General features: G+C 43.3%; 4 protein-coding genes across 6 annotated transcripts; 3 read left to right on the top strand and 1 right to left on the bottom strand.

Annotated features, from left to right (window-relative positions):
* Positions 1-46166: 46166 nt before the first annotated feature.
* PTTG1 (PTTG1 regulator of sister chromatid separation, securin) lies at positions 46167-53882 on the bottom strand (the record flags this gene model as incomplete). The annotated part of the gene is made up of 6 exons (XM_082652435.1): positions 53857-53882; positions 53294-53394; positions 52761-52945; positions 51324-51417; positions 46997-47155; positions 46167-46246 (listed from the first exon to the last, which is right to left on the bottom strand). The coding sequence occupies exons 2-6, from the start codon at positions 53382-53384 to the stop codon at positions 46167-46169; spliced, it is 609 nt and encodes a 202-aa protein (XP_082508561.1). The 5' UTR covers positions 53385-53394; positions 53857-53882.
* Positions 53883-58187: 4305 nt separating this feature from the next.
* On the top strand, positions 58188-75095 carry SLU7 (SLU7 homolog, splicing factor). Of its 2 annotated transcripts, none has more exons than XM_082651023.1 (16): positions 58188-58260; positions 60519-60702; positions 61570-61723; positions 62353-62433; positions 62725-62889; positions 64652-64720; positions 67541-67588; positions 67785-67916; positions 68180-68277; positions 68574-68641; positions 68776-68915; positions 69773-69934; positions 72049-72153; positions 72312-72383; positions 72515-72628; positions 73520-75095. In XM_082651023.1, exons 2-16 carry the CDS (start codon positions 60533-60535, stop codon positions 73697-73699), a joined length of 1758 nt encoding a protein of 585 aa, XP_082507149.1. In that variant the 5' UTR covers positions 58188-58260; positions 60519-60532; the 3' UTR covers positions 73700-75095. The 2 variants fall into 2 exon arrangements, with proteins under 2 accessions (XP_082507149.1, XP_082507148.1); XM_082651022.1 differs by lacking the exon at positions 58188-58260 and adding an exon at positions 58287-58479.
* Positions 75096-80842: 5747 nt separating this feature from the next.
* Positions 80843-82624, top strand: FAM200C (family with sequence similarity 200 member C; the record flags this gene model as incomplete). Its single annotated transcript, XM_082650348.1, has 1 exon — positions 80843-82624. One exon carries the CDS (start codon positions 80843-80845, stop codon positions 82622-82624), a length of 1782 nt encoding a protein of 593 aa, XP_082506474.1.
* An 18851-nt stretch (positions 82625-101475) lies between these two features.
* C1QTNF2 (C1q and TNF related 2) lies at positions 101476-122545 on the top strand. Of its 2 annotated transcripts, XM_082650488.1 has the most exons (4): positions 101553-101579; positions 101905-102002; positions 117707-117959; positions 121762-122545. In XM_082650488.1, the coding sequence occupies exons 3-4, from the start codon at positions 117716-117718 to the stop codon at positions 122373-122375; spliced, it is 858 nt and encodes a 285-aa protein (XP_082506614.1). In that variant the 5' UTR covers positions 101553-101579; positions 101905-102002; positions 117707-117715; the 3' UTR covers positions 122376-122545. The 2 variants fall into 2 exon arrangements, with proteins under 2 accessions (XP_082506615.1, XP_082506614.1); XM_082650489.1 differs by lacking the exon at positions 101905-102002 and having other exon boundaries at positions 101476-101579.
* The last annotated feature ends 21634 nt before the right edge of the window (positions 122546-144179 follow it).

The raw sequence follows: 144179 nt of genomic DNA, 5'->3' as shown, positions 1-144179 counted from the left end.
GAATGGAGTCACATCTTAACTAAAGCACTGGAAATCTATCCAAGGCCCTGACAGCTTTATATTTATAGACCGTGACAGAAGTCTCACCTACTTTGTAACGTCATTCAATATGCCTTAAACATCTTGATTATATCTTTAATGTGCCATTTACTCTGCAATAACCCACTGTACAAAAGCCAGCTACTTTTCAGACAGAGGATACGTACATAATAAATCAGCCTGCCATGATTATTTTTCCCAGCTCATACTCACAGCGAGCTCCTAAAATTTCGTTTTACTTTGTCTTTCCAACTCAGCGGCCGTTCTTCCCCTCCTCTGTTTGCTACTCCCTCATGTCCACCCGGCCCACCCAGGCGTTGCCGCTGCCCTGGTGTTACCACTTCACTCGGCCCTGCTGCCGCCGTCCAGGAAAGGAAGAGCGCTGTCAAGTGTCTTGGAGCAAGAACATCTTTCTGGAGAAAGGCTCTTGCTCGCAGGGGTAGAGGAAGGCACGCAAGGGCCTATTTGCATATGCTTTTATTCCATTTCCACACCCTGCACGCTAACGCTCTCTGGAAAGTCCCTTCTCGATTCCCTCCTGGGCGCAGAGAAGGGGGAAAAGGCTGGGCCGGAATGGAAGGTTCCAGCCTGGCAGGGTCAACCTCTCCCTGGGGAATAGCCTCAACCTCCCTCCCGTTGCCCGCTGAGTCTGGACCCACGGGCGGGGGCCCGGGACCCTCTGCACGCGCGCTGGGGAAGCCGACGACGCGCTCGGCCGGCGCGCTCTGGAGAGTTCTGGGCAGGATGCTCGTGCTCTGCTCCAGCCTCCCCCGGGGAAGTTCTGGTCAGGCGCTCGGGTCCCGGGCTTCCTGTCTGTACTCTTCGCGGCCCCGCGGGGAAACCCCCGAGAGCTCTAACCGCTGCCCAACGAGCCCGTCCACCTTTCAAGTATGCGCAGCTTGAGTTTCGGCTCAAACCTCAATTTAACGTTAACCATAAATAAGTAAATAAAGAAAGAATGAATAAATAAATAACACGTGTGCAGGCATTCATTTAAAAAGAAAGAAAAGAAAAAGAGGAGAAGAAAAGAAAAAAAGAAAAGAGAATTAGCCTTTGGGGTCAAGATCGGTGCTGCAGATACACAAGGCCTGAATCTGTTTGAACAAATGGGTGCTTTTAAACTGGCTGCTTGAAGTGAGCGCTGACCTGGCAGGCAGGAGACCCGGAAATGTTTTTCCCAGTACTTTTCTCTGAAATGTGGAGATACAAAGCTGCCTCACTCAGCTAAGGATAACAATAATAGCTCAACTTTAATGGGCTCTTACTATGCACCAGGCATTCTGCTCAGTGTTTCACAGGCAAGGGCTTTCCCAATCCCACAGCAGCATGCCAGGGAGCCGGTATTATGATCCCCATTTTACTGAGAAGAGTCTTATCTCCCAGGAGGCTAGGGTGACTTGCCCAAGGTCACACAATTAGGAACTGCTGCCAGGGGGTACCACCGTTTGCCGCTCCTTTTCCCAAACTGGAAAGGCCCTCCTAAACCCTTGGAATATGCAATTGCAAATGAAGATTCCCAGACAAGATAAATATACCCTCCCTACACTGGAAATTTACCCATGGACAGAAAAGAGCCAATTTAAAGGTTTTTGCTTCCAAGCAGAGTTAGTCATTTCCCTTGCCTCCCCAGAAGGTGTTCGTTGCTCACCTTGCTGGGCTCCCAAAAGCTTTGTTTGCCCTTCTATTATAGGTAACTTTTTTAAAAGCACATATTTATTGAACACTTATTATATGCCAGACACTGTACATACATACAGGTTCTTATTCAATCCTCCCAACAACACCAAAAAGTATATCCTATTATTATCCCGATTACAAATGAGGCTCAGAGAGATTAAAAACTTGCCCAAGGTCACATAGCCAGAAATTAGCAGAGCCAGGGTTTGAACCGAGGTTCCCTCTCCTGGGATCTCTGAACCCCACGTGCTGCATTACACTGCCGCTGAAGGGGACCAACATTAAAACTCTGTATTTATGTGAGATTCTCTCTCACGAGAAAGGAGCTCCTTGGGAGTATGGGCCTGGCCCCAGGCATCTGAGTCAGCTCTGGGCTGACTTTTAGGCATTATGTAGCATTTTCTGAAACACTGGATGGATGAGAGGAAGGATAAGTTGACCAGAAGAGTTAAGTGTACTCTTTACCCATTCCACATTGAAATAAGGAGTAAATGACCTATTTGTGAAGCTTTTACAAAGGGTTAAGAGCTACATCATGCCAATTAGTGACGATCTTGTTGAAAGAGATCTGAAGTCATTTGAATCCATTAACTGGGGCTTGACTCAAATGGAATACACAGAAGGAACCCAGGCCTGGCTGGTTTCTGCTAACAAGCTCATTACCCTGTTCCAGTCAGTTAACTCGACTTATGCATTCCTAAGGGCTCCTTCACAACACCTGGGGCTCCTCTGGTATGGTTTTCTAGAACCAAGCAAGTGGATGTGCAGAGCCAGGATTTAAATAGCTACATGTGGCCAGCTGTATGCACCTCCATTGTCTATTACCGGGGTAAGAACAGACTCTAAAATCTTGAGCCAGGTTTTCATGGATAATATAGGAATTTAGCCTCATCCTTTTAGAGTCAAAATTTATATCACTTTTGTTTTATTTTGTTGACGGGGGTGGTGAACTTAAACACCATTTATGGAATTTATATGCCAGGCAAAGTGCTAGGCACTTTAGCTACATTCTCATTTAATGCACATAAAATAGGTGTTAACATCCATCCTACAGGTGATAATGTACAGATGACTGACTGAGACTCAGAGAAGTTCCATCACTTCCCAGAGTTACAGTTAGAGAGGTGATGCTGGGAGGAGGGGAATTTTTGAATGAATATGAATCTTCCTGGGTGACAAGAACACCGCCTTTCCTGGTTTGGAGCCCCGAACTAACTAAATGCCATGCTACATTCTTTACAGGTGCTCACAAACACGAAAATTAATAGGATTACTGGGCTGGACCTATTTTCTACCCAGTTACTTGGGAGGCAATGTGTACAACATCAATATGAAAAAGTTTAAGCCCTGCATTGTTTTATTTTAAATCCAAGCAGGGCCACCCTTCCTTTTGAATAACTCACTCACCCATCCCCCACCCTCTACCATTGTATTAGACATTTCTAAATGAATCCATATCCCACAGGAAATATTACATAAGGCAGTCCTTGATTTTCCACAAAACTGTGTTAACTGAGGGCTTCCCTGGTGGCGCAGTGGTTGAGAGTTGGCCTGCCGATGCAGGGGACACAGGTTCGTGCCCTGGTCCGGGAAGATCCCACATGCCGCGGAGCGGCTGGGCCCGTGAGCCATGGCCGCTGAGCCTGCGCGTCCGGAGCCTGTGCTCCGCAACGGGAGAGGCCACAACAGTGAGAGGCCCGCGTACAGCAAAAAAAAAAAAAAAAAAACTGTGTTAACTGAAACTAATGTTGATATATAACTTGGCTTAAAGTTCATAAATGGATACAATATTATGACGTTATGTTGGGGAGGCATTTAATTGAACATTTATTAGCTTTGATTTTATAGTTTTCTTTTTGAATTTTGGAGCCAGCCAGTTCTTCCCTAAGGAGCCCTGGAAAAGCACAAATAGGCAACATCCAGAGTCTCTGATATGTTACCTGGTTCCATGTTTAAGAGATGGCCTTGCTTCACGGTTCACGACGCACATACACGAAGCTTGAGAATCTTGCCACTATCTGAAAATATCACAGTGTGGGCTCAGGGGTACAAAAAGGTCATACTGGAAAGATGACCTCAAAAGTGCCCCTGAGTACTTTAGGGACGTCTCCACCTGAGTTCTTTGGCCCTCAGACGCTTTGATCCAGTACTAGGAAATTGTGACATAGATAGCTATGAAAAATACCTCCAAGTGTCACGATGATGCTTGTGTTTCCAGCCCACTCAGTAGCTGAGATGCTTGGGGTTCTTGAACCCAGGAAATCCCCAATAAGACAGGCTCTGTTGGGGTGAGGGTTAGAGCTGGTGCCTCAAACAGCTTATAGTTCAGCTAGAGCTCAGAATGAGGATTCAACTCACCCTCCTCTCTGCAAGTTCAAGGGAGGGTTAGCTGTCCCTGGTGGACAGCCTCTATCCAAAGGAAAACCCAATGTCACCAAGTGCCCTTCGGCTCAGCTGCCTCATACAGAGCATGTGAGCAGCAGAAGGCCTCCAGGCTGCCACACCCCAGCTTCCCCTCCCTCCATCGTATCGCAGGACTGTCTGGCATGTGTGCCTTGTCCAACGTTTTTAACTTTTCGTTTGTGCACAGCTGGTCTCTCCAACTAGCTTAACACCCTTTAAGACAAGAAGTAGTAGTAGAAAGAGCCAGACCATTAGATTCCAGCTGAGAAAAACTAACTTAGCTTTTACTGACTTCTAACACAACTGGGAATAACTCCTATCTGACAGGGGTGTGTTAAAGCTTAAATTTATTTTTAAAAAAGCAGTAAAGTGCCAAACATAATACATGGTCCTTGGCACGCCCTGAAAATGACAAAGCAAAAAGATCACCTATTAAAGAGCTTTGTATTTCTTGTATGGCCTTTCCCCAAGCTGGACCTCCAGAGAGATAGTGCCCAGTGCAGGGATGGTACTACACTGTGACAGAAACAGGCAGGAAGATAATAATGATGCCCATTGCATTCCTGCATTCTCAGAGGCTGTTCCTGAACCTGAAAACCAAGCAGCTCTAAGGTGGCAACAACACAGTGGGCCTGAAAGAGTAGAGCATCACCATCCCCAGATGTGGAAGACTGACACAATCGGACACAGCAAATGAAGGGAGTCATCAATAATGTAGCAAAGATTTGGCCAAACAATGCTCAAGAGTAAAGCTGTCTTAACATCAAAACACTGACAAGTCTAACTGTCAAAAATAGGGAGTTGGCAAAATAAATTATGGTGCATCTACCAAAGAAGTGTATTCACTCTACTTAAAGTGATGATGCCAACCTAAATGTCCATCGACAGAGGAATGGATAAATAAGATGTGGTATATATACACAGTGGAATACTAGCCATAAAAAGGAACGAAATCGTGCCATTTGCAGAGATGTGGATGGATCTAGAGATTGCCACACAGGGTGAAGTAAGTCAGAAAGAGAAAAACAAATATATAATATCGCTTATATGTGGAATCTAGAAAAATGGTACAGATGAACTTACTTGCAAAGCAGAAATAGTCACAGATGTAGAGAATAAATTTATGGTTACCAAGAAGGGAAGGTGGGGTGGTATGAATTGGGAGAATGGGACAGACGTATACACACTACTACATATAAAACAGATAACTAATGAGAACCTACTTCATAGAACATGGAACTCTACTGAATGCTCCGCGGTGACCTAAATGGGAAGGAAATCTTAAAAAGAGTAGATATATGTATATGTATAACTGATTCATTTTGCTTTACAGCAGAAACTAACACAACACTGTAAAGCAAACATACTCCAATAAAAATTAATTTTAAAAAATAAAAAATACAGTGATGATGCTAAAGAATGCTTCATCACAGCTTTTAAGATCTTATAGATTTTTTTTTTTTTGCGGTACGTGGGCTTCTCACTGTTGTGGCCTCTCCCGCTGCGGAGCACAGGCTCCGGATGCACAGGCTCAGTGGCCATGGCTCACGGGCCCAGCCGCTCCGCGGCACGTGGGATCTTCCCGGACTGGGGCACAAACCCGTGTCCCCTGCATCGGCAGGCAGACTCTCAACCACTGTGCCCCCAGGGAAGCCCCTAGATATTTTTAAAAAGGAAATAATACTACAAAAAGCTGTTTTCATGTAATTTCTATAAGAAAAAGTGAAAGCAACACACCAAGAGTAGTTACGTGCAAAAGGGAGATGGAACTACATGAGATGTTTCTTAAATTTTCTCATTTGTGCTTCTACATTTAAAAATAATCCAAGTGTATTACTTTTACAAAAAGAGGGAAAGTCTTAGTTTGAGAGAGAGACAAAGGAAGAACAGGAAGGAGGAGGAGAAGGAAAAAAGGGAAGGAGGTCAGCAAGCAGGGGTTCATAAACATCTTCCCACCAAGCTGCTTCCCCTCTGCAAACCTTTCTGCTCTTCTTCCTTCAAAGCTTCTGCTGAGGAAAAACAATACCAGCCATGCTGCTAGTAAAAGATGCTAGATAAAAGCCCAGGAATATATACCCCATGCGTTAACAGAGTGTAAATATTTATAGATCAAAGATAAATGCAATTTAAGGGTAATTTTAAGCAAAAATTACTCTGTCTTTCCCATGAACTCCTAAAAGCATGATGGGACCCTGAAACTGCCCAAAAGCTTTCAACTAAGTGAAAAGATCCAGAGCAATATAGGAACATCATCTTCTTCAAAAAGCATCCCGAGGACTCCCCTGGTGGCACAGTGGTTAAGAATCTGCCTGCCAATGCAGGGGACACGAGTTCGAGCCCTGGTCCGGGAAGATCCCACATGCCGCGCAGCAACTAGGCCCATGCGCCACAATTACTGAGCCTGCGCTCTAGAGCCCGCGAGCCACAACTATTGAGGCCGCATGCCACAACTACTGAAGCCTGCGTGCCTAGAGCCCGTGCTCCACAACAAGAGAAGCCACCACAATGAGAAGCCCTCGCACCACACGAAGAGTAGCCCCCACTCGCCACAACTAGAGAAAGTCTGCGTGCAGCAACGAAGACCCAATGCAGCCAAAAGTAAATAAATAAATTTATTTTAAAAAATAAAATAAAAAAGCATCCTGAGAAAAACTACAGATTACAGCAAATAGAATTAGGGAAGTGACTTTGAGGAGCAGAACTACTTTAGATTCCAACATGGGTCTGGTAAAAACCATGGTGTAACGTTGAAGCAGCAGGTCCAGAGCCAGACTGCCTAAGTTGAATTTGTTTGCTTCCACTTACCAAGTAGGCAACTTACTTGATCTCATTCTGTCTCTGTTGCCTCATCCTAGGGATAGAAAAAATAGTAGTGCCTCATAGGGTTTTCTTTAGCACTAAATGAGTTGGTACATGTAAAATACTTAGAACCATGGCCAACATACAGTAGATACTCAATAAATAAATAATTGATGATTCTAGTAGGCACTTACTATATACTGGCTGCCTAATATCCACTTCCCTTCCAAACACTGCTGGAGATCTCCTTTGTGAAATCACCACTCCCTCATTCTCAACCCTGTTATTTTGAATGGAATCGATCCTATGCTCCCCTCCAAAAGTGGTTACTGATGGGCTTAAACCACACTTCAGAACAATGATGATTGGTTCAGGAAAGGGCCCATGACCCAAGTCAGGGCAATGAAAGAGAAGCAATTCTGAGGCTCCTTGAGGAATCTCCAAAAGACACCCTCTCTCTCTCCCTAGATGATGTAGTATATGGATATTGGGTCTACAGCTGCCATGCCATTTAGCTACCATAAGGGGGGTCTGCAGCTGCCACAGGGACTCATGTAAGAGCTGAAAATGAAGCCGTCATTAAAAAAGCACTGCTAAACAATTCAGTTATGTGAGACAATAAACTGTGTATTACTTAAGCCGTTTGTTTTGGCTTTCTGTAACTTGCACATAAGAAGCACTAATCGATTCCCTTTTCTGAGATGAATAATCCTTTGCATTTCTTTCCCTGGAACCATGTTCTAGGCATTCTCTACATCAATAGAATTTGAGTTGAGTCTCAGACCCTTTCTATGAAGAAAATGAAAGGAAACAAGCCTTCAGCTGCCTTCACCCTTTCCTGCCTCAACTATTTCAACCCACCCCAATTTTCAAGGTATCCTCCCAAACCAACAACATGACTTGAAAAATGGTCCAGGCATTTGGAAAAAGAAAAACATAGTCAAATGCATAAAACTCTATGTTGGGGCTTCCCTGGTGGCGTAGTGGTTGAGAGTCCGCCTGCCGATGCAGGGGACACGGATTCGCGCCCCGGTCCGGGAAAATCCCACATGCCGCGGAGCAGCTGGGCCCATGAGCCATGGCCGCTGAGCCTGCACGTCCGGAGCCTGTGCTCCGCAACGGGAGAGGCCACAGCAGTGAGAGGCCCGCGTACCGAAAAAAAAAAAAAAAAAAAACTCTATGTTGTGTGCATATGTATCTTTTAATGTGGTAACTACCCAAGAAGGAAAACAAGAAATATGTATGTTGTAACATACTTAATCATTTTGATGAAATTCTACTACAAAATGGATGTTTCTGGGATTTCGTGATGAGCTACTTGAAGGACAGGGCACATTATCACACAGCTTTGAATCACCCCAGTACCCAGGCCATTGTCTCCCATCTAACAGATGACAACGATCACTTGTCAAATTGAAATGCCCATCGTGTAGGCTACACCCTGCTCAAACCACAACTACAACCATTTTTTGAGTACTTACTATCCACCAGGCGATTTGCTAGGCAATTCACACATATTGGCTTAGATAATTTACTTCAAAGCACATGTGCATAGTAAATAGTGAACTTCCATTCCTATTTATAGAGGAGGAAACAGGGTCAATTTGTCCCCTGGCCACACAAGTAGTAAATGATGGCACAGAATCCTGGCCTAATATGTAAAAGACACATTATAGTGAAACACACATCACATGAGTATCAGTAGAAGAACAAAAGGTCATGTGGTTACAAGATGTAAAGGTCAAGGGCAAAGATATTTACCGAGGTGGGAGGAAGCATGATGTAGAGGGAAAAAGAAGCACAAGCTCACACTACTCTGCTATGATTGAACTTCATGAGCTTAAACAAGACAAAGAATCCATTCACTTGTTTGATCAATAATTACTCGTTAAGGTCTACTATGTGCTTAATACTTAGAAAACAAGAGTGAATAGGACTCCCCAGGTGGTGCAGTGGTTAAGAATCTGCCTGCCAATGCAGGGGACACAGGTTTGAACCCTGGCTGGGGAAGATCCCACAGGCCACGGAGCAACTAAGCCCATGCGCCACAACTACTGAGCCTGCGCTCTAGAGCCTGTGAGCCACAACTACTGAGCCCGTGTGCCACAACTACTGAAGCCAGTGCCTAGAGCCCGTGCTCCGCAACAAAAGAAGCCAACACAATGAGAAGCCTGCGCACCGGACCCAATGCAGCCAAAAAAAAACAAAAAAACCCACAACAACTATATTTCAATAAAAGTTATTTAAAACTTAAAAAAGAAAACAACAGTGAATAAAACAAAACACGGTCCCTCTCCTTGTGGAACTTGTAACCCCATGAAGAGCCTAGAAAATGGAAAGGCCCCGTCAGGATCACCTAGTCCAATTCCCCCTTTGACAGATGGAAAAACTGAGACCCAGAGATGGGGAGAGACTTGCTCATAGTTACACAGTGAGTTATAGTCAGTGGGCAAGCTGGACTAAAGCCCAGCTCTTCATACGACCCACTGCAGTGCTTCACAGATAGGAAGAAGATTGCAAATTCCATGGTGGTCCAGTGGTTAAGACTTGGTGCTTTCACTGCCGTGGGCCCAGGGTTCAATCCCTGGTCAGGTAACTAAGATCCCACAAGCCACACGATGCGGCCAAAACAAACAAACAAACAAACAAATGGGAAGAAGATTAACCGCCTGCCCTCACCCCAAAATAGCTCAGATGGAGTATCTGAAAGCAGCTGAAAGATATAAAGATGTTCATTGCAGCACTGTCAGAAGTGGCATAACACAAAGACACATATACACAAACACACATACACACTGGAAACAACTTAAATGTGCTCCAAACAGGGAGTTGTTAAATAATAAACTATGGCACATTCATATGATGGATGCTTTTGCTATTAAAAAATAATAATAATACTAAACATGAGTTTTATTGGCTTGGTCCAGAGAATGGCCACGGTGCTTTATGAAGCTTGGGGGAAAGCAAGTTACAGACTAATGAATATAACATAATCCCATTTCTTGTTGGTTTCTTGCTTTCAAGGAGAAAATGTAGATGTATTTATAACTTTTATATACTCATGTTTAAACATAGAGAAAGATGTTAAAAGATATACATCACTGGGTTTTCTCAGGGGCTAGGAAAGGAAGACAGACGGGACCATTATTAATTTTCTTTATATTCAAATTATATCATCTGACTTGGTACAAGCGTGTATGCCTTTTATTTGTGATCATTTTTTGAATAGGTAATATATTCATATGGCTCAAGATTCAAAAGAGAGAAAAGTGTATAGAGTAAAAGGGGTCCTCCTCACTCCATCCTCCTAGAGGCTCCAGGTTCCCATGGGCTATCAGTTTCCTCCATATCTTTCAGACATAGTTAATGCAAAAACGGAGATCTCTGTGTGAATGCACGGTACAAACACTGCATCTTGCATTTTTTCACTTGACAATGTATCTTGTATATTCTATTTTCTCAGTCAACTCAGGCTGCTATAACAGAATACCAGAGGTTGGCTGGGTTAGGCAGCAAACATTTAGATCTCACAGTGCTGGAGGCTGGAAATCCAAGATCAGGGCACCAGCAAGGTCGAGTACTTGATGAGGACCCTCCTCCTAGTTTGCAGATGGACATCTTTTTGCCATATCCTCAGGTGATTGAGATCAGAGAGAGGAAAAGCAAGCTCTCTCTGTCTCTACTGACAAGGGCACTAATCTCATGAGGGCTCCACTTTTGTGATCTAATTACCTCCCTAAGGCCCACTTCTAAATACCATCACATTGGGGATTAGGCTTCAACACAAATTTTAACATTCAGTCCATAGCACATATCATATCCATACAGAACGAGTTTTCTTTTCTACAGTGCGTTTATTTAATCTGCTCCTTATTAATGGGCATCTAGGTTGTTGCCTGTCTTTGCTCAAATGACCAATGCTGAAAAGACTATTTTAAATTATTATTTTAAAATTACATCAGATCATGGCACTCCTCTACTCAAAAACCTCCAGTGGAACCTGTTCTCATTCAGAGCAAAAATGAAAATCCATCCAATGGCCTACACGGCCCAGGGAAATGTGCACCCAACCCACCACCTCTCAGCTCTGGGACCTCATGTTCTGCCATCTGCCCTGCCCTCTCCAGTGGGTGACAAAGGCCTCCTTGCTGTTCCTCAGAGCTCTCTCCTCCCTACCGTCTCCATGGCTCACTCCTTCACCCCCCTCAAGGCTTTGATCAGCTCTCGTCTTCTCAAGGAGTTGCCCCACATTTTAAACAGCCCACACACTTCAGTACTTCCTGTCTTATCCACTCCCCAACATTTTTTTCCATAGCATTCATCACCTTCTGACATACTATATAACTTTTTTATTTAGTATATTAGCTGTCATCCATCTTCCCCAACTAAAGTGTAAGCTTCTTGAGGGCAGGAATTTGTGTCTGTCTTGTTCACTGATGTGTCCCCAGTGCCTCAAACATAGTCACTGGCACACAGGACAAAGTTAAAGAATGTTTGTTGATAAAGAAGATGTGGCACATATATACAATGGAGTATTACTCAGCCATAAAAAGGAACAAAATTGAGTTATTTGTAGTGAGGTGGATGGACCTAGAGTCTGTCATACAGAGTGAAGTAAGTCAGAAAGAGAAAAACAAATACCGTATGCTAACACATATATATGGAATCTAAAAAAAAAAAAAAGGTTCTGAAAAACCTAGGGGCAGGGGCAGGACAGGAATAAAGATGCAGACGTAGAGAATGGACTTGAGGACACAGGGAGGGGGAAGGGTAAGCTGGGACGAAGTGAGAGAGTGGCATGGACTTATATACACTACCAAATGTAAAATAGATAGCTAGTGGGAAGCAGCCACATAGCACAGGGAGATCAGCTCAGTGCTTTGTGACCACCTAGAGGGGTGGGATAGGGAGGGCGGGAGGGAGGGAGACGCAAGAGGGAGGGGATATGGGGATATATGTGTATGTATAGCTGATTCACTTTGTTATACAGCAGAAACTAACACACCATTGTAAAGCAATTATACTCCAATAAAGATGTTAAAAAAGTTTGTTGAATGGATAAATATGAATGAATTGCCCGTGTGTGAGCATCTTTTATTACACACATACTTTTAACAATTAGAGTGAATTAAAGTGTAGGGAAAAGGAAAGGCATATTGTATTTGGAGGAGGGAGCAGGGGAGTTATAGGTACGGACATTGTCTTTCAAAACAAGACCTATGCATATAACCTACCACATATTTCATGAGATGTGTTTGTGTCACCTTATACACACATCTCAGGCAATCCTCACAATGACCTGTGAGTTAAGTACTGTTGTTACCCCCTTTTAGGGTGGAGGGAACTTGGGCACAGACCAGTGCAGTGATTTGTCTAAGGTCACACAGTGGGAAGGGGGAAAGAATTCACAGCAGGGATCCAAATGCAGCGGCCTGGTTCCCCAGCTTCAACTCCAATTTCCACTCAGGCCAGTGGCCTTTTAATGCAAGTGAAATCCTATAAAGCCACTAATAAATCACTCTAGTCCAAACTCCTTTACTTTCACAGGTGGACACAGCATCAAGAGAATCGTGCACCTGTCCAGGCTGAAGACACAATGAGATTTAAGTAACTCGTTCAAGGTCACACTGCTCTGTGCAGTGGAGTTGAATCCAGACATTCCTCATGCCTGAGCTTACCCTCCAGCACCACACCACACTGCCTGCACTTGGGCCAGAATGAAGAAAAAATAAATTGGAGAGTTGCGTGCCTGTAAACACCAAGGAGCACCCAGGAGGTTCCTTGTCCCCAAGGACTCACATCAGCCACCAAAGCCACACTGTGTGCTCTCTGGAAAGTTCTGACTTACAAGGTTCTTTCGACAGGAAGTGCTGCCAGCTCAGATCTTACCTAGATCAGTGTGGTGTCTAGGAGTTCTCCAAGCCACATCAACAGGACACAAGACAGATAATACTGGGGCCAGCCGTGAAATATTATCTAAGAGGCAGCTGACCGTCATCCTTCAGAACGTGCAAGGGTCTGAATGATGGGCAGTGTCAGCACACATTAGGCCCCTGAGACCCACTGACTGCTGCTCTCCATATCTACCAGGACATCGTAAACCATAGTTCCATCTGGGCGATGCATCCTTTCGGGGCAGGGGGTAGCCGACATTTAACATGCCATCGACCCAGAGCAGGCTCATGAGTGTCTTGCTGCTGCCTGTTTGCATTTGTGAAATAAAAATGAAACACTGGGGCTATATTTGTTAATGGGTATCTGCCTAGGGTTTCACTTACTTCAAAATGCCACTAGTCTGAGAGTTGGTAGACCTGTGTCAAGATGATGTCAATTAGTTTCTGACAGTCAGATGACAGCTCTCTGGCTCTCAGTTTCTTCATCTGTCAAGTGGGTGGCTGGCATAAGGGCTGTGAATTTGGGCTCTGTTGCACTCTGAGTTCTGACTCTGGTCAATCCCAGGGCCGAGGACCCCTGTTCTTTGTGCTGCCCCATTCCTCACTCTGGCCACTGTCACAGGCAGGCTAAGCCCAGGCTTTGGGTCTCAGAAAAAAGCAAGGACACCAAAAAAGGAATGTCTTAAAAGCAAAAGATCCTTCAACAAAAACCATGAGGTTGTCCCTGTGGAAAAACATCTGAACTTTTTTATGTTATGATTTTTACTAATGGTGTATGGCAGGGGACATCTTTCCATGTTAACCTTCCAATCTGACCCTGTTCTAAAAATGTAGAATATTCTGACTTCCTTTCACCCTCCCTCCCTCCCTCCCTCCCTCCCTTCAAGAAGATTCCTAAATACTTCTGTACCTTGCTCTCCTATTTTTAAAAGGGGAGAAAACTGCCGAGTTACCTCTTAACGTGTACCTCTTACACATTTACATGTAAGGGGATACAGATCACTCACCGTGAGGGCAAAGAAGTGTGTGCAAGGGTATTCTTTTTTTTTTTTTTTTTTAATTTTTGGCTGTACTGGGTCTTCCTTGCTGTGTGCGGGCTTTCTCTAGTTGCAGCGAGCAGGGGCTACTCTTCGTTGCAGTGCACGGGCTTCTCGTTGCGGTGGCTTCTCTTGTTGCAGAGCACGGGCTCTAGGTACGCGGGCTTCAGTAGTTGTGGCATGTGGGCTCAGTAGTTGTGGCTTGCGGGCTCTAGAGCGCAGGATCAGTAGTTGTGGCGCACGGGCTTAGTTGCTCCGGGCATGTGGGATCTTCCCGGGCCAGGGCTCGAACCCGTCTCCCCTGCATTGGCGGGTGGGTTCTTAACCACTGCGCCACCAGGGAAGACCTGCAAGGGTATTCTTCACAGCATTGTTTGCAATAGCAAAATAAATATCCGTCAACATAGCACTCGTTAAGCCAATCTCAGCCACATCCGTTCTACAGAACACTAGGTGCCCTTAAAGTGACTGCAGTAGATCTGCATGTGAGGAATGGAACATCCTCCAGAACCCACTTCTAAATGAAAACAAGATGCAGAGCAATGCACGGTAGGCTTCTATTTGTGTTTCTTTTAAAGAAGTCTATATTCATATATGCTGATTTATACGTGGAATATTTCCAGAAGGATAAACAAGAAACTATTACCAGTGGTTGCCTCTGGGGATTAGACTAGGCGGACTGAGAGAGAACGAAACTTCATTTTCATTCTATATGCTCTTGTACGATTTAATTTTTTTTATCACTCACATGCAGAGCTTCTATTTAAATAGACAAAAGGGTTGCATTTAGGTACCATGTTGTTATCAATGTTAATGATAGAAGATAATGAAAGATTATAATCTGTCAATATCAATTAGAAAGCATCCATTCATTTGAAAGACTGATGGAGCATTTACGATGTGCAAAGCGATGTCTCTGGCCACGCAGAGGTGCCTGGGAGTGGCTGTTCTCTTTAGGAGGGTGCAACAGGCACCAGCTCAAGCTCTGGAGAGAGGCGGAATAGACTCCAGGGGCACCAAGGATCCACCATGTCCTTGCTGGGCGGCTGTGAGAAAATCAGGTCACCTCCTTGAACCTCTGTCTCTTTATCTGTAAAATCAGGATATTTAAAGAACCGACTCCCCACCCCTCAACCCCCAAGAGCTGTGATGAAGGCTAAAGGAGATAAGGCATGTGAGATGTTCAGCCCTGGTCCTTGTTAATGGTGATGCGCACAAGTTACGGTTATGACAGCGGTCTTTCTCTATCTGAACTCCAGCCACTTGTTCTCTCAAACTCAGGAACGTCTTAGTGCTTGATAACCCAATATCCCTCCCTACCCAAAGATTCTATATGAACTCAGAAGCGAAACAGACTCAGAGAGTAAGGGATATCCTTATTCTTAAGAAGCTTAGGGCTTCCCTGGTGGCACAGTGGTTAAGAATCCGCCTGCCAATGCAGGGGACACGGGTTCGATCCCTGGTCTGGGAAGGTCCCACATGCCACGGAGCAACAAAGCCTGTGCGCCACAACTACTGAGCCTGTGCTCTACAGCCCACACACCACAACTACTGAGCCCACCTGCCACAACTGCTGAAGCCCACACACCTAGAGCCCGTGCTCCACAACAAGAGAAGTCACCACAATGAGAAGTCCACGCACTTTAACAAAGAGTAGCCCAGCTCGCCACAACTAGAGAAAGCCCGTGCACAGCGCGCAGTGACGAAGACCCAATGCAGCCCAAAATAAACAAATTTATTGAAAAAAAAAAAAAAAAGAAGCTTAGAAGAAGAATCTAAGCTAGGCCTTGCAGGTTAAGTAGGCAGATTCAACAGGTATGGGGGGTAGGGGTAGATTCCTTGCTGAGGAAGCATTATGGGTGAAAGAATAAAGAAATAAAAATGCCTGAGGAATGGCCAAGAGCCCAGTGTGAGTAAGTCCATCCCTGGAGACCAGCGGACCCGTCAGGGCAAGGTTTCAATGAGGAGCAAGGGAGTTTCTTGACACAACACAGAGGTTATGAGGGTATTGGCAGTGAGAACGGAAAGGAGAAGATGGACCCTGACAGACCCCAGGATGTGGACCATCTAGGGTTTGGTGACCACTTGGATGTCCAGCTGGGGAAGATGAGGAAGCAGCTAAAGGCAAACTCCAGATTCCCAGGTAACGCAATAAATCAGAGCTCTCCACAACAGTTAGAGGGAGAAATGGGGGTGCATGGGAGTTTGTATGATGTTGCCAAACATAATTCATCCTTTTTGTTTTAATTTCCAAACTATCATATCTGAGCCAGCTGCTCTTTAATTCATCCAATAAATATTTATCGAGCATTTATTGTACATCAAGGACTATGCTATGAGCCAGGAATCTAACAGTAAAGAAAGTACAGTGCTTGATCTCACAGGCCTTAAAATCTACCGTGCAGTCCAGGCATGGTAACAGGCAATCACAACTGTGCTAGGTCAGTTCATAGCATGTTGGGATTTCAGGTAGGGGCACCTACTCCAAGCTTGGGTTGCAGTGAAGGCTTAGGAAGTGACTTCAAAACTGAGAACAGAAAGAGAGGCAGGATTTAAGAAAAAGATCCAGAAAAGAATATTCCAAGCAGAGTAGACAGCAAACATGATGGTCGCCAGGTCTGGAGACGCTGAAGAGGTGGAGTGTGGCTGGATGGAGACGGAGAGGTGGGAGAAAGGAAGCCACAGTAGGACCAGATCACGATGTAAGGTGTTAGGCTTGCACGCACAGGTATCACTCCCTGGGCATTTCTCAGTGCCAGCTTGATGTAGCGCAAACCCTGCCCCTGCAGCTCCAGTTTGCACACTTTGGAGAATTGCGTCCTGGTACGTGGGCCTGGGAGCGTCTCCCCAAAGCCTGTGCTGAAGCATGAGTCTGGCCAATGAGTCGGAACCAAGTTTGGATTTGAAAATGATGACTTTGCTTTTGTATCAGATTTCTAAATAGGGGTGTTTTTTTTTTTCAGTCCCATCAATGTCATGTGCACTGAGTTCCCCCTTTCACTCCCTTTAATGAAACAAAAAAAAAGACAAAACTTGTGCAAAATCCACGTGAAGGTGGATACCCTGGTATGACGAGCTGGGACATTCATAAGTATATAACTTTGTCTGCAGATTTCTCCCATCCTCCATCTGACAATAATAACAATTTCCAAGGGCCTTACAACATTATCTCAATCTCAGGACACAGAAAGTAAGAGCCCGTTTTATTTTGATGTTGGTTCTGATGCTGGAAAATATTTTCTAACTTGCCCAAAGTCATCCAGTAATTTGTGGATCTAAGGGCAGGGCAATTTGGTTTATTCCATTTTTCTACTTATCTTTCCCATTCTCCTCCTCGCCGTTCACTTTTTCTTTCCTTTCCCACTCTCAGTTGCACATCATAGAGATGTACTTGTTTGCCTTAAGCAATGGACGTAGGGCAGAAAGGGCAAGGGAATTAATAAGGTCGTTCATACAGGGGAAGCTAAGACCCGCAGTGGGGCGGCAGGAAGAGCTGGAACATTCCACACGCTGGCCCTGAGTCCACAGAGGCCCCACAGACACGGCAGCAGGAGGTCCTTGCCCTCAGGTCTCTGCCCTGCCATTCCTGGGATTCAGTTGCTTTCAGGGAGTGTTATTCTCTCTCCTCCACTACCAACCAGCTTTAAAACAATGTTTCTCACATTTTGGTCCTTGGGACATTAAAGAGACATGACAATTAAGTGGAATTCATGACCTCAGGTAGGGTCCCGGGCTGGATAAAGCCACTATAAGGATAACTGGTGAGATCAGAATATGGACTGAAGATGAGATAACAGCATTTTATCAATGTTAAGTTTCCTGAATTTGATCATTCTACTGTGGTTGTGTAACAGAATAGCCTTCGTTTTAGGGAGTGTACACTGAAGGACTTAGGAGTAAAGGGGCTTGGTGTGAATTACTCTCTAATAGTCCTGGGGGAAAAAAGCGTGTTTGTTGTTGGCAGAGTGGGGGGAAAATATGGCAAAATGTTAACAGTTGGTAAATCTGGTTAAAGAGCGTTCAGAAGTTTTTACAACTATTCTTGCAACTTTTCTTTAAGTTTGAAAATACATTTTAAGTTAGGAAACAAAATTAATTTTTAAAAAGCCCCAAAATGTGGTCCTGGACCAGATGCATCCGAATCTCCCAGGGACTGGTTTAAAAATACTGTACTAGTTCCCAAACCCCAACCCAAAGTAATGGAATCTGCATCTCTGGGGCTGAGGACTGGAAATGGCCTGTCAAATAAGCATCTGGAAAGAATGAAAAGAGCATCAGTGAGCTATGAGTCCCAAGAGTCGGGGGCGGGGTGGGGGGGGCAGGAAGAAAAACTATTTAAAGAAATAATGGATGAAAATTTTCTAAATTTGACAAAAACTATAAATCCAGAGATCCAAGAAGCTCAGCAAACCCCCAACACAAGAAACATGAAGAAAACTACAGGAAGGCACATTATATAACCTAATTACTCAAAATCAGTGATAAGGGAGGAGTGGTGGAAGCATCTGGCAAAAAAAGACTTTACCCACACAGCAACAAGGATAAGAATAAGGGCAGATTTCTCCGAGTTGAAAAAAAATGCAAGAAGAGAAGACAGTGGAGCAGCATCTTTAAAGCAGTGAAAGAAAAAGACCTGCCAACCTCGAATCCAGAATAAAGACTTTTTCAGAAATACAAAAGCTGGAAGGATTCATCATCAGCTGACCCAGACTACAAGAAATGTTAAAGCTCTCCAGGCACAAAGGAAAAGATACTAGGTGGCAATACAGATCTACACAAAGGAATGAAGAGCACCAAGAAAAATAATATTTTCTTATTATTTAAATCTCTTTAAAAGATAATTGACTGTTTAAACAAAAATAATGACAATGTAATATAGGGTTTATAACATGTTAGAAAGTACAAAGTTATGACAACAATAGCACAAAGGGTGGGAGGGGAGAGATGGAAGTATATTGTTCAAGGCTCTTATACTATATGTGAAGTGATATAATATCACTTGAAAGTAAACGGTGATAAGTTAAAGATGTATACTATAAACTCTAAAGCCACCACTAAAAAAACAGAGTTATAGCTAAAAAGCCAACAAAGTCTATTAAAAAAAAAATCCAAAAGAAGACAGAAAAAGAGGAACAAAGAACAGATGAAATAGAAAAAAAATAAGATGATAAACTTAAATTTAACCATATCAATAATCAACCCTACAGAAAAGTTGCAAGAATAGTTAGAGAACTCAAGGATACTCTTCACACAAATTCACCAATTTTTAATGTCATTTCGTATTTGCTCTATCACTCTCTCTACATATGTTTTATCCTGAACCTTTTGAGAGTATATTGTAGACATCATGCCCTTTTATGCCTATACACTTTCACACGTATTTATTTCCTAAAAACAAGGACATTCCCCTAACCACAGCCAAGTTAACAAATCCAGGAAATTTAACAATGATGCAATACTCTTATCTAAAAAAACAGTACATTTCAAAATTTCGTCATTGTCCCAACAGTATTCTTTAGAACAACTTTTTCTCAATCCAGGATCTGGTCCCAACGACACACTGCATTTAATGGCCATATCTCTTCAATGTGCAAATTCAATATGCAGCCCTTTTTTGTCTTGCTTGACCTTGACATTTCTTTTATACATCTTTATTGGAGTATAACTGCTTCACAACGCTGTTAGTTTCTGTTGTACAACAAAGTGAATCAGCCACATGTATACATATACCCTATATCCCCTCCCTCTTGAGCCTCCCTCCCACCCTCCCTATCCCACCCCTCCAGGTGGTCACAAAGCACTGAGCTGATCTCCCTGTGCTATGTGGCTGCTTCCCACTAGCTATCTATTTTACATTTGGTAGTGTATATGCGTCGATGCTTCTCTCACTTTGCCCCAGCTTCCCCCTCCCCCCACCCACGTCCTCAAGTCCATTCTGTATGTCTGCGGACCTTGACATTTTTGAAGAGTACAGGCCAGTTGGGTATCTTTGTTATTATTGTTCTTGTCTAGTTTGGTTCGGTTGTGGTTCTCTGATAAAAATTAATTTTTTTTTTTTTTACTCTAAATCATATCACGACACTGTCCTACCTACATGGCTCCCATGACCACGTCATTACAAGGCCTTTCCTGATCTGACCTCTGCCCTCCTCTCCACCTTCATCTCCCATCCCTCTGGCCCGGTCATGTTCCCACCACCAGGACGGGCTGGCTGGCTTCTCAGTCTGTTCTCGCCTCGGGGCTGTTGCACACGCTCCTCCCTCTTCCATCAGCCCTCATCCTCCTATCTTGGTTCACAACCACCGTCTCAGAGGCCTCTTCCCTCCGCATCACCACGTCAAAGTAGCCCTCCCCGAGAGCCAGCCTCGGTTACTTCTGTCTGTTTCCTTCAGAGCACTTACCACCAGCACAAATCACCTTGTTGACTTGCTTTCTACTGAACTAAAAGCCTCATAAGGGCAGGAATCTTGTCTGCCTTGTTCACAGATGAGTTCTCAGCACTTACAATAGTACTGGGCACACAGGCCTTCAGTACATAGTTTTGGAAAGAAAGAAAGGACAGAGGGCACCAAGAAAGAGAGAGAGAGAAAAGAGGAAAGAAATGTACTTTAGAAGAAAAGAAATCCTAGTGACGTTACTAACACCTGCTGGGTTCTCCACACGCTAAGCATTCTTCTAAGCACTGTGTGTATGCACCAACTCACTCATGGGATGGTCAGTCTTGAGTAAGTCACTTAATTTCTGAGAACCTAGACCCTCCATTAGTAAAATGAGGAAGACCTGACATTCTGGGAATATCTGAGCAGCTAACCAAAGCCTCAGAGAAACATGAGGAGGTGTGCTCAGGTTATCTAAAGGCACCTCCACAGGGGGAGAACCGTGTAAAACAGCGGAGACCCATCCTGTGCAGCCAGAATGAAGGCACGAAGCGGGTGGAAGCCACTCGTCATGGTGAATGCCAAGCTCTCCTTCCGGAGAGGGACCCTTAGAGCCACGGGAGGAGGCTCCAAACCCCCCATTTTTACCACATGATCCTACCTCCTGGACTGAGGAAATAAAATGTCAGAAAGCAGAAACAGAAAATGAAGAAAGAGCCCAGAGCAGCAGAGATAACAGCTGGAGGAAGCGTTCCACTGATGTTCAAGCTCCTGGTTCCATGCCATTCACTGTCTGGCTTCCCTCCTGTCTTTGCTTTCATGAAACACCCTACAGCCTTCAAGAGTTTTCTTTACTGAAGCTAACTCTAGCTGGTTGCTGTGTCTGCAGAATGCTTGTTGATTTGGGAGGGCTGCCTTCGATGGTTTGGGGAAATCCCCCAATTAAGAGTCTTGGTGGGAAACAAACAAGTTGAAAATGTCAGTCACTCACTCTCCCAGTATCCCTTGCAGTCGGGATGGTCCAGCACATGGCCCAGGTGCAACCAATCAGATGTTGCAATGAAATGGGGCCCTAGAGGATTCATTTTAACGGTTGCTGGCGACAGCTGCATCTTCCATCCAGCGTCACCAGTGGCAGCAACATAAGCTGGGTTTGTTTGACGGCAGTGGCATCCATGGCCAGGCTGGGGCTGCATCATCAACTCAGACCACTATTCTGGCTGAGGCCTCACCTCCATGTCACTGCTCTGTATCTCGTGCCTATTCTGTAGCTTTCCTGACATTTCTGTGGACCACTTGACGTGCTTTCAATAAATTCCTTTCCTGCTTATGTCAGCTGAGTTGGTTTCGATTGTCTGAAACTAAGAACTCCAATGAATGCAGTTACTTTCCACAAGAGTCTTAACTCATTCAAGGATCTCAGTCTTATATGAGTCTTCTTTAAGTGCATATTTCTAGCCTCTCGATGACCCCTCTCTTCAGCCACTAATTAATACTGTCTACTGAGCCCAAACAGTGAGAGCCAGCCTCAGGCCAAGCCCTTGGGTGGAGAATCTCCTGCTGGACCTTATATTTTGGTGTCCAAGTGTATGTTGCAAAGGTTATTACTGGCCCATGACCCACCTTTGTGTGAATTAGGAAAAGGCTTGGCCATCAACTGCTGACGGCTTGTGCAGGGAATAACCTGCACGGCCACATGAAAAGGCCCTGGTAGCACAGCTCTTGCACGGCCCTGCTGAGCTGAGACTGACTTTGCTGGACTGTGAGGGAGAGTGTACTAAACACATGTTTACAAATGGACAAGTTCTTCATTTGGTTCGGGTTCAGCAGGAAAGCCGACTTGGAAGGCATGGGCTTCATAGAAGCTTATATGCTGAATGAAGCACAGAACCAGTGGTTTGCCACCTGGAGTCCACGGAGGGATTTCCAGGGGTGTCTTGGAACAGCCTGAAATTTTAGATAAAATGTGTGGGGACCTACATTTTTCTGGAGAGAGAGTCTATAATTCTCATCAGCTTGTCCAAAGGCTCTGTGATACCTACCCCACACGTACAGAAATAACTTATCACTTAAAAACCACTCGTATGATCTAATCTTTCATTTTACAAATAAGGAAAGGAAGAAAGAGAAGTGTTCAGAAAGGTCACAGAGCCCATTAGTGGTCAGGTCAGAAAGAAAATCCAGGTCCACAGCTCAAATAACTGAACTCTCTATGTTTTAGGGAGTAGTTGTCACATGATCATCCCAAAACAATGTCATCAGGGGAATTCCACCTGGTCAGGAATGTCCCAGAAGTGGCAGCAAGACCTCAGAGATAGATGTTCCCAGGACGAGCAATGCCGCTCTTCCAAACGACAGGCTCCCACTGCCCCAGCCACCTGGCCCAGCTCCACGTGGGCCAGAACAGGCCTGTCGTGGTGGGAGAGTGGATCAGGGGCCACAAGCGGGAAACTGTGTCGCTCTGCCATCCCCCCCATCTCCCCTGTCCCACGCACACACTCACAGGCACCTGCACCAAGGGGCCAGGCCGAGACGCAGGAAACCTGTGGGCTGGAAAGCCACAAGCTGCTCAGCTAATGCTTTAAAAACAAAAAATTATTTTTTTCAAAGTCCTAAAACCCACACAAATATGCTTGGCCCCCCCATTACCACCAAGGCCATGTGTAGGTGGGACAGCCTTATACATTCACACTCACCTTTCTCAGACAAGGCCTCCCCTTCTTGGGCGTCTATGATATTCATTTCATCAGTTTTAAAGATTTCGGGAACAGGGCCACCAAATAGTTTCCCCCAATGGCTTACTTCCAGGATACCACCAAGATTCATTAAAAATGAGCAAATGCATCTATCTTAGGAATTATCATAATAAACAGGAATCACTGCTAAGCCACGGGCCAGGCACTGTAGTAAGCACTTGAAATTATAATTTCATCGTCACAATAAGGATAAATACTATCACCCCTATTTTATAGCTTGAGAAACTAGGGACAAAAGAGGTGACTTGCTCAAAGTCACAAAACGTGTAGGAGGCCAAGCAGGGATTTAAATCCAGGTCTCTTGGACTCCAGGTTCTAAACTCTCAGTTTAGAGTTTAGAACTCTGCTATGTCAGGCGAAATTGCTAGTTGGAATGCTAGTTGGAATTTCTGAGAATACATGGCTTTCCCCAGCCCCCTTCAAAGGTTCTAAGCACAAAACAAGAGGATGCTCACCTTAAGTCCTGGATCTCCTTCTGATGAGAATCAGGGCTTCAGAGTCTTCGACTGTTAGATCCAGAAGAACTTCAGAGATCATCTCTTCTAACCTCCTCATTTTACAGGTGAGGACAGAGAGGCCCAGAGAGGGCAGACAACATGTGCAGGACACACAGCTAGTAAGTGGTCCCTTGACTCCCAAGTCCAGGAAGCCATCTGCTGTACCAATGTCTCCAGAGTGGGAGACATTTTTATCCACTGTTGTATGGGAGGTGATTTTAGGAGTACAGATAAAGCTTTAAACAACATGGATTCTCTTAAATAGTGAGAAAAATATTCCCTTTCACTTCTCTCTTAGTTCTCTGATTACTTTAAGGCTAGTTTTGGTTTGGTGCGACTCTGTCTTTAACACTTGTTAAACTTCTTTTTTTTTAGAGAGAGAGACTGGACCTTTGGTGGAAAACCAAAGTATAAGTACAGCAAGAATGTAGTAACATTGTTTTATTTATTTGGTTTTTTTTTATTTTTAGGTTACCCTCTAATTATGCCAAGTGATATAAGTTTTACATTTATATATTCATTTAAGGTTTCTATTTAAATATATGTATTTAATAAATAAATAAATGTATTTAGGTTAAAGAAAAATTAAATCCACTAAAGAAAAAATTAAATCGATAGTTACCACTTGCTACAATATAAAGTAACCTCAAAAATAATTTAATGAAAATAAGACAAACGTGTAACTTCATAATCACTTTTTAAGCAAATGACTCAACAACAAAAGTAAAACTTTAAAGCACATGACTCTGATCACGGCACGTTCATGTGATTAGAAATCTAGCACACTCACTTGGGGGTCAGCTCCATGCTCTGTGACTTCCTCTCTTCACTCCCCGCCTGCCCCCTGACCACTAAGGGGCCCTCAGGGAGACAATCACGCCACCCCAGGAGGAGTGTGACATGAGGCCACTGGGACGGGAGAGGGGAGCGGCCCAAAGGCAACTCGAGGGGAGTCGACTGGGGGAAGAGCTCACAGCCGTGGAAGAAGTACGCCGCCCCCTAGTGGACCATTTGGGGATTTATGCTGGCACTTTCCATCGTCTGGTCTGTGTACACCCGCCAGCCTGATACTCAACCGATAGGTAGTACTGTCCTTCGTATTAGATGTAAGTATATATGTAAACATAGATATATACTGCCTTTGAATTTCACTTCAGAATAGTAAAATGGTTGTTGTAAAATACTTTCTACAGAAAGGGGTGTTTGTGTCTGACAAGGCTGAGAATCACCACCCTAGAGCAGTAAGACCTGCTCCTTGCTTTCAGGGCTCACAGGCAGTGCAAGCCCCTCTGGAGACCATTTCCCTTGCCTGACCAAACTCTCGCTGGTCCTCTTCTGTCCAAATCCTGCCTCCCTGCAGGCCACCCTCCTCTGCTATCAGCACACTTCACCGGGATTTGAACCAGCTCCAACACACTGGACTTCACACAAGTTACTTAACCAATCACAGCCCAGGCTTCCAACTATTAAAAATGAGTGCCCATACCTACGCCCGCTAGTATTACTCTGAGAGTCCGTGAGACGATGCACGTGAAGCACTGAGCACCGCCTGGCATGGAGTCCATGATCTGTAATGTCAGGTGGTGGCGGTGACACCCACAATCTCCTTTCCACCAACGCCTTCCCTCCAGTTTTATTTAAAGAAGTCTCAGTAAACCTGTATCGACTGATAAACACAGAGTCGGGATTTTCAGACAAAACGTAGCACACTCACCGAGCTGAGAGTGTCCTGAAGACAAAATCGGGACTTGCCACCCACCTCAGCTAAAAGAACATTTCCAAATAAGAAACAGCAGACGATGAATGAATAAGAAGGCAGGGGGTGCCCTCTAGTGGCATAGTTACATATCTCGGGAAGAAAAGCAGGTTCCGGAAATGGAAAGCAGGAAGGACAGCGTAATTATCAAGGAGAAGGACAAATCCAAGTGTTAAACTACGTCAGGGGACAGCAGTGCCTGGAAGATACAGCGGGAATTTACCATCTCCTCAGCGGACCCTCACGAATGCCTTTTTTTTTTAAAATATTTATTTATTTGGTGGCACCGGGTCTTAGTTGCAGCAGGTGGGCTCCTTAGTTGTGGCATGTGAACTCTTAGTTGCGGCATGCATGTGGGATCTAGTCCCCTGACCAGGGATCAAACCCAGGCCCCCTGTATTGGGAGCACAGAGTCTTATCCACTGCGCCACCAGGGAAGTCCCACAATGCCTTTATTATCAGACTTTACCCACAGGAACTGGCTCGCTCAAGGTGAGGTTGCTGGTCAAGAGCTGGGAATTGAACTCAAAGGTGCAGACTACAAATCCAGAAATCTCTACCCGGGCAGCAAACCCCTTCAGAGTAGCAGCTGTGACTTATGCCATTTTATATCCTCCCAGCACTTAGCAAAGAATTATGCATTCAGTCAATTGTTTGATGAAGTAATGATCAACATTTTTGAAATGATCATTCTTATACCCAAAACTGTGCAAAGTGGTATTAATGCATTATTTCACTTGTTCACAATACCTGTATAAGGTGGCCTAGCTGATAGACAAGGAAACTAAAGTCTCCGAGAGATTAAGTAACTTGCTTGAGATCACAAAGCCTGGATTCCTACCCAAGCACACTAACTCCAGAGTCTGGCCTCTTATCCACTAGTTCTCAAACTGTTTGGTCTCAAGATTCCTTTACACTCTTAAAAAGTAAGGACCGGGCTTCCCTGGTGGCGCAGTGGTTGAGAGTCCGCCTGCCAATGCAGGGGACGCGGGTTCGTGCCCCGGTCCGGGAAGATCCCACATGCCGCGGAGCGGCTGCGCCTGTGAGCCATGGCCGCTGAGCCTGCGCGTCCGGAGCCTGTGCTCCGCGACGGGAGAGGCCACAGCGGTGAGAGGCCCGCGTACCGCAAAAAAAAAAAGAAAGAAAAGTAAGGACCACAAAGAGCCTTCGTTTTGTTTATAAGGATTATATCTATCGATATATACAGCATTAGAAATTTAAATGGGAATTTAAAAATATTTACTAGTTGATTTAAATATTGTAATAACCCTTTTAATGTTAATATAATTAACATATTTTTATTTTTTAGTATTTTCTCAAATAAAAAAACATTTAGTGAGACTGACATTGTTATACATTTTTGCAGATTTCTTTTTTTTTTAAATATGTGTCTTAAGGATTTTTTTTTTTTTTGGAGGGGAGGCCGCATGGCATGTGGGATCTTAATGCTCCGACCAGGGATTGAACCTGCGTCCCCTACGTTAGGAGCGCAGTGTCTTAACCACTAGACCGCCAGGGAAGTCCCCATTTTTGCAGAATTCCTTAATATCTGGCTTACATGAAGAGAGCTGGATTCTTCTATCTGCTGCTACATTCTATCAGCTGTGATATCACACTTCACATAATTTCTACAAAACTCCACTATATGCTTGTGAAAAAGAATGAAAAGGGCAAAAAACATCTTGGTGCTATTCCTTAAAGAGTCTTGACCTCACACACCCCTAAAAGGGTCTCGGGGCCCCTGGGTCCCAGGCACCCTTGGAGAACACTGCTTTGTGACTTCCTATCTGTAGGGCGAATGAGTCACTTCTCCCCAAAGTTCATTCCACCCAAAACATTCCTACTGACGTTTCGAATGCCTTTTCTTCCTTTTTCCCTCCATTCTTGCTCTTTTCCTGGCAACTGCACGTCTTCTAAGTCAACTTTTTCTCCCACTGTGCTCTGGATGTAGCCTGTCAAGGCAATGATGAACCTCGGGACAGAATCCTACAAGCAGTAAAGAGAGGCTCTGAAGACCTCCATCTGAAGACCAAGGAGCATAAACGATTAATTCCTAACTGTTATTCCATTTTTAAGGAAAAGAACTTCTGAAAAATCCTCACTCAATTTCATCTAGACTGAGAAGCCTAATACTAAGAATAATCCCATTTAGGTTTCATTAAATAAATAAAGTCATCAAGAGCAATATCCTAGAAGTCAATCACATTTCACACCTAGGGGGAACTGTGGCCCCCAGCTGCCATCCCTCCCAGGCCTCCCATGAGCATCAGTGAAGAGGAGGCCTCTGCTCCACTGCTGCTTCCAGACCACATGCCCTCCCTCTGTCCTAAAACCCCAGGTCCAACCTCACGTGAACAGACTACACCATCCATTGCCTGTCTTGTTGCAAATACCTGGGTCAAAAACAAACCCTTCCCTCCTTGAAGAATTTGACTCTTGGCTCACTGCCATTCTCTCTAAAACCACTCCTTCATTCTGCTTATTCCCTCCAAGACCCTGCTCTCAAAATTCCCTTACAGTTCTCCTACAATGAGCTTGGCTTCCACCTACCTGAGTCACTTACTCCTGCGGTCATCTCCTGGACACCATCACTACCAGTAACTTCAAACTCTCCGCAACCTGATCCTCAGGCACCCCACTCCCCATCTTCCCAGCTCAGCACTACCCTGTCCCCAACAATCTTTTGGTCCTTCAGGAATCTACACTTAAGATCCAAACTAATTTCCATGGCTTTCAAGATTCTACATGATTTAGCCCCGGCCTACCTCTCTGGCACTGTCTCCCAATCCTCTCCCTATTACTCAAACCCCCCACCCAGCCCTTCTGACCTTTCTGCATTTTCTCAAACATACCAAGTCCACTCCTACCTCAGGGCCTTTGCACTCGCCCTCTCCTCTGCCTAGACAGTCCTAACCCTGGATGTCCTCAGGGCTCCTCCCTCACTTCCTTCAAATCTTTTTTCAAAAGTACCTTCTCAATGTGGCCATCTATAATATGTAAAATTTCAACCCACCCAAAGGACATACCCTCTTCTCTACTTTATTTTTTCTATTGCACTTACCACTTTATAGCATATGGTGTAACTTACTATTATTTTGCAGATAGTCTGTTTCTTCCAGCTAGGATGAAGGCAGAGATTTTTATCTGTTTTGTTCAATGCTATATCCTTAGTACCTAGAACGGTGCCTGGTGCACATTGACCACTCAATAGATATTTTCTGCATGAAAAAGGAAACTGGACTATGCAGATTTCCAACACTAAAAATAAAAGGTTATTGTCATCTTCTACATAAAATTTTAAACTGCAAAGCATCTACCAATTTTTCAGAATTTATCAAGAATCATTTTTCAAAGTTTTAACAGGTTTAAAAATGAAGTGTAAGTTATGTTTATGTCACTACCACTTAGCTTTGCCTCTTTAATAGAAACACACAATATCTATTATGGGCTGAATTGGGTCTCTCCTCCCCACACCTGAAATTCATATGGTGAATTCTTAACCCCCAGTACCTCAGGATGTGACTACATTTGGAGATAGGGCCTTTAAAGAGCTAATTAAATTAAAACGAGGTCCTTAGGGTAGACCTTAATCCAATATGACTGGTGTCCTTTAAGGCGATTAGGACACAGACAACACAGAGGGAAAACCATGCTAGGACAGAGAGCAGGCAGCCATCTGCAAGCCAGAGGAGGGAAGCCTCAGGAAGGATCAACCTACCAACATCTTGACCTTGGATTTCTACCCTCCAGAACTGTCAGAAAATAAAGTTTTGTTGTTTAAGCCCCCAGTCTAGGGTATTCTTTTATGGAAGCCCAAGAACACTAATATAGCATCCATGTGAGGATTAGTCTTCAATTACTTAATTTTTAATTATGCAAGGTCTTAGGAACACATCCCTCCTATAAAATTCAACAGGCCTGAGTACGAGTGCCAGCTGGGTGCCAAGCCCTGTGTGGTGTTATGTCTGCTACCTTCTGAGTTCCCAGTTCTGTTTCCTTTTCAAGGTATGAGTCTGGGGACTTCCCCGTCTCTCTCCATCTGACTGCCCCCTTCAGCATCTCTCCACACCAGCCTCACCCCTCTGCCTCTTTCAGTCTTTCTGCAGGACTGAAATATAATTTGTTTCACTGCTCTAGTTACACGCCCAGTTTTCAACCAAGGAATGCACAACACTGCTCAACTAGCTTTTGATCTTTCCAGGAAGACCAAGATGCTTCTTAACTACGTGTCCCGTCCCTGGACTACATCCCTCGGTTAGTCTCCCCACAGTGCCCCCAGTGGGCTGTCCCCTCTGGTGTGTCAGTGCGAGTGTGCAGGACACCAGAAGACAGCCGGGGCCTGGGGTCTGAGCAGCATACCAACGGCAGGCAGCTCGCACCCCTGTGGCAGTGCTGCAACATGGGCAGGAAGTATGGTGCATGCTATCGCCGTGGCAACCCCCTCCCACTCCTCGGGCACCAGAGGAAGGCAGGGCCTGCAGTTTGTTCCACTTCGTGCTCCGGGAAGAGAAGTGGCTCATCCATCCAGGCTCCTCTTATGGGAAAGAGGCCCCTTCATCGGGAATATAAGCACGCATCCTCCTGGGAGTCTGTGCACCCAGGGACACAGGCAGCCACTTGGCTGTCATGCTTCCTGCTGTAACTCAATCCCATAAACTGTCTATGCCAGGCATGGCTATGGACTTGGAGACTGCAAAGATAAACCACCCCTCAGCAGGTGTTCACTCGAGCTAGAGAGGGATGGAAGATCTGCTATTTCGTTGCTCCTGTTGCTTGAGCACATGGGGCTAAGGTCCCCAAAAGCCACGAAATGCAACATGTCCTAAAGTTCGTTCTGGGCTTGCTGAGAGATGCCAGAACCAGCCCCAGTGAGCGTCAACCATTAGGAAAGGAAAGCCTGATAAGAGTTAGCTTTTGGGTGTCTGCAGGGAAAACCCATGTCCATGGTGGGAGGGCGTGGTTCCTCCCGCCCCCCGCCCCCGCCGTAGCTAAGAGTAGCTCTAAACAAATCACATGTGAAGACTGGGGGACCTGCAAGAAAGAGAAAGTGGCATCTTGGTCCCTAGGTGCACACCTGCTGAGCTGCAGAAATTATAGGCCCCCCTGGTGCCACCAGCAGAGCCAAGCATGGTAGGGAGCATTCTGGGTGTCTGAGGATATGGTGGGTGTCTTTTTCTGTCTTCTCACTGCACTGTGGGGAGGGAGGGGGGATCACTGGCGGGTGGGGACTTGATCTCAAACACTGGTGCCTGCTCGTGGCCCAGAGATTTCTCACCTGCCAGAGTAGTCGAGGACTACAGGGTCTGAAGAGCCTCTGACGTGGTGTGCCTGGGAAACCTTCACCCCATCCCATTCTCTGTAGCCCTCGAAGGGCCCCATGGTTATTACTGTGACCCCTTTCCTGTGGAAAGGACCCAGGTGGTTATTAACAGAAGGGCAGAGGCCATGGCTGTGGACCAAGCAATACGAGGCCCACCTGGGAGAAGTGTGGGAAGAGAAATGGCTGCCTTAGGAGGGACGGGGGTCCACAGCCATAGAGGACTGTGTGATCACACACAGCCCCAGACCCAGAGCAAAGCCAGGACGCGGTTCATAACCAACATGCATCCGGTCCCACGAGCAGAGTCCCTTCTCCCTCCAGGTGCCCACCCTGGCACTGGGCTGCCAAAGGCCCCCAAGGGGGCTGGCAGCTTCAGGGGAGGGGAGGTGGGAGGAGAGCTGAACATGCACGTGCTTGAGTCCCAGCTCTAGCCTGTGCTGGGGGACAGGGAGAAGAGCTCAAAATGAGTTTGAGACTGAAGTTTTGAAAGGAACAGGACTGAGGCTTATATTCCAAGCCCCAAATTCATTTTATCCAAAAGTAACCAGAGAGCTAAGGAATCTGTTGAGATTCTGTTAAGCATCACCCATCACACCCAGCCAGGAGAAGAGGTCAACAAAACACCACTGGTAGTAATTACTGAAGAAGGAAAACGGGTTCACATTTCCACCCTGACGGCTGGGAACTTCTCGGAACACAAATGATTACCTACGCTGTGGTGGGGGGAGGCAGCCCCCCACACCTGTGCTCCGCCACCGCCTCTCTGCAGAAACCTTTGATGGGGTTAGGTTCCTCAGCCCTGACTCTGCATGACGCTAACATTGGACACGCTGCAGTCACCGGAACTCTTAAGAATCGGGGACTGAGGACATAGTCATTTCAGCAAATACCTGGGTACCTACCATGTGCCAGGTAAGACACAACAGCAGACAGACATCAGCCAGCTCCCAGGGTGGCAGAAGAGACAGACAGCCAAACAGACAGACACAGCTTAGCGTGCTAAGTGCCAGAAGTTTAAGAGTCTGGGGCCAACTGAGCAAAAAGGAAGGAACCTAGCTCAATCTCAGGTTATCAGGAAAGGCATCTGGTAAGAGAAGTATCTCGGTGGAGAGCTAAAGGATGGATAGGCGTGAGCCAGGCAAATAGGAAGCGCTTTCCAGGAGAGGAGTCGCACCATCATCTCCCTGGGAGCCACCGAGCAGCCTTGGGAGCCACGTAGACTTTATCCAGAGGGCAGTGGGGCATCATTAAAAAGTAAATGAAATGAGGAATGACTGCACAGGTTTCTTTTTTTGGAGTAATGAAATTTTCTGAAGTTAGGTAGGGGTCATGGCTGCCTAACACTGAATGTACTAAAAGCCACTGAATTGTACACTTTAAAATGGTTAATTCACCATTTAATTTTTACCTGAGGGGTGGGGGGGAAGACACCTAGAGGGAACTTTCAATTCCAACCAAGATGGAGTAACAAGGACCAATTTACCCTCCTGCCTGAAACAACTAAAACCAAGACAAATCTATGAAACATGGTTTCCAGGAGAACAGACATCAGGCAACAAAGGACAGTGATCCCTGAGGAATGGGAAACAAATGAGGTGAGCCCTAGGATAGCCCCAGTGTATAACTTTGAGAGTTTCGAGGCCACAAAGTGGGGAAGAAAGGAAAGCCAAGCCAGCTCTCTGAGCTGAAGAGACAGAGCCCAAGTCAGGGAATACCACGGCAGCTAGAGTTTGCAGGGCAGAGCACAGGAGAGGAGAGAGAACCCTGGAAATCTACAGAGGGTCCCCCTCCAGTGTCCACTGCATGCATGCAAGAAAACTACCCGAAAGGATTAGAGAGAAGAATGCCCAGAGCTCACTCAGGGCTGGGAATAGTGTCTGCTCCCAACAGACAGACTGTAAAACCTCGGAATTCAGGGAACAGTGAACAGACTACTAAGAGTCTTACCTCATTCCTCAAAAATTAAAAATAGAACCACCATATGATCCAGCACTCCTACTTCTAGTACATATCCAAAGGATATGAAAACAGGATCTCGAAGAGATGTCTGCACTCTCATGTTCACTGCAGCATTATTCACAGATACAAAAACAACCTGAGTGTCCATCAACAGATGAATTGATAAAAAAGATGTGATATACATATATACATACATACACACACACACAATGGAATATTATCCATCTGTGAGAAAGAAGGAAATCCTGTCATTTACGACAACATGAATGGACCGTGAGGGCATTACACTAAGTGAAATAAGCCAGAGAAAGACCAATACTGTAAGGTATCACTTATATGTAGATTCTAAAAAAGCCAAATTTATAGAAACAGAGTAGAGTGAGATGTTGGTCAAAAGATACGAACTTCGTTTTAAGACAAATAAGTTCCAGGGATCTAATGTACAGCATGGCATTATGGTTAATAATATTGTATTATATGTTAAGAGTAGATCTTAAATGTTATCACCACAAGAAAAGAAAAAAGGGTAATCATGTGATGTGATGGAGGTGTTAGCTAACCTAACCTAGGTGTTAGTGGTAATCTCAATAAAGCTGAAGAAAAAAAAAGACAGAGAGAGAGAGAGCGACCAGGGCCAGACATATGAGTTTGATTCCAGGCTCCAACAACTGCCAGCTGCGTCACAAACTTTGGAAGCCTCGTTTCCTCATCTGTAATATAAGGATTCATTTGATTGTTGTAAAGATAAATGGGAGAACACATGTTAAAAGAGTTTTACTGGGGCTTCCCTGGTGGCGCAGTGGTTAAGAATCCACCTGCCAATGCAGGGGACATGGGTTCGAGCCCTGGTCCGGGAAGATCCCACATGCCGCGGAGCAACTAAGCCCATGAGCCACAACTACTGAGCCTGTGCTCTAGAGCCCACGGGCCACAAGTACTGAAGCCCATGCGCCTAGAGCCCGTGCTCCACAACAAGAGAAGCCACTGTAATGAGAAGCCCACACACCGCAACAAAGAGTAGCCCCTGCTCGCCACAGCTAGAGAAAGCCCGCGCGCAGCAACAAAGACCCAATACAGCCAAAAATAAAATAAATTAAAAAATAATAATAAACAAATGAAAGAGTTTTACCTCAGTACTAAGGGGAAATTAACCTTAGCCCTGCCTAACAAACCTTAAAAGCAAGACTCAAGTGAATCAGACTGTTTCCAAATAACTTAACTACATCCCAGAACAAAGTTTAAGAACATTTCTAGAATTGTAAAAATACCCAGCATAAAAAAAAGGTAAAATTCACATCTGACACCTAATTAAAAATTGTCAAAGCAGTAGGAAAACATGAACCGTAATGAGGGGAAAAAACAAACATATTGAAACCAACACAGAGTTGACATAGATGTCAGAGTGAACAGACAAAAACATTAAAACAGATTATAACTGCATTCCATATGTTCAAAACATTAATAAGAGACATGGAAGATATAAAAAGAAAAGACGGTAATCAAACTCCTGGAAGTGAAAACTTCAGGTGTCTGAAGTTAAATGATACCGTCACATTTGCTGAATGGGAAACCTCATCCTGGCTGCCGCCTAGAGAATGGCTTTGGGGAAATAATATTAAAGTAGAAATACGAAGCTATTAGAACATCCCAGGTGAGAAATGATGGCTGTCTGAATAGGGATGACAAGCACTGGAAGAATCAGGAGTTTGTGAACATTTAGGAGGTGGAATTGGCAGGATAAGGTGACTGCTCAGGCGTGTGAGGCGAGGGAGCTGAAGGTGACGAGGTGAGACGTAAGACGAAGGGAAGCGGGCAGCTCCTCCACTTGAGGTGAGGTCAGAGAGCATCAACCATGCCTTAGATGGAATCAGCAATGGGCAAAGGAAATGCAGTTCAGGAGGCAACTGCCATGAAACCAGGCAATGCCTCCTGCAGGGGCCACACCAGGGGCAGGAGTGGTGCACTCAAGAACTGAAGACGGGTGCAGCCGGCTTCAGGGGAGAAGGAGTGCAGAACAGGGGACACTGGAGGGTCAGGCAGGGCCCAGATCAGGCAGAGCCTCCAGGACCAGGGAGACAAGTTCAGATGTTACCTGAGGCACGATGGGAATCTACTTAGATTACAATCTAAGCAGGGGATTCACTAAGCCCGTGTGCCACAACTACTGAGCCTGCACTCTAGAGCCCGCGTGCCACAACTACTGAAGCCTGCACGCCTAGAGCCCGTGCTCCACAACAAGAGAGGCCACCACAATGAGAAGCCTGCACACCGCAATGAAGAGTAGCCCCCGCTTGCCGCAACTAGAGAAACTCCGCGCACCGCAACGAAGAGTAGCCCCTGCTCACCACAACCAGAGAAAAGCCCACGTGCAGCAATGAAGACCCAACGCAGCGATAAATAAATAAATAATTTAGGGGAAAAAAACACCAATTACCACATCCCACCCCTAGCCTCCTTTGAGGCTGTTTCAGAATCCCCTGCACGATCCCCAACCCAAGTCACAAACCAGGTATTCAGACATCCTTAAGTATCCAGATACCTTAGGAGCAGGTATCAAGGTAAGGCTAAAACCTGATGCCCACAACTCCACAATGAGGTCTGTGGGGAATCAGTAAGAGGAAGACAATCTCTCCAGACTCCAGGCTCTCAAGGTTCCAGAGGGAAGGGCATTTTCTCTTTCTTTAAATGGTATAATCCTATTGATATACAAATATTCATAAATTTAAACTATGCTAATCTCTCGTATTCATACACACACAGGATAATCCTAATAAGAGATGAACACATAGCTTTACAGATAATTTTTATACCCCCAAATAAACCTAACTGTAACAGTAACTAAAACTCACAGAGGCTTACTCCTTGACGAGCCTGTTTTGGGTGTTCATGCATTAGCTCATACAATCCTCCTGACAACCTGCCCAAGGTCACAGAATAAGCTGCTGAGCCAGGATCTGATTTTTGAGGCTATACTCCTCACCACTATGCTTTCCTGTCTCATGTAAGCATATATGTATTTAAATAAAAGTGATCCTAAAGACTGTTCTACGGGGCTTCCGCGGTGGCACAGTGGGTGAGAGTCCGCCTGCCGATGCAGGGGACATGGGTTCGTGCCCTGGTCCGGGAGGATCCCACATGCCGCGGAGCGGCTGGGCCCGTGAGCCATGGCCGTAAAGCCTGCGCGTCTGGAGCCTGTGCCCTGCAAGGGGAGAGGCCACAAGAGTGAGAGGCCCGCGGACAGCAAAAAAAAAAAAAAAAAAAAAAAAAAAAGACTGTTCTACAACCCACATTGTACACCAAAAAACTTCCATGGTTATCTTTCCATGTCTACATATGTAGATCTTTGTCCTTTTTAATGAGCACATTTTACTCCATGTTTAACTGTATCATGTTTTCCCATTATAAACTATGCAGCAACAAACAGATCTGTAAACACACCTGGGGACACTTGTATGAGGGGTTTCCCCATGTACTGTTGATCTTTCCTGTGTCTTCTCCCCATCGTTTGTCATCCTGCCAATTCCACTGCCTGGATCCTTCCTGAAGCCTTAGTCTTTTCTCCACTGTCATCTATTCAAGGTCATTTCATCATCATCATCTTAATCTGCAACAGACTCCAAATTGGTCTCCCTGCCTCCAGAGAGAGGTTCTAAAACACAAACCTGACCTTGTTACTTCCCTCCTTAAAACCTTTCTGGCAGAGGACTATGTCCCAGATGAAGGAACAAGATAAAACCCCAGAAGAACTAAGTGAAGAGGAGATAGGCAATCTACCTGAAAAAGAATTCAGAGTAATGACAGTAAAAATGATACAAGATCTTGGAAAAAGAATGGAGGTACAGATCAAGAAGATACAAGAAATGTTTAACAAAGACCTAGAAGAACTAAAAAACAAACAGAGATGAACAACACAATAACTGAAGTGAAAAATACACTAGAAGGAATCAATAGTAGAATAACTGAGGAAGAAGAATGGATAAGAGAGCTGGAAGACACAACAGTGAACATCACTGCCACAGAACAGAATAAAGAAAAAAGAATGAAGAGAAATGAGGATGGCCTCAGAGACCTCTGGGAGAACATTAAATGCACCGACATTCGCATTACAGGGGTCCCAGAAGGAGAAGAGAAAGAACCTGAGAAAATATTTGAAAAGCTAGTAGTTGAAAAATTCCCCAACATGGGAAAGGAAACAGTCACCCAAGTCCAGGAAGCAAAGAGAGTCCCAGGCAGGATAAACCCAAGGAGGAACATGCCAAGACACAGAGTAATCAAATTGACAATAATTAAAGACAAAGAAAAAATATTAAAAGCAACAAATAACATATAAGGGAATTCCCATAAGGTTATCAGCTGATTTCTCAGCAGAAACCCTGCAGGCCAGGAGGGAGTGACAAAACTGAAGAAAGAGAAGAATCTACAACCAAGAATACTCTACCCAGCAAGGCTCTCATTCCGATTCGACAGAGAAATCAAAAGCTTTACAGACAAGCAGAAGCTAGAGAATTCAGCACCACCAGACCACCTTTGCAACAAATGCTAAAGGAACTTCTCTAGGTGGAAAAGAAAAGGTCGCAACTAAAAACAAAATTACAAATGGAAAAAACCACTGGTAAAGGCAAATATACAGTAAAGGCAGGAAATCATCTGCACACAAATATGGTATCAAAACGAGCAATTGTGAGAAGAGCAGAGTACACATGCAGGATATTGGAAATGCATTTGAAATTAAAAGACCAGCAACTTAAAACAATCTTGTTAATATACAGACTGCTATAACAAAACCTCGTGGTAACTGCAAACCAAAAATCTACAGTAGATACAAACACAAAAAAGAAAAAGGAATCCAAACACAACACTAAATTTAGTCATCAAATCACAAGAGAACAAAAGAGGAGGGATGAAAAAGACCTACAAAAACAAATCCAAAACAATAATGAAATGGCAATTAAGTACATATAGATAACTATCTTTATAAACATAAACAGATTAAATGCTCCAACCAAAAGACGCAGACTGGTTGAATGGATACAAAAATAAGACCCGTATATATGCTGTCTACAAGAGACCCACTTCAGATCTGGGGAGACATACAGACTGAAAGTGAGGGGATGGAAAAAGTTATTCCATGCAAATGGAACTCAAAAGAAAGCTGGAGTAGCAATATTCATATCAGACAAAATAGACTTTAAAATAAAGACTGTTATGAGACAAAGAAGGACACTTCATAAGGATCAAGGGATCAATACAAGAAGATGATATAACAATTGTAAATATATATGCACCCAACATAGGAGCACCTCAATATATAAGGCAAATACTAACAGCCATAAAAGGAGAAATTGACAGTAACACATAATAGTGTAGGACTTTTAACACCCCACTTACACCAATGGACATATCATCCAGAAAGAAAATCAATAAGGAAACACAGGCCTTAAATGACACATTAGACCAAATGGATTTAATTGATATTTACAGAACATTCCATTCAAAAGCAGCAGAATACACTTTCTTCTCAAGTGCACATGGAACATTCTCCAGGACTGATCACATGCTGGACCACACAGTGCGCCTTGGTAAATTTAATAAAATTTAAATAACATCAAGCATCTTTTCTGACCACAATGCTACAAGATTTGAAACAACTACAAGAAAAAAAAAAACTATAAAAAACATAAGCACGTGGAGGCTAAACAATATGCTACTAAGCAACCAATGGATCACTGAAGAAATCAAACAGGAAATCAAAAAATGCCTAGAGACAAATGAAAATGAACGCACAACAATCCAAAACTTATGGGACACAGCAAAAGCATTTCTAAGAGGGAAGTTTATAGCAATACAAGCTTGCCTCAGGAAATAAGAAAAATCTCAAATAAACAACCTAACCTTACACCTAAAGCAACTAGAGAAGGAAGAACAAACAAAACCCAAAGTTAGGAGAAGTAAAGAAATCATAAAGATCAGAGCAGAAATGAAATAGAGATGAAGAAAACAATACAAAAGATCAATGAGACTAAAAGATGGTTTTTCGAAAAGATAAATGAAATTGATAAACTTTTAGCCAGACTCATCTAGAAAAAGAGGGAGGCGGCTCAAAGCAATAAAATTAGAAATGAAAAAGGAGAAGTTACAACAGACACCACAGAAATACAAAGCAACTATATGCCAATAAAATGGACAACCTAGAGGAAATGGACAAATTCCTTGAAAAGTACAATCTCCCAGGACCCAACCAGGAGGAAACAGAAAATATGAACAGACCAATCACAAGTAATGAAATTGAGACTGTGATTTAAAAACTCCCAACAAACAAAAATCCAGGACCAGACGGTTTCACAGGCAAATTCTATCAAACATTTAGAGTTAACACCTATCCTTCTGAAACTCTTCCAAAAATGGCAGAGGAAGGAACATTACCAAACTCATTCTGTGAGGCCATCATCACCCTGATACGAAAACCAAACAAAGATACCACAAAAAAATAAAATCATCACAGACACAAAATACTAAGAACAGAATCCAAAAATATATTAAAAGGATCATATACCATGATCAAGTGAGATTTATGCCAGGGATGCAAGGATTTTTCAATATCTGCAAATCAATCAGTGTGATGCACCACATCAACAAACTGAAGGATAAAAACCATACGATCATCTCAATAGATGCAGAAAAAGCTTTTGACAAAATTCAACATCGATTTATGATAAAAACTCTGCAGAAAGTGGGCAGAGAGGGAACCTACGTCAACATAATAAAGGCAATATATGACAAACCTACAGCTAACATCATACTCAACAGTAAAAAGCCAAAAGAATTTCCTCTAAGATCAGGAACAAGACAAGGATGTCCACTCTCACCACTTTCACTCAACATAGTTTTGGAAGTCCTACCCACAGCAATCAGAGAAGGAAAAGAAACAAAAGGAATACAAATTGTAAAAGAAGAAGTAAAACTGTCACTGTTTGCAGATGACATGATACTATACGTAGAGAATCCTAAAGATGCCACCAGAAAACTACTAGAGCTAATCAATGAATTTGGTAAAGTTGCAGGATACAAAATTAATGCACAGAAATCTCTTGCATTTCTATACACTGATGAAAAATCTGAAAGAGAAATGAAGGAAACACTCCTATTCACCATTGCAACAAAAAGGATAAAATACCTAGGAATAAACCTACCTAGGGAGACAAAAGACCTGTATGCAGAAAACTTTAACACACTGATGAAAGAAATTAAAGATGATACAAACAGATGGAGAGATATACCATGTTCTTGGATTGGAGGAATCAACACTGTGAAAATGACTATACTACCCAAAGCAATCTACAGATTCAATGCAATCCCTAACAAATTACCAATGGCATTTTTTACAGAACTAGAACAAAAAATCTTAAAATTTGAATGGAGACACAAAAGACCCGGAATAGCCAAAGCAGTCTTGAAGGAAAAAAAATGGAGCTGGAGGAATCAGAGTCCCTGACTTCAGACAATACTACAAAGATAAAGTAATCAAGACAGCATGGTACTGGCTCAAAAATAGAAATATAGATCAATGGAACAGGATAGAAAGCCCAGAAATAAACCCACACATCTATGGTCAATTAATCTAAGACAAAGCAGGCAAGACTATACAATGGAGAAAAGACAATTTCTTCAATAAATGGTGCTGGGAAAACAGGACAGCTACCTTTAAAAAAATGAAATTAGAACATTCTTTAACACCATACATAAAAATAAACTCAGAGTGGATTAAAGACCTAAATGTAAGACCAGATACTATGAAACTCTTAGAGGAAAACATAGGCAGAACACTCTTTGACATAAATCTCAGCAATATCTTTTTCAATCCATCTCCTAGAGTAATGGAAATAAAAACAAAAATAAACAAATGGGACTCAAAAGCTTTTGCACAGCAAAGGAAACCATAAACAAAACAAAAAGACAATCCACAGAATGGGAGAAAATATTTGCAAACAATGCAACGAACAAGGGATTAATCTCCAAAATTTACTAAGAGCTCGTGCAGCTCGCTATCAAAAACAAAATAGTAATCCAATCAAAAAATGGGCCTAAGATCTAAATAGACATTTCTCCAAAAAAGACACACAGATGGCCAAAAAGCACATGAAAAGAAGCTAAACATCACTAATTATTAAAGAAATGCAAATCAAAACTACAGTGAGGTATTGCCTCACACCAGTCAGAATGGCCATCATCAAAAAAAATCTATTAACAATAAATGCGGGAGAGGGTGTGGAGAAAAGGGTGCCCTCCTACACTGTTGGTAGGACTGTATATTGGTACAGCCACTATGAAGAACAGTATGGAGGTTCCTCAAGAAACTAAAAATAGAGCTACCATGTGATCCAGCAATCCCACTCCTGGGCATATATCCAGAGAAAAACATGGTCCAAAAGGATACATGCACCTCAATGTTCACTGCAGCACTGTTTACAATAGCCAAAACATGCTAGCAACCTAAACGTCCATCAATAGATGAATGAATAAAGAAGATGTGGTCCATATAAACAATGGAGTATTACTCAGTCATTAAAAAGAATGAAATAGGGACTTCCCTGGTGGCACAGTGGTTAAGACTGTGCGCTCCCAATTCAGGGGGGCAGGGTTCAATCCTTGGTCAGGGAACTAGATCCCACTTCCATGCCACAACTAAGAAGCCTCTCATGCCACAACTAAGGAGCCTGCCTGCCGCAACTAAGGAGCCCACCTGCCACAACTAAGACCCAGTGCAACCAAATTAATTAAATTTTTTTTAAAAAAAGAACGAAATAGGGCTTCCCTGGTGGTGCAGTGGTGGAGAGTCTGCCTGCCAATGCAGGGGACACGGGTTCGTGCCCCGGTCCGGGAAGATCCCACATGCCGTGGAGTGGCTGGGCCCGTGAGCCATGGCCGCTGAGCCTGCGCGTCCGGAGGCTGTGCTCTGCAACGGGAGAGGCCACAGCAGTGAGAGGCCCGCGTACCGTGGAAAAAAAAAAAAAACGAAATAATGCCATTTGCAGCAATATGGATGGACCTGGAGATCCATACTAAGTGAAGTAAGTCACACAGGGAAAGACAAATATCACATGATTTCGCTTATATGCGAAATCTAAAAAAATGATACAAATGAACATATTTACAAAACAGAAACAGACTCAGTTTTAGAGAACAAACTTATGGTTACAGGTCGGTGGGGGATAGATTGGGAGTTTGGGATTGACATGCACACACTATATTTAAAATAGATAACCAAGAAGGACCTAATGTATAGCACAGGAAACTCTGCTCAATACTCTGTAATAACCTACATGGGAAAAGAATTTGAAAAAGAATAGATACATGTATAACTGAATCCCTTTGCTGTGTACCTGAAAGTAGCCCAACATTGTTAATCAACTACACTGCAATATAAAACAAAATTTTTTTTTTAATTTATGGTGCACCTTGGAAACAGTATATATGATTTCTATAAGAGCATAAAGAGCTTGTAAGGACTTGAGATGGTATATGCAAAAGAGCATTTCTCAATATGGGTCCCTGGAACAGTGCAGAATTTTTTCTCTATTTCAAGGGGAAAATATTAGTGAAATTTGTATTTGCAGATATAAGAAAAAAATTAAACACATCAATAGCACAGAAGGATGATATTCAAAGTGTGTATACTGATACAGAAGCAGCATTTACCAACTAACTACCACATGTATGCTCTTTTCAATAAGTGTTTTTTGCTATATATCTTGTCATAATTTCAAATTTTTCTGTAATGATATTTAATATTTCTAAGTTTGTATACAATTTAAGATACATGTATAACTATTGCTGAAAATAAGTGTGTACATTTTAGTTTGCTTTATTATGCAGGAAAATACTATTAAATAAATGATAAATGAAAAACAAAATGAAACCTTTCCATGGCACCAAACACCCCCAGGACAAACTCTAAACCCCTTGCACAGTTCAAAAAGCCATATGGCCCCTGCTTCACTGTCCAGACTCCCTTGTTGCCAAACACACTCCTTGCTCAAACCTAAAGCAGGAGAAAAACAGAAAGGCAGTTTTCACTTAACAAGCTATGTTATCTCGCTTCCTGCCATCTGCAAAAGCTGTTCTCTCTGCCCAGAATGCTTCTCTTCCATCAAGTCTCCATCCATATGTCCCTCCCCAGGAAGCCTTCCCTGTCCTTCCCTAGACTGGGCTGGGGAGTGTTCCCCAATTCCTGGTCCTCCCCACCCCCACGTGCATCTTCCTGTATCACAATGGCATTTGATACCTCTCTTCCCACTGGATGCCAGGCACCTGAGGGCAGAGGCAATGTTGTTACTTAACCATGGTAGGCGTAGGCTTGGTCCCTAGCACACGGGGCCTCAATAAATGGTAAATGATTAAACTACTGGAAAGAACAAAGTCAACGTAGGACATTTCTGCCATAGTATTGACCCTTTTGGAACTTGGTATAGGGACTAACCTTCCTATATAGGTTAGTTCAGAATTAGTCTAATAGAGAATATTAGCATTAATATATTTAAAAGGCTTTGTGTCCCTGTTGAAGGTTAATTGGAATTTGAAACCTGAAAAATGCCAATGCAAGAATAAGTTAGGTGTGGGACTTCCCTGGTGGGGCAGTGGTTAAGAATCCGCCTGCCAGGGCTTCCCTGGTGGCGCAGTGGTTGGGAGTCTGTCTGCCGATGCAGGGGACACAGGTTCGTGCCCCGGTCCGGGAGGATCCCACATGCCGCGGAGCGGCTGGGCCCGTGAGCCATGGCCGCTGAGCCTGCGCGTCCGGAGCCTGTGCTCCGCAACGGGAGAGGCCACAGCAGTGAGAGGCCCGCGTACCGCAAAAAAAACACAAAAAAAACCAAACAAACAAAAAAAGAATCCGCCTGCTAACACAGGGGACACGGGTTCGAGCCCACATGCCGTGGAGCAACTAAGCCCCTGAGCCACAACTAATGAGCCTGCATGTCACAACTACTGAAGCCCACATGCCTAGAGCCCGTGCTCCACAACAAGAGAAGCCACCACAATGAGAATCCTGTGCACCGCAACAAAGAGTAGCCCCCACTCGCCTCAACTAGAGAAAGACCGCGCGCAGCAAAAAAGATCCAACACAGACAAAATTAAATAAATAATTTTTTTTTTTTTTAAAAAAGAAGTTAGGTGTGGATGAACCTTACGTAGGTAAGAGCACGTTTCAGTCCAGTGCAGGGGAACTGTGATTGAAAGAAACTTTAATCCTACGGTATTACTGCTTGGACAGATTAGATTTCCAAACAGGGCTTCTCATAAGCTTTCTCAAGTAATGAAGCCAAACACATGCTACTTAATAAACTGTTTACAAACAGCAACAATACCCACAAAAAGAATTATCTATATTAATGGAAAAGCATCTGTTTAAAATTCTCAGAGTCAACAAATATTAAGCACTTTGCGTCTGACTAACAGCAGTGAAGAGAAGATCACTTGTGCCCAGGTCTGACCAAGGACAGTAACTAACTGGTAAAGGACTGACCAGTTGCCTTGCTCCCAGCCCTTTGTTCCCTCCACCACAACAAACCACTTTCCAAAGTTTCTAAATATATTGTAGGGTATGAAAGTCGCTCAAAACTAGGCTTTGCTTTTCAAAGTGGCCCTATTATACCTGAGGATAGAAGGTCTAATCCTCTCCTTTAAAGTCAAGTGCCGAGTTGTCTTACTTTATTCTCTTTTAGAAGTCTTTCTACTAGTTTCAGAAATCCAGGCTGGTTCAGCTATGTTTACAGGGTCAAAGTTTGAAAGTCAGGGGACTTCCCTGGCAGTCCAATAGTTAAGACTCTGCACTTCCACTGCAGGGGCATGGGTTCAATCCAGGGTCAGGGAACTAAGATCCTGCATGCCGAGCAGCACAGCCAAAAAATTTTTTTCATTTTTCTTAAGTAAATAAAACTAAAAAAAGAATTTTTAAACTCAGGATCAGAGTCTATATGTGTTCCTAGTGTTTCATGCCTAATATCTTGCAGATTCCTCTAATAACGATGGAAAAGAAAAGGCTCACATTCTAACTTGACTATAGATGCAACAGATGTTTCAGGAGAAAGCCTTCCTATATAAGTTAGTACTTAGCAAGGATCAAATTCAATTGGCTGCCTGGCCCAGGCAAGTTAAGTGAGTTAAATAGGCTGAGTCACAGAAGAGAGAAAGAGGAATACTTCAGTTCTCCCCTCAAACCATCTCACACAGGGTTCAGAGGACAGAAAACCCACACTTCACGTAAAAGGCAGCCACTCCACCAAGTGTTGGAAACAAGGGCCTACTATAAACAGGTCTGCTTTTCCAAGAGAAGCTCTAAAACCAAAGATATGTGAAACTCTTAATTTAAAATGATGGCAACAATTCATTTTTTTTAAACATCATCCAGCCCCTCTGCCCAAAAGAAAAAAGGGAAAATCCATGAGCAATCTGATATTTTGATTCCAATCTCAGTTATGGAATCAAAATACCAGTTCTATCATTTTCTAGCTCTTCGTGTCTTTGATGTATCAGTCAACTTCTGAGCTTCACTGTCCTCATCTGAAAACCAGGGTCATGAACATGAAACACAATAATGCTTATTAAAGACTTAAAAACAATTCCCGGGCTTCCCTGGTGGCGCAGTGGTTGAGAGTCCGCCTGCAGATGTAGGGCACGCGGGTTCGTGCCCTGGTCCGGGAAGATCCCACATGCCGCGGAGCGGCTGGGCCTGCACATGCGGAGTCTGTGCTCCACAACGGGAGAGGCCACAGCAGTGCGAGGCCCGCGTATCGGGGGGGAAAAAAAAAAAAAGAATCCCAAATGTGTATTTGGCTTCCCTGGTGGCGCAGTGGTTGAGAGTCCGCCTGCCGATGCAGGGGACACGGGTTCGTGCCCCGGTCCGGGAGGATCCCACATGCCGCGGAGCGGCTAGGCCCGTGAGCCATGGCCACTGGGCCTGCGTGTCCGGAGCCTGTGCTCCGCAACGGGAGAGGCCACAACAGTGAAAGGCCCGCGTACCGCAAAAAAGAAAAAAAACAAACAAAAAAAAAACAAACAAAAAAAAACAATTCCCAACACAGAGCTAGCAAATAAATAGAGTTTCCTATAGGTAGAAAGTGGATCTTACTATCAGTAAATTATCTGCTGTGGTCTTCAAAGAACCCAATTGAAGAGCTCAAGGAGGCAGAATTCTCAGATTTAGAGCCTTTCAAATTCTGATCACTGAATACAGAGTATTGAAGGCATTAGAAACTAAACAGAACCAGCAATAAAGAATGCCTAGCAACAGACACAATGAGCTGGAAGTAGCTCTTCCTATTAAGAGATCTATTAACTGTCACTAGTTAATGGCCACAAAAAGGTAGGAAAGTACATATGGCAGGGTATATGTTTCAGGGAAAACAGTGGCAGCTTCTAAAATAAGCTGTTAAGACAAAGCAGAGGGTTTCAGGGGAAGTTTTTTAACTTGGACAAACTTCTCTTGTCAGATTATAGACTCTTGTCTGTTAAACACATCTACTAGTTTTCATACTGTTTTAAGCAAATTCCAAACAATACCAACCACAATATTAGGAAGAGTTTGTTAAACAAAGAATTGCTTTATTAATACAAACTATTAATACATACCCACAGACTATAAAGTGCTAAGAAATTTAAATATCTAAGTCATAGCAAACAGGTGGCAATTCAACATCCAGGGTCGACAGAATGCTTGAGGGAGACTGCAACAGATCTAGAAAACAGGAATTTCTTGTTCAATATCTGCAAATCCTCGTGTCCATCAACACACACACTAGTTGTCACTCTTAATCATGAATTCTTGTTTTTCCCTTTGTCTAAGGAATCTTTACCCCCGCCCCACCTACACACACACATACCCGCTCTCACTTATTTCTTGGAAAGTGGCTGCGGCCACAGAATTAATCTTCATTATGAGATAAATCATAGAAGTACCTGAAATTCCATCATCCTTAGAGACCCAAGTAAGGGCCAACAATTATCATTAATGCAATTGAGCAAATAGTGTGAGGTATTCCATCAGAACAAATAGAATACATACTGATGATGGCTTTTGACCACCAGTTTGAACCAAGACCTCAAACCTTCTGCAGTAAAGGTTTGCCAGTTGATGCTATTACGTGGGTCTTGATCCTACACGAGCTTTGGGTGTAGCTTGGAATTCTCATTCCAAGCAAGTTTATTATACTTCAGCTTATAACGTAAGAAGTTACACACTAAATTTCCTCTGGTTTTGCTTGTATCTAAGACTGTCCCGATTCCAGAATGACAATTTTACTGGGCATTTGGGACTAAAAAGCAGTACCAGTTGAGAATAGTTTTCATTATCCTGAAACCTTATCCCTGCAGTCTGAAGGATAGAAATTACTTACAGGCTAACCTTCTGCACAACCTGTCCCCGTGGTAATGGAAGTGTTATGACAGATTGTTTACAGACCTTCTAGAAGGGCACTCGTTCACTTACTAGACTCCCACGGTAGAGGAGACATCTTCAGAGGTGAAGGGGGGCCCAGGTGTAACAGCTGTTCAAGCTCCCTCTTCTCATCGAGGATCATGAGAGGCACTCCATTCAAGGGCATGTGTGCAATCTGGTGCTCTTCAGGCAGGTCGAAACTCTCGAAATCTGCCACAGAAAAGTACTTTGTCAGGGCAGCATTCCTCAGGGTGGTCAGCTTTCACAGGGTCCATGAGCTCAAGCTTTTTTTTTTTTTTTTTTTCTGGTACGCGGGCCTCTCACTGTTGTGGCCTCTCCCGTTGCAGAGCACAGGCTCCGGACATGCAGGCTCAGTGGCCATGGCTCATGGGCCCAGCTGCTCCGCGGCATGTGGGATCCTCCCAGACCAGGGCACGAACCTGCATCCCCTGCATCAGCAGGTGGACTCTCAACCACCGCGCCACCAGGGAAGCCCTCAAACTATTTTTTATAATAATATTAATACCTTTTTCCACTGTGTTGACATTTACAATGATGGTCCAAAAGCAATGGTAGAGAAAACTGCTGTGCGTGAATCAAGGCAGTGGCAATAAACTATGCTTAGTAGTCACTATATTCCTCGCTGCCATTCACTTGCAGTAAAAAATGCGTTTCACATAATGTTACTTTACCACATGCAGTAAACAGTATTAATTTTATTAGCTCTCAACCCTTGAGAACATGTCTTTTTAGTATTCTGTATATGATGTGAAGTATGCCACAAAACACATCTACCGCGTACTGAAGGACCATGGTGTTTTCCAAGAAAAAAAGATTCGTGCAATTATTTGATTTGCAAGCTAAACTAGAGGCCTTATTCCTGGACACCATTTACTTGAAAGAACTGAAAGACAAACTGTGGTAACTCAGCCTTGGATATGTGTTGCACATTATTCTCCGAGGAATGAAAGAAGTCTACCACTTAAAGGGAAACGGTATTTGTTGCCAATGATAAAATTCACAATTTCAAGGGGGAAAAAAACTGGAATATCAGTAAACTTATCTGTAAGCATTAGCTTAAGAACTTCCTAATACTGAAGACTTTTCTGATTAGATCAGCGGTGATATTAATGAGTGTGCTTTTGATACTTCATAATGAAACATTTCAACATGACCTACATTTCCCAGGGTACCAGTATTTCTAAATGATCAATGGTGATAAATGCAGGATAACCTTCCTTCAAAATGCAAAACAGACCAATGGATTTTATTGTCAGAGCATACAATGTTTACTGAAACGGTTTTCGATTCCACATTGCAACTATGCCTACAGAAACAGCCACTTGTTGAATTTTAGTGTAATGGCAAAGAAAACTATACTTATCTAAAAGACTTAAGGGCTTCCCTGGTGGCGCAGTGGTTGAGAGTCCGCCTGCCAATGCAGGGGACATGGGTTCGTGCCCCGGTCCGGGACGATCCCACATGCCGCGGAGCAGCTGGGCCCGTGAGCCATGGCCGCTGAGCCTGCGCATCCGGAGCCTGTGCTCCGCAACGGGAGAGGCCACAACAGTGAGAGGCCTGCATTCAGCAAAAAAAATAAAAAATAAAAGACTTAAAATGCTTCTCTTTCCTAAATACATGTCTGCATAAGGCCAGATTTTCTTCATATACTTCAACCAAAACAAGATGCAACAGATTGCAGAATCCATGTGAATCCAGCTGTTTTATGTTAAGCCAAATTAAGCAAATTTTCAAAAATATAAAACCATGCCATTCTTCTCACAATTTATACATGTAAAAACATTTTGTTTCAAGCTATGTACATTAATGTAATGTGTTTGTTTTTTAAACAAATTCTTTTTTAATTTCTCAATTTTAATTTCTAATATAGAATACATAAACACTACACAAAAGTTCTTTGGGGTCTTCACTAATTTGTAAGAGTGTATAAGTCCTAAAACAAATTTAAGAAATGCTGTTTTAGGCAACATTTCTTCTTAAAATCCAAGTGCCTTTCAGATTAGGAATTATTTAAAACAACTAATTTTTCTTGACAGTAACAAAAGTAGGATTAGAGTCTTGCCTCTTTTCGAAGAGGTAATCAAGAAGAAACAGACAATTTGAACAGACTGATCACAGTCATAAAACTTAATTTGTAATTTAACAAAACTCCCCAAGAGGTTAATTTAAGCATTTTCTCAAAAGCTAAGAACAAAGATGGACGGAGAACCATCATATTCTGAAGTGCGAAAGTTCTCTAAAGCCTAAATACTAGGAATTGGTCTATTCTTTTTCAAGACTGATAAAGCTCAGAATTCAAAAAGGAATTGAGTGATATGTGACTACTTAATTTAAACACTGAATTGTAAAGGAAAGCATAAACAGACAAAAGACCCCAGAGGAAATAAGTCTGCAACATACAGGGCTAATTACCTTTATCCACAGAGTTCTTTACACACTTACACACACATACACACAGTGTAAGAAAGTCACAAAAATCAAGAGAAAACAAAGATACAAACAGAAAATTAAAAAACTATAAATGACCAATAGTCAAATATGCTCAGACACACTCATATACCCCAATTTAAAACAATAAAATACCAATTACCTTTCTGATAAAGATTAGAGCTTTAAAACATTTGCAGTTAGATTACAGGGGAAGCAGGCATCCTTATCCACTGAAGGTGGCTTCAATAATTTATGCTCCTATTTTGGAAGGCAACTTAGCAATATCTCTTTCCTCCAACACAGCATATCTTAGTCCTCTTTCCTGGTCAATATGCATAAATCTACTTCATTTTCCTGAATGGTAATCATTAGAACGTACCACATTTTATCAAAACTTAATCACACAGCTTTGAGACCCAGCAATCCTTCTTGGAGTTTACTCTCCAGAGAGACTCACAAACTCTCAACAATAATTGCATAACTGTTTTGTAATATATAAAAGCCAGAAACAACCTAGATGTATACTACTGGAATGATTAAATACTCTTTGGATCAAAGGGCAAAAAATCCAGCTCAGAAATCTCAAAGGACCTGTGTGATTTGTCCCCACCCCCTCACCAGTACCATCCTTCACCTCTGCCTTTCAGCTTCGCAGAACCACTCCAGTCCTTTTTTCTGCCTCAGGATCTTTGCACACACTTTGATCTGCTACAGTGCTCTTGCCCTGCCCTATCCTTTCTTCACCCAACTATCTCCTTATATCCTTCAAGACTCCACTGGGTGTCACTTCCTGAGAGAACTCTTCCCTGCTCTTACAGGCTAGGCTCTTACAGGCTAGGCCCCTAACAGGCCCTGTGTTTCTCCTTGCTCACACTCAAAGTGAGATGATTTGTTCAGTGCCTGACTTTCCCTCCAAATCATGGGCTTCTCAGGGTGGGGCCTGTCTTGTTAACCACTGCATCCCAAGCTTATTCGTGCCTGGTGTATGGTAGCCTCTCCTCAAATGTGAGTAAATTAAAGCTTGAAAAGCTGGTTCTGTAACAGAAAATATCTCAGATACGTATAGCAGGTTGAAGGAGTAAAAAAAAAGCACGTTTTCACTGGCTATGTGGATTTTTCAGGCATTGTTTTTTGGGGGGTTTTTTTAGAAATATTTAATGTGCTTGTGGAGAAATAGGACAAGCAAGGGTTGGATTCACAACTTGTATATAGTTAGTATTGCTGACTAAATGCTTTAGCTTAGAAAGAAACTAAGTTTTTTTTTTTAATTATTTTTTATTTGATTTATTTTTGGCTGTGTTGGGTCTTCGTTGCTGCACACAGGTTTTCTCTACTTGTGGCGAGTGGGGGCTACTCTTCATTGCGGTGTGCAGGCTTCTCATTGCGGTGGCTTCTCTTATTGCGGAGCACGGGCTCTAGGCACGTGAGCTCAGTAGTTGTGGCTCGAGGGCTCTAGAGCACAGGCTCAGTAGTTGTGGTGCATGGGCTTAGTTGCTCTGCAGCATGGGGGATCTTCCCGGACCAGGGCTCGAACCTGCATACCCTGCATTGGCAGGCGGATTCTTAACCACTGAGCCACCAGGGAAGCCCTCAGGCATTGTTCAACTTGACATAGAGCCCTCTTTCTAAATGGTTTTCTAAGAAGACTGTCCCCTAATGTTGAATAGGTGTAATCTCCCCCTAGGTGGTTAGCTTTTGAGGACAGGAACAATGTTTTCCACATCTTAGCTCGGATTCCTCTTCTGACCTAAGATTATACCTTACAAATAAATTCACAAGTGTATTTGTTCAGAGCAACCCAGATTCAGACAGCCTTGTTACAGTCTTGGATCACATGTCTTATTCATAGCTATATCAAGTTACAGTTGAATTGGATCCTAAGAGAAACTCAAGGCTAAAGCATTTGTGCGATACCAAAAGATATTACCTAATGGGTTGAAGGGAAAGAATTTTTCTATTTCTGGATAGGTGTCATCTGAGGCAGGAACAGAGCTTTTTGCTTTAACCGTCTTCTCAGTCATCTAAAACAACCCAAGAAAACATACATTAGTGAGAGCGGAAGCCTTGTCAACTGATTAGTACAAGAGATCATAGGGCTTCTTTAAGACATGTGACTGCTTCACCACATTTTAAATTGTTTTCAATTTCATGCTGACTTCTAAGAAACCATAATCCTTCATTCTCAAAATTACACACAAATACAATTCAGCAAGCAATTCTAATATCATGGCTCAAAAGTTAATTCTAAAATATAAGTATCAGCACCTGTTAGCATAAGTTATCAAAATGCAGAGTGGAGTTAATTCAGAACTAATTGACTCAATCACCCAACCTAACAAAGGAGAAAATGGGCATGAATCACCTAGAACAGAAGCTAATCCTGGAAGCCATTTTTGGCTGTTGGAAGTATAATTTTCCATTGGTGTGTCCATCAGTGTTACCTAAATTATTTGCTTGGTTAATTTTAAAAACCAATTTGTGTTCCTCAAATACACAGAGTAAGAGGCAGCCAAAGACAGCCAAGGACTTTAGAAGCCCACAGTGGATAATTCCCTAGTCTAGAATTGGCAGGCAGTCCACAATGGTGGGCCAAAATGGAAACCTGCATAGTCTTGATTTATGCTTACGTCACATTGCATGGCTAGAGGAAATCCCTAAGGCAAGGTTTCCCACATTTCAGTTCTGTCAGATTCTCATCACTTTTGCTATATCCTTGCAATACTTGCCTTTAACATTTCTCTTACTCAACTTAGTTTTTTTAAAAAGACATCCTTGTCCTAAAACCACACATGTCTCAGTTTGAGATCAAGTACTAGTTGTTTTTTCCTAATACACATTAAACAAAACAATTAGTGAAATGAAGTGTTAATCCACATGCTAAAGTTATCTTTCATAGCCAAGTCCTCTCAGTCTAGGATGCACTAACCTACAGTTTGTAAACACACATACCAAGGTCAACATGCTACCACGTTATAACCTAAAAAACTGGTGCTTGCTCTGGAAGGAGGGGAGAAGGATGGCAGCACCTGAGCTGTTATATTAGCAACGTGACCTCTTGCAAAATACCGTCCCTCTCAGTACTTTTTAATCTGTAAGTACATTCTACCAATCAATCTGCTTCAAGACACTCATTAAGGGCAGGTGAGGCAAAAAAAATTCACCAGCTGCTACTGAGACGTGATCTTGAGTTACAGGGGAAGTCCACAAAGACAGTATGATGATTCTCTTCTGCTAAACTATGTTTGCTAGCCTCTATTTCTTTCTGTTCACACAGGAGAAAGTCGGGTAGGATGCCAATAGTCATTTTAAGAGTCACAAGTGCTGAAGTGTTTAAACAGCATCTTTATTTATAGCCAACACTTACCTTTTTGGTAGAGAAGGCTGTCTGTTTCTGTTTGAGGGGTCCATTAGTTTTTATTGACTTTTCTGCAGCTCTGTTAACAGTTCCCAAAGCCTTTCTGGTACCTTTAGGTAAAGCTGGTGGAGCATCAAACATTTTGCCAACATGTGGTGTTGAAACCTGAGATCTCCCATCTAAAGCTTTGACTGCTAAAGAAAAAGTCTTACCGTGAGATTATTCCAGCAGTAAACGCCTGTGCAACTTGAAGGCTGACCTTGCCTATAAACGTGGCCTAATTCTCACACCCAAACTTAACCCCTTTTCGACAGCGGCATGGTCCTATGCGTAACAGTACTTCAGTTCAGTACCCTCTTAAATAATCTCATTAAGATACTGAACATGAAAAAGAGACCCATAACAAGAACCTGGTAGTAGCAGTATTGGGTAAACCTGACTCCAATTGCTGGCAAAGTATACTAAATGCCTCCCCCAGCTCCAGGCCACACCCACCACTGATTCACAATACCTGTGTACCTGATTGCCGCCTGTATACTTACAAGGCCCAGACCCCAGCTTCAGCCCGTCCTTAGGAGCCACACGGGTGCCTGGTTCTCCATTTTCCTTGTCAACATAGATCAGAGTAGCCATTCTGGATTACCTAGGGGTAATGTGAAATACTCATTAAACCCTGGGAGTTAGGGAAGATGAAAGAACCTAAGGTGTAGCACAGACCCCACTTTCTACCCTGGGCACGTCTATGCAAAAACAAGAGCTAAGCAGAGAGAGAAGCCCGATCTTGAGCCGACAGGCACTTAATCCAGCTCTTAACTCTTGAAGCCTGAGTCAGGGGCCCTAAATTCCAGAACAGTTGGCGGTTTGGGACTGGCACAGGCCCTGCTACCCATCGGAACCGAACCGCCGTGGGTTGCGGACGCAGTCCAAAGGCCGTGGCTCAACGGGCTGGGCGCTACAGACGTCCCGGGGTTAGTCCCAGCCCCCAATCCCCAGTCCCGGCTCCCAGACATACGGACCCCGCTTCCCAGACCCCCCACTCCAGCCCCGCTTCCTACCCCGCCGGACCCCTCCCGCCCAACCACTCGCGACCGCTCCATTCACCCACGTCGGGAACAACAGCCAAACTCTTCCGAGACACGATCTCCAGCGGTCGCGCGGGCCTCGGCGTTTAAACCACAACTTACGCCGCTATTGGTTCATCCGTCCAGGAGGCGGGGCAGGAGTGGGGAGGAGGCTCCCGGGAAGAACCAATGGTAGGAACATAAGCTCCCTGGGCTCCGCCCCGAAAGCTTCCCCCGGCAACTTTGTCGCTAGTTTCCCGGGAGGAGAAATATCAAACACGCTGACACCTTGATCACGGATTTCTAGTTGTTTTTTAACCTGCTCCCCACAGAAATAGAAGGGGAGTAAATATGGTCTCCAATTCCAAGAAATAAATAATTATGATGATTATTGTAATACCAAGATACAGAGAGTTGGTTTTTGGAGTTTGTTTTTTCCTGAGACACTTTGGTGTCCAAGACGTTTTCAAATGAGAAGATTGTGAAGTTCAAAAAGTCAAGGTGAGGTGGTGACAGAACTATTTTCCTAAAGTCTTCAACTAATCAACTATTTTTCCAGAGAGTAAATAGAGCAGATCAAATCAAAAAGAAGGGGCAGCACTGGAGGAAAGGCATTGTAGTCATCGGGAAAATGAGGAAGGGAGACGGATACATAATTGTTGTATTTCAATTAGAGATATAAAAAATACATATATAGGGCTTCCCTGGTGGCGCAGTGGTTGAGAGTCCGCCTGCCGATGCAGGGGACGCGGGTTCGTGCCCCGGTCCGGGAGGATCCCACATGCCACGGAGCGGCTGGGCCCATGAGCCATGGTCGCTGAGCCTGCGCGTCCGGAGCCTGTGCTCCGCAATGGGAGAGGCCACAGCAGTGAGAGGCCCGAGTACCGCAAAAAAAATAAATAAATAAATAAAATAAAAAATACATATACAGTCAATATATAGTCCGGTGGGGAAAAAAACCTATATTAGGTCTAGTGAATACTAGCAGGGCAGAATTAAAAATTAAGAAATGAAAGTACAGGTAGATAAAACGGCAGTGTTTGTGTCATTCTGTGGTGCTTGTGATTAAGATGGACTGATTCTGAAACTAATATAATAAATCCATTAAACTTCAATTTTTACAAAATGGACTGATTATTTCCTAATTGCAAGACTATCATCAATATTTCAGGTTAGGATGCTGTCTCTGTTATACAGAATCTGACTTAGGAACAAAATAATGACCTAATGAGTACAAAATTCAGGCTTCCTTTAAATTTCTATCATTTAATTGGGACTTTTTTTGTTTGTTTTTGGCCATGCCGCATGGCATGCAGGATCTTAGTTCCTAGACCAGGGATCGAGCCGTGCCCCTGCAGTGGAAGCGCAGAGTCTTAACCACTGGACCGCCAGGCGAGTCCCAATAGGGAGTTATTTTAAACTTTTAACATCTCAACAATATACTCATCAAAGCTGGTGGGGGAAGGACAGAGGGTGAACAAGAGAAAAAGATCAGAGGAATAATAAAGATATACAAAAGGAATTCCAATTTCCAAGATATGGGGAGAAATTGTGCTTGAAAAAGTTGGTGACCTTTTCCTTTCTACAATAAATAGAAATATATTGAACAAGATAAAGAAATCAGTTCAAAAGACCAAGGGTGACCTGTGTCATCCAAACTGTACTCCCAACAGGTCACCAGATACTTTTTAACTTGCATGTAAGTTGGGAGAGAGGAGTTGAGCCTACATTACTCTTTCACAAAAGGCTTAGCACTACACCTGGCATAGATATGGTTTGAAACATATGCCAGTTCATTGTCCCATCTTCCCTGGCGTTTCAGGACCAAAATTGATTGAATGTCTCATTCATTCAACAAATATTTATTGAGTGCTTATTAAATGCTGGACATCATGAAGAAAAGAGGAAGGACAAAAAATGCATAACTTCTTTGCCCCTTCTCTGTCCTTTCTCCTTTATCCCTACCCCTCCCCTTATTTCCTCCCTGTATCTCCTTCTAAATGTCTCAGCTCTATATTACATCATCAACACACAAAAGTGTTCATTTTGAAACCAAATCTGCATGACACTGTCAAAAAACAAAATTCAATCAAGTAAACTTTAAGATCTAATTGGCTTTATTCAACAACTCATGAATGAGACAGCATCCCACCTAGCAACCAGAAGTATGCTCCAAGGGGTTGTACGAGCTGAAAAGTTTTTGTAGGAAGAAGGGTGGGGCATGGAGCTATTAGCAGAATAATAGAAAGGATTATTTTTAGGCTGGGACATCTTTGGGGGGTGGGGAAGGGGGCAAGGAACAGCAAGGTTTTTACAGCTGATTGCCTCTTCTTCCTCTGAGAGGCAGGGTGGGGGTGAGGGGATGATAGAAAGGGTCCACGTGACATATTACCTCTTCAGTACTGACCAGGAAATTCCAAACTGGTTGATTGGATTACATTTCTGGGGATTACATTTTGAAGTTGTGATTACGTTAGATGTTAAATCTAGGTTTGGTATCATGGGCTTTAGCACAAGTAACACCATTTTGGGCCTGTGGCTTCTATCTTTAACAACACCTACAGCTTCCAAGTGGGGATTCTTTATCTCCTGAAGTTTTGGGGCGCAAGGTTTATATCTCCCTAGGGTAAGTCTTCCCCCTACAACAGAAAGCACTGTGTCTCCCAAGGTCATGCAGTAACTGTAAAATGCACAACCACTCCCTCTTTGAGTAACCACTGTTTCCTTACTAATGATGCCCCAAACCCACTCTGCTATACCCCAGACCATTACTGGAGATACCCAATTGCTAAACCATCCTCACCTTATATCTGCATCTAGATCCTAATCAATCCCAGTTTATCAAACAGCAACCCATCCAGAATTGATTTCTGCTTCCCTAGACCCTCCTCAGAATCCTCCAGGGGGAATCTGAACCTTACAAAAGGTTCTTCTCTCTTGTCCAGCACATTCTATAATTCCTCTGAGAGATGTACTCCCTGGCTTGTGCCTGATAGTTTTAACTAAATACACCCTAACACTTCCAAGCAAATTTTGGGAATTGTTTTAAGGAGATAAAAGCAAAGTGTGAGACTTCCCTGGTGGCACCGTTGTTAAGAATCCGCCTGCTAATGCAGGGGACACGTGTTCGAGCCCTGGTCTGGGAAGATCCCACATGCCGTGGAGCAACGAAGCCTGTGCGCCACAACTACTGAGCCTGCACTCTAGAGCCCACGAGCCACAACTACTGAGCCCGCGTGCCACAACTACTGAGCCCACGTGCCTAGAACCCATGCTCCGCAACAAGAAGCCACTGCAATGAGAAGCCTGTGCACCGCAACTAAGAGTAGCCCCCACTCGCTGCAACTAGAGAAAGCCCGTGAGCAGCAACGAAGACCCAACACAGCCAAAAATAAATAAATAAAATATATATTAAAAAAAGCAAAGTGTGAGTGATTCAGACTACTCACTTTCAGACTATTTTCTGACAACTTCTGTCCCTTCAACTATTGCCCTGTAAAATCAAAATTAATATTTACATTCCTATGCTAGGCACTGAACATTCTTAATAAGAAAAAATAGATTATATTATGATGAGATCTCTTATTGAAGCAAGGATGTCACTCTGACATTTGAAAGGAACACATACCGTTTTGAAAAATAAAACATGACCGGAACAGAGAGGATAGGACCAAAAAAAAAGGGGGGGGGGAATTCTACTCCAACATTAATGTTTTCCGGTATTTTATTTCATATTATACTTTAAAGGAAGGTTGAGATGTCATAAATATTACTGTTTTCCCAAAATGGAAATCGTTTTATAGTATTTTTTTCCTAATGCTAAAATACAATATCACATTGGGACGAGGTATCATTACGGAATAATGCCTCACGTTCTCATAGCACCTCGTATACCTTTCATAGCGGCTTTCTAGAACTATACATTTTTGAATAATTCAGTGTCTTTCTCACTCCGTATGATGTAAATTCGAGGAGAGGAAGACACTTTGTGTTTACCTTGTCCTCAGCGTGTTACACTACCTGGTTACTAATTAATGCTAATTTTAACTTTTTTTTTTAACTTCACGCACTTCCCCCTTCATTTTACAGCGCTCTAGTGAGGCTTAAGCTGTCGTCTGCTCTCTACTACGTTTTTCTTTGTTTGTTTTGTTTTACGTCGTATGACGCGGCGACTCTTAAAAAAAAGTTTCAAAGAACAGAGCGTAAAAGCAGCTGCTCAAACCTAACCCATTCTATAGACCCACAGTAGAGAAACGGACACAGCTCAACATCTCGCGAGACCAGCTCCGCCTGGGAGCCTGAGACTCAAAGAGTTCTTAGCGCGCATGTGTGGGTCTTCCGGAAGGTGCCGCAGGGGCTGCTGGGAGAGGGAGGAGGTCAGGAAGTAAACATAGATGGTCGGCTTCCTGCATGTCCGGCTGCCTTGGTGTCAGCAGCGGCAGGACCGGGTTGGGAAATATTGTGAGAACTTCAAGAGGGAGGTGGGTGAGGGTGAAGAACCCCGAGAAGTGGACCAAAGGCTCCTAATTGTTACAAATATCCTTACGAGACTGATAAACGCTACGTTGAGGAGGGAACGGGGACCTAGAAGGAAGCCGCCGTCCTAGGCCTCAGTCATAGCACCTGTGCCCAGTCAGACCAGGACTGTGTCTTCAGTGGTTTTCAAAGTAAGAATTATAAGATGCCATTGGGGCTGAACTGTCCAGTACAGTAGCTGTTAACTGTTGTGGTTCTTAAGCACTTGAAATGTTGGCTAGTCTGAATACGTGTAAAATCCATATCAGATTTTAAAGACTTAGTTTTCCTAAGTCTAAACAGATTTTTTCCTATGTTGAAATGATAATATGTTGGGTATATTGGGTTAAATATTGCAAAAATAATTTTACCTGTTTCTTTTTACTTTTCTAGTATGGCTGTGGAATATTTTAAATGACATATAGGGCTGGCGTTATATTTCTCTTGGACAGCACTGCATTAGAGGGTTTTAAGCTTGGGTAGTGGACATGATATGATCACATCTGTGTTTTGAAAAAATAACACTGCAGTGTGGAAAACTGATTGGAGGGAATTGGGAGAGACTGGTAGGGAAAAGTATTAACACTAAGGTTATTGACAGTAGAAGTAAATGAATTTGAGTGATATTCAGAAGGTGAAAATAACGTTACTTAGTGATGAAATAGGTGTGGGAATTAGCTGGAACACTTATGAAAAGAGATGGATGGTGGTGTCTTTCATCAAGAGAGGGAACAGTGGAAAAAGATTTCATCGAGAAGATTATGAATTTTTTTTTAGTTGAAGATTATGAATTTGAATTAAGATTTGTTGAGTTCAGGTTTCTCAGAGATATTTAAGTGGAGGTACTTTGAAGTAAGCAAGTGGAATGTATTTATTGGAAGCTCAGACAAAAGGGCTGGAGTAGAGAAATAAATTGGAGAGCCAGCAGTTGTATACTGTGGCTATCGAAACCTTGGAAATAGATGAGCTTGTCCTCTGGTGGAGTTTAGAGTGATGAAGAAGGCCCCAGGATTGACCCTTGTGGAATCCAAAATAAAATAACTGGGCAGAAATGGTTGAACTTACAAAGGATTCAGGAGAAGCAGCGAGAGGGGTACAAGAAAAACCAGGAGAGTATAGTGTCACATAAGTCAAAGGATAAGCATATATCTAAAGGGGAAGGAACAGAACTGAAAAATGTCCAGAGGACTAGGCACATTGATAACTTAGTGGTAGCTTTGGAGTGGGGGGAGGGGTGTGGGAGCTAAATCAGAGTGATTGAGAAGGGAAGCAGAAGATGAGGAAATAGAGATGATGAATATAGGTAAATCTTAAAGCATCCAGTCTTTAAGAGGAACAGAGATAGGACCCTACGTACTCATTAAGGGTTAGTGTGGTAGAAAAGTTTGAGACACTTACGTAGAGAGGAATTCAGGAATATATATGAGAGAGAGAGTCTCATGAAATTTTAAATACATGTGTATGTCTCTCTCCACTTATAACTTAGAGTTGAGAGAAAAACTGCAACAGTATATAAAGACTTTTGTGGAGGGGAAAGAGACCTTTCCCTTACAGATACTATGAAGAATAAGGCATAAGTTGAAAAATAATTGATATTACAATTACAAATGTAGTCTATACAGAATCTAAGAATAGAGATATTGTAGTGGGAAGGGAGAGACAGAATATGCTTGTTATTTCTATAATAAAAAAAATTAAAAATAAAATAATTTATATTGGAAAAAATTTCCAACAAAGAAACTAAAAATAGTGATATAACTAAAGGGGGAGGAGAGATTTAGGAAGATAGGGACCTATGTTAGTGATTAATCTTGTATCAGAGCAAGAAGTTAACTAATAATGTCTAGAATATGAAACATTCTGTATAACACACAGTATGTGTTATTAGAGTGAACTTTTTTTTTTTTTTTTTTTTTGGCGGTACGCGGGCCTCTCACTGTTGTGGCCTCTCCCCTTACGGAGCACACGCTCCAGACGCGCAGGCTCAGTGGCCATGGCTCAAGGGCCCAGCCGCTCCACGGCATGTGGGATCTTCCCAGACCGGGGCATGAACCCATATCCCCTGCATCAGCAGGTGGACTCTCAACCACTGCACCACCAGGGAAGCCCTACAGTGTACTTCTGATAGTTTCACTGGTGAATTCACCAAGGGCTAGTTTATACTAATAGATATTTCTTCCTTTTCATACAGAAGGCCAGATAACCATGTCAGCTGTAGCCATGGATGCAGGTAATGCGGCCACCCTTTCGGGGTCCAAAGAAATGAGTTTGGAGGAACCAAAGAAGATGACCAGAGAGGACTGGAGAAAGAAGAAGGAGCTAGAAGAACAGCGAAAATTGGGTAATGCCCCTGCAGAAGTTGATGAAGAAGGAAAGTAAGTACTTTAATTTTTTTGCAAAATCTGTTCAGAATTCAAATAAATGTCTACTTAGTTTACCAATTTCTCATCCTTTGCCTTGACAGGAAGCCATCTTTATCATTTACATCATTTTTGTTTTTATTTATTTTATTAAACTCATATGTATAAGGTTTAGTAATCATATAATAATGAAGGACTTGTAATGAATAGCTGTAGTCCTTTTCAGTTTTCCCACTCCCTGTCCCACTCTACACAAGTGACTATAGTTGACCCTTGAACAACACAGGTTTGAAATGTGTGGGTCCACTTATACTCAGATGTTTTTCCATAACTACGTGCAGTACTACACAATCTGCCATGGGTTGAATCCTCAGATTCCAAACCGTGGATACAGAGGCCCGACTGTGCAGCTTGAGCATCCGCAGGTTTTGGTATCTGAGGCAGGTCCTGAACCAGTCCCTGTCAGATACTGAGGGATGACTGTACTTGTCAGTCTATTTTGAGTTTTTCTGGTTGATACCTCCACATCTCTAAATAACATACCTATACCATTATTATAATCAACTCTAGACATTATTAGTTAACTTCTTGCTCTGATACAAGATTAATCTCACTAACATAGGTCCCTATATTCCTTCATCTCTCCTCCCGCTTTAGTTATATCACTATTTTTAGTTTCTTTGTTGGAAATTTTTTCACTCTAATATAAATTATTTTCTTTATTTTTAATTGTTTTTTATTATAGAAATAACAAGCATATTCTGCCTTTCTCCTCCCAGTACAGTATCTCTATTCTTAGATTCTGCATAGGCTACCTTTGTAATTGTAATATCAATTATTTTTCAACTTCATTCTGTTAAAAAAATTTTTATTTTATTACAGAGACATCAATCCTCATATTCCTCAGTATATTTCTTCAGTGCCATGGTATATTGATCCATCAAAAAGGCCTACTTTAAAGCACCAGAGACCACAGCCAGAGAAACAAAAGCAGTATAGCTCATCTGGAGACTGGTACAAGAGGGGTGTAAAAGAGGTATGTATGCAACTTGTATATATGCATGTGAAAATGGAGATTTTATTTTAAGAACTTAATATAAGAACCTCTAAAGCAATACTATATAAAGTAGAAACAGATTATATGACCTTTTATGTGGTATTAAAATTCACAGTACATACTACTTTAGCGTCTATATTTTATAAATTTGATATTGCTGAAATCTTTAAACTTTCTCATTTATAAAAGTGCAGGGTAAGCTGTGACAAAGTGAGAGAGTGGCATGGACATATATACACTACCAAACGTAAAATAGCTAGTGGGAAGCAGCCGCATAGCACAGGGAGATCAGCTCGGTGCTTTGTGACCGCCTGGAGGGGTGGGATAGGGAGGGTGGGAGGGAGGGAGATGCAAGAGGGAAGAGATATGGGAACATATGTATATGTATACTGATTCACTTTGTTATAAAACAGAAACTAACACACCATTGTAAAGCAATTATACTCCAATAAAGATGTAAAAAAAAAAAAAAAGTGGAGATTCTAACTGGTTTTCCTCTTAATGAATAAATCATTTCACTAGGCAATATAGGAATGAGAGCCAAAGTTATTTTTAACTTATTCAGATAAATAAAAATTTTCCTTGTTTTTCTTTACATCCATTTATAGAATTCCATAACTACTAAGTACCGCAAAGGAGCATGTGAAAACTGTGGAGCCATGACACACAAAAAGAAAGACTGCTTTGAGGTGAGTTCACCTTTGAGAATGTTGGAAACTGTTGTCAGAGAGTCTCTTTATTCCTGTCAGAGAGCTTCATTCTGTTTTTTTAATTACCTATATTTAGGTACAAGTTAAATAAAAATTAATTTGAATGAAATTAGTTTCGCATCATCAAAAGTTTTGCTGGAAGACTAAATGATAATTGAATAAACCATAAAGTCCCATGGTATGTTCACACCCACTCTGTAAAGATTATATGAAGTTTTCCTCTGGGCTATAGATACTTAGGAAAAGATTTAATCTTATTCTGTTTTCCAGAGACCTAGGCGAGTTGGAGCAAAATTTACAGGTACTAATATAGCTCCAGATGAACACATCCAGCCTCAGCTGATGTTTGACTATGATGGGAAGAGGGATCGGTGGAACGGCTACAATCCAGAAGAACACATGAAAATTGTAGAAGAGTATGCGAAAGTTGATCTGGTGAGCACAGTTCACTGCTTTCCTGCTATCCTTAAAGAATGTACATTTTGCTGTATCTCTAATTTAGCAACTCTATCTTTTGAGTCTTCAAGCAGTATAAAAATGATGGCATTTTTATTATTGTAGTAGTAGTAAGCCTAATTGAATAGTGAAATAAACAGTGTGCTAGCCCTATGTGGCAGCAATTTCTTTTTATTTCATTCTTATATTGTCCTTTACTCCATGACTTAGGTTGCAAAAAATACTGGAAGCATTAGAACAGATTAGTGTACAAAGCTTTTTCCTTTCTTTTATAAACTCTTGGCCCCCAGACTATATCTTGCCTATGGGCCTGTTTTATACTTGTCTCACATAGCATTTCAGGGTGGGAGAAGGGGAAGAGGATAAGTCATTTCAGAAAATTGAATTTTATTTTAATTTAACCTAAATTTTTTCTGTTATGAGTTCACCTACTCACTCCCATTTTTCAAACACCACAGTCACATTGCTTTTTTTGTTTTTGTTTTTAAGTAGAGTTAACGTTTAAAATCATGGAATTTCACATAAAAATCTGAATTTTATATTTCTTCAACAGTGAAATATGCAGTAATCCTGGGCCAGCCTGGAGGGGTCAGTCATCTCGAGTCAGGTGGCACCTCGTCAGCAGGGATTGTTCTCTGCAGTTTACCCCTGGTGGTGTCTAACTTGGTTTACATTAATGCCTGATTCAAACAGGAGTTTGTAACTCCTGTTTAAATATGGCTGATTGAATCCAACTCATTTTCATTTTTTGTTTTTTGGGGGTTTTTTTGTTTTTGGGTTTTCTTAACTTAATTTTTTTATACAGCAGGTTCTTATTAGTTATCTATTTTATACATATTAGTGTATATATGTCAATCCCAATCTCCCAATTCATCCTGGTTTTTTTGTTTTTTAATTTAGTTTTTTTATTGAATGAAAGAGTCATTAGATTCTACAGTGCCTTACAATTTTCAGAAGTTTCACACACATGATTTCATATAATCTTATAATAACCCCCCCTTTTAAAAATTTCCTATCCTTCTATTACCCCTCCCCCCTTTCCTCTATTCATTGCTAACCACTAGTTGGTTCTCTTTGAGTGTGCTTCTTTCTTGTTTTATTCAGCAGTTGTATTTTTTTAGATTCCACATACAAGTAATATACAGTATTTGTCTTTCTCTTTCTGACCTGTTTCACTTAACATAATGCCCTCCAAGTCCATCCATGTTGCTGCAAATGACAAAATTTCATTCTTTTTTTTATGCCTAAATATTCCATTGTATATATATTCCACACATCTTCTTTATCCATTCATGTTTTTTTTATTAATTTTTATTGGAGTATAGTTGCTTTACAATGCTGTATTCGTTTCTGAGGTACAGCAGAGTGAATCAGTTATACATATACACGTATCTACTCCTTTTTAGATTTCCTTCCCATTTAAGTCATCACAGAGCATTCAGTAGAGTTGGGGGTTTTTTTGTTCGTTTAGTTTTTGGCCACACTGCATGGCTTTTGGGATCTTAGTTCCCAGACCAGGGATCGAACCCAGCCCCTTGGCAGTGAGAGCGCAAAATCCTAACCACTGGACCACTAGTGAATTCGTTGTAACTCCTGCTCTTTAGGAGCCAGAGGTCTAGAGCTACAAAACATGACCTTGTCCAATGACCTTTACTGAAAACAATAAACTTACGCATTTTACACATATAAAAATTAAATGTTCATTTGACTAAGTAAATTTCAAATGTTTCTTTTTTCTTAGGCAAAACGAACGCTGAAAGCTCAAAAACTCCAAGAAGAATTAGCCTCAGGAAAATTAGTGGAACAGGCTGTAAGTAATAAAAATGATCATTAAAAAAAAATTCAAACTCCTAGTAAACAAAAAATGAAGATTGAAACAAAAAATTCATTTTATATCTCTCAAGTTAGAAAAGATTTTAGGGAGAGAGAAGTGCTATTGAGGAGAAAGAGTAAAACTGACTTATAGGGTTCATGCGACTATAAATTGATGCAATCATTTTGGAGAGAATATTGCCATAAAACATTTATATACCTTTTCTGGAATTAAATTAGTAAATCCATCCATCCTAAATTTTTTCAGTGTTCAGAAAAGTCATTATGCACAAAGATGTTCATTGCAGCACTTTTTACAACAGCAAGAAATTGAAATAGTTTAATAGGGAATTAGTGAAGTGAGCTATCCTTCCTCTGCATGATAGAATGTAAAATGACTTTTGTCAAAACTTTGTAACAACACTGGCTAACACTTATATTTTAATGACACATGTAAAATATTACAATATTACCACAGGGAAGACGACCAGAACACCAGTTCTCATTTAATATAGAATTAGTGAATTTTTCTTTTTTTTATTTTAGTATTTCCCACATTCTCCGTAATGAACATGTAATAATTTTATAGCTAGGCAAAAAATTTTCAAACTAACAAAAAAGATGTATTGCAGACACGTTTTTTCCTTTTTTTTTCTTCCAGTCAGTCAACTTAATAGTTAGAGTATATTATACTTATTAGAGTTGTGAAAATTTCTTTTAACAAATTAATGGCATAAGTAAATAATAAACATTTTCTAGTTGTCGAGTTTAAACTTCTAAAAGGGACGCTTAGCAAGTATAATTACAAAGAAAACACAACTCGGTAAGTTAATCACCAAGTCTGAGCAGTCACAGAAGCTACCTATCAGGCAGGTTCAAAGCACAAGTTAACAGACAGATAATGTTAAAACCCAGCTCTGCCCCTGGCTAGCTAGGTGGTCCTAGAAAAATTAATTTGCCTCTCTGAGCCTCAGTTGATCATCTCTAAAGCAGAGATAACAACACCTACCCCCACCAGGAGGTTTAGCATACATATCACAGAGTAAACACTTGGTAATTTGTAGCTATTGTTAATCATTACCAACTCTGGAAAAAAGAAGAGGGCCTTTTTCTGTTTTTCTAACATATTCTTTGTTGTTGTTTATTGTAAACATATTATAATTTATTTTCCCAGTAAGCATACTTACTGGGAAAGTAAGTATGAATTTTGCCCATTTGGATATGAAGATTAACTGCATATAGTAGAGCTATGTATACTATAGAGATTTAGCTGTCTGTGTAGCAATATAAATGTCCTTTGTTGAACTAGCAACTTGTAAGAACTCCAAAAAATATATATATTTTTAAAATTCCCAATTTTGAAGGCAACAAATATTCAGAAAAAGTACACAGAAAATTATAAAGAAGAAAAATATCCCCTATGTTAACATTTTCAAGTAGGCCTTTCAGTGTCCCAGTACACCCCCCACATACATCCATGGATGTGTGTGATTACCATACAACATGTTTTTTAAATGGATTCATCTTTACATACTCATCACCTACTCTTTCAATTTAACAATATACAGTGCAGTGAGCACTTGTTCTCCATATCATTAAATGTAGACCTGTAACATTTATTTTTATATAAATTCACATGGTTCAGTAATCAAAATAATTTAAGAAGACAGATGTGCCTCCATCCACCCTATCTCTAAACCTCACCCCCCATAACCATTTTTATTTTTCTTACAGATCCTTTCAGAGTTTGTTGTGTAAATACAAACAGATACAAATATGTAATCTTATTCCCATCCTTCCCTCTTTTTTCTTCCCCCCATAAAAATGGTAGCAAAGTATACGTGTTTTTCCACACCTTGGACAGAATGACTTTAATGGTTGTTCAGTGTTTATTGAGTGCAATATTTTATATAACCAATCATCTCTTGTTGATCTGTTTTTCCTAATTATTTGTACAATACCCAACACTAGATTCTTATAAGCCTTTATATAATAGACATTTTTTCTTTATGATAAATTCCTAAAAGTGTAATTGTTGATGCACTGAATATGTATATGTAAAATGTGATGACTTTAAAAAAAAAAATTTGATGACTTATCACTTAGCTAGCATTCAGAAAGCCTGTACAAATTTTTGCTTCCACCAATATATCATATATATATATATATATTTTTTTTTATACACACGTTTCCACATCCCCCCACTAATGGTATAAGGTATTGTTTTGAATGTGTGAAGCCTTTTTAAAAGGACATGATGAAGTACTGAGCACTTTGCTCTTGGCATTTTGTGGAGATAGAGAATATCGTGACCAACTGCTAATGAAGAGTGTCTTTGAGGCAAGGATTTTGCACGCTTCTTAAATCACAGCGTGTTGTCACCTGAGTAGATTTCTTCATTGCCTAAATTTTACAAAGGCTGTTTTGGCTCTAAAGATACTTATTACATGATCCTGGTAACTTTTCTTTTTGGCCTTAATAGAAAAACAGTGAAGTTTAATGAAAATGTTATGTCTGAAGATTGAATACATATGAAATGAATATTTTTTAGGTATACTGATCAACTTAATCTTTCTATTACGTTTGTGTGATTATAGTCCTATCATCAATGAAAATTTTGGATTTGTAGACAGCCTAATAAAATTATTCACAATGACATACTTGTATTCAAAACTTATGTGCTCACTACAAGTGAGAAATATAAGAATTTGTTCAGTTAAATTTGTTATATTATTTTAACTATGTTTTTAAAGTGTTAAATAATCAGTTGATTCAGTGGAATACAATTACAAATTTGTTTCCTTCTTTCGTGACACAGAATTCTCCAAAACACCAGTGGGGAGAAGAGGAACCAAATTCTCAGACGGTAGTAAATATATGCCCTATCTGGATATACATTGAATTTTTAAAGTTCTGATGGCTAATATTAATAGTAATATATAATTCATAATAATAATAGGTTTAAAGAACACAGTGAGTAAGGTTTGGTTAAAGGGAAAACAAGAACTAGATGCTGCTCTTTTTTTCTTAAAAATTTTTTTCCCTCTCTCTTCCTCTTTCAGGAAAAAGATCATAACAGTGAAGATGAGGATGAAGATAAATATGCAGATGACATTGACATGCCTGGACAGAATTTTGACTCTAAGAGACGAATTACTGTCCGGAATCTCAGGATTCGAGAAGATATTGCAAAAGTAAGCCTTGCCAACTCAACATACATATTCAAAAAATATTTGTCTTCCCAGCCTAAATTTTGTCTACTGATATGGTACCTCGGTAGTATATGGGTAATATAGTCAGTCATTCCAAAGTTAGGTGTCATTCCGGTTTTCTTTCTCTTCACCTGTACCCCAGACATGCACACACACATTTAATTGGCTCCTCCTACTAGTCTGCTGAAATCTTCTTTGATGAAAGTAAACATTAACACAGTCTTAAAATATTTTTTTCCTTCTAGTATTTGCGGAATTTAGATCCAAATTCTGCTTACTATGATCCCAAAACCAGAGCGATGAGAGAGAATCCCTATGCCAATGCAGGAAAGAATCCAGATGAGTAAGTACCAAGTTCAATGTAAAGATTTCAAGAGGGCGGCTGGGCCCATGAGCCATGGCCACTGAGCCTGTGCGCCTGGAGCCTGTGCTCCGCAATGGGAGAGGCCACAACAGTGAGAGGCCCACGTACCACAAAAAAAAAAAAAAAAAAAAAAAAATTTCAAGGTAGGGGAGGGGAGCTTTTATTCATAAATCACAATCTGAATTAAAATGAACATCACCTATGGTCAGGTCAGAAAAGAATTTCCTTAAAGAAATCAATCTCTGAAACAGTTTTTTTTAAATTTGTGTTTACAGAGTGAGCTACGCGGGGGATAACTTTGTTAGATACACAGGTGATACCATTTCAATGGCTCAGACACAATGTAAGTGTTTTCTCTATGTCAAGGTATTTTATATCAGCTCATAAGAAATTTAGGGGCATTTTTTAAAGCTTGTTTCCAAGAAGCATGAAAACAATTTAGGTGACAGCTCATTACCATGTTTTTAATTACTCTAGTGTTTGCTTGGGAAGCCTATGACAAGGGGTCTGAAGTGCATCTGCAAGCTGATCCTACAAAACTAGAGCTGTTGTATAAGTCCTTCAAAGTCAAGAAAGAAGACTTCAAAGAACAGCAGAAAGAAAGCATCCTGGAAAAGGTAATTTTGACCAAACTGCTAAAGGAAAACATTTCTTAATAGAAATTATCAGTTAATAAACATTTGATTTACGTTTGGAATACAATATACAGTCCATTTTAATCCATCAGGATTAGTCCTGTCCTTCCACTGATGCAATCAATTGGTATACAGTATCAGTGAAACTATATCAGTGAGCTTTTGCAGCAAAACAAATCACCTCAAAATATAATAGTTTAAAAAAAAATAGTTTAAATAAACGTTTCTTATTTCTCACCATTTTGTATGTCAGCTGGGTCTCCTGGTCTGAGTCTGCCTATCTGAAGTTGGATGATCTAGAATGGCCTCACTTTGGTTTCTAGCAGTTAGCAGCCCTCATCTGTCCTGAGAAGGCCCACCTGGAACAGCTCATCTCTGCCCCACATGGGTTCTTATCCTCTGATAGGCTAGCCCAGCTTCTTTACATGGCATTCTCAGGATACCAGAAACTAGCAGCAAAGTGTGCCCCAGTGCACAGGTGTTTTTCAGGTTTTTGCTTACATCATATTTGCCAGTGTTCCATAGGCCAGAACAAGTAGCCTGGCCAGGCCCAGATTCAAGGGAAGGAGCAGCAAAGTCATGTGGCAAATGGGCATGCACAGAGGATAAGGGGAATTTTATGAGCATTTTGTAATTTACCACACTCAACAGATGAGTAGCAATTGAGACATCTTTTATTTGCCTGTGAGAATTTGGTGACATTTTTTTCACTGTGTTTTGTATAACAAAGCCCATGAAGAATAGTCCTCTAATCTTTTTGATTGGAAATAAACCCTTCAGTAGAGATTTGAATGCAAATCTTTGTAAAATATATTTAATAACGTTCAATGTCCTTTTAGTACGGTGGCCAAGAACACTTGGATGCCCCTCCAGCTGAACTGCTTTTAGCTCAGACCGAAGACTACGTGGAGTACTCAAGACATGGGACAGTCATCAAAGGACAGGAGCGGGCTGTTGCCTCCTCCAAGTATGAGGAGGATGTGAAGATCCACAATCATACTGTATGTGTTCAACCAGAATTATTTTTGTATCCTTGTTAGCATTTTGCTCTGGATTGTATTTTTCATTAGTAAGTCGTTGTATTTCATTTTGTTTTTTTGCATTTTAACTTTGTCTTTTTTTTTAATACAATTTTTAAAGGTTATACGGCATTTACAGTTATTACAAAATATTGGCTGTATTCCCCACATAGTACAATACATCCTTGTAGCCTGTCTTACACCCAATAGTTTATACCTTCCACTCCCTGACCCCTATATACTGCTTCTCCCCTCCTCTCCACTGGTAACCACTAGTTTGTTCTCTGTATCTGTGAGTCTGCTTCTTTTTTTGTTATATTCACTAGTCGTATTTTTTAGATTCCACATGTCAGTGATATCATACAGTATTTGTCTTTCTCTGTCTGACTTATTGCACTTAGCATAATGCCCTTCGAGTCCGTCCATGTTGCTGCAGATGGTAAAATTTTGTTCTTTTTTATGGCTGAGTAGTTTGCCATTGTATATATGTACACCACATCTTTATTCATTCATCTGTTTATGGGCATTTAGGTTGCTTCCATATCTTGGCAATTGTAAATAATGCTACTGTGAACATTGGGGTGCATGTATCTTTTCGAATTAGTTTTTTGTTTTTATCAGATATATACCCCGGAGTGGAATTGCTGGGTCATATGGTAGTTTTATTTTTAGTTTTTTTGAGAAAGCTCCATACTGTTTGCCACAGTGGCTGCACCAATTGCTGTTTTATGAAATTTTCCCCAAATGTGAAAGAATACTATTATTTTCACTCATATACCCACCATCTAGATTCAAATTCTTTTTTACAGATCGCCATATACGCTTTGTCTAGAAGAGTGTGTATGTGTGTGTGTGTGTGTGTGAGTGTGTGTAAGTAACTGTATATTTTTTTGACTGAAACATTTGGAAATTACAGATATCATGACATTTCACCCATAACACTGTATCATGTACCCTAAAATTAAGGATGTTCTCCTATATAACTACATTACCATTATCACACTTCAGAAAATTGACATTAATGCCTTAATATCACCTAATCTCTAGTCCTTAATCACATTTTCCAAAATATACCCCAAAATGCCTTTAAATAACTTTTTGGGTTTTTTTGGTTGGAGTGGGGATAACTGTTTTGTGCGTGAGTGTGAGACACAGAATCCAGTCACAGCTTACGTTTATTTTGTTATTTGGTTGTTATCTCTCTTTTTTCTAGCATGTATCTCCCCTTTGTCATGACAGTGACTCTAACAGATCATGCCAGTTATCTTGTAAACTGTCTCATATCCTGTATTTGACTGGTTCCTAGTGATATATAACTTATTCCTGTATTCCCTATTTCCTATAAACAGGAATTCAGACCTAAAGGCTTGATTAAAGTTAAATATTTTGACAGGAACACTTCATAGGTGATACAGTGTATGTCATATTGCATCGCATGATAAAGCATATAATTTGCTGTACTTTAAGTACCCAAACTACACTTGTCTCTCTAAGTAAGAGTCAAAAACCTAGCTACCTAATAGGAGCTAGGCCAGTAATCATAGATGAGTGAAATGAGCCAGGCTAATTTTATAAACTAGAGAACACAAGCCCTGTCTAATAGGGGCATCCACTGGTCAGCAACAGCCAATTACTGACAAGTGGGAACGTGGGCCCAGAATTTCCCAGTCCTCAGTTTTTCAAGAGAAGTCAGATAGCCTAAATTTTTTAATTCGGTGGGGGGCATAGAATGTAAGACCGTTGTAACCACACCTTCTCCCTGTTAGCTAGCCCTAGCATCCCCATAATTTTCCTCCTTTTATCACCAGTATATGAGAATAACCAACAAGGACCTACTGTATAGCACAGGGGACTATACTCAATATTCTGTAATAACCTGTAAGAGGAAAGAATCTGAAAATGAATATATTTATAACTGAATCACTGTGCTGTACACCTAAAACTAACACGACATGGTAAATCAACTATACTTCAATTTTTAAAAACAATCAAATTAATTAATGATAGAATTTTTTTAAAAAAAGAAAGAAAAACAGTATATGAGAGACCCTAGTTTCAGGTTCATTTTTAAATAACCTCTCTCTGTCTCTCTGCAGCATATCTGGGGCTCTTACTGGAAAGAAGGCCGTTGGGGATACAAATGCTGTCACTCTTTTTTCAAGTATTCCTATTGTACTGGCGAAGCTGGGAAGGAGACTGCTGTAAGTAATTGCCCTCTAGTGCTTAAAAGTGAACAACAGCCAAAACTCTTAAGTCAAAATTTATATGAAACATATATTTTTATGTTTCAAATTTTAACTTTTTCTTAGATGACTGGTAACTATGACTCTCAAGTTAGATTACATATATTTTTCCACAGAATTCAGAGGAGTGTATTATAAATGATACAACTGGAGAAGAATCTGTGAAAAAACCGCAGACCCTCATGGAGGTAAGTCCATGATCAGTTGTCCTGAATTTTTAAGTCTTGGAGGGAGGACTTTAAAACTTGTGCTAGAACTTTGTTTTTGCTAGAACTTTGTTTTTGCATTTACAACACTATATTTGCATCCTCGCAATCAGATGCATCAGGAAAAACTAAAAGAGGAGAAAAAGAAGAAAAAGAAGAAGAGGAAGCATCGAAAGAGCAGTTCAGAGAGTGATGACGAAGAAAAGAAACATGAAAAATTGAAAAAGGTATTTTGTGAAGGCTAAATAAACAGTAAAAGTGACCACAGCATTCTTTATTTGTAGGGACCTTAGGAAATTATCTAGTCCTATTTACAAGCTCATTTTAAAAATGAGCAAATGAGCCCCTAGTCTGGGTGATTTGCTCAGGTCACCTATCAGGTGTAGAATACAAATAGAGATTTTGTGTGTCTTGGTATTGCCTGCTTCTTGAACTACTTGTTGAATATCACTAATGCACAGAAGAAAAAGGCTTGGTATAGTTGTTATTTTAGAGTTATGACTTGTTCGCCAGAGACTTGCCATCTGGCTCTATAATTTGTAAGTTTCAGCAAGTCTTGGGAAAAGTCAGAATTGCAGTCTCCACCAAAAAGCATCAGTTGTCGGCTTCTGTCAGTAAAATAAACCTCATTCAATTTTCGTTGTTAAATAAAATTTCTTTGAAATTTCATTGAAAATGTCATAGAATGTTTTGTGCTCTATGAAAATGTATGAGCCAAATAGTGATTAGTTGTAGCTTGACAGCGAAAGGGCTGACTCCCAAGCTCTTCCAGGCAATCTAGGTTTTTTGTTGTTTTTGTTTTTTTTGCGGTACGCGGGCCTCTCACTGTTGTGGCCTCTCCCGTTGTGGGGCACAGGCTCCGGACGCGCAGGCTCAGCGGCCATGGCGCACGGGCCCAGCCGCTCCGCGGCATGTGGGATCTTCCCGGACCAGGGCACGAACCCGTGTCCCCTGCATCGGCAGGCGGACTCTCAACCACTGCGCCACCAGGGAAGCCCGCAATCTAGGTTTTTGATGTAGTAGTTCATACTCAGTGGGGTCTTCTGGTACTCTACCACTCTTGCACAAAAGAGATCTGATGTAGAGCGACAGTACTCATTTCTTTCTTCTCACTATAGGCACTGAATGCAGAGGAGGCCCGTCTTCTTCATGTCAAGGAGATCATGCAGATTGATGAGAGGAAGCGGCCTTACAGTAGCATATATGAAACTCGGGAACCCACTGAAGAGGAAATGGAGGCCTACAGAATGAAGCGTCAGAGGCCAGATGACCCCATGGCCTCCTTCCTCGGACAGTAGTAACTGGTCGCAGATGGTCACCAAAGACAGACTCTGCTGATACATTCTTTTAGATTCTTGCTGATGATTATCAATGGAAAAATCTGTATCTACTCTCCTTGCTGCCTGACTTTAAAGCATCCAGAAGACTTATAGTAAATTCATTCCTTTCCATACTGAAGAAACAGAGAAGAAAAAAAAGCGGTATATTAAGTGCAGATTAAGATTTTATTTCCAATTTTATATTAATGATGTGGAAAAAGGTCTTGGCTCTCCACCTATCACAAATATCTTAACATTTATTTATTAAGTTTCAAACTTCATTTCCTCAATTTTTATGGCCCTTTATCTAGTGTTAGCACTCATTTTGAAGGCAGTTAGTTACTCTTTCTCAAAACAAGGGGTTCTTTTTTTTTTAATTAGTAGTAACTGTAACTGTAGTTATTTGATAATCATTTCTTTTTGCCTTCTTGGATTTTTCTGATCTGAAGCTAATATCCTATCTTGAGCTCTGGGTTACTGAAAGGACTGTAGAACGTGTGAAAACTTTATCCCTGATGTCAGTCTGTGTAGTAATAATCCTGTTTTCCACTTGGTTATAAAATTTTGATTTTCAGAACATTTCCTTGTATCTTATACTCAGAACTAAATGCGTTAGCCTTTGCATGGAAAAAAAACTATTTTGTCACCCTTGAGTCAGTGTTAGTACTAGGTCTTTTACCATTCTAGACATGAGTGTTTAGACACAGAAATCCTTTTCTTTAACATAGAGGATATGGTCTGTGATACTAATTGCTGTTTTAATTGTGATTGCCTTTATATAACAATCATGAAGATTAGATTTTTAAAAGATTATAGAATAACTCTTGTACCTAATCTTCATAGCCAGCAGGTGTCTTTTTGTAAAATCTGCAAAAAGCAAAACCTGAAGTTGAAGGTTTCTTCAAAGAATTACAAGTATAGCTTGTAGGGCTATTAGTAACTGAGATTGCCACGATTTTTAGCCTTCTTCTAAGAACACTGTGAAGATAGTACTGACAGTGAGAGTGGGATCAGTGAAAACAGCCTGTTTAAAACCCCTGACACAAGGACATTGACTTTTAACAGCTCACTGGCTTTTCTAAACTACCAAAACCCACTAGAATATTGCATTAAGTTAGCATCTCAGAAATAGTGCTGGTGGGAGAGTAACTGAATCAGATTATCAAGTTCTGTGAATATACATGGTATCTAGATTCAGACCAGTATGAAATTAAAACAGCAATGCAAATACATCGAATTCTTACCTACTTTAAGAATGTCAAAAATTTACATTTTCATATTCCTACCTTAACATAGACTTGTTCAACATAGTCTGATATTAGTGTCTATTTTGTATTTTATTTATCTTTTGTTGATAAAGATGTATAACTGAGAATACTTAACTGTGAGTGGTTTGCAGCATTATTTCAAATATTTGGGGACTTCGCTGGTGGTCCAGTGGGTAATACTCCACACTCCCAATGCAGGGGGCCCAGGTTCGATCTCTGGTCTGGGAATCAGATCCCGCGTGCAGGCCGCAACTAAGAGTCCACATGCCACAACTAAAGATCCCGCATGCCGCAACCAAGACCTGGCACAGCCTCAATAAATAAATAATATTTTTTAAAAAATAAAACAAATACCTGGCAGACAAGTGATCTATAGAACTGGCAGGAAGCCTGGGTTAGCTTCTGTGTGTTTGAATTAGAAAATTTCAGGAGGGACTTCCCTGATGGTCCAGTGGGTACTCCACGCTCCCAATGCAGGGGGCCTGGGTTTGATCCCTGGTCAGGGAACTAGATCCCACATGCATGTTGCAACTAAGAGTCCACGTGCTGCAACTAAAAAAAAGATCCTGCATGCCGCAACTGAAGATCCCACGTGCCACAACTAAGACCCAGCACAGCCTAAATAAATAAAATATTTTTTTAAACAATTTCAGGACTCTAAAAAATGTGTCACCTAACATTTCTGTTAGGCTTCTGTTCCCTCTTCTTGAAACCTAATTTACTCTGATTTTAGGAAGAATTCTATAATATATGAAATCATGTCTTATTTCTGTTTCATTTTGGATAAAAGGTAATATCTAGGACATTACTCAAGATATGAATTTTGATTTTATTATCTCAATTATAGCTGCCTTTTGAGTGCAGGAACTATGTAATGTAGTTTTCACATGTTATCTCCTCAAAAGAATTTCATGGGGTGAGTAATGGATGATATCCATATTTCACAGTAAGCATAAGGACTTAATGAGTCCAGGTGGTTTGCTCAAGTCCTAACAGTAAAAAGTGTTGGGGCCAGAACATAAACCCAAGTCTCTGAGCATGGGCGAGAGGACACAAGCTCAGCCTCCACCATTAGTATGTTACTGGAATGTACAACTTGTCCCATTTGCCTGAATGTTTAATTTGTAAGTAGAATGAGCTCCCTTCTCTTTTTCCTCATTGATTCCACATAGAAAATGGTTAATTATTGAAGCTTTACAATCGCCAAGCTCAAAGCCTGACAATATAAAATTTTATCTGCAGTGCTTTAGAAAGTAGAACTATGTGGGCTTTACAGGGCCTTCCATTCCCGAGATTCTACGATTCATCCTCTCTGGCAGACACAATAAGCAAAAAATCCCCAGCTCCAAGTCCCCCATCTGAAAAGAAAACCAGCGCGCGTGCTCCTTACTCAGGGCGGCGGGGCCCTCAGCCGCTTGCCAGTGCGCCTGCGTGCCGGGATCCGCCTCGCCCGGTCTGCGGGCGGGAAGCCCCCCCACCCCCGAGAACCCGGATGGGACCCGGCGCGGCTGGAGCGGGGGACGCCGCGGGCGCTGCTGTTTCACCGCGCCCTGCAAGGTCCTGCTCGGGAGTCGAACACGAGGAACCGCCACCTAGACTGGTTCCAGCGCCCGGAGGCTGGGCCCCAGCCTGAGCGGAGAGCGAACTGGAGCCTGAAACGGGCGCCTAAAAGAAGCCCGAGCATCCCTTGGGCCTGCTCCTCTGGCTAGGAGACGGCGGGTGGAGACCGAGCAGAGTCTTCTTCCCGCTCCTCCGGCGTCCTTAGCTCGCCCGGGCCGCCTCCTAAACGCTCCGTCCTTATAATACACCAAGAGGTCCTACCAGTTACGAGCTGGTGTTGTTTACATGCATTCTCATAATTAAACTTCCCAACAGCCCTCTAAGGTAGGTACCATTGTCCTCCCCGGTTGAGGGACTGAAGCTTGGACAGGTCCCAGCCTAAGTGACAAAGGCAGGATCCCAGGCGTTTGCCTCTGGCGCATTTGCTCAGCTATTGCATTCCCGTCCCTTCTCTCCTGGCTTTTGCTCTTAATGATGTAAAATGTAATGATTCAATCCTCTGCCTCCCTGGACACCGACACCTACCATGGACGGGCATAGGCGGTGGCCAGGTACAAGTTGGATTGTGTTTGGTTTGGGGTTTTAGGTTTACAACTGCACTTTAGTGTTGTCACTGCTGAAATAGATGTTTTAGCCTTCCTCAGGTATTTCCGTTATGTTAATGTTCACCTGTAACTGACTTTTTTCTCTAAATTGTGATGCTTTTTTGTATCTACCCTTCATAAATTTGCAAAACATTTTACTCTGTTAATCTGGTCTTTCATTCTGCCTCTTCAGATAGCTTTCAACAAACTCAAAAGAATCATTCTAAAAACTAATTATGTCTATCTTAATAAGTAAACCTTTTTGATTATTTTACTGTTTATTATGGAAATTTTCCAGCATACATAGAGTGAGAATGGTGTAATGATGTGTACCCATCATCCAGCTTTAGCAGTTACCAACTCAAGGTCAATCCTGTTCTGTTTCCACCCTATTGTGTGTGTGCGTGTGTGTGTGTGTGTGTTTGTGTATGTGTGCTGAAGTACTGTATTTCAAAGGAAATCCCAGACATCATTTCACTTGTAAATAACTAAGTCTGTATCTCTAACAAATGAAGACCTTTTTTTAACACAACCATACCATTATCACAGTTTCAGTTAACAATAATTCCTTAATAGGTGATGCTTTTTTAATGTTTATATATTTTGGGATATTGTGATTGCTAAATACCACAAAGGAGCAAGTGAAAATTGTGAGTTTCTAAAACACAAGAAAGCCTCCTGGGCAGTAAGTTCATCTTTGAGGGTCTTGAAAATTCTTGCTACCTATTCTCCCTTTTTGAGGGGGATGGAGAAGAATACTATAAATGAGTTTTTCTAAAAATTCTTTTCCAAACAGGTTAATCTTCAATCAGAATATACTTGAGCAGCATAGTCAGAGAGGGGAACAATGGACTCTAAACTCATCCTATAATGATTTCTAGTGAGAAATCATTTGAAGTAAAGCTTTTTCCTTCACTCCCTCTGTTCCCCAAAATATACATAACAGAATACAGAAAGATAAGCATTTTTTATGCTTATGTCATCATTTTGTTATCAGTTAGGCGAGGTTCTAAACACAGTTGGCCCATAGACTCATCACTTGATAAAGGAACGCTTAAGATCAACTCTAAACTTTAAACTGCCTTTACTGACTGGCAGACATCTTCCAATTTTAAACTGACTGATGACAACCATATGGCAGATCAACTTACTAGTTACATAGAAGTGCATTTTACAACTAGTCATTCTTGGCAGAGCCTCTAGAAAGCTAATGCCTTAATATTCTTGGCTTACTTAACTGTGATTTTTTTTTAATGGCCAAAGTGGGCATTTGGATTTAAATGTGCTCCTGTTACATTATTTCAGCCACATTCTGTGGCACAGAACTCTGGAAATTTAGGGGATCACTTATTTACGTGGGAGATAGAAATGTTTTCTAAGGTATATTTGAGTCTACCTGTGGATTACACCTTTACTCATTGCTCAGGAGGGAGAAAGAAAAAAAGGCATGTCTTTCTTTTTAGGTCCCTCAACTTTCTTCTTTTTTTTTTTAATTTAAATTTTTTTAATGTTTCATTTATGATTTTTTTTTAGTTTTTATTGGAGTATAGTTGCTTTACAATGTTGTGTTTCTTCTGTACAACAAAGTGAATCAGTTATACATATACATATATCCGCTCTTGTTTTAGATTTCCTTCCCATTTAGGTCACCACAGAGCACTGAGTAGAGTTCCCTATGCTATACAGTAGGTTCTCATTAGTTATCTGTTTTATACATAGTACTGTATATATGTCAATCCCAATCTCCCAATTCATCCCACCATCCCTACCCCACTTGGTAACCATAAGTTTGTTTTCCACATCTGTGACTCTATTTCTGCTTTGTAGATAAGTTCATCTGTACCGTTTTTCTAGATTCCACATATAAGCAATATTATATGATATTTGTCTTTCTCTTTCTGACTTCACTCTGTATGACAGTCTCTAGGTCCATCCATGTCTCTGCAAATGGCACTGTTTTGTTCCTTTTGATGGCTGAGTAATATTCCATTGTATATATGTACCACATCTTCTTTATCCATTCCTCTGTTGATGGATATTTAGGTTGCTTCCACATCCTGGCTATTGTAAATAGTGCTGCAATGAACATTGGGGTGCATGCATCCTTTCGAATTATGGTTTTCTCCAGATATATGCCTAGGAGTGGGATTGCTGAGTCATATGGTAGCTCTATTTTTAGTTTTTTTAAGGAACCTCCATACTGTTCTCCATAGTGGCTGTACCAATTTACATTCCCACCAACAGTGTAGAGGGTTCCCTTTTCTCCACACCCTCTCTAGCAGATTTGTAGATTTTTTGATGACAGCTATTCTGACCAGTGTGAGGTGCGGTATAGTTTTGATTTGCATTCCTCTAATAATTAGTGATGTTGAGCATCTTTTTGTGTATTTTTTGGCCATCCATATGTCTTTTTTGGAGAAATGTTAGGTCCCTCAATTTTCGTAAGAAGTTGTCATCAACTCAGAAAACAATTGCCTGTTAAAGCATTTAGTGTTTACTTAGCAACCTAGAATATCGGTAAGCTAGGAATTGGCCCGAGGATATGTTTCATTTCTCTAAATCTGTCTATGTACTAGGATGTGTATCAGAATCACCTGGACAACTTTATTTTAGATTCTTTTGTCCTACTTTTGGAGATGATGATTTATTAATTCTGATGTGGTATAGGGACATGTATACTTTCAAAGGGGCTCCCAATGATTGTGATAGGCATCTCTTGTTAGAGATTACTGTTCTAGGTACTATTCATAAGACTTATCTAAAATACTTATTTAGAATACAGATTTGGGGCCCCTACTCCAGAGCTAGGGAATCAGAATATCTCAGGGTGGGGTCCAAGAATCTGCATTTTCACAAGAGACTTATATGATTCCTCCACTTACTAAACTAGAGAACCACTGCCTTCTACATCCTGTCGTACTGTAATTAAGGCTTTTCTTCTATGAGAGAGCTTTTTCTGAAGTTTCAGTAACAAGAATAGTTGTGTTTCTCCTGAGCAACTTGTTTTGCTTTTTTATATGGACAGTGTGAATCATGGACTGATAGTGTGTATCCTACTTCTGTGTCAAGGGTGGCTTGGTCAGACCTGTTTGAAATTCTCTGCTTAAGTTGGAGTCAAAGCCACTCAAGGATCAAATAGTTTTATAGACCTGTTTAATCCTTAACTATTAGAAAGAACTGGCCACCATGTCAAACTCTGCCCTTCCTTACAGTATTTAGTGAATTACTCCCTTCTCTATTCACTAGTTCATAACTGGGGGTGTGCATACATCCTTGGCATAAGATGCAAAGAAGGGGGTGGTAGTGAGATGCCTTTTCTGGGGATACAAAATGTACCAGATTTGTTTGGAACATACATCATTGAAAACAAATTAAGCCGTAACTGCAATTCATCAATAGAGAATTTATGGGTAATCACAATTTGCATAAGCCCTAATCTCTCGTATATAACTTGCTGGCAAGGTATTTATTCCAGGGCTTTAGCTGTGAGTTTGCTAGGTTTAAGTTGGGCTGTCATGCTGTCATGGCTTACTTTGAATTGACATGTTGCAGGATATTTCTTGACATGTACACAGATGACAGGATGGCATGTGATGTGGCTTTGTTTTAATTCAGTTAGCCACTGGTTTTTAATGTCTGGGTTATATTTTACTTCCAAAGCAAAAAATCTGCAACACCTCTGGAATACTACGTGAGAATTTTGGGGTGCCATGTCGAAGAAACGCAAATGGGACGATGACTATGTTCGTTACTGGTTCACCTGCACAACGGAAGTTGATGGAACTCAGCGCCCACAGTGTGTATTGTGTAACTCTGTATTTTCAAACGCTGACCTCCGACCATCAAAACTGTCTGACCATTTTAACAGACAGCATGGTGGTATAGGTGGGCACGATCTCAATAGCCTGAAACATGTGCCAACACCATCTGATCAGAGTGAAACCCTGAAAGCATTTGGAGTTGCATCTCAGGAGGATACCTTACTACAGGCATCATATCAGTTTGCGTATTTATGTGCCAAGGAGAAGAATCCTCATACAATAGCTGAAAAATTAGTGAAACCTTGTGCCCTGGAAATAGCACAAATAGTTTTGGGACCAGATGCACAAAAGAAGCTTCAGCAGGTATCCTTATCAGATGATGTGATCCATTCTAGGATTGATGAAATGAGCCAGGATATCTTACAGCAAGTTCTAGAAGATATCAAAGCCAGTCCTCTGAAAGTGGGTATTCAGCTTGCTGAGACAACAGACATGGATGACTGCAGTCAGCTAATGGCATTTGTGCGGTACATAAAGGAAAGAGAGATCGTAGAAGAATTCCTGTTCTGTGAACCATTGCAGTTAACAGTGAAGGGAAAAGCTGTGTTCAATCTGTTCAGAGACTTCTTTTTGAAGCATAAGATAGCACTCGATGTATGTGGCTCTGTTTGTACTGACGGTGCCTCTTCTATCCTAGGAGAAAATTCAGAATTTGTTTCCTGTATGAAAAAAGAGGTACCTCATATCGTGATCACACATTGTTTGTTGAACCCTCATGAACTTGTCACAAAGACGCTGCCTACAAAACTGAGGGATGCGCTTTTTACTGTGGTGAGAGTAATAAATTTTATCAAAGGGCGAGCTCCAAATCATCGCCTGTTCCAGGCTTTTTTTGAAGAAATTGGAATAGAGTATAGTGTTCTCCTTTTCCATACTGAAATGAGGTGGCTTTCCCGAGGCCAAATACTTACTCATATTTTTGAAATGTATGAAGAAATAAATCAGTTTCTTCACCACCAAAGCAGCAATTTAGTTGATGGCTTTGAAAACAAAGAGTTTAAAATTCACCTAGCATACCTTGCAGATTTATTCAAACACCTAAATGAACTTAGTGCATCTATGCAAAGGACTGGAATGAACACAGTATCAGCTAGAGAGAAGTTGTCTGCTTTTGTTAGGAAGTTTCCATTTTGGCTAAAACGAATTGAGAAAAGAAATTTTACCAACTTTCCTTTTCTTGAAGAAACTGTTGTTGCAGATAATGAAGCAATATGCATTGCAGCTGAAATAACAGTGCACCTGCAACAGTTGAGCAACTTCTTCCACGGATATTTCTCTGTTGGAGATCTTGATGAGGCAAGTAAATGGATACTGGATCCATTTCTTTTTAATTTGGACTTTGTTGATGATGGCTATTTAATGAAAAATGATCTTGCTGAATTACGAGCTAGTGGCCAAATCCTAATGGAATTTGAGACAATGAAGCTTGAGGATTTCTGGTGTGCTCAATTCACAGTGTTTCCAAGCCTAGCAAAGACAGCTCTAAAAATCCTTATACCGTTTGCAACTACATATCTTTGTGAGTTGGGATTTTCATCACTCTTGCATTTTAAAACAAAGTCCAGAAGCTACGTGAATATGAGTGATGACATCCGTGTGGCTATTTCAAAAAAAGTTCCTCGTTTCTCAGACATCATTGAACAAAAACTACAGCTACAGAAGTCACTGTAAGCTGATAGACTTTTTCAATGTATAATTTTTAATATATTCTTAATTCCATTGTAAAATTAAGTTATAATTCTGTCTCTTTTATATTTATGATATACCAAATCCTTTAAAAGTTTAGCATTTTTAACTTTTAATTTTCACGTGAGATGTGAAAATATGTTTTGAGAATAAAAGCACAAGCAGCAGAAAAGATTAAGTGCTGCTGATACATAGGATTCTTCTAAGTATCTGTTTAACCTTTTGATGTGATACATAAAAAAAGACACTCGAGCACTACAATATCCAAGCTAAATGGTACAATAGGCTACGAATAGAGCCAAGAGAAAAAGACCTCCCAGAACATGCATCTCATGTTAAAAGTCAAAGGATGAAATGACGGACTGAGTCCTCCCATGTCCTTGAGGGCTGTTTTGGGGAGGTTAATGAAATCAGAAGAGGATTATGAAATGTTATAGTGAGAGAAGGGATGGCCCTAGTTAATGTAAGATTTATTTTTAAATGTATTCTTTGGAGTTAGTCTCACAATGTCCATTCCTCTTAGTCCCTATGCTCTAAATTCCATGACATTAATAAACATCCTAATATCCTGTTAGTCACTCTTTGTCTTCTTTTACATTACATCCAGACTCCAAGTCATCAGGGCTGCTAAAGAGGAGATCCCAGAGCCCTATTTAAGAGATTCTAATTTAACTGGTCTGGACAAGATCAAGGATCTTCATTCTTAACCAGCTTTCCATATGGTTCCGATGGATACTTTGGTCCTCTCACCTCATCTTATTTTTCCTACACTTATTTTTCCTTTACCCCAGTTTCCTCACTTATTTTACACCTTATGCTGTATGCATTTTTCTAAGATAGTTCAAAACTTTTGAATGGATCAGAATATAAATACTAAGGAAATTGACATGAAGTCACTGTAGTAATTCAGGGCCACCAGAAAGCTCCCCATGGGAATCTAGGTTAATATACTTTCCTGGATGATAATTTGGCTAGATTTATTTTTAAATGTGAATAAACTAACATTTTTTATTTCAAAATTTAATGTTTTATCCAAGTACAATATGCTCAAGGCTGGAGAAGAAATGAGCCCTTTAATGAAAAGCCACAGTCCGCTTCCTACCCAGTTACCTTAACCATTTCTGCTTTAACATTTTATGGTCCCACCCATATATCTAAGTAATATGATACCAAATACATAGGCCAGTTTTGATTTATCAGATTTAGAAGTTATGTGTTGACTCCTCTAGATAATAGGTAAGGACTGAATTTATAAAACATCCATCTCCTCTCCTACTACTTCCAATTTTTTTGTTATGATAGTACTAATTTTCATTCCTCTTGATTCTTCATAGCCCTTTGATTGAGGATTTTTCCCTCTAGGAATTTATCACATGGAAAGAATCAGGGGTATCCACAAAGTTTATAAGGTGGGTAATCATAGCACTTTTGAAATTTTTTTTTTTTTTAACTTGAAGGGGAATGAAGTCCAACTATCAAATTTAGATGCCACTTGAGTACACAAATTGAATTTTATATTTCCTACACAAAATTAAACTTCATCACTGTCCATCAAAATGCTTTATCAATAAATATAAATACATGCCTTCTTTTCTATAAAAATATAGTTAGAAAATGTAAGTCCTACTTTTTCCCAGTATAATCTGACATCAAGAGCAGTGGAGGAAATTTCCAAAGCTAATACAGGAATAAATCTGGAAGAGTATGTATAAAGTTTAATATGTATGCATATCTAAAGATAGGAAGGAAGTAGGAATGGGAGCAAGGGTATGAATGAAGCCTGGGACCTAACAATACAATAGCAAGATTAGGATGAAATGCCAAAAGCAAACGCGAGATAGCCAGTCTTTTGTTAGGTCCACTACAGTTTTCTCTTAGACTGAATTCATTAGTTTCTGCTCTGAAACAAAAACCCAAAGCACACTTTAAAGGAAATGGCTAACCGAGTTTTTAATTCTTTTTCAAATTCTACAGCAGTTCATTTTCCCCTGATCAAATGAATGAGACTGCTGTGTCTGATAAAATGAAGAGGAAACTTAGATTTTTTTTTTTAATTTAAAAAATCTCCCACAGTGGTACATATATTGGCATATATAAGTCCTATGTGTTCGTTTCTTTTTCTTCCAAGGAAGACATAATTGTTTTTCTTAAATTTCCATAATATGAGGTCGTTGATAAATTGCAAAAAGGAGTCAAAACAGTATAAATAATAATCTTTATGACCAGCAGATGTCACTGTCAGTGCATGACTGGTTGAAAGCAAACTTACTCTCATTACAGATTTTCCCAAATACCTGATTTTAAACATCTCTAGAAAAGGGATTAGTAGCTCAAATTAAAAATGCCCCACCTGAGCCTCTGGTGGTGACAAAATTGGTGACAACTCTCATGGAGCCAATAACTACCAGCCTGCAAGAAATCATTGAGAAACAGTGGGAAAGAGAAGATAAAAAGGGCTTTTTGCCTAAAACTGACTTGACCACGTGGATTTTTGACATCTTGGCTACTTTCCTAAGCCACCCAAAGCCACTTGAAGTGAATGGATAGGTCATTGTTTTCAGACAATCCAATGGGAATCAAAACCAAATAGACTTATACTTTTAAAGGGTGAACTTTATGATATGTAAATTACATCTCAGTTTTTTTTTAATAGGGTCTGGATATTTATAGTTTAAACTATAGTTTATTTATAGTTTATTTATATTGTAGTCTTTAGCATTAAATTATACCAAAATATTGTAAGCTTGGCTTTAATATCTACCAAGCATTTAGAAAAACTTGAAGCTTTCGAAGGCTACCTTAATTTGAAGGACTGTATAAGGTAATTGTCGAATTCATTGTATTTTGTACTTTATCTTCTGGGAGTACTTTCTGAGAACCTAAGGTTATTTCCCTTTCATTTCACAGTTTTGCTCTAAGTCTTACTCTAACACAGAAATGGATTCCAGTCCTGTCTCAGCTACTTACTAGCAGGTTAAACTCGATAGCCCTCAGCATGTAGGAGTCAAGAGGTCTGGCAGACCCGTCATCTCTTATTTTGCCCTGCTCAGCATTGATTCAATCATTCACTTGCTTCTTTTAATAGCACCCTTATTTTTCTTTAAGGAACTTTCCTTACCACCCTGTCAGTCTGTACGGCCCCATCCTGGCTAATTAGAGTCAGCTCCAGTACTTTGGTGGAATTAATGGGAAAGATGCTATACTTGCTAAACTAGCAGGATGTGAGTCTGGAGCTTCCAGTGATCAACCTTGCTGCCAGACGGTGAAGCCAACAGAGACAAAGCCAAGAAAGGGAAAGAGATTCCTTATGACATTGCTTCCACACCTAAGTGCAGTCATACTTTTTTACTTTTCAGTTATATGGGCTAATTCCCTCTTTTGCAGTTTCCTGTCACATGCAACCAAGAGACTTACTTCATATACTTGGTTTCCAATCTTACTTATTATGAATGGCTAATGGGAAAGTTTTGACTCCATTAATTTTACCGTGTGATTTTGGACAACTCTTACCTGTCCTGGGCCTCAGTTTTTCTCCCCTATAAGATGAAACAGACAAGTTTTCTCTAGAGAACCTTTTCATTTTTTTCTACAGAGGTCATATTTCATTCACTTAATTTTGGTGGTGTGACATAGTAGATAGAACCTTTCCTAGATATAAAAAGAAAAATAGACTTTTTGTTGTTTATTTTTTTGTTCTGTTTCGATTTTTTTTTGTAATGGCATCAGCTTGGTTTCTGGAGCAATCACAGTTCTATGTATCATTTCCTTCTACTATAATTTTGGAGACTTTCGCCCTTTATCGGGCTTTTTTATTCTGGTACTGATATTTATCCAGATTTTCAGGAGACCTTATCCCTAATGCTTTATTATGAAAGGTCTCAAATATACCAAAAAGTTGGAAGAGTAATACAATGAACACCTATATGGCTGTTTTCTAGATTCAGAAAGTGTTAACATTTTGCTATAGCTATCTGTTTATATAAATGTATAGGTATCCATGTATCAAACAGGGTCCAGTAAGATCAGAAACTGTACCAATTTTTAAATAAAAGGAATCTACAGTGAAGAATCATTGGCCAGGTATTGGAGAACTTAATAGGCAAAGGGGGATACTGAGGTGTCACAGAGATAGTAAATGCAGGAAACAACATCACTAGGGCTAGATGAACAAGAAAAGAGGCTGGCATTATTAAAATGTGAAAGCTTGGATGAGGGGTCCCTTGGAAGTGAGACTCCAGTGTCTGAGGAAGAGGCCTGACTGGTATTACTGTCTTAGGAGCTCTAAAGACTGAAGAATGGGTGCCAGCCTGCTGATGCTGCCGTCTCTGAGCATGTAGGATGAGGCGGCTCTGGAAGTGTGAAAACACTGAAAACTTAAACCAACTGCTGCTCCTAAACTAACTCTCACTTCCCGGGTGAAGAACCACTGCAGGGAGGATACTGTCAGCAGTAGGAAGCAAATGAGGAGGGAGTAAATCACTGGTCCTTCCTCTACGTTTCCACCATGTCTCTTGCACCCCTTATTTGCAGAGCCTAACAGAAAGCTAGGTGATAAAGAAATGTACTTTGTGAGGTCCCAGCCGCAGCATGACAAAGCAGATTACAGGACATGGGTGGGTCTGAAGCTGAAAGACAAGAGCTTAGTAACCAGCACAGCCCATCTCTTTGGCCAGTCATCCTTCTATCCATAATTGAATTTCTATACAATAAGCATAGGTTTGTGGTTCTCTTAAGAGGTAAATATCTCAGTACAAATAAAGATGCTCTTACCTTCTCTCCAGAATGAGGAAAACACAGTCTCAGCTCCTCAAATTTAGTAACAGTGCCATTAATTATTCTGTTGCCTAATGACTAGCCCCAACCACCAAGGCTTGTTTTTTTTTTTTTTTTTTTGTGGAATTGAGGGGGTATAGAAGTCTCCAGGTGTAAGTCGCATCTATATCACTGTTACAGTAAACAATGATAACAAATTGATACAAACCACCCTGAAACTCCTCAGATACACGGTTAGAAAGCGACACTATTCATCAGGACATGCCATGCCTTGACCAGACCAATTTCAGGCCCACTGGCATTAACCCCACAGCACTAGCCAAATACGGTCAGCCAGTAGTATCAACTCCCAGTTCAGTGGAAACACTGTTACGTCCTTTGGTGAAAGCATTTCTCCCTTGGGAACCGAGACTTCCAAAATATCAAGAGTCACAGTCACAGCAATGGGAAGCAAAATTTCTGTGAATTATTAGGTGCCCATCCCTTGATTCCCAGACCAATGTATTCTGGCTTGGGGGATTAAAAAAAAGAAGTATATTCATAGGTTACCAATTCAAAGCACATTTGCATCCTACAAGATAGAACTTTATCTTTTTAGATTCTTTTCTCCCAGTTGCAAGTAACTGAGTATTAAGTAGCTCATTCTATCATTCTAACAGACCAGGTGCCTCTGAGTGATGAAGTACATGACAAGACCAGTAAGTTCCATAGGTGTCAGTCTGTTGCCACACTCTGTTATGAACTGAATGTCTGTGTTCACCCCCAAATTCATATGGTGAAATCCTAAGCCCCAGTGTGTGACATCTGAAGATGTGCCTTTGGGAGGAGGTAGTTAGGTTTAGATGGAGTCATGAGGGTGGGAGCCTGGCCCAGTGGCATTAATGCCTTTATGAAACGCTTGCTCTCTCTCTGGCGCATAAAGAAGAGGTCATGTGAGCATACAGAAAGGTGGCGGCCTCCTACAAGCCACGAAAAGAGGCCTCAGGATTAAACCTACCTTGCCACACCTTGATCTTGGATTTATCAACCTCCATAACTGAGAAGTTTCTGCTGTTTAAGCCACCCAGTCTATGGTATTTTCTTATGGCAGCCCAAGCAGACTAACATACACTCCTTTGCACATCAGAAACTTCACCAAGGTGGATGAGTCCCTGAATTTTTATGAGGTTTATTTCCCACTCTCTGACTCACATGCATTTTACTAAGGCATCTAAAGTACTTGCTTCTACCTTCTTATCAGATGCCATCTGTATGTCATCAGTGAAGTGGACAAATTTGATGATCTGTGAAATGTCAAGATTATCAAAATCTCTGCAGATTAGATTATCACAGACATTAAGTCGATGTAGCCCTAGGGCAGAACTGTGAAGGTGATCTCTTGGTTCTGCAAGGTGAAAACAACCTGCTTGTGTTATTCACTGAAATTGATATAGAGGGGGAAAAAGTATTTGCCAGGTCACTAATGGTATACGAGTTGCCAAGGGTTATGCTGACTCTCTTTCGTAGAGATACACATCTGGAACAGTAGCTGCAACTGGAGTCATTATCTGTTAAGTTTGCAGTAATCCATAGTCAATCTCCAGATCCAACAACCTTCTGCACAGGAAAAGCAGGTGAATTTAAATGGGGATGTGACAGATATTAAGCCTTTGATGGTGGCACTAAACCCTGCAGTTTCCTCCAGGAATGTGGTGTTGATTTTGGTTTACTACCCTGGTAGGGAAGGGAACTTCTAGGGACTTCTACTTGTCCCTTTTTACCATAATAGGCCTCACTCCATGGATCAGAGGGCAAATCTGGGGGTTCTGCCAGGAATTGAATATATCTATTCCAATTACACATTTAAGAAGTAGAGATATAACCACTGGGTTCACAGACCTACTAGGCTCTCTGTAATTTTAGCTTGGGCCAATACTCCATTCATTATCTGACCACCACCAGTTCTCACTTTGACTGGTGGACCATAGTAGTAGTTTGGTCCCAGGAATTAGCATCAATTCAGGGCCAGTGCCTATTATTTAATCCCTAAAAGATCTGAGGCTTTCCTTTTTTCATAATACTAAGTCACCTATTAAAGACTGCAGGTTTCTGGGGAAGTCTTGGAGGAAGTCTCTAGTATATACTTGTGGCAGTGTCATGGAGTTCTTAAGGGAACTCAGCATGTCCTTCAATCAAGGGGCTCTGGATCTGACAACTGGCTTAGGTCTGGAAGCTGGAGGAGAGGTTATGACTCTCTCTGTAGTGACTTTAGTCAGATTTCTGGGCACCAGCCCTAGGGTTTTTCATTACATAGATCAAGCAATGTTTTAGTAGACTGCCTATCTATTCCATTCCTAGATCTACTGTACCATTTAGCTACTGTATTAGGGTTCTCCAGAGAACAGAATCAGTAGGATTGACTGACTGATTAGAAGGAATTGTCTCACATAATTATAGAGGCTGGTAAGTCCAAAATCTGCAGGGTGGGCCAGTAGGCCAGAGAGCCAGGAGAGCCAATGCTGCAGTTCCAGTCCAAAGACAGCCATCTACAGAATTCTCTCTTGCTTGGGGGTAGTCATTTTGTTCTATTCAGGTTTCCAACTGATTGGATGAAGCCCACTCACATTTTGGAGGGCAATCTGCTTTACTCAAAGTCCACCACTTTAAATGTTCATCTCATCCAAAAACATCCTCACAGAAACACCCAGAATAATGTTGGACCAAATATCTGGGCACTTGATGACCCAGTCAAATTGACACATAAAATTAACCTTCACAGCTACTATCAACAATCCCTGTGGATCAAAACAGTCTGATTTCCATTTTGTCTCTGCTGGACACTAAGTGCATCCACCTTCTCTCTCATGACTGAACACTGCCACTTGGCTTCAGCTACTCCAGGATCCTATCGACCCCACTGAAATCAATGAACTCATCTCAGTGGCAGCATCTTCTACCATCATACAAGCCCACAGAGAAAAGCCACCACAGAGATTTCCAAGGATATCAGTGATCTCCTCACTAATGTATTGCTCAATATCTCAGGGAATGAGTGTCCTCTGGGCCCTCTTCAACCATATAGTTGGCGGGGGGGGGGGGGAAGTGGGTGAGGGAAGTTCAAAGGTCACACGTGATAAGTTTAGCAACATTTCTATCTCCCCAGGTCTTTTAATTCCTTTCTCTACATTGTGCCAGGGAAGTTCTGGGATCTCAAACTCATTATATGTAGGTCACTGTTGAGTTCAAGTTATCCAAGTAAGTAAATTCTTATATGAGCTAACATATTAAATCCAGAATCCCTGATACATACACCCATATCAGTAAATTTGGCCTGTTACATTCTGCCTTTTTCCATCTAATGCTCTCAGAATCCCATTCCCACATATATTCACCTGGTTTCTGCCTATACAAATTATAAAAATCTTCCAGTTCTTTTGGATTATAAGTTCTTCCCTCCAGGTTCAGACTTTGTACTTGTTCCCTTGGAATATGCTGGATCTGACCCTGGTTATGGGTCTAGTGGCAGCAAGGAGTGGTGGGGTAGGTCTTGAAGAGTACAGGCATCTCCTTGAAAGTCACCTGCCTCCGGTGAGAGTATTACAAGGACTTCAAGCAAAGGAAACCTAATCTCAGACACAGAAGGTGAAGGCATGGAAGGCTCAGAGTGACTTAGGAGTTCAGATTCTCAGTTTCATCTGTGTCCACGCAGATGTCCTCATTCCAAGTCCTGGGGACACTCCCAACCCTCATCCTAACTTTCACTGAGAGACATAGGCTGTGAGCTCAATTTACATTAAATTCTACAACCATCACAATTAAATCTTGTGTCTGAATTTGCAGCTCCAACAGATTTGCGATACTTTTAGAGCTGCCATAGAATCTCTCTAGTTCTCTGACCAGGACTTGGGCTGAGACTTTAAAGGGCTGAGTGTGTTGTTTTCTTTCTGTACACACTCCAGAGCACTCAGAAGGAGGCATCCCGCCCCACAGTCCCTGTAGGTCGTCATTATTCCCAGCAGCCACTTGGTCCCCCAAGGTACCTGCTTCAGGAGGTTCTTTATCACAATAATCTACAGCCAATAATTAGATTAATCAGGGCCACTCCATGCCATGAGTTACTAGCATCCCATTTCCATGACAAGGAGCTCAACATTGCATTCAAGTCTAAAGACAAACCCAAACACCTAAAAAAAGGGTCTGTTTCCTGAGACTCCTAGTTCCAATTTCTGTATCAGTCAAGGTTCAGTCAGGAGACACAAACTCCACCAGTTACTTTTGCAGAGAAAATTTAATATAAAGAACTGTGAACCAGGTATCGGAGAACTGGAAAGGTAAAAGGAATACTGTATAAACACAGAAAGCAGTTACCATCCCTAGGGCTGGGAGAAGAGCTCGGGATTAATAGAATTTAGAAGCTTGGACGAAGGGTCCCATGGAGCTGGGTTAGAGAAGGCTTTGCCAGCTGATACAGGTATATCTGAAGACAGGCTATATTCTGAGACTGTGGAAAAAATGTAAACCTAAACCAGCTGCTCCTACAGGAAATAACTTTCATTGCCAGGGTGAGGAACTGTTGCTCAGGCAGGCTGAGAGTAACAGGAAGCAAAACAGAAAGAAGCAAGCTCTTTGTGGCTCCTCTAGACTTCCAGTGCCCTTCTAATGCCCCCTATTGGCAGACTAACAGAAGGCCCGCTGGCAAAGAAGAAATGTGATTTGCAAAGTCCCAGCCCTTACATCACATAGCTGAGTTTGAAGGTAAGACTATAGCTTAATAACCAACTCTGTTTTGTGTGTGTGTGTGGGGGGGGGGGGGTTCATGTGTGTGAGTGTCTGTGCATTCATGTGTGTTTTCTGAACCATTTTAAAGTAACTTCCCAACACCATGTGTCTTCTCCCCTCCATACTTCAGCACTGCATCTCCTAAGAATAAGGACATTATCCTATATAACCACAAAACCATTATTCACACACAAGAAAATTAACAATAATTCCCTAATATGTCTAATAATCAGACCATATTCAAAGTTCTTCCAATTGCCCCCAAAATATCTTTTATTCCTAATTTTTTGAACCACCTTTTAATATTTCCATGACATTTAACATTTTAAAGAATGTCCCACTCTCTGAATTGACTGTTTTCTCCTGTGTTGTTTAACTAGTTTCTCTATTCCCTATACTTTCTGCTAATCAGAGGTTAGGTGTGAAGGCTTAATTATATTCAGGTTAAAACCCTGGATGTATCATATAATGTCAGGTTTTATGCCCTTGGTAATGCTAAATTTCCCTACTTGGTTAACAGCGTGGCCGCCACATCTCTCCATTATAAAGCTACGTTTTTCCCTTTGAGGTTTTTTAAGAGTGTGTTTTATTTTTAATATGTAAAACAGGCATCTGGTAAATTGAGACAGTACAGTGAAGGCTGTACCTCCCACCCCATCTCAGCTCCACAGTTCTCCTCCAAGACACAGCCAAGGCTACCAGGCTACATGTCTTCAAATTGTGGTTACACATAAACGTGTGTGTGTGTGTCTGTGTGTGTAACCTTTTTCCTTCATAAGCAGTAGCACGGTAGACACACTCTTGTATGCTTTAATGTTTTAAATTTTTTATCATACCCATAATAAATTAAGTGGATGAGACATGTAGAGTTAAGTGTCTTCTGAGTATTATTTAAAAGAAATGTGTAGAAGTCTTTTAAAACACAGATTTTGAGAAATTAGTCTCCTTCCACTTCACAACAGCTAACAGATAAAACATTTCTTTTAGCCACTAGCTAAATCTCATTTATGCAGTTTCATCAAGCCTCATTTCCTCAGTCTGGGATTTCTGCTTTTCATCTCAGCCAAAAGGCGGGGATAGACCCTATGTTTCTCATATTCCCTCCCAAAATTATGCTGGCAAAGCATGGCAAAGCCTTTATTTCTATACTCATTCATAGGTTACTTTCTCTAAGCTTGATTCTACAAAGCACAAGCCTCTAGACCTTCTTAGCAGAGCATCTCCCTCAAATCAAATGTCTGTTCATTTCTGATCCACATACTGAGTTGAGAAACCTCATCAAGAGAGGTTTTTGCATGAGGTTCCAAAATGAAGTCTCTCCAACTGAAGCCTTTCAAGCTACATCTGGAAACTGGCTGAATCTTTTCTGGGTCATTTCCCCTAGAATATAAGTGGTGTCTATTTTGGTCTGACTTCATTTGCTCTGGGATTGTAGCTGTCTCAAGGCCTTTAACTCTTCCGAAACCTCAGGCCAGAAGAGCTTCTTATAACTCTCTGGTTCTTCTTTTCCTTCCCGTGAAAACTACTCTGCTTGTTGAAGCCCTCTGCCCAGCTAAACACTGTCTAGAAGAAGGAACTTATGCCTGGGCGAGATATGAGCTCTCATTCCAACTCTGCCCCTCGCCCACTGTGTAACCTTGGGAAGATGGCCCTGCTTCTGGGCCTCAGCTCCTTCGACTATACAATGGGGAAAATACTTGTCCCAAACTTGGAAGACTGCAAGAGACTGTTCTTTGAAAATGTTTTTTTAAAAAGAAAGTCTATAATTGTTGGGGGTTTATTATTATTAACTCCCTAAACTCTCTGCCACATCCCCAGATCTGGCTCATCCATCACAGCAAAGGAAGAATTTCTAAAAACTGCAATACGGCATTTCCTTATTTTTTATTTTATTGGGGGGAGGAGTGTTGAGTAAGTAAAAGATTTCCATTGTTTTAAAAATCAAATTGTTCAGGCTTCCCTGGTGTTGCAGTGGTTAAGAATCCGCCTGCCAATGCAGGGGACACGGGTTCGAGCCCTGACCCGGGAAGATCCCACATGCCGCGGAGCAACTAAGCCCATGCGCCACAACTACTGAGCCTGCGCTCTAGAGTCTGCAAGCCACAACTACTGAAGCCCGCACCTAGAGCCCGTGCCCCGCAACAAGAGAAGCCACCACAATGAGAATCCCGCGCACCACAACGAAGAGTAGCCCCCACTCGCTGCAACTAGAGAAATGCCACGTGGCAACGAAGACCCAACGCAGTCAAAAATTAATTAATTAATTAATTTTAAAAAATCATGGAGGGGCTTCCCTGGTGGCGCAGTGGTTGAGAGTCCGCCTGCCAATGCAGGGGACACGGGTTCGTGCCCTGGTCTGGGAGGATCCCACATGCCGCGGAGCGGCTGGGCCCGTGAGCCATGGTCGCTGAGGCTGTGCGTCCGGAGCCTGTGCTCTGCAACGGGAGAGGCCACAACAGTGAGAGGCCCGCGTACCACAAAAAAAAAAAAAAAAAAAAAAATCATGGTTCCAGTTTTCTTTAAAAAAAAAAAAAATTGTTCCAAAAGACCTAAGCGAAAAAATACGCCTCTCTCTTACTGCTGTTTTCCAGTCCCTCTCTCCAGAGACAACGTCTGCTGTTGCAATTTTTTGTATATCCTCCTAGGGATAAATTGTGTTCATACAAACATGTGTGTCTGTGTTTTCCTCACCTCTTCTTTTTTTTTTTTTTTTTTCGCGGTACGCGGGCCTCTCACTGTTGTGGCCTCTCCCGTTGCGGAGCACAGGCTCCGGACGCGCAGACTCAGCGACCATGGCTCACAGGCCCAGCCACTCTGCGGCATGTGGGATTTTCCCAGACCGGGGCATGAACCCATGTCCCCTGCAACGGCAGGCAGGCAGACTCTCAACCACTGCGCCACCAGGGAAGCCCCCACCTCTTCTTTTTTTAATTTGAATGGTAGCAAACTATACACACTGTTCTGCTTCTTATTTTTCTCACTAAACAATATGTCTTGAAGATAATTCCATAATAGTACAAAGAGTTCTGCCTCTATGTATGTATGTATAATGATTAATTAGTCTCCTATTACTTGGCATTTAGATTGTTTCCAGTCTTTTATTAGTTCAAACAAGGTTGCAATGGATATCCTTATGCACACTTCCAAGAAATAATTACAGGAAATAGAACAGCTATATTAAAAAATAAGTTGTGGGACTTCCCTGGTGGAGCAGTGGTTAAGAATCCGCCTGCCAAGGCAGGGGACACGGGTTTGCTCCCTGGTCCAGGAAGATCCCACATGCCACAGAGCAACTAAGCCCGTGTGGCACAACTACTGAGCCTGCGCTCTAGAGCCCAAGCGCCACAACTACTGAGCCCGTATGCCGAAATTACCGAGCCCGCGTGCCGCAATTACTGAGCCCGCGTGCTGCAACTACTGAAGCCCGCGCACCTAGAGCCCATGCTCCGCAACAAGAGAAGCCACCGCAATGAGAAGCCCAGCAACGAAGACGCACAGCAACGAAGCCCAGCAACGAAGAACACAGCTCGCAGCAACGAAGAGTAGCCCCCGCTCGCCACTAGAGAAAGCCTGTGCACAGCAACGAAGACCCAACGCAGCCAGAAAAAACAAAATTGTGTATTTTAAATTTTTATAAATCCGCAAAACTTTCCTTACAGTTCAACTATCATCTTGTTTCATTCTAAGTGATATAATACACAGAGCAGCCAGCCTTCACTCCAACATCATGCTCTTTCCATGCAAAGGCAGCAAGTCCCGTCTACTAACAGCTGTCTCCCAGTGCTGCCACATTAGTAAGACCCCATCTGGAATTATCTCATTCTGGAGACTTCACAGCCCCAAAGTCCCTTGTTGAAAGTAAGCACTGACAACTTGGATCTTGGCCATTAGCAGTTTGGAATGATTCAACATCATTTTTAAACGCTCTTCTGTACCCAAACCAGAGAAAGGAAAGGTTGAAAAAGACATACAGGAAGACTAGGAAGGCCCGCATTTTAATAATGCACGTAAGTCAAAAGATCTTGGGAAAAAAAAAAAAAAAAGATCTTGGACTTGGCCTTGACTCCACAACTGACTACTAAGTCACTGAATGTCTCTGGACCTCTTCGTCCTTGTGTATGAAATGAAGACCATGGACCAAATTATTTCTCAGGACCCTTCCTCCTTTGAGATTCTGAAGACTCACATGCAGCGTATGTTGGGGGCACTTGTCCCAACCTCACCATATTCAAAAAGCAAAAGATGTCATGAATTAGCACATGATTAATATCGAAATGGGTGGTACAACTGAGAAGATTTAGACGGTGGCGCGCTGGTAAACAGGCTGAGGTGGGAAAAAGAGAGCCTTGATTTGTAGTATTTGTGTATTTCCGTGGTGTAATTATTCTCACTATGATGATTTCAAATGGCAGCATGACGTCACTAAACTCAAAGTTGGGAAGAGAGGCACAGAACTGGCTGCTGGCTCCAGAAAACCAACAATTACGGATTCAAAGCAAGCATTTTCTTCAGACTGTCCTGTGTTGAAAGGATTTCATGAAAGAGGAGAGATTTGAACCAAGCATTGAAGGAAATTACATTAGGACTCTTTCCGTAGTAACTGACAGAAACAATCCAAACTAGCTTAAAGAGAGAGAGAGAATATACGAATGTGAATGCTTTAGCACAAGTCTCTGAACTAAGGGCTCTAATAATGTGCTCACAGAACTCTCCCTCCACCTCTCAGTTCTTCTTGAATCTGCTCCTACTTGTGTATTGATGTCATTGTCTCCTGCCATAAGCAGGCTCTCTCCAAATGGCAGGCTCCCTGCCGGTGGCAGCCCAGGGCTCTGTACTTACAGTTAACAATTCAGAAGAAAAGAGGGCTGTGTCACGGAAAGCCCATGGAAAGACTGGCTGGCTCTGCTTGGGTCTCACATCCACCATCTGGGCTCTTAACTGGGCACAGGAAAGGGTACCTGGTCCACATGCCTGGGCAGGCAGAGCACTCTTCCTCTACCACTCAAAACACATGAGTCACCCAGTACAAATTCCCCAAAGGACAGAGGGATGCTGGGCAGAGAAAAGCCATGCATTTCTAGTAGACATATGGGTAAGGCTTTGTAGAAGACAGGTAATAGTTAGAGGGAACTGCTTAAGGGGAGGTACAGAAACATAAAGGTGCATTCAGGAGCCAGCAAGAAGACCACCTGACTAAAGGAGGGCTACCCACGGGGCAGCAGTTCTCAAAGGAGGGCGATGTTGCCCCTCTCAGAACATTTGGCAATGTCTGAAGATATTTTTGGTTGTCGCAACTAGGGGCAGGGGCCTAGTATTGTCATCTAGAGCAGCGGTCCCCAACCTTTTTGGCACCCAGGGGCCGGTTTCGTGGAAGACAATGTTTCCATGGACCGGGGCGGTGGGCAGGGGGGTTGGTTCAGGAGGTAATGCGAGTGATGGTTCAGGCGGGAATGGGAGCGATGCGGAGCGGCAGATGAAGCTCCGCTCGCTTGCCCGCTGCTCACCTGTGCGGCTTGGTTCCTAACAGGCCACGGACTGGTAGTGGTCCGTGGCCCGGGGGTTGGGGACCCCTGATGTAGAGGGTAGAGGCCAGAGGTAAAGACTAAACATCCGACAAGGCACAGGACAGTCCCCACAAGGAAGACTCATCCAGCACCAGATGTCAACAGTGCCGAGGCTGAGGAACGCCGTCACACAGGAAAAACAGGAGACATGTCTGGGAAGACGTCAAATCATAGAGGGCTTTCAGTTAGTGAGGCTACAGAAAGGCTACAGAGTCGAGGCATCATCCTATGACTGTTACACAGGCAGCATAGGAAGATGTTGAGATAGGTTAATGTAGCTCTCATACACTCTGCTCCTTCTGCTGACGCCTCTCCCCCTCCTTCTCTGCCACCTTGGCACAGCTGGCCCTTTTTTATCCTGTGCGGCTCACCTTAAACGTTACCTATTTGAGCGATCATCCCAGATCTCCCAATCAAAATACGTTCTCTCGCAGACTCCACACCATCATTCTGTGCCACAGTTCCCTCTTCTTTTCCTTCATAACTCTTACCACAATTTTGAATTCTGTGTTGGAGTGCTAGTAGAATATCTGTCTTTGCATAAGCATCATGGAGATAGAGACCTTGGGTATCTGTTCATGACTGTGACCCCCAACATCACAGTGCCTTGTACACTGTAGTTGTTTGATACTTAATCAATTAATTAATTTATTTGAAGGTTGATTATAGGATCGAAGAGGGGCTGAGGGTAGGAGGTGGAATTGAAAGAGGAAAAGAGGAAAGAACAGCAGTCCTCTGGATTTCTTCCCTGCTTGTTCTGCTGTGCACTCATCTCCCTTCTCTGACTTTTCCAGCACCTATAGTTCACAGCATGACATATCAATTAGGGTTCAAGTGAAGAGACAAAACCCTTCTAGCTCTTTTAAGCGGACACGGATTTAATAAAGAGAATCAACTGAGTTCAGAATCAGGGCAGAGCAAGTTGTGCCTGGGCCTCCAGGAATGATTCCTAGAACATCACCCCAGTACTGACCACCTCCCCTCCCCATCGCACCCACAACCTGGAAGCAAGAGCTCAGGGAGCCACTAGCCCAGTCTCTGGCTACCGGAACACACCATCTTAGGTGTAATCGGAGAACTGGGAGCTACTGCCAGAACTCCAGAGCTGTGCTGTACCTTTTGGGTCAGACCCAGCAAAATGGAGTCCTCCCAGGCCACTGTCTCCTCTGCCCCTAACTCAACTGGTTTTTCTTCCTAACTCAGTTTTGAGTTCAGGTCTTACACAGCACACAGGACTAGCTAAACCTAAATCTCAAACAGGAACCCAGCAGCAAGGAGCCTAGAAAACAGATCTTTAGCTTCTTGGCCTCTGCAGTATAGGAAGGCACACTCGATGAGAGGCGTGGAACAAGCAAATCTACCCCATCTGGCACATGGCTGCCCCTGCCAGACTGTCAACTCTCTGTGGCCATCAGTGTCCTAATGTATCCACGTTCTCTAGAATGAATGAAACTATGGAATGAACTGAAATGAATCAAAGGGGGAAAGACTTCTAATTTTTTATAACACATTGTACCTTTCCTATGACATGTATTGTATTTTGCATCTTACAGTAATTTGTGCTCACATTCATTTTCCCTGTAGACCAGAAGTTCATCTCCTTGTCTCCACATTCATAATAGGTAATACATGTTTGTGGACTGAATAAAAGACATAAACAGGCTACTGGGGAGAAGTCCTGAGCCCCGTTCCAGCTTGAAGCAGCTCCTGAAATAGCCATTTCATGAGTACTTTGGATTTCCTGCTCTGTGATGCCATCACCACTGCAAGGATCCACAGGACAAGGCCCCAAGGGGGAGCTTCAGGGGACCTGGGTTCCAGGACTCCTCCAAACGCTGGAAAAACATCTGTTCCCATTCAGCAAGCCAGTAAACATTTATTTACTGGGTGCTGAGTGTGGCACCACTGCCTTTCCCTATACTGTTCATTAACCATCTTCTTGCCAATAAGGGCATGCCAGTGATTTCAACTTGTGTCGCAGTGGAGTCCCATGGGTAACACATGGAGATTCTTACTCTACCCTAGGAGAGGGGCTTTCCTGAGCCCTTTAGATTCTGAATGGCCTCCTGGCATCCTAAGCCGGGATCCCTCACCTTTTCCATTCCTGACACATCTGGAAACAGACCAAGGTACCCAGAGGGGGTGGTGGACAGAGGTCCCCTTTCCAGCCACCTGTGAATTGACACACTAAACCCCACTGCACGTGTCATCTTTCAGTCATGTTTAGAGCTCTCACCCTCTCCCTCAGGCTCAACTGGACATCACTTCCCCAGGCCTTCCCCTGGCCTCCCAGTTTCATATTCAGTGTCTTCCTCTTCTGCAACACTTATTTCACATGAAACCACTTGTATCATCCTCACTAGACCCTAAGTTCCACGAGGCCAGGCACCAAGCCTATTTGGTTTACCTCTAGATCCCCAGCACCTAGCCAGGGACTGACACGTAATAGATGCTTATTAAATGTTTGCTAAGCCCACTAACTTTCATCCTCAAATAATATTTATGTAATATTAATAATAATTCTCTACATAGTTTGATTGTTTACCAAACATCTCTATGAGTGAGTGTCCCAACTCTAGGGGGAAAGACAGTGCAGGTAATATAATTATTATTCTTCCTCCTTTTCAGAAATGAAATACCACCTATGAGATAACTAACTTGGCTAAGGTGGTGGAACCAGCTTGAGAATTCTAATGCATATCTGCATTAGACTATAAACCTTGGGTCATACACCATCTGTTCACCTGATGCTCTGGCAGCCAAGTGAAACACTGGTAGCTAGTGGAAGAGAGCAGTGGAAGGAATAGAGAGAAGCAAAACCCAGGCCTCTGATGACTTTTCTTTCCTCTAGTGTCTGCTTGCTACCTAAACATGGTCACTCTGCCCATCTGGGAGCTGGGGTCCTCGAGCAGGGGCATGTCTCTAAATGACCTGAGGTTGGGCAGACAGTTAGTGAGGCCAGCGAAGCCTCATCTTCTGGGGAGGAGGGAGATGAGGGCTGGGACACAGGGGTGCCTGTCCATTATTATGTATGTGCACACTCACATTATGGACCAAATCCACACCAAGGCACATATACATATAAACACATACAGAATGAGCCACCGCACAAACAGGTGCCACACAGCATTATGCACATACACACTGATATGAAGTTACTGCTGACTCATACACACATTTAAACGTGCACCCAACACATATATCCAGCAACTATTGTGTACACACTGAAACTGAAGTACACTTCTGTTGCACACCAAGCTGCAAGCTTGGATATGTGCGTATATATGTGCAGACACAGCCCTGATGTATGTTTGGGCACATGCACTTATGCATGCACACACACACACAAAACTAAACATGTACACACGATTCCTAATCACTCTCAAGTACACACACATTCAGTACACAGGAAGAGGTACTCTGTTATAAGCTGTCATGCCCACAGCACAACCCCTAGATCCACAGCGAGATGAATGCTCACATACAAGCAACACACATTCCTCTTCAAACACATGCACACATACCCACGCACTTGCAAACGCCTGGGTAACAATCACTCTCGTGCACAGAAAATTTCAAATGCACTGACAAGTTCTACGCACAGAGCGATGCATCGACACACTCAAGTTGTTGCCGGAGCTAAAAGGTTTTTCCCAACCGATGCCCAAGAGAGCGCGCCTCGCTGCGGGCCGGCCCACGTGACCCGGCGGAGAGCTCTCCCGCCCATGACGGGATGGGAAAAGTATGCCCGGGGCGGGAGCCGGCTGGGCTGCAGCTACGGAAGGCGGGACGGCCCAGAGCTTCGTGGCTGCAGACCCGTCTGGACGTGGCCGGCGGCGCTGAGGGTAAGTGTCTGCGCGGTCTGCCCAGTCCGCACCCCCGCCACCCTCCGGCAGGGATGGAAAGTGCGGGCGGGGAGGGGGGATACGCGGTGCTGGCGCGGGTAGGAGGAGATGGGAGGGAGGGTACTGCCAACACCCCCTCTTTGCAGGCCGGGCAGCCTTATGAATTACAACATGAATTGACATTTATTGAGCGCTTACCGTGTGCCAGGCTCTGTGCTCAGAGGTTTTATCGTTGATAGTAATAGCTCGACCATTTGTCCTGCACCTATTTTGTGCCAGGCCCTGCCAGCCCTCCACTTAAGCTCTTTCGTTTCCATGACAACAGGTTATCACCACCTGCAGAAGGGGCACCGGGCTCAGAGACGTTAATGACTTGCTCAGGTTGCACAGCTAGTAGTTGGTGGTAAAGGGATTTGAAGCCTGGTAAGTCCGAGCCCAATATCCGAGCTAACAATCATAGTTACTTATCAAGTGCATTATCTAATTGACTCTTGACAACATTTCTTTTATCAAATATATCATACAGACAGGCAAGCTGAGATTTGCACCCAGCTCTTCACAACTCTCTTCACTCTCCCTCTCCACTACTTGTCTCCAAGCCTTGTCTTATTTACTTTGTTCTTATTTCTCCATCCCCACTGCCACTGCCCCATTCCAGGGCTGTTCCTCTCAACTAAACTGTTGCACTGGCTCCCTGCAGCCTCCCAGCCCAGGCCTCTCGCCCAAAGCCTGAATCCTTTGTACAACCTCAGTGCAATTGTCCTCTACCCTTTGACTGCAAAACTCTCCTGCGTGGAACCCTTCAAGGGTCACCTCCTTAGACTGGCCATCTCCCAGAGACCCCACTGAACCAGCAGCAATAGCAACGACAGTGTCCTATATGTGCCAATCCAAGGCTGATGCTCAGTTAGTGTTCCAAGTCCTCTCTGCTCCTCCATTTCTGCCCTCCCATCTGCACAGCTTTTCTCTGATTCATTCCGTTATCTGGTAATCATATCCAGTATGCTCACTTTCAACTGCCGCTCGGCAAACCTTCCACACTTTTCAGAACCTCACTACTGCCCTTCATTCTAATACATCCAGAGCAGCACAGGCTTCCTTTCTTCCCAGATGTCTTACTTCTCCCCATCCCCTAGCAGGGACACAGCCTTGACTGTCTTCCAATCCTTAAGCCTTCAGGTTACCTTTTGTTTTAAATGATACAAAACTGACAATGCTTACCTTAAAAAATTCACACAGTACAAAAAGGTGGAAAGTGAAAAGTAAAAGGTCACACACTCCTTCCCAATTCTGGGAGGTAACCTCTTTAACAAGATGTGTGTCCTTTCAGGAATTTCCCCCACAAACATACATACACATCTCTATTTATCTGTGTCTATCTTGTTTAAACTCAAGGATAAATCATACTTGACATTCCCTGCTGCAACTTGCTTTTTCACTTAACAGTGTACACTGGCCATCTTTCCATATGTGCGTATACTTTGTTCCCGTGTACAGTGTGTCATTACACAAATGAATTGAGATTTCTTTCACAAGTCTGGGGCATCTCAAACCTACTCCGCCTCCATCAAATATTCAGCAAATTCCCCCAAGAAGTTACTTCTTTCTCTGCAAATCCCTCCATTCTTCCCTATCTTGCTATTCCTCCTCTCATCTTCACCTGCAGATTGGACACAGACGACTGGACCTTCTTTCCTACAGTCCCAGTGTCTGGTGCTTTCTACTCCTGAATGTTCATCATGGGGCAACACAGACCCTTGATATACTCACAGCTTCCCCCACTCCTTCCTCCAGGTCAGAGGACTGCCAAGCTGGCTTTACCTCCATGAGGCGAACTCCTGCATAAGTCAGATTTCTGTTAATCAAATTCTAATCTAGGTTTACTTTTGAAGGGAATTCTATGCCAAATCTTTTTTCAAGGAAATAATCTTCCTTTGGATTTGTGCATTGCTGTAACTGGCTTACTTCTATAACACACACACGCAGCTGCCCTGTTAGTTAAGGCTTTATGTGCATGGGTCCTGTGCCCAAGCAGAGGGGCCATGATAGAGGGGCACGAGCCCTGGGCCCTGAATCAACAGGCTTGGGTTACATCCCAGCTTTGACCCGGGAAAAATGACTTCACTTTTCTGAGTTCTGTATTCTCTCCTGCCAAATAGGGATGATAGCATCAGCCTCTTAGAACTGTGGGGAGAATTAAAGGAGAAAACGAACATCAGAGCTTTGAAATAAGAACATACCTGCAGAACAAACACATGGAGAATACCCTCTTCCTCTAGATCATACGCCAACAAAGGCCATGCACGATACATAAGTGAACAGGATGCATGACATTTAGGAGTGGTGAAGACTTGACACTGAAGAATATAGGTCCTGTGTATTACTTTGCTAGGGCTGCCATAACAAAGTCACAAAGACTGGGTGGCTTCAACAACAAAAATGTATTTTCTCACAGTTCTGGAAGCTAGAAGTCCATGATTAAGGGGATGGCAGATTTGGTTTCTTCTGAGGGCTCTCTCCTTGGCTTTCAGATGGCCACCTTCTGACTGTGACCTCACATGGTTATCCCTTGGTCTGGGTGTCATGTCCTAATCTCCTCTTCTTATAAAGATACTAGTCATATTGGACTAGGGCCCATCCATATGACTTTGTCTGACCTTAATTACCTCTTTAAAGATCTCATATCTAAATGCAGTCCCACTCTGGGCTTCTGGGGGTTAGGACTTCAACATATGAATTCTGGGGAAACACAATTCAGCCCATAACACCTTGTCCAAGAGGTAGCCAATTGGTGCCCTGCCAGAATGCTGCAGATCCTCCTGATTCTCAAGAAAAGCTAGAAATCTTTTTTTTTATTTGAAGTATAATTGAGTTATGATATTAGTTTCAAATGTACAACATAGAGATTCAATATTTTTACACACTACAAAATAATCACCACAATAAGTCTAGTTACCATCTGTCACCATATAAAGTTATTACAATATTATTGACTGTACTCCCTATGCTGTACATTACATTCCTGTGACTTATTTATTGTATAACTAGAAGTTTGTACCTCTCACTCTCCATCTGTTTCACCCATCTTCTCCCTTACCTCCCCTCTGGCAACCATCTGTTTGTCCTCTGTATCTCTGAGTCTGTTCTGTTTTATGTTTGTTCATTTGTTTTGTTTTTAAGATTCCACATGTAAGCGAAATCATATGGTATTTGTCTTTCTCTGTCTGACTTATTTCACTTGGCATAATACTCTCTAGGTCCATTCTAGGTCCATCCATGTTGTCACAAATGTCAAGATTTCATTCTTTTTTATGGCTGAGTGATATTCCATTATATATATCTTCTTTATCCATTCATCTATAGATGGACACTTAGGTTGCTTCCATATCTTGGCTATTGTAAATAGTGCTGCAATGAACATAAGGGTGCATGTACCTTTTCAAATTAGTGTTCTTGTTTTCTTCAGATGTGCATTTTCTCAGAAGTGCAATTTCTGGACCATATGGAATTTCTATTTTTAATTTTTTTAGGAACTTCCTTACTGTTTTCCATAGTGGCTGCACCAATTTACATTCCCGCCAACAGTGCACAAGGGTTCCCTTTTCTCCACATTTTGGCCAACACTTATTTGTTGTCTTTTTGATAACTGCCATTCTGACAAGTGTGAGATGATATCGTGGATTTGATTTGCATTTCTTTGATGATTAGTGATGTTGAGCATCTTTTCACGTGTCTGTTGGCCATCTTTAGAAAAATGTCTATTCAGGTCTTCTGTCCAATTTTTATCAGGTTGTCTTTTTGCTGCTGAGTCGTATGAGTTCTTTGTATATTGTGCACATTAACTGTTTATCAGATATATTGTTTGCAAATATCTTCTCCCATTCAGTAGGTTGTCTTTTCATTTTGTGGATAGTTTCCTTTGCTGTGCAGAAACTTTTTAGTTTGATGTAGTCCCATTTGTTTATTTTTACTTTTGCCCTTGGCTGAGGAGGCATATTAAAAAAAAATATTGCTAAGACCAATATCAAAGAGCATACTGCCTATCTTTTCTTCTAGGAGTTTTATGATTCCAAGTCTTTAATCCATTTTGAGTTTATTTTTGTACATGGTATAAGAAAGTGGTCCAGTTTCCCAACATCATCTATTGAAGAGGCTGTCTTTGACCCATTGTATATTCTTGCCTCCTTTGTCATAGATTAATTGACCATACAACTGTGGGTTTATTGCTGGGCTGTCTATTCTGTTTCCATTGATCTAAGTGTATCTTTTTGTGCCAGAACCATACTGTTTTGATTACTGCAGCTTTGTAGTATTGTTTGAAATCAGGGAGTGTGATACCTTCAGCTTTGTCCCCCTTTTTCAAGATTGTTTTGGCTATTGTTTTGGGGTCTTTTGCGTTTACACACAAATTTTAGGATTATTTGTTCTAGTTCTGTGAAAAATGTCATTGGTATTTTGATAGAGATTGCAATGACTCTGTAGATTGCCTTGGGTAGTATGGTCATTTTAACAATATTAATTCTTTCATCCGTGAGCATGGTATATCTTTCCATCTGTTTTCTTTCATCAGTGCCTTACAGTTTTCCAAGTACAAGCCTTTTACGTCCTTGGTTAGATTTATTCTAGGTATTTTATTTTGAAATCTTGATTTTAACATAAAATCTCCCAAATTTTACATTGGCAACAATTTCAAACGTTAAAAAAAAAAAAAGACAACAATAAAAAAAAAAACAGAAGCATGGTGCAGTCTATGGTTTGCATAATGTCATTGATAAGCCAGCTGGTCACCCCTTGTCTAGATTATAACTTCCTCGGTGGCAGGACCATCTTCCATAGTTCTCAGCCAGAAGTCCTTGCACATTGCAATCTTAACAAAAATCTGATCACTGAATGACAAAATTCCAATTTTACATCCTTGTTTAAAGTAGGGCACACCCGTAGAAATCCTGCACCTTTGCATTCATGCCATGCTGTAAAATCACCTCAGCTGTTACAACTGCCTTCAGTGCCATTTATCCCAAAGCTCACAACTGTTCAACTCCTCACAAGCTCACTGTTCTCACCATTTTACAGATGAGGAAACAGCAGACCCAGGCCTGCTCATTATTCCTTCTCCCATTATACCTCTCACTGTTTTCATATAGTGCAATTATATCAGAATAACACTACTACTACTGAGTGCTTACTGTGGGCTGTTACTGAATGATCCTATTTAATATTCACAGTTACTCTATAATGGAAGTATGAGCAATCAAATTACTCATGGAGACATTCCTAAAGACCTCAAATAATTCAAACTGGTGTAATTCAATACAGCTGAAGGATGGCAGGTACTTCTGTTTACCCATGAGAATTTCTGTTTACCTATTAGAATAGCCTTGCAAGGTTCTTGACAAACGTTCACTCATAAAGTGAAACAATAGATTTTTTTATACCATGCTATTTCAAATTCAAATGATTCAAATAAGACGATACACATTGCTTTTCCCATTTCACAGACAAGAAAACTGAGAGATTAAATAACTTAACAGAGGTCAAACAGCTAGAAAATGACTCTTAACCATTACTTAACCACCAGCTCAGCTCTGTGCTCTCGAAGGCTAGCATTGTGTCAGATCTTTAGAGTTACCCTGAATGCCCATCACAGCCTGACTGGAAGTGACTCCATGGAAACCAGCAAGCCCAGGGAAGTCAAGGAAAACTTAGTGGGCTTCCCTGGTGGTGCAGTGGTTGAGAGTCCGTCTGCCGATACAGGGGACGCGGGTTCGTGCCCTGGTCCGGGAGGATCCCACATGCTGCGGTGTGGCTGGGCCCGTGCGCCATGGCCACTGAGCCTGCACATCCGGAGCCTGTGCTCCGCAACGGGAGAGGCCACAACAGTGAGAGGCCCGCGTACCACCAAAAAAAACCCCAAAACTTAGCTTTTTCTCCCCAGCCCTTCAGAGTTCAGACTTTGTTCCTCTCCCTCAGTTCCTGGATCTTCAAGCACAGTCCTTTCTACACCTTTCCAAGGAATCATCTAACCCCCAAATTTCCTTCCCCTGCCTTCTGTATGGTCCTGGATGCTCCTCAGGGGAGCCTGTATCAAAGAGAAAAGAGGAGCAAGGCTTGCTTTCTCTCCTGGTATAGGTAGGCCAGGTGGGACCCTCAGTATAACCAGATGGTGTGCCCTTTAAAAGCAGCAACCACATCTTTTCATCTTCAGATCCCCAGTATCTGGCCTCCAAGGCAATAAGAATAAGCCACACCATTTATTAGGCAGTCTTTCCAAGCCATGGTACCAAGTACCTGCATACGTGATAGCCCATTTGGCCTCCTGTCACTTGATGAGATAAACATTCTCCCATTGATTCACCTATCTCTGTACTGTGGAGCCTGAACAAACCAGGTGGATCAGGGGTACAGGGCCAAGCCAGACACCCTCATCCTTCCCTCAGGACGGAACGGCAGGAGTGAAGGCCAAGCCTCCCTAGGAATCTCCTTTGGTAGCAACAGACAGAAATAAAACTCAAACTATCTTACCTGAAAATGGAGAATTTATTAGGAGCCTACAGGGGCCTCCACCTGAAATGCCACAGGACTCATGGAGGAGGTCAGGGTGATTTTCCGTTGGCTGAACTGCTGTTGGTGACAATTTTAAACAAGGTCTGAATTTTTGTATCATGTTTTGCTTTCAACATCCATCATCTTGTTTGCTTTTCAGAAGGACAAATAATAGCTAATGCTTTTATATCTCTTCCATAGGGCAGGCCTTACTCTAGGAAAATTAAATCCTCATAAAAACCTTCTAAGGTAGGTACTATTATTATCGTCCCCATTTTGGAGAGGATGAGGATGAGGGAGAGAAGATAAGTAACTTGTAGAAGGTCCCACAGCTAGTTGGTGGGATTTCAACTCCAGCAACTCTGCTTCCATCTAATACAATACCCACCGTGTGGCTATCAAGCACTTGAAACGTGGCCAGTGCTGCAAGTGTGAGATACACACTGGGCTTCGAAGACTTAGTGGCACTTAAAGAATGTAAAATGCCTCAACAATTTTTACATTGGTTACATGTTGAAATGATGATATTTGAGATATACCGGGCGAAATAACATATGAAAATTAATTTCACCTGCTTCTTTTTACCTTTTTCACGTGGCAGTGAGACCGCTTAAAATGACACATGCGTCTCACATCCTCCTCCTATGGGGCACCGCTCTGGTCGGCCACTTGGAGGCCGGCCCTCAGGAGAAGCTGGATACAGGGCTCTGAACACCCTCGGGCCTCCTCGCCCGTCTTCACACCCCACACGTCAGCTGCCTGCTTCTCTCACTGCGGTCCTTGGTCTCCAGGGCGGAAAACAGCTGTGGGCAGGTCCAAAGCCTGACGGCTTTGGCTTCAGCCGCCCGGGAGCCTGACTCTGGCCCTCACTTCGAGGACTTAAGTCCCACGTGAAGCAGCCAGGGACCCAGAGGGTGGGCTCCACTCCCACCACATCACACGCCACGCGTGTTGGTGTGTAAGAGTTTGGGCGTATCTGTCAGAAAGTAGACCTTGGTGGCGGTAACGCAGGGCCCGCCACGCTGACTTCCGCGGTGCCGTTCGAGTTCCCGCTGAGACAAACCTCGCGAGATCCTGGCTCCTGCTCCAGGAGCATTAAGTCTTTAATGAGCATTAAGTCATTAAGTCTTGCTTTGGTATTGAACCTCTTTATCTAGACTGAGCCAAAAACAGGGGCACGGGGGTGAGGGGAGGAGAAAACAGCAGATCAAATATTTTCTGAGGCCTCTTGGCAAGTGGGCCCCATGACTTTTAATCCTCTGTATGTAGACTCAGTGCTGGAGTGTTTCCAAATGGGCATCGGTCTCCAGATCCCAGGAAAGGGGGCTGGTTCCGTGAGCACTGCGGGGGGAGCGGCAGCCAGACCCTTTCTCCTCCCATCGGCCTCTGTCAGCTTCTCAGAGAAGCTATTTCCAATTTGCTTCTTGGAATTCAGGGAGGGCATGGGGTGTTTTCATCATGGAAATTTCACTCCCATCAAAGCGAATTTTCAGTAAGCTTCATCTGCGAGCAAGCGTCACCCCAATCCCATCACCAGCCCTTTCCTTTTAACTGCAAACGCAGGGAGAATTGCCCGGCTGCATCAGGCTCAGGTGTCCTCCACCTGAAACACTCCAGGGGCTCCTAGTGGGAGGTCAGGACTGCACGCTGTTAGTTCCGCTGCAGTTGGTGGCAGTTACAGTTTTAAACAAGGCTCTAACTTTTGTATCATGTTCTGCTTTCAACGTTGGTTATCTAGTTTGATTCTCAGGAGAACTCTGTAAGGCAGATGGGGTGAGGGTTATGATCTCCATCTTACGGGTGAGAAAATGAGGCCTGACTAGGAGGAAATGACTTTTTCCACGTGGCCAGTGAGTTATAAAACCAGGCCTGGGACCCACATGTTCTGAATCCAAGACCAGTGTTCTCCTTGGGTTTCCCTCAGTAGCCAAGTGTGGTTTTGTCATCCTTTTGCTCCCTTTGCTCTTTTGTTACACGAGTGACCATTTCATTCAAGGCCGTTGAACAGCTGTGAGTTGAGCCCTTACTGTGGGCAGGGCGGACCCCGTGCTAAGCTGTGGTCATAACAGAGAGCAAGACAGGCAGGGCCTCTGCATTCCTGGACCTTCCACTCCAGGGGGAAGACAGACAACAGAAAGTTAATGAGCCAAGGAACAAAAAATGTATAATCACAACTCGGGCCAAGTGCTTTGGAAGGAGGACCAGGGTGGTCTGAGCAAACAAGCAGGGGTGGGCCTCTCTGAGGAGGTGTTAGCCCTGAGACTTGAAACATGGGGCAGGCAGCTATCTGACGGCTTCTGAGGGAGAGGATTACTGTGTCACACTCGGGGCTAGAAGCTTTGAATACATTATCTCATTATTCCTGGATGAACTCCGTGAGGTAGGTATACTATTATTCCATTGGATATAGTTGAGGAAACTAAGTGGCTGTGTTTCCCACAGCTCTTAGTCACTGAGTGAAACACCATCCCTACCTGTCAGTGTGTCCAACCTCATAACCAACAGGTCAAATTTATTTGAGCACAATTTATATCTTCCGGTCTCCAAGGGAGATTGTGCAGAACTCAGGCTCAGCCACATTGCTCAAGGCCCAGACAAGTGTCCCTGGAGTTTCCACATTCCGGTAGAGGCACTGAGAGACCCATATCCGCACTGCTGGCCCTTCTCACATCACAGTCTGAATAGAGGGCCCTTGGGAGGGAACCAGGGGTTCATGTCCTGAGAGCTAAGGGCAAGAGCAAGGAGGAGGAAGGCTCCGCCTCTGACAGGGGACCTCAGGCTGGGGCCCTTTAAGCGTCTAGTGTTTTCCTAGAACACTTGTCTTTACGAATCATGAGCTACTTAACTCAGAGATGAGGAACCCAGGGACTGGGTAAATTAAAACCAGACTAAAGAACTTCATCCCAGCTTAGCACCTCATGATTCCATTTTGGGGGTTGAGCCAAGTAACATTATTTTCCCCTCAGCAGGAAGACTACCAGGCAGCCTTCCCTGGTCAACTTACACCAGCAAGGACAATTTAGGAGCTAAGATAGTTTTTTTAAAGGTGAAGAAGGACTAATGCTTATTTTTTCTTATCAATTGAACAGACATTTATGGAGTACCTGCTGTATGTAAAATATTCTGCAAGCCCCCTCCCTGGAATGGGGGTAGGGGCCCTGTGCTCTAGGAGGTCAAAGGAAGGAGGGATTAGAATTGGATCGGGTTTGGGTTAGAAAAACTGGGGAAAGGAGAAAACTTCTTTGAATCCAGGGGTATCAGGACCCTTTTGGATTTAGGCCACAGCCTTGTTTTCTCTTCACCGTGAATTTTCTTCAGGGCGGAGTCTGGGTCTCAAACACGCATTAACCAAGCAAATATTTCTTGAATACCCGCTATGAGCAAAGAAGTTGGAAGCCCTGGGGATATAGCTGGTGTCCCTGCTCCCATGGGGCTTCCATTTTAACGGGAGAGGCCCAGTAAATGGGCAAGCAGACAAATGCAGTGAATACGGGTGAGATATAAGGCCTGGAAAGACAGGACAAGGAGCTGGGCTCCAAAGGGAGAGCTGTCTGAGAGGAAGGCCTTGGAGGAAGTGACATTTAAGCTGAAACACAATAGATAAAGAGCCAGCATGCCAAGAGGGTGGGCCCCCGGGTTGCAGGCAAAAGGGTGAAATGGAGCTTTGCCTGAAATGGGGGGGAGTGCAGGAAGAGAGGGGAAGAACCAGGGTTAGGATGGAGGCAGGGGGCCATTTCCTTTAGGGCCACATCAAGGGTTTGCTATTTGCAGCCAGCAGCCACTGGAGTAAGACCGTCCAGGAAGTGATGTGGCTGAGTTATGTTTATAAAGGGTCTCTCTGGCTTGGGCTTGGAGAGTGCCAGTGGAGGCAGCAAGAGACAAGGCTGGAGGCTCTTGACGGCTCTAAGCAAGGAATGAGGTGATGGGGCTGAAGGGGAGGTGCTTTGTGCACCCTGGTCTTTTGGTTCAGCCCCTGGGGACACTCCGTTAATACTCCAAAGGGGCATCCCAATGGTGGGATGTCAGGGCTCAGAGGCTGCCCCCCATCACCTTGGCTAAACCACGTGTGGGCCTCTCAAAGGACAGGAGGTTTCCTCAAGCATCAATCTCAAGTACCTTGAAGGAGAAAAAGCATCACTTTTACATTCTCTTAACCATGTATTTTATATGATATAATAAAAGATGAGACATCAAAGAAATTTCTCTGTTGCTGTGTGTGGCTTTGGCCTATGCTTCAAGGTATCTTCTGTAATTTCAGATATTTAGGAAGAAAAATCCAAAAAACACTGACATAATGGAAAGCATTTGGGTGTTAAGGTCTGCCAAACCCAAGTTCAAATGTAACTTCTGCCATGAACAAGTTGTATAAACATGAGCAAATTAACCTCTCCGAGCTTCAGTTTACTCTTCTATAAGACAGGGAAAAAAAAAATAGCAGGGAAGGGAACAAGGCATAGTACATTACATATAGTCTTCAGAGCCCCTCAGACACACGTTCGAATGTTCTCTCCAGTACTCGAATAGTGTGATTTGGGGTAGAATCATTTCACTTCTCAGACCCTCTGTTTCTTTTTTTTTTTTTAATATTTTTTTAATTTATTTTGGCTGCATTGGGTCTTAGTTGTGGCACGCGGGATCTTCGTTGAGGCATGCGAGATCTTTCGTTGCAGCATGCAGGCTTCTCTCTAGTCGTGGCACGCGGGCTCCAGGGTGTGTGGGCTCGTGGTTGAGGTTCGCGGGCTCAGTAGTTGTGGCGCGCAAGCTTAGCTGCCCCGCGGCATGTGGGAACCTAGTCCCCCGACCAGGGATCGAACCCACGTCCCCTGCATTGGAAGGCAGATTCTTTACCACTGGACCACCAGGGAAGTCCCCAAGCCTCTGTTTCTTCCTCTGAAAAACGGGACTATAAGTTTACTGCCTTCATAGGGTTTATTGTAAACTTCAAATAAAATAATTCCAATAAAGAGCTTTGCACAGTGCCTGGAAGTTTGTAGGTGTCCAGTTAAGTCAGTTTGCTTCTGCCTCAGTTTCCCTGTCAGTAACCAATGAGGTTGGCTTAAATGGCCCGTTGGGGCTCTCTTCAAGTTTGTCATTCTAAGTTTATTTTTAAGACCCGGCAAGAGTTCACCTGTCTGGATGCCTTGCAGCCTTGGCCCCCCTCCAAGCCCTCATCCCCAGGTTTTTCCACCACTGTGGTGTGGAGAGTAGGCTGGGAGCAGGGCTATTTGGAGCTGGTTTTTTCAGAGGTGCCCCTCTGAAACAGAGACACTCTGCTCCCTCCCTCTTGGTTTGGAACCAGAACCTAGTCTCCCCGCCTTTATTTCCAAAACAGTTCCTGGCTCGAGCTGCTTCAGGAACCTCCAGGCTCCAGCTCTGAGAAATCCCTTCCTCCCTGCGTGTTCCAGAACCTCCGCCCCGCCACTGGGGCCCACCCTGGGCCAGCATCACTAAGCGGGATCACTCAGTAAGCCCCCCTCTCAGCTCACTTCCTCCGCCCTCCCTCCCTCCCTTGTCCCAAATATTCGCAGGTTGCAACTTTCCAAACTATTTCAAACCTGCTTTGAGAAGTCGGTTTCTCTTCTGGGGCCCCAGATGTGTCCCAGCTCACAAGTAACACTAAGACCAGTTTTGTAAGATTCTCATCAAGGAGACAAGGGAAGGAGATGGAGATTCCTGGGGCCTGGGGAGTGCCTAGGACAGTTTTCCAAAGTCCATCATGCATGTAACTTCCACCGAGTTTGCCTCCCACCTCCCACTATCACTTATGCAGCCCATGTGGAGCCCAGGTGGCACCAAAGGTGAGACTTCTTCCTGTCCCCCAGTGCAGGTGTAAGACTGGCTGGACCACCTGCCCCCCTTCTCAGCTCACCTCTTTCCAGGCTGAAGGAACGAGGGGAAGGAGAAGTAAAGGGACAGACAGCAGGGGGATTCTTGTTTCTTGGCAGGAACAGGGCTAAGCTCCTCGGCCCGTCTGGGCCTGGCAGACAGGGATGTCTCTTTTGTTGGGGGCCTTCTGCGGGCTCCTTGGTGGTTCCCAGGTTGAGCCCTCTGACTGTAACAGCCATGAAGCGGGCCACCACACTTTCTTTCGCCAGCAAGTCCAGGCCTCACCCTCAGCTTCTGGTTTTCGGGCATCCACCCTGCATGGTTATCACTGCTGGGCCCCTCGCTTTCTGTCCTGGTGCCTCCAGCTCAGGCCGGCTGGGGCTGCGGAATGTCTGGCACCTTCTGTCTACCAGAGAAGGCAGGCAAGAAGGCAGTCAGCCCAGTTTCTGTGCAACTGAGAGCTCTCTCTTCCCCCTTTCATGCAGCAACCAGCCACTTTCCCACCCACCAGCTTCCAGAGGCAGGCCTCAGATTCATTTCCATGCCTCCTCCCCTTCCCCACCACACGGGTTGCATTTTATTCAGTAAAATCCAAGAGTGCCCAGAGTTATGGAATGAGCTCTCAAACTATTCCTTTGTCATTTCTTCACTTTGGCCTGACCTCTCAATTGAGCATGCAGCCTCTCGTGTGTCCTGGTGCTCAGGTGAGAATTTTGATTTTAACACCCACCTTCCCTGACCCACTAAGTCTTTCTTTGCACCCTCTCCCAAGGACTAGATACCCAGACCTAACCTGTGCCCCTGTCAAGTCCCTTTCTTTACGTTGTGCCACAGGCCTTCCTTGCGTCCTAGCAGATGCTCTGTCCCAGGGTCCCTGGCGCTGTGGCCCTGTCTGGGGGTTTCCAAGGTTTCCATGCTTATTTGTGGAGCCTTGCTCAAGATTCTTTAATAATGGGTGTGCACTGCCACAGAAGACAGTGTTCTTTGTGAAAAAGTGATATTAGAAAGGGGTATAGAGGCATGAAAAATGTACTATCACCAAACTGAAACTTTTTTCTTCAATTCATCAGGATTACAGAAACTGAAAAGACAATAACTTTGTTACTGTATGATGTCATGTTATTTAAGGCAGTGTCTGGTACTAGATCATCTCTACCTAGCCAGGGACACCTCTGTGACATTTATTCTCTGAGGTCCAGAGAAAGAAAGTAACTTATCCAAAGTTACCAGGTTGGTGAGGCTTGGAGCTGGAACTAGACCAGGCCCCCGAGTGGCAGCGCAGTGCAGTGCTGCGGTCTCCCCTCCTCTCCCTGGCAGGGGAGGCCTGGTCTTCTCTCCCCTTCATCTGTTCCCAGGGTTAAAGATTTGGAGGGGTCAGGAGGAAAGGTAGAATCGGCCTGTTTCCAGAGGTGGCACAGTGGTCTGGACAGGCTCCCAGGCCTCAGGCAAAGCAGCATGTGAAGGGAAGGGAGGTTGAGGGCCCAGGAGGGAACTGTGAGCTCCAAGGGTGAGATCTGAGCAGTGGTCCTCCCTTACTGCCAATGCCACGGCTGCGGGGAGCCCCCTCATGCTTGAAGGCTGTGATGAGGCAGCTGAAGGCTGTGCGGGAACGGAGAAGCCAGCAAGACTTCATATCTAGTAAGAGAGGGCCAAGTGGACTCTGAAAGTCTCAGTCAGCATCAGAGGTGAAGCGGCTTAGAAATCATCTAGTCCAGTGGTCCTCAAAATGCGTCCGTGAACCGACAGCATCAGTGTCCCTCACATACCACATAATAATGCGAATCTTCCAGCCACAACACAGACCTACCAAATCACAAACTCTGGAGGTGGGACCCAGCAGTCTGGGTTTGGACAAGCCCTCCAGGTGGATCTGATGCATGCTCGAGTGTAGAAACCAACTCCTTATTTTTCAGGGGGGGAACTGGGCCCAGAGAGGGAAAGGGGCTTGCCTAAAGTCACAAAGCCAGTTACCACTTCAGAGCTCACCCTAGAGGCAAGAAGTCATACCTGGAATGTTCTCTCTCCTGGTTTCATTCCAGGGAGAGAGGCTGTTGGTCACAAAGTGACTGAGCCAGTTTGTTGAGAGATCTTGAACAAGTGGTTTATTTCTGCTCTGGACCTTGGCTTCTGCATCTTCCCGGTGAGGGGCTGGAGGTAGATAATGTCTGGGCACATAACACTCTGGTCTCTGGTGTGATCATGCCCCAGCCTTAAGGACACGGTGTGAAATTAAGACATATTGAGACTTGCAAATTGTCCCAAAAAAATTATATCCCACACGTCTTTTCCAGGAAGCTATTACACCAAATGTGCCACCAAAATGAGAGAGTGAAAAAATAAAATAAAATAAGAGAAAGACATGGGATTCGTAAAGCAGGAGATACAACGCAGGAGAGAGGCAAAGACAATTGCCATGATGGTTATAAAGGAAAATCCTGGGATGACAGCTTAGCATGTACAAAGGTTGGAAAAAGAGAATGGAGGGCTCCAGGACTTATGTCTTTAGGAAAATAAATGGAAGAGGTAAATTATCTGATACATTCGATAATGTAGAAAATAGTGGCGTAGAGAACTAAGCAAATAAAATTATTAATATCTCCAGTAAGAAAAGTGTGTGTAAGAAAGGAAGTATAATTATAGTACAGTGCTTAGCTTAGCAGTAAACAAGACACAATAATTCAGAGTGAATTTTGATTCAGTCAAAGATTATATCTGAACTGCATGAGGGAGAGAAAACAGAGTCCTAGAGTGACGGAGGAGGGCTGAATCCTCATCTGTCACATACAGGAGTTCAAAAGGAAGTGTCCAAAATTGTTAAAAAGAAACCATGTCAGCATATTGTCTTTTAATGTCAGTAAATGCCAGAAGAAATACCCAAAAGAGTTTGGAGTGGGCGAGGGTTGAGGGGTGGGTATGAAGATCACACACAATTTTTCATTATAAGCTTTATGGTATTATTTGACTTTATAACAATGTGAGTGTATCATTTTTATTATTTTTTAACTGGGAAAAAAGAAAAAAAAAAAGCAGTGTAGCCTGAAGCAAAGCACACAAGCTCTGGATTTGCCCAGCCTCGTTCAAATCCCAGCCCTGCCAACTGCTAATTGCCTGACTTAGTCATGCTGTGAACTTCTCTGAGCCCCCATTTCCTCTCCGTATCTATTCGGTAAGGATGCCGTGAGATTAAGTAACGTGTGGAAAGCTCTTAGTCCAGGCCTAGTGCACAGGGAGCCCACCACAGAGGAGCTGTGCCCACGGCCCACCAGTGCTGTTGAGGCTTGGGGCCCCTTCGCTCAGAGCTGACACCTCACTTCTCACCCACCAATGTGCTGCCCCAAATCCTCTGGGAGAGGCAGCCTAGTTGCAAATCACCGCCTGCAGTTGGAAGTATTGATATTTCTGCCCTTGTAACTTTCCATTCATGCCACATATTTGAATGAAACCATGGAATTTTTCTCTCCATCCACAGCTCCTCCCCAGCAGCTGTCACTGGGCTGTCAGTTCTGCCACTCTGGAGCGTGACAGTGTGAGGACGTGTGCCTCCCCCGCAGGAGCCCTCCCAAGGGTATTCTGAGTCCATGACTCAGCTCATCCAAATATGTCCTCAAGATGTGATGACACTGTCCAGCTACTTGTATGTGATGTGGGAGATAGGAAGGATCAGAAATGCAACTGTGTCTCTCCCAGATGCCCTCTCCTCCTCTTGATGCCTTTCTGACTGACCCCCAGTTAGCTCACAGCTCTCTTGCCTCCCATAGGTGACCACCATGATCCCCTGGGTGCTCTTGGCCTGTGCCCTTCCATGTGCGGCCGACCCGCTGCTTGGTGCCTTCGCCCGCAGGGACTTCCAGAAGAGCTCCCCTCAACTCATCTGCAGCCTGCCTGGCCCCCAGGGCCCACCGGGCCCCCCAGGATCCCCAGGGACCTCAGGAATGGTCGGAAGGATGGGCTTTCCAGGCAAAGATGGCCGGGATGGCCAGGACGGGGACCGGGGGGACAGCGGAGAGGAAGGTAAGAAGCCCAGTGCCTGTCTCTCCTGTCCCCACCTGGGGTTGACAACATCTGACACGAAAGGGGTTTGCAAAGTTATGAAAACTAATGTGAATTCCATTTCATTGTAAACCAAATTAATGTGTTTTTAAAAAACAGAGCAGTATATTCTCTGGAAAGGAACAGTGAGCATCAGATCTGTTCCTGCCCCAGCTGCACCGTTGATTTGCTGAGTGACTTTAAGCAAGTCTCCTGAAATATTATTCAGAACTCTTTTGGGCGCAAGCGACAGAAACCCGATTTATAGCCCCAAATGGAATTTATTGGCTCATACAACTAGTAAGTCCAAGAGCTGAGCTTCAGGAATAGCTGGGTCTAGGAGCTCAAATATTGTTGTCAAGGCTTTGCTTCTCTCGGTGTGTTGGTTTTGTTCTCACAAATGTTGGAAGTTATGAAATGCCCACTGGTGGGCTCAAGCCTACCTCCTCATGGCTTGATCCACAGAGCAATTCTCAGGATGACTGAGTCTCCTTGATCACATGTGCATCCTGGACCAATCCCTTTGACTATGGAGGTGAAGTACCACCATTTGCTAGGACTGGGTCAAGTGCCCACCCCTTGGTGTGTGTGAGTGTGTGGTGACGGCAGTTGGCCACTGTGACTGACAGCCTCCCTAGGACCACATGAAGTAGTGAAGGGCAGGGTGCCAGGGGTGAAGGGGTGCCAGGCAGGTAGCAGACAAGTTGGATACTGTCTACAGCCCTTCTCATCCTTGACATTCCTTATATCCTGAACGCTTACCCCAGTAACCAAGCACTTTTCAGTGTCAGCAGCATCCCAAAGTGTACATTTCGAGCATTAGTGAAATCATAATTTTTATTTGTATGGCATTTTAACATTGACAAAGCACTTTTGAGTATGCCGCTCATTTGCTGGTATAGCAATACCATCCTATGGGTGAGGTATTCTTATTATCCCCATGTTACAGATGAGGACACAAAATCAGAATGATTAAGTTGAGAACAGCACGTCATAGCTGCAAGAACTTAAACTTTGTAACAAACCTGGATACCAATTTTGACAAATTACCTCGCCCGTCTCCAAACCTCAGTTTCCTCTTCTCTAAAATTGGGATTATAACAGGACCTACCTCACACGGGTGCAGTGAAGATGAAATAAAATAACATGTGAAGCACCTGTCTCAGAGTAGACATACAATAAATGGTAGTTGCCCCTTAATAGACTTGCTGAGCTCACACCACAGGCTGGTAGCAGACTCCAAATCCAGGCCCTTTCCTACCAGATCAAATTAATTCCTCCAAAAGCACCTCCTTTCCAGAAGAATAACTATAAAAATAATGATAATGGCTTTGACTTAAGGGGGGTCAGAGTATGTCTGGCACTGGACAACATAGTTCCCATTTCCTAACCACAGTGATCAGTTGGGATCTGAGCGTGTGCTCCAAGCAGAGCCAGCCAGAGTTTGCATGACATTTTATGACATGATCCATCATCCTTATGAACCCTAAGAGAAACAGGATATCTCTGCTCTTGACTTTCCCCACCTTGATTAAGAACTCTGAGGATGTAGGTTTGGGGCTGTTTTGGCTGTCTCTTCTGCCATGTATTGAGTCTCTGCTGAGAATTAAGCCAACACACCAAGGAAGGCAGTGTTGAGAGATGCAGAGTCCTGACACACATAACCCAGATAAAGCTGGGTCATCCTGGGACCAGTCGTAGGACAGGATAATCTCCAACCACCCTCCCCCTGACATACACATACAAACCCACCTCCAGAGAGGTCTTGACAAGTAAAAGTCAGCTTTTCCAGAAGTTTCTCAAAAAAGGAAATCAAAAAGGAAGCACACACCATAACACGTCATAAAACTTCCTTATCTATTTGTCTTCCCAAAAAACTCCAATCCAAAATGACCCTGTCTTTATTCCTCCTCTTCTCATGGTCCTTTCTCCCACCTTTCATTTATTTTCATTTTTTCAAAGAACAGCTTTTTGACCTTTCTTAGTTTTATTTTTTCCCCCATTCCTTTTATTTATTTTTAATTACACGTATAATACACAAATACATTTTCATTGTAATATATTCAAACAGTATAAATAAAGCAAGATTTCTTCTTAATTCTTACCCCTCGTCATCCTCCTTTCATCCTCCAAAGGTAACCACTATTAATTGGTTAAATGTATAACCTCCCTGGCCTCTTTCATATATTTACATGTATGTATAATAATACCAACACTTCCAGGCACTCAGCATAAGCAATCCGTTCCTGGAAACTAGATGTTCAGTGAGAAAATGCTATTTGGAAATCTATTTCCCTGTTTCTTAAAATAGGAAAAATTTAAATGCATTACACGTGAACACAAAACTCTAAAGCACAGAAAAATCCCTGTATGTGTACAAGTAAGGAGCCAAGTACCTTGTTAGGATGTGAAATATCTGCAACATTACCTGCTGATCACCCAGTTTGTAGGATGGTTAACGAACACTTGCTTTGTGTGCTGTGATGCTAAGACACTGCTTAGCACCTGGCAACCCCTCCAGCAGCAGGCTCCCTGACTGACATCTGGCATGCTTTCCAAAGCATTTACCCACAGCTCTGCCAGTCTGCCGGTTGTATCAACCGTACCGCCATTGTGTTTGGATGTGACTCCAGTCGTTACCCAGATACAGTTTGTATAAAATGTTGTATTGAGTTTGGGGGACATAAATATAAATGTTTCCCACATAATCATCAGCCAAAAAATGTTGTATTGAGAGAAATGCACATTATTAGAGTATGGGTATTAAAAACCCAGAGGTGTTCTACAGACACATATTACTGTGAAAATGTAATACTGTGAAAACGTTCTGCAGGCTATACCAAGTGTATTTAGCAAGTGTTTACTATGTGCCAGGCACTTAAATGGGTGTAGAAATAGCGTTGTGGTTTCCTCTGAACAAAAAGAAGTTTCTGCCACCTGCTTGTTCCTCTTCACAGTGTAGTTTAGAGAAGTTTTCAAACAGTGCATGCAAATCTGCCTCATTTTTTAAACTCCTGCAGAGAATAGCACATAATGGATGGACCATCATTTTTCTCATTATCTCCCTTTGGTTGGGCATTTAGTTGTTCCTAGTGTTTTGCTATTGTAAGCAATGCTGCTGTAAAAACCCTTGCCCTTGGGGCTTCCCTGGTGGCGCAGTGGTTCAGGGTCCGCCTGCCAATGCAGGGGACACGGGTTCGTGCTCTAGTCCGGGAAGATCCCACGTGCCGTGGAGTGGCTGCGCCCATGAGCCATGGCCGCTGGACCTGCGCGTCCGGAGCCTGTGCTCCGCAACAGGAGAGGCCACAGCAGTGAGAGGCCCGCGTACCGCAAAAAAAAGAAAAAAACCTTGCCCACGTGGGCAGGGATCTTGGGCACTGGGCAGGGAGTTCACTAAGGTCAATGGTTTGAAGTCAAGAGGCTTCTTGCAATTCTTGTCTCAACCCATTACCAGCACAGCCGGGGGAAGGATTGACCTGGCAGACAAATCAGACTCTTCCTTAGAAGGCAGGACAAGGGGAGGGCGTGAATTGTTACAAGTTATTTTTGCCCTGATCCACATGATTCTGGAAGGTATGTGTCACATTCGCATTTTCCAGATAAGAAGGGAGAAGTGCCCCTGGTTGTACCATCAGGATTTGCACCCATTTCTATGCGACTCCACAGCCTTCATGTTCTTTCCCTTATCCAAAGGCTTGTGCTCTAAGGATGGAAAGCCCAGGCCAACGGCCTCTGCCTAGTTCTCTGAGGTCCCCTCCGTAACACCAGCTGCTCTGTCTTCCAGGTTCACCTGGCCGGACAGGTAACCGGGGAAAGCCAGGACCAAAGGGCAAAGCAGGGGCAATTGGGCGGGCCGGCCCTCGCGGCCCCAAGGGGGTCAGTGGTGCCCCAGGAAAGCATGGCACACCGGGCAAGAAGGGGCCCAAGGGCAAGAAGGGGGAGCCCGGACTCCCGGGCCCCTGCAGCTGCGGCAGTGGCCACGCCAAGTCGGCCTTCTCCGTGGCAGTGACCAAGAGCTACCCAAGGGAACGGCTGCCCATCAAGTTCGACAAGATCCTGATGAACGAGGGCGGCCACTACAACACGTCCAGCGGCAAGTTCGTCTGCGGCGTGCCAGGGATCTACTACTTCACCTACGATATCACGCTGGCCAACAAGCACCTGGCCATCGGCCTGGTGCACAATGGCCAGTACCGCATCCGGACCTTCGACGCCAACACGGGCAACCACGATGTGGCCTCAGGCTCCACCATCCTGGCTCTCAAGCAGGGTGACGAGGTCTGGCTGCAGATCTTCTACTCAGAGCAGAATGGGCTCTTCTATGACCCATACTGGACCGACAGCCTCTTCACGGGCTTCCTCATCTATGCCGACCAGGACAACCCCAATGAGTTGTAGACAGGCCAGTGCTGGGTCACCGAGGAGGGCACCAGCTTCTGAGCTTGGGCTTCCAGAGCAAGACCCCTAAACTGTCTGTTGGGAACTGGAAGTTGGGAGCTTCTAACCTCTGGCCGACCTCCTCTGCCCCTCTGTTCCTCCATCATTAAATCCAAGCTTTTTTATTCATCCTTCCATCTATCCATTTGCTAATTTTCTTAATATGTACTATGTGGTGGGCACTGTGCTACACTCCAGAAGGTACCTCAGTGAACAAGACAGACTGTGGTTCTCTCCTCGTGGGGCTTACATTCTAATGGGAGAAAAAATTTACAAACAAACCAACAAATAGTATAATTATTGTGGCAAGATGGAGATGCACATGCCATGGTTGAGAGTAATAGAAAGAACAGGAGACAGGGAAAAGGGTGAAATTGTTTTTTTAGATATCATCTTTTTGCGTTTACTTACATAAAGTCTACAAATCTTAAATGGACAGCTCAATGAATTTTCACATATGTACACACCTTGTCACCTTCATGTAGATCAAGAACAGAATATCTCCAGCCCCCCCAACTCCTCAAGGCTCTCTGAAGCCCCCTCCAAGTCAGTACCAAGAAGAAGTTAATTTTTAAGCTGGGCCCTAAAACAGGAGATATAGCAAGGCAAAGGGGGAGGGGTGTCCTGGCAGAAAGAGCGGCAGGTGTGGAGGAAAGAGCTTGGCACACCTGAGGAACTGGCTGAAGGCCAGAGGGATGGGTGAGTGAGAAAGGAGATAGGGACCTGAGGTGCGAGGCTGGAAGGTTACACGGAACCTCACAGGTCGTGGCAAAGAGTTCATTCAGCTCAAGAAAGCAGGCGTGAGCGTGACAGTCATACAGGGATGACCTTGAATCTGCTCCACGCGTGAGGCAAGTCAACGTCACACTTAAGCCCTTCATTATTAGTAACAAATCACCTGCGGGCCCGCTTCTCAATCAGTGAGGTACTTGGGTTACCCCAGCATGCCTGAGAACCACTGGGCGGACGTGAGTAGCGTACAGATGAATCTCTTCCCCCGCCCCAGGGTTTCCAGCGTGCAGGGATCTGAGCAGCTGGTGCTGAGAAGCCTCCCAGGTTGATTGCTGGAGAGAACTTTCTGATGGAACCGCAGGTCCCTGGCAGATTGGGTTGACCGTCTCCTAGCTGGAAAAGTGGGGCTGGGGGGCAAAGGAAAGGAAAGGAGACGCTGCCTGAGGTGGTCCTGGAAGGGGTGAACCCCTCCGTAAATGAAATGGAGCTTACTTAAAATAATTCCATTCTCTTTAGGCCACAAAACATATCAGTTTGGGATGGGTCTGAGAAACCTAAGAAGGAGTTTGGGGCCCAAGCAGATTAGTGTGTGGTTGGGGTCCTGCCCAGCACCCCTGTAGGAAAGGGCCAGCTTCTGAGCTCGAGGCATTTTTGTCTATGAACAATTCTTTTGTCTTTTCCTTTCTTCTTCTTTATTTTACATTCTTAAAAAGAGCACCTTTAGCCGCTTCCTCTTCCTGCCCCCAGGGATTCAAGCATTTGAAGGCAGTTGACTCAACTCTGTGAAACCTCAGTAATAAATGCAGCCTGAGCAAGATGGGCAGGACCCTGAAGCTCTGTGGTTGCCACTTCTGGGCCTGACCTAAACCCATGTCCCCTTGGCAGCCTGCCAGGGAATCCTGGGGTGGGGGGATAATGGGGTGGGGGGAGCCTTAGCACTCTTTGTAGGGGACCGGGCAGGTGGAGGCAGAGGCCTTGCAGGACCAAGTTCTGGGGTCTCGTCTTCCTTGGATGTGGCCCAGGACTGCTGGAAGTGGGGAGGTGGGAGCGCTGGGTTGGTGGCAGGTGGGCAGAAGTAGGTGACACAGTTGAGGGGGGTCTCTGGTAGCCAGTTGATGGCAAGGAGGAGGGCTGGTGTGTCCCCTAACACTCCTGAGGGTGGCTGACGCCTTGGTGCCTTGAGTACTTGGAGTCCTCCAGCAGGTGATGCAGGATGTAGGCCCAGTTGAGGAAGGTGTTCCAACGAGGTGGCCTTCCCAGACATGCTGGGGCACCAGACCCTCCTCCTAGTCTAGCTACTTACTGTGGGCCCCTGCAAATAGGGCCTATCTTTAAGCCTTCATGCTTTTTTGTCTTTTGTTAAGTTTTATTTATTTATTTATTTATTTTTATTTGTTTATTTTTGGCTGCACCACGTGGCTTGCAGGATCTTAGTTCCCTGTCCAGGGATTGAACCTGGGCCCTGGCAGTGAAAGCACTGAGTCCGGCCAGGGAATTCCCTAGGGCTTCATGCTTTAGGCATTGAGGAAGACCCAGAATTCAGCGCATCTTTGTGCAATAAAATTGCCCTTGGCCCCAGGGTCTTTTCTCATAAGGGACACTCTTCAAAAGTCAGCCGTTATCAAAGAGAAACAAAGCTGAACACTGGGGGCTTCCCTGAACACTGGGGGCTTCCCTGGTGGCGTAGTGGTTAAGAATCCGCCTGCCAACGCAGGGGACAAGTGTTCAAGCCCTGGCCAAGGAAGATCCTACATGCCGCGGAGCAACTAAGCCCGAGTGCCACAACTACTGAGCCTGCACTCTAGAGCCCGTGAGCCACAACTACTGAAGCCCGCACGCCTAGAGCCCGTACTTTGCAACAAGAGAAGCCACTGCAATGAGAAACCTGCACACCGCAACGAAGAGTAACCCCCACTCGCTGCAACTAGAGAAAGCCCGTGCACAGCAAGGAAGACCCAAAGCAGCCAAAAATAAATTAAATAAATTTCAAAGAAAAGCTGAACACTAGTTAAAGTGGTAAGGACTGATTTTAATCAGTAATATACTATTGTAGTATATTACTGCATTGGAAGAGTCCAATGTGAATTGGGCTCACTTTGCTTTGTTCAGCGGTGACTGGGTGTTTTAAAGGGAGGATGAGGGAGTGGGGATGGGGCTGACTGGGGGCTCTGTAGACTCAGGGAAAAGGGGGAGGGGACTGGTCCAGGTGAAGCCCTTATGGACTTGCTAACTGGCCTCTATCAAAATGGGGTTACTACGTTCCCACAGAGACTGGGAAACAGGGGCGCTATCTTCAGATGTTGGCTGGAACAAGCAGTACATGATTTTGGCTGCCTTGAGTGTTTTCAGGCAGCCACTTTAAGGGGGGCATGGGTCACAGGGCCTTGAGCTGTTGGAAACGATGTTAGTGTTTGTTCAAGTCCTTATAGGCCCAGGTTGACAGGCCTAGTAAAGAAGAGGGCTCAGAGGAGCCTGGCTAGGGTTTGGGCAAGGAGAGGTTCTTTGTCACCGTTCGCTTCTGGAGAAAGCCTGGGAAATATGCAGTTCTGATTATTTCAGTGCAAAAGCAGCAGACCACACTGCCCTAACAGGCTGGCCCAGCCCAGCCCTTGCCGGGCCTCAGGGCACCTCCGACAAGTGAGGGGGTCAGCACATCAGGTATCTGCGGGTTCTTCCAGGGCCGCCTTCTGGATTAAGACTATGGTCGAAAATAAATAAAGAAACAAACAAATAAATAAATAAATATTTTAAAAAGACTACGATCGGGGGAGACAAATGGGGCACTCACCTCACGTGCAAAATTTAAAGGAGTTGCCCCCAAAATAATCAATATAAATAATATTTTAATTCAATGTCTTAATAAATCAAAATTAATACCAAAAAGTGTTTTGCTGAACAGAATATCATAATTTTAAGTAAAGATGGGATCTGACGGTGCTGGCATTAGGGTGAGGTAAGGGAGGCCCGGCTGTGCAAGCTGCATCGGACCCCTGGGAAGCCAGGTCCTGGAGGCAGAAGCTTCTTCACTCCCTGCCTGTCATCTTCACTCATTCCACTAGGGGGCAAACGTCTACCACACAAACCTCCAGTCCTGAGGCTTAGAGGCTGGAAGATCTGCCCTGGTTTCTTCTCCAGGCTGTTTTCTAGATTCTGAGCCAAAGGAAAAAAGAGAGAGAGAGAAAGAGAGATTCTGATCCGTGATATTATTCGACCATGACCCTCAGCTGGAGAAAAGAAAAAGAATAAGAACACAAGAACCACACATCTTTCTAGCATTATCAGTTAAAGGGATTTCACACACATTCTAAATTACAGAGGCAGCTGGTAGAGTGCAGGAATACTGCAGTTGTCCAGGAAAACAAGAAATCTGGGTTCCAGTCCCAGCTCTGTCTTCTTCTGATTCCTTGTGCGGCTTTGGCCAAGACATTTCACGTCAGGTGGCCTCAGTTTCCCTATCTGTGAAATGAAGGATTGAACCAGATGGTCTCAGAATCCATTTTGGCACTAAACATTTATGCTTGTGTCTCCAAAGCAGAGCTAAGAGCCTGAAATTCCTGAAACATAAATTAAAACAGCTGGATGAATCAGGCCAGCATGTTCTGAAGCATTGAACATTCACATCTGGCCCTCTGCTTCCACTGAAGACAATCAGTGGTTGCTGTTATTAGGTTTCCTGAGCTGGAAGATAATAACATTATTATCTAACTGAACATTAGTCACATGCTGGGTGTTATGTGTATTGTCTCTTCTCAGCTTCTCCACACCGCTGTGAGCCGCTACTACGATCAACATCCCCTCTTTACAGATGGGAAAAGTTGAGTCCTAGAGAGCTTGGGTCAATGCCAAAGGTCAATGCAATGGGACTGGAACTAAGCGGGTGCATCTAGAGGCTGCACTTTCAGCTACATTGGCCATGAGCGGGCCCCTCTGTGGGCAGTAGGCCCTCCCCACCACCCTGTGTGCCCCCTGTGGAGGGGAGCCAGAGAAATGTGGGCAAGTGCTCTGACTTGGAAGCACTCCTATGTGGTGGGGTTTGGGTCCCAAGTATTTCCCTCCCACAAAGCAGGATCCTGTCTAGTCAATTACAGATTTCATCTCAACTCAGCAGACATCTCTGAAGGCCTCCCTGTGGTCAGGGATGACGCCTGTGGTCCCCAGGACAGGTGGGGAGTCAGTAGCTCGCAGGGTAGAGAAGGGTGTGGACACAGCTGCACCTCCTCCAGCCCTTTAGTTCCCTTGATGGGACCTGGGAGTCTGGCCCTTTACAAGCTCCGCAGCCAACTGTGAAGTACAGCCAGCTTTGCCAATCCCCGGGCCAGGCTGAGGGGAAAACTAGAATGGAAAAGACTCAGCTTCTACTCTTTGATGGGGCTGGAGCCTATGTGTGTTTCTTTTTCTTCATTTTCCCCTTTCCTGGTGTCCCTTCCACAGCTGTCCTCAGGCCCAGGTGGGCGCTGGCTGTGGAGCTCTGCGGGTAAGATGGAAGTTACCCTCACAGGCCTAGCTCCTCATGCAGCGGCTGAGGCCAGGACGAGGGTAGGTGCTTACTTATTGGCTCCTAATAACCTCTGCAAAATTCCAGGCCTCTCCCTGCTCTGGAGACAAAAGCCTAAACAGAATTTCTCAGAAAGGGCCCAAAGATGGCTCTGGGCAAGTTGCTTTTTAATTCTTATTTATTTTTCCTCTGAGGCATTTTATCTGCACGTATGTATTACATCCCTAGAAAAAGAATCCAAGGATTCTCCCTCCTGTGTGTTTTCATCTTGCTTCTTCATGGTCCATGATGCCAGCTGAGGTTGACAGTACAATGATACCAAACGGATGGGATGGGAGCAGGTTATTCTGCCATTTTTCTAGATCTTTGAGTTGCACATCAAACCTGCGGCTGATCACTCCACACTTATTTAGCCTGCCTGTGAGGTTCACAACACTTTTCCCAGCCCTGTGATCATCGATGATTTCAAATTCACCAACGTAAACATGCTTCATCATCACAGTTAGAAACCTGACGACGGCTTTGGAGCTCTGCCTAAAAATATGGAACGCTTCACGAATTTGCATGTCATCCTTGTGCAGGGGCCACGCTGATCTTCTCTGTATCGTTCCAATTTTAGTATATGTGCTGCCGAAGTGAGCACAAGTCGCTTTTTTTGAAAAGATATTCTTCATCTACTTTATCATTTTGCCTCAGATCGACCCTGATTAAAAACAAGAAGGAAGGGACTTCCCTTGGCGGTCCAGTGGTTAAGACTCAGTGCTCTCATTGCCGTGGGCCTGGATTCATTCCCTGGTCGAGGAACTAAGATCCTGCAAGCCTCATGACGTGGCCAAGAAAAAAAAAAAAACAAGAAGGAAGAGTTTAGCTTCATCTCTGGTATTTATTTTCACTGATGCCCTTGTAAACTCACAACCTCAATTCATCCCCACCCCAAGCGATTTTTCAAGCTGAGGCTGACAATAACCTAAAATGGCCTCCTGGTGTGAAAAGTCCATGTTCCACGTGGGGCTTTCTCATCCCATAAAGCGCATTTAATGTATGAGCTTAATTACATGGAGATCAAGGGCCTCAGAGGTGAAAGGCTAAGGAGGGCATTAAATCCTGAAACACTTCTCAGCTGCCCCACCACTTGGCAGAACTCTGTGGGCAAATCACTCTTGAAAAGCACCCCATCGGCTACTTTGAATCCCACTCCAAGCGTGGTACAACCAGAACCTGTCTAAGGAGGACCTGGACGTCTGGAAGAGCCACCTTCTATAAGGAGGGAGAGGAGAGAAGAGTGGGGGTCCCGAAGCTGCCGGCCCACCCCTGCAGGGCAGTCCTCTAGTCCAGGGCACCGACTGCTGCAAGGAGCCGCATTTGAACAGGTGGACTTTATCAAGAGGCCAATTTGGGCCATTTATTCCATAGATATTTATCAAACCTCAACTCAGTGAGTTAGGCATCGGGGATGCTGGGGTGAGCAAAATGCAGATATGGTCTCTGTCTTCTTGGAGCTTAGAGTCTAGCACAGGTGACGAGCATTGGACAAATGCCCAGAGAAATAAATGTAAAATGTCAGCTGTGAGATGGTGCCATGAGAATGACAAGGCGAGGATTTGTCCTGGTCAGAGTGTAAAGAACTTTACTGGTAGAGTGATATGACCAAGCTGAGATCTGCAGGGTAAGTTAGCAGGAAGAAGAGTGGGGAAGGCATTCCAGGGGCGCAGTGATGGGAGTTTCATATGTAAAGGCCCGGTGGTGGGACCAGCAGGGCGGGTCCGGGGAATCAAAGGAGTCCCCTCCCCCAGGTCATGGTGTGAAGGGAGCAAAGACTGCAAAATAAGAACGTGAGGGGGGGCTTCCCTGGTGGCACAGTGGTTAAGAATCCGCCTGCCAATGCAGGGGACACGGGTTTGAGCCCTGGTCCGGGAAGATCCCACATGCCGTGGAGCAACTAAGCCCGCGTGCCACAACTACTGAGCCTGTGCTTTAGAGCCCGCAAGGGGGAACCCCGTGCCACAACTACTGAAGCCCGTGCGCCTAGAGCCCATGCTCCGCAACAAGAGAAGCCACCACAATGAGAAGCCTGCACACAACAACAAAGAGTAGCCCTGGCTCCCAGCAACTAGAGAAAACCCGCGTGCAGCAGCAAAGACCCAATGCAGCCAAAAATTAAATAAATGAATAAATAAATAAATAAAAAAGAAGGTGAGGGGGCAGAGCCTTGAAGGCTGCTAAGTCAAATTCAAAACTTCTGTTGACTCTGAGAATAAAGGAAAACCACAGAATGATTTTAAGTGGGTGGGTGATGCAAGGAAATTTGGGTTTTGAGAAGATGATTCTTGCAGCCATAAGAACATTTCAACTTAACCTAAAGAGGAGCTTTCTAATGGCATGCTTGACCTTGGGAAAGTAATAACAATAAACACGTTTATTGGGCTCTTACTAGGAATGAACCCTTTGTGCCATGTGTTTATCATGGATTAATACCTTTGGCCTTGAGGACAACGCATAAGGTAGGTGTATTACTACGATGCACTTTTTACAGAGGAGGGAATAGAGGCTCAGGGAGGCTCCGAATGTTGGTTGAGGTCACTTGGTGAAGTCGGAGAGCTGGAGTTCAAATCCAATTCTGTCTGAACTCAGAGGCCCCAGAGAGCTGCAAGGAACCACAGCCCTGGTCCTCAGCCTGGGTTGCACAGTGGAATCTCCTGAGTGGGCTGTAAATATTCAAATCCTCCCCCCTTAGAGATTCTGATGTAAGTAGCCCAGAGTGCAGCCTGGACTTTGGGAATTTTGTAAACAGGTGAGTCTGTTATGAGTTCCTGTGCCTCTCAGATAGGCTGTGATATTAGGACTCACCAGTCCTGCTGCCAGAAGCCTCCCCCTGCCCTACCCCTGCCCCCAGGGGACTGGGTTTCTGGAACTGGCAGATGGAGGCTGAGGGGCCTTGGTAACATCGCGTTGGCTCTAATGGCTGGGCAGGGAGAGGCAAGCCCTCAAGGCTACATCTCTGAGCCCTGCCAGCCCCCTCACCTCTGGCTCAGACCCAGCCTGCAAACAAGTTGACAGGAGGAAGAGAAAAGGTCAGGTGATCTCAGTGGGCACAGCCAGAGCTGCTGTTGGCTGTCGGCCCGTTACCAGAGACCGATCCACACATTCGAGAGCACCCGGAGCATTTGCAAGTAGTGGGAACATCCCTTACCTGCCCCCTTGGGGCTCCTTGGCTTCTTGGGGATTCGGCTGCTTGGAGCAGGTTACGGATGTTTGACCTCCTCCCTTTTCCCTCTCCAGCCAGGCTGGTCTGCTGCCACTTAAACCTGCCAAGTTTATTCCCCCTTCTAGGCCTTTGTACTTGGCGGTCCCTGGGCTTAGAATGCCTTCCTCCAGCCAGTCACTTGGCAACTCTAAGCCTGGAACTCAGGTGGGGCGCAGACGGAGCTCTGAACAGACTCTGAGCTGAGAGGCTCAGAGGCAGGCGATATCCAAGGCTCCTGCGCCTCTCAGACACCTCCTGCCTGGCACGTGGGGGGAGTCTCTATCTGCCCCCAGGGAGAGCAGCCCTGCCTGAACCACCATCACTCCTGCAGTCCAAAGACTCAGGTCACAAATGCTTACCTGACCCTCTCTGAGCCCGGTGGCTGCACAACCAAAGGAAATTAGAAAGAGATGGGGCAGCAGAGAGTGAAAAACAATACCTCATGTCTGGGGGTTGCTTTCTGCCTTTTCCAGAGCCTTCTGGAGCTATTATCTCACTTATAGACTCAGAATCTGACAGCCTCATGGTGACCGCATATGCCCCGCCCCCATAATACACATAAGAAACTTTAAGGTGGGAGGGGGGTGTTGCAGAGATTTTATAGCTGGTACAAAGTCATGCAACCTAAACTACAACCCCAGACCATTTTGATGCACCTTTGATTTTCCAGATAACTCTGCAAGACTGGCAGAACAGTACCATCAGAACATCCGTCATTGGACAGATGAGGAAATAGAGGTGCAGAGATGAATAATCTGCCCAAGGTCACACTGGAACTCACTGGCAAACAGAGACCAGAAATCTATGCCCTTGGCCCTTGCCAGCATGACACCACAAAGCCCTGCTCCTGAGAGGCACAGAGAGAAGGCAGGTGGGGTCCCAATAATGCCAGTCGACGTGAGTGGAAAAGTTGCTTTTAAGACTGTGAGTTCAGGCTTCCCTGGCAGCACAGTGGTTGAGAATCCACCTTCCAGTGCAGGGGACACGGGTTCGATCCCTGGTCCGGGAAGATCCTACATGCCAAGGAGCAACTAAGCCCATGTGCCACAACTACTGAGCCCATGTGCCACAACTACTGAAGCCCATGTGCCTAGAGTCCCTGCTCTGCAACAAGAGAAGCCACCACAATGAGAAGCCTGTAAACCGCAGCAGAGTAGCCCCTGCTCGCCACAATTAGAGAAAGACCGCGTGCAGCAACAAAGAGCCAACGCGGCCAGAAACAATAAATAAATAAAATAAAATAATAAAATAAATAAATTTATTAAAAGAAAAAAAAAAAGACTGTGAGTTTTCAACTCCTCAGAGCTAGAGTTTGCCGGACAAGCTCAATCCCAGCCCAGCTTTTTTCTTTGACCTCTAGGAGTCTTGGTTTTCTCATTTATTAAATGAGGATAGTAATAATCTCCTTACTTCGTAGGTAATTTCGAGGATTAAATGAGATAAAAAGCCCCCAAAATGCATGACCTGTACTTGACAGGCAACAAAGAGCAGTTGCTATTTTTACTGTAATAACTATTATTAGAATTTCCATTATAATAATAACCATTCTGGAAAACAAACCATTAAAACAGCTTCCTCCATGGATGGGGCTTCCCGGGCTCCCAGCTGGTGAAATCAATCCAGAGAGACCCTCTCCCTTAGTCTTTCCTTTTTTTTTTGCCTCGAAATACATTGGTGTACTGGAGCCAATGTACTGGCTTCTGAGGGCCTATTGTTCCATTTTCAGGAACTTTGTGGGCTGGTTGTTAAACACAGCCATTATTAAAAAATAAACTATATAGGCTATTTGGAGTCAATTCTTCATGAGTCTCTCTCATTTCAGCTGGTCCTGTGAGTGGAAGCACTTGAATATCTTTGTTCAGGACTATCTTTTCAAAGTTGTTTGTATAGTGTTTCCCTCAAGATAAAAAGGGCAGTTTTCTTATTGTCCAGAGTAATAAAGATAATGTCTGCCTTTGAGCATTATAAAAGATGATAACTTAGCATTCGGATCCCTAAACACAGAATTCCTCTCCTATATACAACCCACTGCATGGATAAGTGCCATTTTGCATCACCCTTTGGGAATTGGGGCTCAGGGAACTAGTACAAGGTAATGCTGACACTCTAGTTACTGCAGTTGCTGTAAGTAATAAAGTCCTTTGTCTCTAATCCAGGAGTCTCATGTCTTCTGCCAGCATCCATGAAACTGACAATGTAGGTTGCAAGTAGGGTAAACTCTTAGAACCTCCAAAGTTCTTGACATAAATTTAAAATTAAATAAGTTATATTTAAAACAAAGTTGATAAATACTCAAAACGCATCATTTCCTCCCACATTTTATTATTATCTATACTTCTGAGGTCATATGCATCTCCTGTAAGTGTGGGCATATTACATAATGGTGTGCTTCTGTGAATCTCTTCCCAACTCTGTGCTCAGGGGCATCATATCAGTTGCTTGCAATCAGCTATAAAGGTTGTATTTATACCATGGAAATTACCCCTCCCTCACCAAGAACTAGTTGTGAAACATTTACCATCACATCACCAAGTAAATCCCACAAATCCCTCCCCAGAAGTTCTCAGATCTTGATGTTTCTAAAGATTTGTTAAAATGCAGGCTCCAAATTGGACATCCATAGGTTTAAAAAAAACCTCAATCAAATCTCACACTTTATTTTTTATTTTTTTTATTTTAAAATTTATTTATTTACTTATTTGGTTGCACTGGGTCTTAGTTCTGGGAGACGGGCTCCTTAGCTGCAGCTTGAGGGCTCCTTAGTTGAGGCATGCAGGTTCTTTAGTTGTGGCATGCATGTGGGATCTAGTTCCCTGCCCAGGGAATGAACCCAGGCCCCCTGCACTGGGAGCACAGTCTTAACCACTGCGCCACCAGGGAAATCCCTAATCTCACACTTTATACAAAAACTAACTCAAAATTGATCATAGATTTAAACTCAAACTATAAAACTTTTAGAAAAAACATAGAAGAATATCTTTAGGATCTGACTAGGGAAAGAGTTCTTAGACTTGACACCAAACCATGACCGTAAAAGGAAAAATGTTTAAGTTGGACTTCATCAAAACTAAAAACTTTTAATCTGTTAAGAGGATGAGAAGACAACCTACAGAGTGGGAGAAAATATTTGCAAACCACATATCTGACAAAGACTATATCTAGAATATATTTTTAAAACTTTTTAAAACTCAATATTAAAAAAGCAAGCAATCCAATCAGACCATAGGCAAAAGACCTAAAGAGACGTTTTCCTGAAGAAGACATACAGATGGCAAATAAGCAGGGAAAAAAGATGTTCAAGATCATTAACTATCAGAGAAATAAAATTAAATGCATGGCATCACTGCACACATAACAAAATGGCTAAAATAAAAAAGGGTGACAATACCAAATGCTGGCAAGGACGTGGAGAAAGTGGATCACTCTTACATTGTTGGTGGAGATGTAAAATGGTGCAGCAACTCTGGAAAATGGTTTGGCAGTTTCTTTTAAAAAGAAAACATACAACTACCACTCAGTGCAACTCAGCAATTGCACTCCTAGACATTTATCCCAGAGAAATGAAGGCTTATGATCTCATGAAAACCCGTACACAATGGTTTATAACAGTTTTATTCATAGCAGCCCCAAACTGGAAATAGCCAAGATGTTCTTCAATGGGTAAATGGTTAAACAAAGGACAGTACATCCACACTATGAAATACTACTCAGCAGTTAAAAGGGGCAAACCACTGGTACAAGCATAAACTAAAGTGAAGAACTATAGAAAATAGTCATCCCTTTGGCCCAATAGTTCTGAAACCACACAACTCAGATTGGGACTTGAACCCAGCTAAAACCCAGACTGTGGCTTGAACCCACTGTCTTTTAATTGAGATCACACACCTGGTCTCAGTACTTAATGAAGCTCAGGTTCTTTACATCTAGTCACAGAAAGAATTCAGGGAGACACAAAGCGATAGGTAAGAAGTGGATTTATTTAGAGAGATACACATTCCATAGACAGAATGCAGTCTGTCTCAAAAGGCAAGAATGGTCCTGGGAGAAACGCATGCCACAGACAGAGTGTGGGCCATCGCAGAAGGTGAGAAGCCCCCGAAATATGGTCTGGGTAATTTCATAGGCTGACAAGTACGAGGATTATTCCAACTATTTTGGAGAAGGGGCGGAGATTTCCAGAAATTGGGCCACTGCCCACTTTTTGACCTTTTTTGGTTAGCTTTGGAACTGTCATGGTGCCTGTGAGTATGTCATTTAGCATGCTAATGTATTCCAAGAAGCATATAATGAGGCTCAAGGTCTACTGGAAGTCCAATCTTCCACCATCTTGATTCCAGTTGGTTCTAACCAGGTTATATTGTAGCCTCAAGGGCTATGTCATTCTTTCAGAGGTTGTGCCCTGCCCCCTTCCCTCCTGTTTCAATTCCAACTTAAAGAAGGGATATGCTAAATACATAAAGACTAGATCTTACTGAGTACCTATATGTGCTAGCTCTGCTCTGGACAGTGGCGATAAAGCAGCAAACAAAATAGAGAAAGATTCCTGCCTTCATGGAACTTATACTCTAATAGAGAGAGGCAATAAACCAGGTAAAAAGGTAAAATAGTATGTTGCATGGTCTCAACTACTATGGAGAGAAAATAAAGTAGGAGAGAGCGTAGGGGGCTTGTTAGGGGTGGGTTACGACTTCAGCAAGGTGTTCGAAAAAGGTGTCACTGGGGCTTCCCTGGTAGCGCAGTGGTTGAGAGTTCGCCTGCCGATGCAGGGGACACGAGTTCATGCCCCGGTCCGGGAGGATCCCACATGCCGCGGAGCGGCTGGGCCCGTGAGCCATGGCCGCTGAGCCTCCGTGTCCGGAGCCTGTGCTCCGCAACGGGAAAGGCCACAACAGTGAGAGGCCCGCGTACCGAATAAAAAAAAAAAAAGGTGTCACTGCAAAGGTGGCACTTGAGTAAAGACCCTCAGATAGTGAGATGCGACTGTCTGAGGGTGCTGAGGGGGAGGGGGAGCATTTCAGGCGGAGGGAACAATAAACGCAAAGGCCTGAGATAGCCGCTCGCAGGGTGCGTGCGTACAGCCAAGGGGCCCCCGTGGCTAGAGAAACAATGGCGGGGTGATCAGGGATGGCATTAAGGGCCATTGACCCGACGTGGGCTTAACATGCAGATGGAGAGCCCCTGGAGTGTTTTGAACAATGGTTTTACATAAATGATGTGCATGTAAACAGGAAATAAATGCAGGCTGCAGGTCCCCCTGCAGAGGTGTTGAACGGGTGAGCCAAATCTGACAGTGTTCTGAAATCGGATTCATAGTGATTAACAAAATAAAGGGAGGGGGGCAGGAAACAGCATCAGAGAAATCCAAGTCCTTGAACCTAGTTAGAACAAATTATAGATAAGAAGTAACCCTGCAGAGCAGGGGAGGGATGTTTTCCCTCTTCTTTTTCTGTCTTGCTCTGCCAGGTCTTTGCGCAGATAAGGTGACATGGAAATCTTAGCAGCATTCTGGGCTGGGAAGGGGGACATCGGAGGGCTGCAGCTGCCCCTCCTCCGCACCCCCCTCCACCCCAGGTCCAGACGCTCCCCTAAATGCTTTACCCACAGCATCTCATTTCCGCTGACTTAATCCTCACAACAGCCTTATGAGCTGGGGCCTCTCTGCTTCATTACATTTTAAATCAACACCCAGAAAAAGAATTGCCTTCCGCGTTATTCTTTATCCACTTAAAGACAAACACTACCCCTTCACATGGGTTAATTTTGAGACACATTCTCAATACTAGAAATGTCAAAACGTGAACGATAGAATTGAGGCATTTTGGAGTTACCACATCCATTTCAGATAATGAAATTGAGGCTCCCGCAGTTAGAAGTGTAAAACCAGAGACTTGAACATCCAACCCTTGGTTCCAACCCCAGGTCCCTCGTTTAGTAGCGGGCAACCCCATCCACCTAGGTGCTTAGCACAGAAATGTCCTCTACCACAGTGCCGACACAGAGGGTTCGTCTTAATCCTAAATTAGCAGGACCCTGGCAGACGGAGCCTCCTATCACAGTACCCATCTGCTGAGTTTTTGCTCCATGGCCCAGCTCCTGAATTCTGCTGATATGTTTTAATCTTTAAAATATATGTGACTTTGACATTCTACTCATTAACATCTCTATTTGTGTGAACACAGAAATAGTATGTTTTTCTTAGCCAAATCTTTGAATAATATTTAAGTTTGACGGGAAATGGGCCATGGCCTTGGGTACCCAGAACACATTGATGAAGTTGATGCATTTGATTGTGTGCTTCCAATTAGTCAACCACAGCTTTCCTCTCGGCAGATATGGGTAACAGATGAAAAGGTACTTTCTGTGTCAGCATTAATGTATCACTGAAAGCAAGTCAGTGACAATTTGTAAGATGAAGCGTACCCCTAAGAGAAAACCACCATATCATCAGGCTGAAATCTTCGGAGGGGTAACAAATCTTTATGTATTTAAATCGAAGGATATGTTTGGATGTTGCCCATTATAAATTCTTAGAGTTAGAAAGCAATTATGACTTTTCACTCTGGTGGTAGTGAAGTCCAAAATATACTTTTTATTTATTTATACTCAAGACACATACATATTTGTTAAGTATCATCTTTATCTTGAATTTTATCGCTCTATCTTAAAAGCCATCTCTTGTTTATGGGGATTGAGATTTAATCACAAGTGCTGGGATAGAGTGTGGTACCGCTATTAATTTTGCCAGGTCTTTTTAGGTTTAAGAGTTCTTTTAGTGTACTTACGATGAATGCTTCTGATAGTAAGAGCTCATGCTTCTTGAGACTTAACAATGTGCCAAGCCCTGTAATAAGTGCTTTATATGCATTGCCTAACTTAATTCCTTCTTATCCAGCTTAGATTTCATGGTCCAATATTATAATCACTTCCTCATACAAATGGCCATAATGTCCTCCCTCTTCTCTCTCCATCATTCTTCCCTAGCAAAACCTTAATCTGGCCAAACCCAACCCTCTTCCTTCTCCATCCACTCATCCGCAACTGAATGTTAAAGAGAACAAACCACTATGTCAATTGATCTCACTTTAAATTCATGTCCACAGTCTCAAATGGCACAAAATGTAGCCTGGTCATCCTATCAGCTCCCCTCCCAAACCCCCAGCATTCTCAATGAAAAGTTCCTTGGGTGGGAACCAACATGGTTGGTCAAGGAGCCAAGTGATGGAGGAGAAGAGTAGTAGGAGGTGACATCAGGGAGATGCAGGTTCCCAGATCATAAGGGCCTTTGTAGGGCATTCTAAGGACTTGGCTTTTGTGTTGAGTGAGATGGGAAACCATTGGAAGGTTTTGAACAAAGGAGTAACAAAGTCTGACTTAGATTCTAACAGCATCACTCTGGCTAGTATTTTAAGAAGAGTTTAAAGGGCAAGGACAAAATCAGGGAGACAGGAGATGATTGTCATAACCCAAGAAAGAGATGCTGGTGGCTTGGACCCAGGTGGTTGCAAGGAAGGAGGTTATAAGTGATCTGACTTTTTGATCTATTTTTGAAGGTACAGCCAACAGGGTCTGCCAATGATCTGGATGTGATAGAAAGCGTAGGCTCAATAGGGGCACCAAGGTTTTTGCCTGAGTGATTTTAAGGCTGAAATTGTCCTTTACTGAGATGGGAAATACTGTGGGAGGGGCAGGTTCATGGGTGGGAGTGGGAGGTGAATAAAAGAAGAGTTTGTTTTTGGACACGTTAGTTGGAGATGTCTACTAGACAACTCTATTAGTTTCCTAGGGCTGCTGTAACAGATTACCACATACCTGGTGGCTTAAAACAACAGAAATTGATTCTCTCACGGTTTTGGAAGCCAGACGTCTAAGCTCTAAGTGTCAGCAGGGCCATGTTTCCTTTGAAGGCTCTAGGGAAGAATCTATTCTTTGCATCTTTTAGCTTCTGGGGGCTGATGGCAATTCCTTGACCTGTGGCTGCATTGCCCCAACCTCTGCCTCTTTGGTCTCTTTCGCTCTCTCCTACAGAGGTAGGAGAGAATCAAGGGACCGTGGGGCTGGAAGCCAAGTGTCTTAGTCCATTTGGGCTGCTATAACAAAGTGTCATACATGGTCCAGCAGTTAGGACTCTGCTCTTCCACTGCAGGGGGCGTGAGTTCATCTCTGGTCTGGGAGCTAAGATCCCTCATGTCACGTGGGCAAAAAAAAAAAAGTGCCATAGAACGGGTATCTTATAAACAAGAGAAATTTATACTTCATAGTGCTGGAGGCAGGAAACTTTAGGATCAAGATGCTGGCAGATTTGGTGTCTGGTAAGAGCCCACTTCCTGGTTCATAGATAACCGTCTTCTTGCTGTGTCCTCACATGGTGGAGGGGCAACGATGCTCTCTGGGGTCTCTTCTTTATGGACACTAATCCCATTCATGAGCCTCACCTCCAAATCCCATACTATCAGGGATCAGATTTCAACATATGAATTTGGGGGTGGGAGACACAACTTCAGTCTGTAGCACCAAGTGAAGATACTGTTACAGAAAGGAAGAAACGATCAATCATATCAGATGATGCAGTAGGAAAAATTAAATTAGGATCGAGTGTTGACCATTGCTTTAGTGAGATGGAGCTCAGAGGAGATTTGGAAAGAGAAGTTTGGGAGGAGAAATAGAGGAAAAACATGGTTGGGGATCATTTGAGAGACAATACGCAGCTGCCACCTTGACGAGCTTGGCTATTAGCTCTAGTAGCTTTCTTCTGGATTCTTTGGCATTTCCTATATGTAGGAACAAATTTGAAAACAGTGGTGATGGTTGCACAACAGGGTGAAAGTAATTAATGCCACTGAATTATACACTTTAAAATGGTTGAAAGGATGGTTGAAAGGGCACATTTTACGTTATGTATTTTATCACAAAATTTTCTTAGAAAATAAAAAGAGACACCAGGTGAATAATTGGAGACAGTGAGTAGAGACCACTGTTTTGAGAAGCTCAGTTGTAAAGCAGAGAGAGGTAGCTAAGCGTGGAATTTAAAGTACTTTTTTTTTTTAGCTGGGAGAAGTTATAGCATGTTTGTATACTGATGGGAATGATCCAATAGAGACATTTCATCTGTAATAACAGGAGGGGGGGCAGCAGGAAGGTGAGGAAATATGCTGGGGCAGCTTGTGGAAGTTCCCTTCTGACAGCTTCTATTTTCTCCGTGAGGTAGAAGGAAGGTCATCAGTCAAGAGTGAGGATGGGGACAAAGTGTTGGAGGCTGAGAAAAGGTATGAAGTGGTGGCTTATGAAAGAGAGAGGGGAATGGACTTGGGACTGATGGATCCCCAGACCAGCACAGTAGCATCACCTGAGCATTGTTGGGAATGCAAACGATCAGGCCCACCCCTTCTTATCAGGGATTCAGAAACCCAGGGAGTGGGGCCAGCCATCTGCTTAACAAGCCCTCCAGGTGCATCCACTGCCTGGTCTGATCTGAGAAGGTCCAGTCTACTTCAATATGATATAATGGCTGGGTATTAGCATCCGTAGGAGGTTAGTGCACCCGAGAGGCTGGTGTAGTGGTTCTGAATGTAGATTCTGGAGCCAAGCTGCCTGGGTTCTGTTCTAATTCTTCCACTTAATTTTGTGATCTTGACCTTGCTGTTCCTCCATGCTCTCATCTTGAAAATGGGGATGATGATGATAGTACCTTATAGGATTGTTATGAGGAAAAAATGACTTATTACATGTAAAGCACTTAAAATTTGTTGTACACCTGAAACTAACACAACATTGTAAATCAATTATACCCCAATAAAATTTTTTTTTTTTATAGTATGTTTGGGCTTCCCTGGTGGCGCAGTGGTTGAGAGTCCGCCTGCCGATGCAGGGGATACAGGTTCGTGCCCCCGTCCGGGAGGATCCCACATGCCGCGGAGCGGCTGGGCCCGTGAGCCATGGCCGCTGAGCCTGCGCATCCAGAGCCTGTGCTCTGCAATGGGAGAGGCCACAACAGTGAGAGGCCCGCGTACCGCAGGAAAAAAAAAAAGTATGTTTTTAGGATTTTACTTATAATGCACAGATAAAACACAATGTGTTACCAATAACGCTCAGTCGTATTTTAAAATATCCAACAATAAAAGACTGGTTAAATAAATGATTTAGCAACATGAGAGAATATTATGCAGCCACTGAAAATATTACCTTTTTTTGTTTTTTTTTTTTACCTCACTGTGTGGCTTGCAGGATCTCAGTTCCCTGACCAGGGATTGAACCTGGGCCACTGCAGTGAAAGCCCAGAATCCTAACTACTAGGCCACCAGAGAACTCCCTGAAAATATTTTTGAAAGATATTTTTGAGATATCTCCTGAAAAATGCTCATGAGATAATTTGGGGCTTAGAAGCAGCAGAATACAAAGCTGCATTCAGGTGATTACAACTCCATGATTATATAGTCATTAGGGCTCACACTCAGTGCCCTCTGCATACCACGCATGATATGATTTGGTCTTCATATAACTCTATAAAGGAGCTACCCCTGATTATCCCCATTCTACAAATGGGGTTCAGTAAGTTGCCTGAGATCATCGACTAGAAGGAAGCAAGGTCAAGACTGCAGTCTGGGCGGTCTCTCTCAGAGCCCTGATTTAAGCACTGAGCTGGCGGGAGGTAGAGAGGCCAGGGTCGGGGGAGGGCAAGACATCAAAAATGCCCTGGGTCATGGGATTAAGGTCTCAGGAAATGAGAACTACCACCTTCAGGTGCTCAGACCTAAAACCTTGGGGTCATCTTGATTCCCCTCTTTCACACTCCACATCTGTTCCATCAACAGATCCTGTCGGCTCTGACTTCCAAATATGCTCAGTCTGGCCCCTTCTCACCTCCTCCACCGCCTCCACCTGGAGCCTCCGACCTGGTCTCTCTCTTTTTTTTTTTTTTACATCTTTATTGGAGTATAATTGCTTTACAATGGTATGTTAGTTTCTGCTTTATAACAAAGTGAATCAGTTATACATATGCATATGTTCCCATATTTCTTCCCTCTTGCATCTCCCTCCCTCCCACCCTCCGTATCCCACCCCTCTAGGTGGTCACAAACCACCGAGCTGATCTCCCTGTGCTATGCGGCTGCTTCCCACTAGCTATCTATTTTACGTTCGGTAGTGTGTATATGTCCATGCCACTCTCTCACTTTGTCCCAGCTTACCCTTCCCCCTCCCCACATCCTCAAGTCCATTCTCTAGTAGGTCTGTGTCTTTATTCCTGTCTTACCCCTAGGTTCTTCTTGACATTTTTTTTTCTTAAATTCCATATAAAGCATACAGTATTTGTCTTTCTCCTTCTGACTTACTTCACTCTGTATGACAGACTCTAGGTCTGTCCACCTCATTACAAATAGCTCAATTTCGTTTCTTTTTATGGCTGAGTAATATTCCATTGTATATATGTGCCACATCTTCTTTATCCATTCATCCGATGATGGACACTTAGGTTGTTTCCATCTCCTGGCTATTGTAAATAGAGCTGCAATGAACATTTTGGTACATGACTCTTTTTGAATTATGGTTTTCTCAGGGTATATGCCCCCCACCTTCCATGTGCCCAGCCCCAGATACCATCACATTGATATCACACAGTTGCCTAATGGTGGTAGGAGAGCGGGGTTGTTCAGGATCTTCAACATATTTTAATCAAGTTTTAATAGTGTTACAAGGAGAATGATACCCGTGTAATCCAAACATGTCAAAATAGAAGATTACCCAGCGCCCTCCCCTAACCCCCAGCCTCAGGCCCCCCAAGCTGAGCAGCTGCTGCCCTAATTCTTGGCTCTTCAAGCCTGGGTCTCTGCACACCTGCAAGCTGTGGAAGCCCCTCATAGAAGGTGACCTCTTGGCATCCCGTGGCCTGAGGAAATCAGCAGCCGGCTGCTGGCGGTGAGGAGCTCCTCAGCTTGAGGGTCCTACCGGCAGGCCCCAGCAGGCTTGTCTGGTTGCTTTTTACTGTCCAGTCTCAGTTTCCTTCCTGTTCATTGTCTGTCAGGGGAGGGGCATCTGGCAGGCTCAGGGGCTTTTAAGTTAATGGCTGCTTTTATTTCCTCCTGGAGTCTGGGGAGCTCTTAGGCTCTTGTTCCATTGTTCCCCACAGACTCCTAGTCAGGCTGGAATGCTCCTTATCACACCCCTAGTCCAGCGTTCACAAAATGGGTCTGATGCTGGGGGTGGCCATAAGCATTAAAAAAAAAAAAGAAAGAAAAGGAAAGGAAAAAAAGCCAGTATCTTAAAAATCAGGAGATATCTTGGTTTCCTCTTTCTCTGAGAAATCTAACAAACTGGGAATAATGGACCCAAACTCTGGAGCTGGAACAATCAGAGCAGGACAGCGGGTGCCTCACTTGGGATGCGCCATGAGCTGTCTGGTTCACTGCAATCCTCACCACTCCCTGTTGTCCCCCGGCACCTCGGCTGCATGGCCCTTGAACATGCTATTAGGAGGTGCTGTTGTCTTCCTCACAGAGAAGAGTACTTCTCTATCCCTGTGTCTCCTTCAGAGTGGGGAGTGGGGGTGGGGAAGTTACACAGGAGGGCTGTGAGAGCTTTCTTCCACCCAGCAAGATTCTCTCACGTTGTCTTCCTGACCCCTTGGTCCCCCTGGGTTTGTTTCCCACCCTGGGGATCTAATCCCATCCCCTCCTTTGACAGAGGAGAAACTGAGCCCTGTGGAAGGAGAGCTGCTTGCCAACTCCCCACAGTGAGTTTACACAGCACTTGTTTTACGCTCTAAAGAGCAATGTCCTGGGACTTCCCCGGCGGTCCAGCGGTTAAGACTCCACCCTTCCACTGCAGGGGGCCCGGGTTTGATCCCTGGTCGGGGAACTAGATCCTGTGTGACGCAATGAAGAACCAGCACATGGCAACTAAGACCTGGCACAGCCAAATAAATTAATTAATATTAAAAAAAAAAAAAAGCAATGTCCTAGGAAGGTTCTGGCATGTTTTGAGTGACACATATTAGAGAGTAGTTTGTACTTCCATGTACCTTTCTCCTTTTCATAGTCACAACAGTCTTTTAAGGAAACAGTAGTTCCTCCTTTTTACTACCAGAGAGCATAAGTGTCCAGGGTCTTACAACTTTCTGAGTCTCATTTGAAAACTGGGGATAATGCCTTACCAAGCTGAAGTCTGAGCCAGCTGATTCCTTCAGACTCCATTAGCTCTGCGGCCCATATGTCCCTCATTTATCTATTAATGCAGGAAAACTGTATTGACCACCTCCTTTACATAAGGCACTGTCCTTGTCTTCAAGGAGCCTAAATTGTAA

Source organism: Grampus griseus (assembly GCF_964374135.1).
Source record: "Grampus griseus genome assembly, chromosome: 3".
NCBI lineage: Eukaryota > Metazoa > Chordata > Mammalia > Artiodactyla > Delphinidae > Grampus > Grampus griseus.
The sequence above is the reverse complement of the archived record's forward strand: the minus strand, read 5'-3'. Positions and strand labels throughout refer to the sequence as shown.

Coding starts and splice junctions, on each gene's coding strand:
- SLU7 (XM_082651023.1), top strand. CDS start 60,533: ATGTCAGCTGTAGCCATGGATGCAGGTAATGCGGCCACCCTTTCGGGG. Junction 60,703..61,569: donor GAAGTTGATGAAGAAGGAAA/GTAAGTACTTTA, acceptor ATTTTATTACAG/AGACATCAATCCTCATATTC. Junction 68,642..68,775: donor TTCAATGGCTCAGACACAAT/GTAAGTGTTTTC, acceptor TAATTACTCTAG/TGTTTGCTTGGGAAGCCTAT.
- C1QTNF2 (XM_082650489.1), top strand. CDS start 117,716: ATGATCCCCTGGGTGCTCTTGGCCTGTGCCCTTCCATGTGCGGCCGAC. Junction 117,960..121,761: donor GGGGGACAGCGGAGAGGAAG/GTAAGAAGCCCA, acceptor TCTGTCTTCCAG/GTTCACCTGGCCGGACAGGT.